This window comes from Manduca sexta, chromosome 24 (genome assembly GCF_014839805.1).
Source record: "Manduca sexta isolate Smith_Timp_Sample1 chromosome 24, JHU_Msex_v1.0, whole genome shotgun sequence".
Taxonomy (NCBI): domain Eukaryota; kingdom Metazoa; phylum Arthropoda; class Insecta; order Lepidoptera; family Sphingidae; genus Manduca; species Manduca sexta.
Genome location: NC_051138.1, coordinates 10,630,402 through 10,774,580, shown reverse-complemented (window position 1 = coordinate 10,774,580; position 144,179 = coordinate 10,630,402). Strand labels below are relative to the sequence as shown.

The 144,179-nt window shown below is 34.3% G+C and overlaps 9 protein-coding genes and 1 long non-coding RNA gene across 15 annotated transcripts; 4 read left to right on the top strand and 6 right to left on the bottom strand.

Annotated features, from left to right (window-relative positions):
* Nucleotides 1-57,303: 57,303 nt before the first annotated feature.
* LOC115447662 lies at nt 57,304-71,941 on the bottom strand. Its single transcript, XR_003939026.2, has 3 exons — nt 70,893-71,941; nt 65,995-66,050; nt 57,304-57,568 (listed from the first exon to the last, which is right to left on the bottom strand). It is a non-coding gene; the product is annotated as an uncharacterized LOC115447662 (long non-coding RNA).
* An 8,603-nt stretch (nt 71,942-80,544) lies between these two features.
* On the top strand, nt 80,545-82,162 carry LOC115447663 (39S ribosomal protein L4, mitochondrial). Its single transcript, XM_030174839.2, has 2 exons — nt 80,545-81,328; nt 81,908-82,162. Exons 1-2 carry the CDS (start codon nt 80,685-80,687, stop codon nt 82,122-82,124), a joined length of 861 nt encoding a protein of 286 aa, XP_030030699.1. The 5' UTR covers nt 80,545-80,684; the 3' UTR covers nt 82,125-82,162.
* A 249-nt stretch (nt 82,163-82,411) lies between these two features.
* On the bottom strand, nt 82,412-87,109 carry LOC115447664. Its single transcript, XM_030174840.2, has 4 exons — nt 84,532-87,109; nt 84,003-84,344; nt 83,531-83,712; nt 82,412-82,598 (listed from the first exon to the last, which is right to left on the bottom strand). Exons 1-4 carry the CDS (start codon nt 84,647-84,649, stop codon nt 82,551-82,553), a joined length of 690 nt encoding a protein of 229 aa, XP_030030700.1. The 5' UTR covers nt 84,650-87,109; the 3' UTR covers nt 82,412-82,550.
* Nucleotides 87,110-93,485: 6,376 nt separating this feature from the next.
* On the bottom strand, nt 93,486-104,542 carry LOC115447653 (aminoacylase-1). Of its 2 annotated transcripts, none has more exons than XM_030174831.2 (9): nt 104,377-104,542; nt 101,551-101,720; nt 100,363-100,441; nt 99,148-99,294; nt 99,001-99,071; nt 96,521-96,637; nt 95,787-95,882; nt 95,402-95,535; nt 93,486-94,733 (listed from the first exon to the last, which is right to left on the bottom strand). In XM_030174831.2, the coding sequence occupies exons 1-9, from the start codon at nt 104,462-104,464 to the stop codon at nt 94,529-94,531; spliced, it is 1,107 nt and encodes a 368-aa protein (XP_030030691.1). In that variant the 5' UTR covers nt 104,465-104,542; the 3' UTR covers nt 93,486-94,528. The 2 variants fall into 2 exon arrangements, with proteins under 2 accessions (XP_030030691.1, XP_030030687.1); XM_030174827.2 differs by lacking the exon at nt 100,363-100,441 and adding an exon at nt 99,878-100,049.
* LOC115447652 (gastrula zinc finger protein XlCGF8.2DB) lies at nt 104,492-110,167 on the top strand. Of its 5 annotated transcripts, none has more exons than XM_037442343.1 (9): nt 104,492-104,613; nt 107,060-107,199; nt 107,508-107,541; nt 107,626-107,657; nt 108,061-108,225; nt 108,512-108,637; nt 108,951-109,017; nt 109,444-109,572; nt 109,673-110,167. In XM_037442343.1, exons 1-9 carry the CDS (start codon nt 104,518-104,520, stop codon nt 110,054-110,056), a joined length of 1,173 nt encoding a protein of 390 aa, XP_037298240.1. In that variant the 5' UTR covers nt 104,492-104,517; the 3' UTR covers nt 110,057-110,167. The 5 variants fall into 5 exon arrangements, with proteins under 5 accessions (XP_037298240.1, XP_037298243.1, XP_037298242.1 ...); XM_037442346.1 differs by lacking the exon at nt 104,492-104,613 and adding an exon at nt 105,252-105,356; XM_037442345.1 differs by lacking the exon at nt 104,492-104,613 and adding an exon at nt 105,295-105,420.
* A 386-nt stretch (nt 110,168-110,553) lies between these two features.
* Nucleotides 110,554-111,876, bottom strand: LOC115447654 (NADH dehydrogenase [ubiquinone] 1 subunit C2). Its single transcript, XM_030174832.2, has 3 exons — nt 111,619-111,876; nt 111,348-111,491; nt 110,554-110,730 (listed from the first exon to the last, which is right to left on the bottom strand). Exons 1-3 carry the CDS (start codon nt 111,776-111,778, stop codon nt 110,681-110,683), a joined length of 354 nt encoding a protein of 117 aa, XP_030030692.1. The 5' UTR covers nt 111,779-111,876; the 3' UTR covers nt 110,554-110,680.
* Nucleotides 111,877-112,214: 338 nt separating this feature from the next.
* On the top strand, nt 112,215-113,106 carry LOC115447670 (rRNA-processing protein FCF1 homolog). The gene is made up of 2 exons (XM_030174850.2): nt 112,215-112,391; nt 112,464-113,106. Exons 1-2 carry the CDS (start codon nt 112,389-112,391, stop codon nt 113,076-113,078), a joined length of 618 nt encoding a protein of 205 aa, XP_030030710.1. The 5' UTR covers nt 112,215-112,388; the 3' UTR covers nt 113,079-113,106.
* A 1,103-nt stretch (nt 113,107-114,209) lies between these two features.
* Nucleotides 114,210-121,834, top strand: LOC115447659 (DNA methyltransferase 1-associated protein 1). The gene is made up of 8 exons (XM_030174837.2): nt 114,210-114,642; nt 115,001-115,164; nt 115,694-115,912; nt 116,107-116,238; nt 116,504-116,767; nt 117,015-117,156; nt 117,693-117,847; nt 121,060-121,834. The coding sequence occupies exons 1-8, from the start codon at nt 114,438-114,440 to the stop codon at nt 121,171-121,173; spliced, it is 1,395 nt and encodes a 464-aa protein (XP_030030697.1). The 5' UTR covers nt 114,210-114,437; the 3' UTR covers nt 121,174-121,834.
* Nucleotides 121,474-127,717, bottom strand: LOC115447657 (retinoid-inducible serine carboxypeptidase). The gene is made up of 9 exons (XM_030174836.2): nt 127,420-127,717; nt 126,115-126,344; nt 125,713-125,809; nt 125,253-125,383; nt 124,597-124,894; nt 124,112-124,288; nt 123,864-123,941; nt 122,821-122,975; nt 121,474-121,799 (listed from the first exon to the last, which is right to left on the bottom strand). Exons 1-9 carry the CDS (start codon nt 127,601-127,603, stop codon nt 121,737-121,739), a joined length of 1,413 nt encoding a protein of 470 aa, XP_030030696.1. The 5' UTR covers nt 127,604-127,717; the 3' UTR covers nt 121,474-121,736.
* Nucleotides 127,718-130,837: 3,120 nt separating this feature from the next.
* On the bottom strand, nt 130,838-137,464 carry LOC115447656 (retinoid-inducible serine carboxypeptidase). The gene is made up of 9 exons (XM_030174834.2): nt 137,349-137,464; nt 136,330-136,553; nt 136,046-136,145; nt 135,738-135,868; nt 134,893-135,208; nt 134,431-134,628; nt 134,009-134,086; nt 131,590-131,744; nt 130,838-130,939 (listed from the first exon to the last, which is right to left on the bottom strand). The coding sequence occupies exons 1-9, from the start codon at nt 137,398-137,400 to the stop codon at nt 130,877-130,879; spliced, it is 1,317 nt and encodes a 438-aa protein (XP_030030694.1). The 5' UTR covers nt 137,401-137,464; the 3' UTR covers nt 130,838-130,876.
* Between the last annotated feature and the right edge of the window lie 6,715 nt (nt 137,465-144,179).

Below are 144,179 nucleotides of genomic sequence, written 5' to 3'. Positions count from 1 at the left end.
CGACACGCATATAAATGAAATGTGTAAAAAAATAGAATACTTTTAAATCTGAGCAATAATATGCGGATTGTTGTTTTCAACGCTTTTTTTAACATAACCTGCACACGTAAACCTGTATTCCCATGAGAGGAGGCGCAACTGACACACCACAATTTGCGAAATTTATTCCCCTCTTTGGCGGGGAGAGAGGGAGGGAGGACCCGAAGAGAAACGAAACGTAACCCTCGGACCGCAGTCCGTACACATATTTTTCGAATCGAAAAACGATCTGAGAGTCGAACCCCGATTCTCAATACGCAACCTAAATACCCATTAGACCAATTAAATGACTGACAAAATTAACTATCAGCAAAGTTCAGGAACAAAACAACCATAATTATGTTAGGCTCTAACTGAGATACGTGCATGGAAATGTTAATTATAGATAAAAAAAGACAATTATTTCTTGCCAATTAAATTACACATTCAACAGGTTTAAATTAAATAAACAAAATTAAGTAAAGTCAATTTATTATGAGAATTTTTACGATTCCATTTTTAACGAGTTAGCAAAAAATTCTTTCAGGTGAAGGCCTCCTCCAGAGACTGACACGCCTTCCTGTTGCTTGCTACCGTTACGTACTGTTATAACCCTGTTTTGTAAGGGTTCTGGCTGTGACAGCACTAATGCTGTCACCGTCAGCATTTACATAGAATATATATACTTGATGGGACCTCGGGCCCATCAGTCTGCATTTGTTATTTCCACGTGACGGTTGCCCTCGGACCTCTCTTTATTCATGTGTTTAAATAAAAGTCTTTTTTAAAAACTGTCTTTTAAAGGTCCCCGTAACAGTACGTAATGTTAATTATGTACATAATAAATTTATAATACATGAAAATTCTGCAACGATTCCAAAGAAGCAACATTTCAGTGAACTACGGTCGCTTCTTGGAATTGAATAATTTAATTTCTTATGTTTACGCGAATGTTAGACATTGAAATATCGCGATTTTTAATTATAATTTTCTCCCGAGATTTCGAAGACTGCAGCCTCCGTAGTCACGAGACGGACTGTGGTGTTGGTTATCCAAAAAGGCAAAGTTACAATACTAACCTACATTTTACAATTATATAATTTTTATAATTTTTTTTGCTGTTGACAGTCCGATTTACGCAGAATGAGCCCACAGACCACAGTGTCTTGAAGTCTAGCAGCCGGTCTTTTGGGTTCCAATTTAATTAAATGTAGAACAGAATCCCAGGCTTGTGCAAGCTTCCAACCATCTTCTCTATTGAAATGCGGATGTTTTTTAATTTCAGAAGCCTCGCGATCGCTTATTGGCCGATAAAAATGAGGCCATAGTTGCAATCTATCTTGTATACGCCCGATTCTTGTAGAGGTATTGCATCGGTCAATAAGTCCCGAGCCTAGGTATGTAAAAAATTTTTTTTTGACATAATTCGACTTTATTCATCAAGATAGTCTCCTTCAAAAGTGATACAATCAATCCAGCGCTTCTCTAAAATTTCTATACCCTACCTATAAAACGATTTGTCTAACCCTTAAAAATACGCTTCAGTTTTAGCGATCATTTCTCCGTTAGGGCCAATTTTTTTCCGGAAAGCATTTTTTTCAGTTTAGCGAACAGGTAATTGAAGCTGGAAGCCAAAACTAGAGAATATGGTGGGTGAGCCATCAACTCGAACTTTAATTCATGCAGTTTTGCCATTATGGCGACCGCTGTGTGACCCGACATTGTCTTGATGAAAAAGCTCTTTTTTCTTGTGCATTTGAGGCCGTTTTTTCGATTTCATGCTTCAGACGCAACATATGTTAGTTATGCCATATAATATTCGCTATTGATCCTTTCTCCCTTCTGAAGATAGTCAATGAATATTATAACCATGCCAGCCATAACCATGCCAGCTGACATTTGTGTTTCTGGTCGCTTTGGACGCCTTTCGTCGGTTACCGTCCATACAACTGACTGCCGTTTTGACTCTGGAGTGTAGTGGTGGATCCAGGTTTCATCCGTTGTCACATATTGCAAGAAAAAATCCGTTTTATTTCGCCTTAAAAGCTCCAAACAGCACCCTGAGGCTTCAACACGTTGATGCTTTTGGTCAACGGTGAGCAAACGCGGTACCCACTTTGAACAGAGCTTTCTCATGGACAAATGTTCGTGCAAAATGACAAATGCTTTGCCTTTTGATATCTTTAGAATGTCGGCTATCTCCTGTAACATCACTTTACGATCTTCCAAAACGATTGTGTAATTTTTTATGTTATTTGGAATCACAACCTCATTTGGACGTCCTGAGCGTTCAACATCATTGGTGTCAGTATGTCCACGTTTAAATTCAGCAAACCAACGTTTAACTGTTGCTTTTGATGGAGCAGAGTTCTCATAGCATTTATCGAGCCAAACTTTTGTTTCAACGGATTTTTTTTCCATTGAAAAACAATGTTTAATCAACACTCGAAATTCTTTTTCGTCCATTGTTTTAGAGATACTCAAAGTAGCATCACTAAAATCCCTGTAACTTTTTTACAAATTGCTAAAAGGTTATGAAATTTTGACACGTGTTACATAGAGGTCAGTAATTTTTGAAAATCGGTAGTATTTATCCGTAAAAGCGCAATTTATATATAAGGCTCGGGACTTATTGACCGATGTTATATGGCACTTGACAGATGGTAGAAACTGACTAATCTTTTTAGGCGACTTAAAATAAGTTTTGATAGAAGCACGCTTCAGGATATAGCCAATCTTTTCGATGACTCCTCTTACATATGGCAATAGAACTGGAACACTTTCAAACTGTGGCTGATTTCACTCGGTCTCTTTGACTGCAGCGTGGAATTTGGAACTTATTGTCTTGCAGTACTTGTTTGGCACATTGCAGCTCCGCCGCCAGGTGTTTCTCGTCACAGATAACTTGTGCTCTCTGAAACAAAGATTTTCCCACGGTGCTAACTGTTTGGGATGGTAATGAAATTCATCGTTCAGATATTTATCAACATGATAAATATCTGAACTGTCTGTTTGTTTCCGACACACAGTATGACTTAAGATCTGATCAGAATTACGGATGACTAAACCATATAAGAAGCCAAGAAAAATAACAGTAAAATCAGAATAGGAGGTAAATTTTAAATAGATATAAATTAAGTGAAATGTATAAAAAAAAAGTAAAGAACAACATTATTTAAATTATAGGGGAGACCTAGGAAGGTTGTGACAATTTTTACTTAAATGAACATATCTCAAGAAAGAAATATACCACGATTATGAACTGTATGCCTCATCATAGCTCAGTCCTTACCGTTTTTAAAACAGTCATTAAAGTAAATAAAAGGTATATGATTTCTGAGAAAATCCATGAAAACTGAAACTACTCCCTTTGTCACAACTCTCCTAATACCGAGGTAAGTTGTGACAGGTACAAAGGTAAGTTGTGACAGCTGTGTTTCTGGATTATATTTGATAGACAAGTAGATTTACATACAGGGTCATTTTGACAACGCTTTACTAAATGAAACCACATACTCATCTACTTGGAAATAACACTTTACAGTAAGTTACTTGAGCCGTAGATGTAAAATAAAAAAAGTATAAGTTTCGAACAAAATAAATATCAATAAAAAGCAATTCCAATTTTACACGTCCTAAAGCTACTACTACTACTCTAAGAGAATTCGTCGCAGCGGCAACATCATACTTCCAGCCAGAAATACACCCCCATACACGCCATATTCGAATTAAAGTACAAAATGATCAAATAATCAGATAACTAAAACCAGGATTACTCGTGAAAATATTAGTTATTAATGTGTGATTTTTGGCACAATGTTAGCAAAGATGAAGACGAGTATGTGGTTTCATTCGCAATGGCAAAATGACCCTGTATGTATTATAAACAAAATAAACATTTTTTTTTCATAAAAATACTTTACTTATTTTTGACAGAATTATAAGAACTACAATAACATGAAACATTGACATAACAAGCATTAAATCTTTTGTAAGTATTTATGACATATTTATGAGATCAGTCGTTTTAAATTCAGTCAAAAATATTAATCTAGTCTGATAAGCAAAAATAAATAAATGACAGACATCGCAGCTCGCCCCCAGTGCAATCTTCGTGAGACCAGCCTCTGCATTTCAGACACTGGACCCACTTTGCATTTGATCTGGCACTGAGCTACACTTCTACTGCCTTCTCATTTTGTGCCAACATAAAGGCAAAATACTTAAATACTTCCCGTTTCTTTTAGCCCATTATTGGATGCTGCACATGTCAATAAATAATCGCATAATATATTTTCTCCGTCTTCTGTAAATAACGTATGACTGATATAACTCATAGACGGAGCCACATCAGTTGCATTATCTTGAAAAGCCTTTTTCTTCTTAATAAACCTATGTAAAGACATGTAGTTGAGATTGTAAGAAGATGCGGCATTTGGAAGACTTTGACCTCTTATTAGCAACTTCTTCAAAGGCCAATTCATAAATATTGACACTAGCGAGGCCCATATCAGTCTTTGCGTGTAAATATACGGCATTCTAAAACAAAAAAATAGATAATTCAGCATTCAACATTAAACCGCATACCCAAACAAGTTCCTAACAAAAAAATCATTTTAAAGACGAATTTTAAGTATCGCATATTTTATAGTCAAAGTAGGGTGTAAGAATTAATTAAAACAAACGAATTTATACATATAAATAGAAAACAAACATTGCAAAAAGCATGTAAAACAAGGTAATCAGAAAATGAACTTAGCCTAGGAGAGTTGTGACACGCTGTCACAACTTTCCTAGGTGCCAGAAATCGTGACCTGGTCAAAATAATATTGCTTAATTTCGAAACAAGATCCAAACACAAAACTACAGTGCCATGCTTAGAAACTTCATAAACCGCAAAATATAAGAAAAAATTGCAAATCCACCAGAACATAATATGTATCGATATAAATACAATCAAAATTTTGATATAAAACTTACTTTTCAGATTTTTTTCCATGCAGACGTCGTACTTACGAAACCGCTGGCCGTGCGCCACTGGCGCTTACAGTATCGAGTAGCGTTTCTCTAAAGAAGCAATCGTGCGCTTTAGCCAGTTCCCTAACGGTCGGAGGTTCTGAGAAATCGTCTTTGTCACAACTCTCCTCTGTCACAACCCTCCTAGGTCTCCCCTATTCATATTTTGGTCCCCAAAATACAGGCATTGCCTAGTTAGGGGACCCCTGTCAATTGTTTTGTTTTAAATAAGTCATAAGCACTAACATTACATACTAATAATAATTTAATTAAGTATTTATATGTTTCTATTTGTTATATTTTGTTTGTGCAAATAAAACATTTATTATTATTATTATATTATTAATATAAGAGATTTATTGTGCTCTAACTGCATAGAAAATTGGGTTTTTAGTCCATTGAAATGTTACATTTTTTAGGCCTTACCTTGCGTTTTTTAGAGGACGCAATTTTATTTTTTTGAAGTGTAGGGGGGGTCAGTCTAAAGCTAAAACCAAGTTTGTGGGGTCGCCACCCTTGTCCCACGGCCGCCATCTTGAAAATAGGGGTTGAAATGGTTTTTACGATGTATCTCTTAAACTATTTATCTGACAAAAAAAATGTATAAACATTTTTTTGTTGCACATTAAATTCTCTACAACTTTGGTTTAGTAACTTTTGTCGTAGAACTATAAATAAAAAAGTTATAAGCGAAAATGTTAAGAAATTCAATGTTAAGAAATGTTCATTGCAACGTCATCAGAACGTGTGTTTATAAGGTTCATAATACTTTTTTTTGTACTCATTAATACCCAAATTCCCAAGGGACCATTAGGGAACAAAAGAACATCTGCCTGCTATTATTATTATTATTTCTAACCTCTCTTATTGTAAGAATAGCTGATAATATTGTGTTGAAGTTATCGCGAGCCTCGCTTTCAGACGAGAACTTCAACATGTTAATGTTCATGAAGGGGAATATGCACCTTATGCCCGACGATTAAATTACATATTTGAATTATAAAAGTATTTTGTTTTATTCCTAACCTGTTAACTTCCAGAACCTAAACCAACAAGTTGTATAAGTTCACTAACGCAACGATATAAAAATGCAATTTTACACATATTAACGGATTAACGATTAACGTTAACTTGCGTTAATTCTTCCGAAATGTAACGCTTTAACGCTTAACGAAGCTAACTTTTTTGTAGCGGATTAACGATTAACGAAGTTAACTATTTGATTAACGGTGCCCAGCTATGACTAAGGCCTAATCCCTCTCAGTAGTAGAGGAGGCCCGTGCCCAGCAGTGGGCAAGTATATAATACAGGGCTGATATGTCGCTTACTTCTATACTAATATTATAATCTATTTTTAAACTTACACAATACACAGAGAGAATTGGAAGATGATTAAATTATCACATAAAGTAGCATTAATAATAACCAGTTTCATGTATAAAACGTTAGTGTCGCTTAAATATTTTATGAGAAAAAAAAATATTTTCGAGACTCCTCGCAACACACCGAAAAACCGTCCGAAATTAGCCGAACGCACTCTAATTAACAGTTACTGGGCGACCGAGCCTTGCTAGGGTCATTTGTAAATTAATATTATCATATTAATAATTACTTTGAAATAGGTTTAATTTGCAAAGGACAGAAACCATAAATATGTATTTTAATACCAAAAAAGCCACTTAATTATTACAAACTAACCGCCGTATTCATAGACGTTAACAAGTCTGTTTTTCAGTGCTGACGGCATGGCAGCCTTCGAAGTGCGTAGACATAGGGTCGTTGTGATTGGCTAATATTGTTGTATCTGAATATTAGCCAATCACAACGGCCCTATGTCTGTTTATCAGTGCCGTTAGGCACCGAGGAACAGACTTGTTATCGCAGCATTACTCCGTCCTTAGATAAAAAACGTCTATGAATAAGAGGGTAATTCTTTGCGATTGGCGCAAAAACCGTGTGTAGGGATCGAACGGCAAAATTAAGTTTATCAGGTCAGAGTTTGAATACTTAAATACGTTACCTACAAGTTTGTACGGAACCCTCCTTCCGGCTTTTGTTTTCTTTGTTGATGCTAGAGCATTGCATTTTCATGACGACCAACCTATATAGGTTGTGTTTGTAAACACATATTTATGTCCGGACAGCAGTGGCGAAGCGTCCATACAATCTAAACGGAACTAAAAAAGATGGCGGAGGAGTGGTATTGGCAATTTCGCGGGACATTCACTCGTACAGAAATTATAGTTGGGAGAGTAACAATGAAGACCTGTGGGTAAATAAGTATACAACTGAATGTAAACAATACCAAAAAAATATAGCGCTGTGTGTCACCTATCTGCCTCCACCTGTAAAATTAGACACGCTATCTTGTTTTTTAGATAATGTTACAAGGGTCCGTAATTATGTCGATGATGTTTTGATTCTAGGAGATTTTAATTTAAGTTTTATTAATTGGACCAAATATTGTAATAATTCGTTCCTAACCCCTACTAACCATAATAACTTATTAGGAAATATGTTTGTAGATTTTCTAGGCACAAATTCTTTGTATCAGTTTAATTATATACTAAATGAAGATAATCGATTGTTAGACCTCATAATATGTAATTTTGACAAACTTAATGCATGCCGTCCAAATGTAATTTTAAGTAAGCTCGATACAAAATATCCACCCATAATTATTTCTTTATCAAATACAGATTTTAAGTCTTTACGGTTCAATAGCATCACCCGTCCTAACTTTTTTAAATGCGACTATGATAAGATCATCTTTGAGTTAAATGCAATTAATTGGCATCAAGAATTATTAATTTACCCAGACATAAACGAATCCATCTCAGTGTTCTATAGTAAACTACGTGTAATTATTGATAAATATGTACCTAAACGAAGTGCTACGAAATCCAACTATCCTTGCTGGTTTTCGCATGCTCTTATTAAGCTGCTACGAGAAAAAGAAAATATTGACTTCGACTCCGTAAATATAATAATCCATGCGATAAACTTAGTTATGAACTTCTTCGCAACCGTTGCCACAGCCTTATGCAAAGGAATCATATAGAATACAAAATCAGTATCGAAGATGATATCGGAAGAAATTGTAAAGCATTTTGGCGATATGTTAGAAATAAGCGAGATAGTACCATTGCAATCCCAGCCAAAATGCATCTAAATTGCTGTGTAGCTGATACTGGTTCTGGAATTGCTAACTTATTTGCATCTCACTTTTCGTCCGTTTTTACCAAGTGTTCCGTAACTAGCATACCCCCGGACACCGTTCAAGCTAATGATGTCCTTAGCACTATACAATTTACCGTTAAGGAGGTCAAGAACAAAATAAATAAAAAAAATATTTCAAAGGGTCTGGCTGGTACTGGCCCTGATTTAATTCCGCCCATATTCATAAAAAAATGTGCAAATGCTCTTTCGTTGCCTTTGACTTTGCTGTTCAATCGATCGCTTGAAAGAGGTGTATTTCCAGACGTCTGGAAAAATCAAGAATTGTACCAGTCCACAAAAAAGGCGACACGAGTGATATTACTAACTATAGGCCAATCTCAATATTGTCATGTTTTTCTAAACTTTTCGAATCTTTACTTTGCCCCATTATTGTTGATTATGTAGACACTAAGTTGTCAGGCTGTCAACATGGTTTCCGTGCTGGACGATCCGTACGAAGTAACTTAGTCAAATACATCTCAGATCTGTCGCAGGCACTCGACAACAGACACGAAGTTGACGCGATTTATACTGATTTCCGTAGTGCCTTCGATAAGGTCAGCCATCCAATACTTTTAGGGAAGCTCCAACACTTTGGTATACACGGTTTCCTTCTCAAGTGGTTCTCTTCTTACCTCGCACAGCGTCCACAATCTGTCTCTGTCAGTGATTTTACTTCTCAAACATACTATGCAAGCTCAGGAGTACCACAAGGATCCCATCTCGGGCCAGTATTGTTCCTGGTTTTTATAAATGATATCACATCTCAGATAAAACATGGTGAATTTCTGCTCTTTGCAGATGATTTAAAATGATATAGGAAAGTAACCGAGCCACTGAACTGTATCCCAATTCAAAGCGATTTGAACAGACTTGAAAATTGGTGTACATCCAATGAAATAAGCCTAAATGTTAATAAGTATCACCATATCCGATTTTCAAGAAAAAAAAAGGATAGTCGTACTGCGAGCGAAACACATTAGTTGTGTTTTTGCGTTGGGTTTAGTTGCCTCTACTTCTTACTTACATACATATATATAGCATCACACCTTTTCCCCTTTTCAGGGGTAGGCAGAGGTGTAACACCACAGCGCGATAGTTGTACTGTGAGCCAAATATATCAGTTTTGTTTTTGCGTTAGGTTTGCTTGAATCTACTTCTTACATACATATATATAGCATCACACCTTTTCTCCTTTTCAGTGGTACTCAGAGGTGTAACTCCTCAGCGCGATAGTCGTATCGTGAGCGAAACACAACTATGCCATTGAGACGGTCTATTTTTTACTAACACAAAAAATCAAAAAATAAAAATAATTTTAACAAAAAATTAAACCGCCTTCAAAAACCACTCAAAACCAAAAAATAATTTCACATAACAGTTATATATTAGATACCAATTTTGGAGTCGGTGCCTAATTAAAATTGCTAGTTAAGCTAGGTAAATACATTAACAAATATACGAAAACAATGTGCTGCCAGCGTACAAAGTCAGCAAGTCAGATCATCACCGGAGATGAACGCACCGCCGCAGCACAGCAAATGGAAGCTATTAAGGAAATATTTAAATTTGTGAACTGTAAACTACCCAAATTCTTCCCCTGTTACATATAGCTGGTCAAATGTGGGTATATTACATTCCCTTCCCCGAAAAAAGAGGAAAGAAAAAGATGAAACACCATACATGTGCTTGGTATTACACCTTTCAGTGTATATGTTTGTTAGTAGAAACGCGAACCTACTCCTTTTAATTCATTTGAAAGAAATGTAGCTCATAGATGGACTATGCAACAAATATAGCTATATTTAGTTAGCTAACTAGCAATTTTAATTAGGCACCGACTCCAAAATTGGTATCTAATATATAACTGTTATGTGAAATTATTTTTTGGTTTTGAGGGGTTTTTGAAGGCGGTTTAATTTTATGTTAAAATTATTTTTATTTTTACTCGGGTTACCTTTTGAAAAATAATATCGCACTCCGCCACTGCCGGACAGTATACACTCACAATATGTAACTTTGTTGTACGCACCGCCTTTCAATAATTATATTATATACTAGCTTCCGCCTGCAGCTTCGCCCGCGTGGATTTCGGACTTCAAAATTGGAGGAGGTACTCAATTTGTCGGGATGTTTTTTTAATGTATGGTGGTATGCAGGTGGTCCGATTGTCCGGTCAGGGTCTGATGATGGGATCCTAGTGAAATCGAAGGAAGCATATAGCATGATTCAGTATTCACGCGTGATGGCTTATTATTAGCATATTTCATGTATAACTTTGGTGTTTCTATACCAATTTCTATGATTCTTTTTTATAGAATATTTAATAATGTTAACTTTTTTAATTAGGGATGACTGAGAGTGTTATAAATTTAAGAGTAGACAAATATAATGAGAAAGCTTCGAACTGCTAAACTATCGGAAGTTACACGTGTTATTGTGAGTCAACCATAAAAGATAGACATATGCTGTCGTGGGATATTTTTTATATAATTTTAAGGAGAACATTTCTGTCATACATGATTTCTGTGTAGCTTTAACCATTAAGGTTGAACACGCGACGGAAGCTTAAAAAATGGAGTTACTTTTCCCGTTTTCCCAACATTTTCCTTCACTGCTCTGCTCCTATTAATTGTAGCGTGATGAAAAGTATACTATAACCAGCTCAGGAGTATGAAAAATAATTGTACCAAGTTTCGTTAAAATCCGTCGAGTAGTTTTTGTTTCTATAACGGTTATACAGACAGACAGACAGACAAAAATTTTACTAATTGTATTTTTGGCATCAGTATCGATCCCTAATCACCCCCTGATAGTTATTTTGGAAATATGTTTCATGTACAGAGTTGACCTCTCTACAGATTTATTATAAGTATAGAAGAAGAAGAAGATAGATAGGGTGTTAAAATCATTACCCATACGTCACCGTGTTCAGGTAAAAAAATAATAGCAAAGAAAACCAATTAATTTTGTAGTTCAAAAATGCCTAAAAACACCTTTTTTAAAATAACGAGCTCTTGTCTAATTTATAGACGTCCTTAAATTTAAGAAATATATTTTTTCAAACTCGCAAAAATACTAGCTTAGACAACCTTAAGTTAGGTTGCAAGGCGACTTGACTAGTTCCCCCATCATTTAATTTCTCAACACCGGATAAAGTGTTATAAACTGTGGAAATTTTATTACAAGACTGCTTCCGTCGCACATTTTATTGAGTTTGAAATAGAAATAGAATATACCGTTTCTGTCATTTTTTTTACTATCTAAGGACTCAAAAATGATATTTTTGTCAACGTTTCCATTAGTGACAAAACCAGGACAAATCCCTAAAAACTCGGCAGAATGGTTACCCTAAACATGACAAAATGTCTCGAGTGCGGGTCAGGAGTCCGCCTCGTTAAAAAGGTTAAAACGCTGTCCTTACTAAATTGTAGTCTTAAAATTTCACCTAAAGGAGACGGGCGAAACTTGATAGAACCTTGGGCTTGGTGTTACAGAGATGATTTATGCATTATTTTATAGGAATAATAGAACTATATTTTCTTAATTAGAAAAAAAAAATTATCTCTTCAATGGGAGTAAAGAAATAATCGCTATAGAAAATAGCGTAAAAAAACTCTTTTCTGTGAATATCTTTGTGTTTACCCGATAGCATAAGATGTTCACAGCACCTAATTATTGTCCATTGGATTGCCGTGTTGACTAAAAGACTTAGATAATAACCAGAATTGAAATTATCGTATGGGATCGACGAGGACCGATATAAAGGTACTTATCGCAAGATGAAACTAAGTGTAGGTTGCATATCTTCTTTTATCTACTCCTTCATGGGATCAGGCATGAGTTTATACTGTTTTTATATTATTGAAAGAACTATTTCCTTTTCAATTTGACGAATTCTTTTAGTGTTACAACGCCATGTAGCTATGCCACAATTAACACAATGGTGTTGATGGTTCATCGTTACTTTTCAAAATCCGGTAGAACAAGCAAAAATCAGGCGAGCAAGCAAGAAATCAAAGTCGGTTGTTGAATAAGCGTGGGTAGTTCATTAAAGCAGCAATCGTCAAAATATTCTCGAAAAGCCGTAGTCGTTAAAATAAAAATATCAAACCAAAAACATTCACTTGCGCAGAAGTACAGAAAGAAAATAACAATAATAATAATATACATTAATAATAGACAGCCTGATATTCCCGATACCGGAAGTCAGTTACTTATGCATAATAAAAAATATTTTATTTTCCCATTGTAATACAATCTAATATTTTCTAATGGCTGATATATAAATAGAAGAAGAATATTGATAAATGTTTCATAAGTGTACAGTCAAGCCCAATTTCGCCCGTCTCCTTTGCTCATAAAGCTGATTCTAGCTAAGCGTGAATTCTTGTAACCATTCGGGTTTTTTTATACATATTAATTTGTATAAAAGCGTTTTGTTGTTTGAATATTTTGAGGATTAAACTTGAAATTCGAACCAGTGCTTTCTGATGTTTATTTTTACTTCGCCTTTTTCTGCCTTTCAGTATCGCTCGTGTTTTTCCTGGGCTATTTTACTATCCCATTTCACTTGGTAGGCTATATCATTGTCTAGCGATAAGTAAACCTAACTAATACTGCAGCATTTGACTTCTCGATAATACATGAATTCGTAAAAAATACTCTCTTTTAACGATGAAGGATATAATCGCTATTATCAATGATTAGTAATTCATAGTTCGGGTAGTGTGTGCATTTATGGCGCTTACCAGCAGGACTTTCGACATGGACTATTTTAGTGTGAAATCTCATAATCCCTTTATTGGTTTATGTTTAAAATATTTAGTATCCTCTGACAAAAACACCCAACCATCAAAACATTTGCATATATAAATAGATTTTCAATTATATTTATCTTTAATATAAAAAAGAATCGCTGAATGTGTTGCAAAGCGCAAATCTCGAGAGCAGCTGAACCGATTTCGCTTATTCTTTTTTATAATATTCCTTGAAGTACGAGTTCCGGGAAGGCATAACAATTGAGTGACGTTAAATGGAACGATGGAAAAAATTTTAAGTGTCTTATAATATTAAATTTTTGACATAATCTAATTGTGGACTTATCAACTTTCTTTTTTTATCTTACTAGCTAACCCAGTGTCCCGAATACCAGAATAAGTATTAAAGAAAAATAAAGAATCGATTGTTAGGCGGTACAAAGTTTGCCGGGTCAATTAGTTAGGTATATTTATATGTGCCCATGGTGTATGGAGGATGTAGTGAGTCAGTGACGCCAAAACTGTTCACTGCCCCCGCTGAGTGACATAGACATTAAATTGTTATTTGCAAATTGCTACATCTAGAACTCACAAATCATGTGAGCTCAATTCCCAAGCTGGTAATAAACAGCTACTCCTTTGGCGTAAAGTGCTGCAAACTTTCGTGATTCCAGCAAACGCGTAGAAAAGTTTTAAGAAGTATCATTTATAAAACAAAACTTAGACTTGTGTTGTATCTACGAATGAGTAAGTGTAAAATATACAACTGTATTTGATTGATCTGAATTGTCGAAATAAATTATTGCTTTTTGAAGATTTTAAATATAACACACAACAGCCATCCTATCGACTCTATTAACCATAATATTATGGAAGATAAAATATTTTAGCTTTACCCATGTAAAAACTGAAAAAACAAAAAATACTAATTCTTGAGCAGTCATCCGATACTGATTAAGCGATTCGAATAAATTCCTTGTACTTAAACGGTGTACCATTTATTAGTCTACAAGAGGACTGCCAAGCTGAGTGCTCGCAGGAAGTGATATGGGAAATAGCCAGCTTTATTCTATTGTATGTAGTCGATAGAAATTACTTCTAGTAATACTTACCTTCTGGTAATAAGATTAGTGCTAGCTACCTTAAATTTGTAGTCAGATTTTATAATATTAAAATAAATGTTTTTCTTTTAGACTGCCTCGGTGGCGTAGTTGTATTGCATGTCCGGTACAATAGCGCTCTGAGGTCCTGGGTTCGAATCCCGGGCCGGGCAAAGTGATATTTGGGTTTTTCTGCTCAGTATCAGCCCGGAGTCTGGAATTTGTGCCCGATATGGCGATAGGCTCGCCCCCTATCACATCATGGGACGGAACATACTTGGCGAAAAGTGGGTGCCCTAGTTGCGCCTCTGCATACCCCTTCGGGGATAAATGCGTGATGTTATGTATGTATGTATGTTTTCTTTTATACGGGTATGATGAAGAGATCCCACACTGCACCCTATGATAAGCGACATAGGGTCTCAAGTTTTATCAGTCAATTGACAAGAGATGATTATGTCGCCAGCTTATGTTAGCCTTATTGTAATATAAGCAGGCTGATTCTTGAACGAGAAACACCTACGTCCGCCACTATAGCGGATTTTACACTTTTGTAAGGTGGTCGCCAAAAGGATGGAGATAAATATGATATCACTATGCCATACTTGAAAAGGCGTAATATGCTTACATTAATTTTTTTACTAGTTAAGATAAAGTAATATGGTTAAATACAACTATAATTTCCTTCATGAATGAATCCCTCCTAGCCGAATTTCGGCCACGGCGGCCAAAATCAATGGCGATCAGCCAGGTACGCAGGATATATATATTATAGTGCACAAATGTGTACGCAATACACAGGTGCACTCGCTGTTCCTTCACTCTCATAGTTTTAGTGAGACGGCAATCCGACATGCCCGGAGAGAGATCAGGCGCAGGACCAACGGCTTTACGTGCTGTCTGAGGCACGGGGGTATCACACCGCCAACTTCCTGACTCCGAGCTGCGACTGAGTAATTTTTAAGATGGAAAAACCAAATCACTATTATTTTATCCCGACCCAGGACTCGACCCCAGGACCTCAGCGCGGTAGCCGTACTTATACCGTGTACAGCTACAATTACGCCACCGAGACAGTCGCATAGTTTCCTTCATATATGGCACATTACCCTTCAATAAAACACACATATATATTAAATAAGCAAGCCCGCGTCGCAATCTGAATAAACAATGAAAAGTTGACAATTCATAAATCCTTTCACACCGCAAGTGTCATACTCTAAACCCTCATTTAACTTCAGACCTTGTTGAGTCAGCAAAAGCCAGTTACAAATTACACCTATTGTTTACAACTGGTTAGGATCTTGCGTAATGCTACAGTCAATGTAAATTGGGCAATAAAGATTCGGCACAGAAAATTGATTGCTAAAGTTGTTTTGGCGATTGGTTACGTATTTATTTTTGTAGCATCCTGATATTACGTATATTTTTGTTTATTAATTGGATATTCTGCACGACCCCGATATATTTATGTCATTTGAACATTTCTTGCTGGTGTAGATTTTATCGATCTAGAGTCAAAAATTGTCTGTATTACCACACGACTGACATTTGAAGAAATGTTAGCCATAGTTACTATGATAAATATGCAAGTAACTCTGTCTGTAACATTTTCACGGATAAACTATGTACTTAACCAATTATACCTAAATTTGGTACGGAATAAGATTGTTGTAAACTTTAATGCAACTTTTTATTTCAGATAAGTAAACAATGGACCATTTCGACAGGTGCAATGAACACTACGCTAAGTCGACTTTTGGCCAAATCCCGTTTTTGATGATAATTTTCTTTTTTTTTATCCTTTACAAGCTCAGAAAATTTAATTTTTTTATTCATAAAAATGAAGAAGTTTTGACTTACACAAATCTCTCACTGCTCATCTCTTCACAATGTGCTAAACATGCACAGCTTACACCAAAGGCGGGCAGCCCCCTGCTGCCTGCCGGCGACCCCCCGATGGCCCCTATTAGTCGCCTCTTACGACAGGCAGGAGATACCGTGGCGGAATTCTCCAAATGCTCCCAGTCCACAGGGCGGGTAGGAGGAAAATCTGCAAGAGTTTGTTTCTTTACACAATATCGACTATCTATGTCGACTCATCACAGTGCTTTTTTATTAGCTATTTGAACATTTTAAATTAAAGTGTATCTCGGTAATGCTCCCAGATAGCCCGCGACACAGAATCACCTAATGCGGCTACCACTGTCACTGTGTCTAACGTTACATACATTAACGTAAGATTGAAAAATAAGTTATTTATATTTGTTATTGCACGGTAATTTATTTTAAACATTTAATAATGAAAATATTGTTGACTGTAATTAGTTTCAAGTGTTGTTTGTGCCTTCTTACAATAAACCCAAACGTCTCGAAGAATAGCTCAATATTTAGTGGAATTAAGTAAAAATAGACACAACCAACTTATAAATGACTAGCTTTTGCCCGCGGCTCCGCACGCGTTATAAAGTTTTTCAGGCTAAAGTTTTACGGTATAAAAGTAGTGGTTTCCCGGGAGCCTATGTTCTTCCCAGGGTCTCAAACTGACTCCATACCAAATTTCATCTTAATACGTTGGGTAGTTTTTGAGTTTAACACGTTCAGGCAGACAGATGCAGCGGGGGACTATGTTTTATAATAATTTTTTACAGGAACAATCCCGTCATACATCATTGTTGCATAACTTTAACCGTTTACGCAGCGCACGCAATGGAAGCTCTTAAAACTAATAAATTGTCCCCGTGTTTGCAACATGTTTCATTACTGCTCCGCTCCTATTGGTCATAGCGTGATGATATATAACTTAGAGCACTCCAGAAACAAAGGGCTATTCAACACAAAAAGAATTTTTCAGTTCGAACCGGTAGTTCTTGAGATTAGCCATTACTGCTCCGCTCCTATTGGTCATAGCGTGATAATATATAACTTAGAGCACTCCAAAAACAAAGGGCTATTCAACACAAAAATAATTTTTCACTTCGAACCGGTAGTTCCTGAGATTAGCCATTACTGCTCCCCTCCTATTGGTCATAGCGTGATGATATATAACTTAGAGCACTCCAAAAACAAAGGGCTATTCAACACAAAAAAGAATTTTTTAGTTCGAACCGGTAGTTCCTAAGATTAGCCATTACTGCTCCGCTCCTATTGAGTATAGCGTGATGATATATAGCCTATAGCACTCCACGAACAAAGGGCTATCCAACGCAAAAAGAATTTTTCGGTTTGGACCGGTAGTTCCTGAGATTAGCGCGTTCAAACAAACAAACAAACAAACTCTTCAGCTTTATATAATAGTATAGAATGAAACTATATAGGTAGTAGGTACATATAAGACGTCACACTATTATAGAAAACGATGTAAGATTGTTATAATAAAATCAATGTAGATTTTCGTAACTCAATGTTTAAAAATAAATTACTGAAATTAATTTCCATTCTCTTATTGAAAAAACGTGAAGGGGGAAAGATGTTTTATTTAGTTCGAGAAATAAAATTAAAGACATTGCTGCTTCTCCTAAGAATTATGGAGTATAAGCTTATGGATATAGTTTAAGTGAGACACAGACTTTGCAAACTCAGTATTTTAAAAACTCTAGTTATACTAGGTATGTCGCTCTGAACAAATTTAAACTCTTATACTAAAAATAAATAAAGCTTTATACAACTATTTAGAAATGAAAAGGTTCTGAATCAAGTGAGTAAAAAGTTTTTTACTTTTTAATAATTTAGTGCTTAAAAATACTTTACTTTATTGTAAAAGTTATCCAATTTTTCTCTTTAATCGTCTCTCCTGTAAAAATGGCATTTTCAAGTTAGCGTAGTGTTAATTGCAGCTGTCGATTTTTGCCAGGAATATTTTTTGACGCGGTCAAACTAAGAGCAACATCAAATTATTTATATACTGGACTGGTATTTTTTATGGTGTACTTTACTTAATACATAATTTTTATAATATTCTAGCCTTAGTACTAACAAGTTATTTAAGGCATGTCCAAAAAAATGTTAACCAAGATAATTTATATTATATATTTTAATAGATCTCTTGAAAACTATCTTATTGAAATTAATCATTTAATTTTAAGATTTTCATACTTTATTTATCAATACAAACAAAATATTTAAAAATTATACTTAAATTTGGCGCCTTTAAAACATAAATGTCAATATCTAATAGTTCCAATTCCAAACTGTTGAAAAAAAAATCCGTCGGTCTGTAAGAATAACCGCAATTTTTATTTTCCTTTTATATCTACGACTGACAATCTCTGATAGCTATTCATTAAAAAAAATCTATATTCCGGATAATTTTCCATTCCACCTCTTTCAACGAATCAATGAAGTTATTTTCTAAATTACAAGACAATTCTTTTTTATATTTTTATAAATTGAAAGGTCTAATAATATTATTTTAATGATTCAAAGCTCCACATTTTTGCCATTTTATTATTCAATAACTTTGATGTTGGTTGGAATTTGTAAGACAAAAAATACCAGCGCCCATACAAAAAGCGGACATGTCATCCTATTAACACTGACTTAGAATATGAGCCGTAACGCTTTTCTTACTGTCTGTACTATCTCTACGAAGGGAAAGACACATCGTCCGCCTGTATTTAAATTGCTATCGATACACTATGTTGCACTAAAAGATGACTACACTAACTCAAATAATGTTATCTTCTTTAGTTATCTTACTCGGTCCGTGTTATGCAGAACCTAGGGGCTAGGTTGGCTAGATGTTCGCATTAAAAAGTTTATGTTTATGAGCCATCTATGAGTCCACCTTAAGGCCCCGATGAAGATGTTCATGTCTTACGTATCAAAGAGCATTTGCTATGCTCTTGAGTACTTTGTTCTAGAATCGCTGTATTATTTGTATATAGCTTTGTTTGTCAGTAGTGTTTTGTTCGATACAGTTGTACTAGTGTGATAAAAATAAATCATTGTGTTTTGGCTTTAATTAAATTTATATTTACTGTGAAAATAAAATCCATTGACAATAATGCTTTTTGTCATTCAATCTTATTACAATAATAGACATTTTTATTATTTTCTCTTTAGTTAATGGAAATTCACATCCACGCATTCAAAATTTTCATAATAAATTTTCTTTCTATAAAAACCGTATTTTTAGATCAAAAATAAATCCGCCATATATTTTACAAATTAAAGAAAGAATTTATATTATGTTTACTCTTACTGTAAAAGCCCATTTTTGAGAAATACCTTATTATAATAATTGCATAGGTTTTGATTATGTATTCACTTTGAATAGATGTTTTTAACATACTTAAATCATAATGTAATCTATACTATTATATAAAGCTGAAGAGTGATTTTGTTTGTTTAAACGCGCTATCTCAAGAACCACAGGTACGAACAGATTTTTTTAATTGCCCACGTATCGAGGAAGGCTATAGGCAAAAACAGAGAAAATTTATTACTTTTAATAGATTCCGTTGCGTGCGCTGCATAAACGGTTAAAGTTATGCAACAATTATGTATAATGAAATTGTTCCTCTTATAAAAAAATAAAACATATACTATAAAGCAAAATCCCCCTCCACATCCGTCTGCCTGTTTGAATGCGCGAACAATACTATAACGTAAATAAAATTATAACTTCATGAACATTAAGGGTGTCTGTCAATGAATAACGTGATTTTTAATAATTTTCTGAAGGTAATACCATAAAATCTCACTTTATTATTTGATGAAACTAAATCGGTATTTTACACACCTTTATTACCGTGTACCTGCCAAAGCCACTGTAGCCCAAACTTCATAATGGCCCATCGTTGTTACCTGTGTTGGGAGCATGCGCTGACAAACTTTTAGCTTTTATAAAATAACGAAGGTCTGGGTTTCACGGGCTCTTAGACTATTGGGTTGTTCCCGAATCCCACTTACCCTCAATTGCTACGTTCTATCAATTATTCCGTAGACCTTTCTCTAGATTCTGGAGTTACTATACGCATTAAATAGATATAGCCTAGTCTGAGAAAATTGTTTTTTAATAATTAAATTAGTTTTGAACCATTATTATACAAATATTTTTCTTATATTAAGACGACATCGTCTAAGTATATATACTATTCGTGAAACGACCAAATAATAATCACACTACCCACCGTGCTACTGAATAAATTTAAATCAAATAAGTTACGTACAATAGTAATTTTTTTTTCATTTAACATTTAAATACTTTTTATTTAAAAATCTGACAATATGATAATTATTATACAAGTCATAAATTTTACAAATTAATTACACAATAGTAATTATACTTTAACTAGCCAATTAAGTTTACAGCTACAATGTTACAGACGTTGTTACAGTAACAAACCCTTATTGTTACACATGGTGATACGTTAAAAAAATATTTATACTCGCTGTCATATATTTTCTTATACAAGCACTTAGAATTGACCCCACTGCACCTGATTGTAAGTGGAATGGTAAATGGAGTGGGATCCAAAAAAAGTCGGCTAGCGAGGGATGAGGACCCTTCGGCGTTTGATACAACTACGCCGGTCTGTTCTGAACCAGGTATACACCAGGCAATCCCTTAACGCGACACACTTACGTGTGCAACTAAGGCGGGTTTTAATATATTGTGGTCGGTAGTCGTTCTCCTGGGGGATATAAAATATATTAAGATACAGGTGGCAAGCCACCAGGACACGTTATCAATGTGCATTGTACTCATCATCATTTAGGTCAGATGGATCATTATACATACAAGTGTACTTATACGAAGGAATACTTAATCCATTACAAACACTTAACATTCGTAAAACAAAGATTTCTTATGATTTCTGTAAGTCTAATTTAATGATAATGATGCACAGTCTTTCAATCTTATTTTACTTTTCGATGTAATTCCCTACGAGTGCCTCTAATCTGAAGCAATGATCGCTATATAAAGCACAAATCTCCAAACCCGAGCGTTTGTCATGTTTTGGAGATAAAAACTCGCGCAAACTTAATTGCCTTCTTAGAGATCCATCCAAGAAACTATAATGTTTAAAACATGAAAACGTTATCACTAACGTTCGATAGTATTGATTGAAATGCTTAAATGTTAAACTAAACAGAAAACCAAGAAACAAATATATATTTTTTTATTGTTTTGGTTAACGATCTTGCCTTTCACCTGGTGGTAAGTAATTTGACCGCTCATAAACAGTAGCAACACCATCCAACATTTTGAATTACAAAGCATTGTTTGGTATTTCACTGCATTTGCCATACTAAAACATGACATGCTAAGTCCTATTATAATCAGTAGTTACACTGCCTACAATGTTCTTCAAACCGGCACACAACAATGACTACACACGACTGTTTGCCGGCAGAAATAGACATTGTGTTGGTGCCTACCCAGGTGGACTCTCACATTTAAGAAATCTACCACCAATTTATTGATTAATTTCAAAATTATAAATGAAATGAACGTACCATTGGAAGATATATTTTTCTCTCGAAATTAAGTACATAATTATTGGCATGTGATTTATCCATTAAGGTCTCGCTTATCAACATCTTGGCCACTGAGACTAAATCCAATATGGCGTCACGACCTGCGACTAAATCATTGAATAATTTTAACCTAGTTTTCCTCTAAAATTTACGCGTCTCCGTTAAATAAAGTGACTACAATATCGAACTTACAATATTCTTTCGATATCTGTAAGTCTGATGTAGTGATAAAATCACGTTTTATATTAATGTTATTTGTAAGAAAAACTTGGTCATCTCAATTAGATCTCTCCATCTATACAAATAAGGTTCCGATAAATATGTTTTAGTTTTTATTGAACATAATCTTTACAATTCACATAAATTAAATAAATTTATGATAAATAAACTCGCCTTGCTAACACATTATTGAACGAAACACGTATGATGAAACAGGTGTGATGTTGTATTATGTAATTCCAATAAAAATTTAACTTTACGCAGTACCAGGCTTATTCGTATCTTCTAAAAAAAATCCAAGTAATTTGTAAACGTTAAGATTCAAAAAATGAACAATAGACTAGACGAGATTAGATCGATCTGCCGAGACGAATATCCGCAGGTTCAAACCAACGCACGCACCTCTGATTATTCTAAGTTATATATTTATCGTTAATTGATGTGAATTAATGTGTAAAGGGTACTATACTGTGTCTGATTACCTTAATGATAAGACGGTTTGGAAAGTTTGTCCTGCACACAATGACCCATGTTAGCACACATTAGTAATTAATTAACTGCCTAAAATGTCTTTGCTACATGTCTCACATACTTTTTATTTATAATAATGACATTTCTATAATTCTAATTTGACATAATCATATATCTATATCTTAATGAAATGTAATTTTTGAAAGACGACCACCCGATCATGTTGTGTTTGCCTGTTTAATATCACTATTTTATTTTTTTTTTCTAGTAGGCGAATGCACGCTGTATGCCGTTATTTAAATATGAATTTATGTTCTCTTTTATTTCCTATCTCTAATTTTATTTTATGCCGCTCCAGGTTTTATCGATTGGATTTCATCTTATCCCATGTTAACAGTGATGTGCGTGCGTTAGCTTATATAACTATTGTGACTATGTACAAGAAAAACTTGGAAAAAAAATATAAAAGATGAACTGAACAATTGATGACAAAAAAGAAAGTTCGGAGTTTCTTTTTGCCTTTCTTCTTCGGGTAGTCATCACTTAGGTAGCTAGTGAAAGGCTGGTAGGTTAGCTAGATTAGGGCTCATGTCCTCGCCGGTGAGGATCGCGACGCGTTATCCCTCTATTTCCCCCTACTTGCCAGCCCGAGCTGGTTACTTCGGTTTGTACCTTGTCTTTATCATAAATTTTATCCCTAATTTAAAATGTCCATAGTTATATAAGTAATTTTAATAGTTGTTTGGAAATAATAATAATCATTCTTATGCTTTGTTTTGACATATCATAAGTGCAACTTTGTTCGCCTACGTGATAAATAAAGTATTTTATTTTTTATTATTTTATTTTTTAATCAGTTATCGTGTCGCTCTAACGATGAAGTAAAACATCACTTAAGGACACCTGTATACCTGATGCGTCTATAGGAATTTCGAGAGTATGTGAAGTCGAAAGAAAAGAATATAATACCTATAGAATTAACTACTATTATAACCTAATTTAATTTAATGAAGATAATTGAGAGCCACGATCCTCAATAATGAGGGACCGACTGGAGAGAGATATTCTATATCTATACGTTCTTGTTACTTTTTATATAAAGCTGAACAGTTTGTTCGAATTAAAAAATATTTTAGTGTTGGATAGCCCCTTTATTGGGGAAAACTTATAGGTTATATAAAATCACGCTATGACCAATAGGAGCAGGGCATCAGTGAAAAATGTTGCATAAATGGGGAAAAATTATTCCTTTTGAAAAGTTCTAAAAAATCTATATATATAAACGAAACTTGTGTTAGTTACACTATTTATAACAAGAATGGCTGAACCGATTTGGCTGAAAATTGGTAGCTTAGATCCAGGAGACGGACATAGGATACTTTTTATCCCGTTCCCACGGGAACAGTATGTGACATAAAAACATGGTATAACAGAACGAAATTTGGTATGGAGATAGTTTAAGACCCTGGGAATTTTATAGGCTACTCTCCCGGGAAAATATATAGTGGGACTTTTATCCGGGAAAACTTCGTGACGCGCGCGAAGCCGTGAGCAAAACTTAGTATATTGTAAAACAAAGTCCCCTGTTGTATCTTTCTATCTTTCGTTACGCGATAAACTCAAAAACTCATCAACGAATTTCGATGAAATTTGGTATGGAGATGGTTTGAGATTCTGAGAACTAATAGGCTACCTTCTGTCCCGGGAAAATACATAGCGGGACTTTTATCCCGGAAAACTCTTTCACACGGGCGAAGCCGTGTACACTGTTGCATATTAATAAGTTTTGGTTATAATATAGTTTATTCAATTCCATATCCGCGTGTTGGCTATTAATTTTTAACAATCCTGCCCCTTGTCGCTAATAAAAGTACAATTACCATTTAGAAAATACAAACAACTAGATGTGCGTATCTGTTATTCAATCAAAACTATAGCACAATACAATTTTCAAAGTTCATATCCAATCTGAGAAGTGTATGAAAACCGTAAAAGCCATAAATTAAAGTAAATTTCTTCCTGGCGATAAAATTCTCCCTATAGCGCAAACCATTTAGTTTTATGCGTTTTCATTTTTGATACCCGTTAGAAAATGGGAACGTTACTTAAATGACTTAATAATATCGCCAACCGGAGTGCATTCTGTAATTCTGTTTAAAAATACTCTGCGAGCACGACTGAATGAAAAAAGGAGCTAAAGGCTTAAAAAGAAAATATTAATTACATTAATGGAAACGTCTAACTTTTTAAAGAAACAAAACTTATATGTAATTACCACCAAATTGTTCTGATATTTGGAAGATACAATATACGAGTAGATGCAATAGCACAATGCAAATAACAATATAGCATGGTATTGGTGTAATCCCTAACTCAAATCTATTGTTGTCGGCCATTACCGGTTTCTATTGGTCACTTAAATCGGCAGGTTTAAGCGTGGCTAGGCCCCAGACAAACTTAAAATAAAATCAATGTGAAACTCTGTGCAGAGCAAAACAGACGGGAGGCCGCGGGCGGAGCAAAAAAAGATGCTGATAAAGGTCCACCAAGACACCGCGCGAGACCCCGAGTGGTTGCCCGAACAGACGGCCCTCTCTCCTCCCTCCGCCTCTAAGATCTTCGCAGGTCAAACTATATGTTTTCTTCCGCGAAAAGACTTTAATTTTATGAAGTAATTAATACATGAATTAATACATTTACTAATTTATAAAATACATATAATACTAATTAATAATACATTTAATTAATACGAATGAATACATTTTATGAACGAATTAAACGAAATCTCAGACCCTTTAAGTGACTTCATAAAAAAAAATTACCAGTCTTCAATAATTTTAATAAAATACTTGCAATTTAGCTCAGTACATGGTTTAATTAATGTTTCAGTTTCGAATCAAAATATTTCCATGTTTTATCAAACCTTAATGTATATCCACTATTCTTGCTTTCAGCGTGGTCTTGACAAATAATGTAAAAAGTACTTTAAAGCGAAAACATTGAAGACACAGGGACACCCTCTGAGCCCGATGGGCGAGCTTATTGAGAAACGAAGACCTCCATTTTTGATCCCCGGAACGAGAAAATTGTTTCTATGATCGTAAAATATTTATCTCGCCTGTTGGTGCTCTGAGACTCAATATTTCTTAATTTATGTAGCTCAGCGTGTGGTCAGGACTATGTGTGAACTGTGATATTGAGCGCATTTCTCGTTTATGGTCTAACTTTTCCTTGCCAGTTGTGTAGCTACGTCGAACTCAAGTTATATTCATATGGAAATATCAAAGTGATATATTTATATTTGTCATGAATATATCGGAACAAGCATTACATGTCAACAAATAAAAATAAATGTCATTCAATATGAGGGACGCAGCTACTGCAGTAACAGCCGTATCAGTGATACGGGCCCCCGAGTTTTAGGAGCCCTCTTGGCCCATACCTACATTTAACTAAGCGAGCGCCCAAATTTCGCACTACCTTAAAGGGCCCCATACAAATGATATAAGGCCCTTATATAGTGTAGCGTAAGTTCATAGTTTATATAGGTATATAGTTTTAATTTATTTAAAGTCCATACTTCAAGCAGTCGTAATGTGCAACAGTAAAAATATTAAAGTTTTGTATACCATAGCCACTCCAATAAACACCTTAGAACAGTGAACACGCACTCATTTGCCGCTTTCTGATAACATACACACCGGTCACCCCACAAACAATATCGGCAAAATAGCAATCTACGGTACTGTTCAATATAAACTTATCCAGATTTTATTTTTCTATTTTCAAATGTATCTTATACTAAAATGTAAGGCACGTAGAAATTGTCCATACATATTGTCCTTCCCACTATTTCCGCATTTCGAATGCTCGTTTGTTTTTTCCTTCTTGGTGTAGTATCAATTGGATCCAAGCTAGTTTTTTGATTGAGACTGTAACATCGAAATGTTTTTAGTGTGGGTATAAAATGTAGCTAACTTTTTTAGATGGTTTGATCGGAGATGACGGATAAACTTGTGAAATACTAGTTGACCAGATAGACGTTGTCCTGTGTTAACTATGTATGCACGTGCGCATTCTGTCGATCGCTGACGGTTATTTCAAACCGCTGACAGTTATATAAAATTAATATTGTCGTTAAGTTTTCTTAAATTTTCTAGTTTTCCCCGTAATTTTTTGATTTTTTCTTTAATAAGAACCTTCTCCTGACAATAAGAAACAACAAAAAAAATAGTGAATTCGGTCCAACCGTTCACGCGTGTTGGCCTGATCAAGGGAAATAGGGATATATATATTTGACATACAAAGAGACTAAAGTCCTAGATTAATATATAAGATATATTATTATAAAAATATAGGCAGCGAAAATACGAAGACAAGATTACATTAGAGTACATTGTCGGAATTATAATCAATAATGTAAACATTTCTTCAATGGTTATACATAGGTTTTTCTCAAAATAAATGTACGTAACGAAATAGGATTTTTAAAAAAAAAAAACGATTTTTTGCGACTCATCTTTATTTTTTGTCTTAAGACACTCATATTATTAAATAATAACAATGTAATAATCTCAGCCCTGTATCATATACTGTCCCAATGCTGAGCGGGGGCTACTAAGAGGAATTAGGCCTTAGTTCACCACGCTATTCTAATACAGATTCATCCAGATTCTATTAATTGGTAGAATGAATATATTACAGGGTCAACTTTTATAAAAATTAATTCATTGAGTTTATCGCGTTATGACAGAGACAGACGTGGCGGAGGATTTTAGTTTATAATACTTGTATATAAGATTTTTCTCATCTACTGGGAATAAAACATGTCTTTCTTCATTGTTTCATCTGTAATATGTTACGCGCCGCTATCCTAGTCGATGACATCGTGCGTTTCGGGAGTATTCGGCTGCGCGGTCAGGCTGGCAGAAGAGAAGATATGTCACGCGGCGACTATTCTATTATTCTCTCTAGTTAGACGTTATCAAAAAAAATGTCAAATTGTATTCTGTAATTATTTTGCTAACATAATGTTTACTGTAAAAAGAGCGTTTAACCAGATATTTTATTTTAATACACATGAATAAATTACAGACTATTTATTATTATAAATAGGGGCACTTTTAACATCATAGAGTGCGAAAGGTGTCTTTGAAAAGCTCTTCCTTTTCCATTAGTGCCTCCGCACTCATGGAAAAAAGGTAAATACCTTTTTATACCTTTTTATATTGATACATTTATGAAAATAACAACATTTATAATTGTCAAGTGGACCTATTGTGGCATATGTGGCATATGTGGCTTTTTGGAAATTCTTGGCGTCCTGTTATTGGACAGCTTTGATAGCCGTATAGGTAACTGCCTCGGTGGCGTAGTTGTATTGCATGTCCGGTACAATAGCGCTCTGAGGTCCTGGGTTCGAATCCCGGGTCGGGCAAAGTGATATTTGAGTTTTTCTGCTCAGTATCAGCCCGAAGTCTGGAATGTATGCCCGATATGGCGATAGGCTCGCCCCCTATCACATCATGGGACGGAACATACTTGGCGAAAAGTGGGTGCCCTAGTTGCGCCTCTGCATACCCCTTCGGGGATAAATGCGTGATGTTATGTATGTACGTATGTATAGGTAAGTGAAAAATACCCTATTTGCCTACACGTCTATCAAAGCTGCCCTACGATTAGTTAGAGCCGTAATTGTGACAAGACGGGACTTGCCCTCATAAATGAAATAGGACCCCTGAATATATTTAGTTATACTAGAATTTGCTCACGGCTCACGGCTCCCTATCCGCGCAAACGATTTCTCCCAGAATAATAAATAATAATATTAATCTCGTTGAGTACTTCTCGGAATTAAAAGCAGCCTATTTACTTTAACTCGGTGCATGATCTATCATGAGAGTGTATCGCAGGCGTAGTTGAATTATGGTAGGACTGCAGTGCTGTAGTTTCAGGTTCGATCCGCAAGTTGAGCAAAGTGATACAGGGTTTTTCTATCAGTATCATCCGGGTTCGCCCACTATCACATCATGGTACGGAATACATACGGCGGAAACTGGATGCATCAGATGCGCCTCTCCTACGCCTACCTCTTCGGGGATAAAAACATGTGGATGTATGATTTATCTGTATGCCAAATTACATCAAAATTAGTTCAGCCGTTTCTTCGTTTCACATTACATCACATTCATAACATTAATCTCACTATCACATTCATAACATTAATCTCACTTTAGATCCATAAACATTTAAATACATAACCTCACTTCTTTTGAATATCACGAAATTCTTTAAAACAGAAAAAAGTCCATTGAACTCACTAATAATACCGCTGAGATTTGAATTATACAGCGACCCAAAGAATACGAACTAGCTTTTATTATCTGTGCTCCTGGATTATGATAATTTCCCCCACACTGCCGTGCATCGATCACCAACTCCCTTCGAGATAGATCTGCCATTGTACCCTCCAGTATCCTTAGTCATTGTTATCAATCATTTCGTACACTGAATGCCAACAAATCTTGTGAAAAGCGGGGTTTCCGAGGTCGACGATCCGTTATAATAACTACTTATGTTGTCTATATTCACTTGCTTTTGCTCGCGGAATTACCCGTATGGTGTTTGGTGACAAATATTAAAAAATCGTATGCTTTTAGCTCTTCAGGCTTGCATGAAATCGGTTTAGAAGTTTATTCTTGAAAATGAAACAGGCAGTTATTTTCGCATTAATAATATTAATACCAAACTCTGGTCCGATAGTGATCAGAAAAGCCCAAAATCACTTTACCCAATCTAGGACTCGAACCCCAGGGCAGCGGTCGTACCGCGCATACAATATGACTACGCCACCAAGGTAGTCAGTTTTTAGTCGAATCAAAAGTATTTCAAGCTAAATAAAATTATGCAGCTTTCATTAATATTTTTACCTTTTTTAGTTCTTATTTTTTAAATACTTTAATTTTAGTAACTACTTTAACAATATAGTAACCATGGAACTTGTTAAAAATTATAACAAGTTACTTTTGCATAAAAAATACTGTAGCTTCGCCCGCCCGCAGCTTCGCCCGCGTGGATTTCGGACTTCAAAAATGGAGGAGGTGCTCAATTTGTCGGGATGTTTTTTTAATGTATGGTGGTATGCAGGTGGTCCGATTGTCCGGTCAGGGTCTGATGATGGGATCCTGGTGAAATCGAAGGAACTCGTCTAATATTATAGGAAAACCTATGACGATTTCGGTATTTTATATAGCATAGCTGTTGTCCGCGACTTCGTCTGCGTTTCCGTCGTTTATCGTAAAAAAAAAGTAGCCTATGTCCTTCCTCACGGTTCAGTGGTTTTGATGTAACAGACAGATTAACTTTCGTATTTTAGTAGGGAAATATAATATATAAATCTACAATACTGTTGAAAATATCACAATATGGAACCGCACAATATTATTGTTAATAGCTGTGCCCGCGACTCCGTCAGCATCTGAGAGTGTTATAAGCTTCAAACTGCTAAGCTATCGGGAGTTACACGTGTTATTGTGAGTCAACCATAAAAGATAGACACATGCTGTCCTAGGATATTTTTTATATAATTTTTAGGAGAACATTTCCGTCATACATGATTTCTGTGTAGCTTTAACCATTAAGGTTGCACACGCGACGGAAGCTTAAAAAATGGAGTAACTTCTCCCGTTTTCCCAACATTTCCCTTCACTGCTCTGCTCCTATTAATTGTAGCGTGATGAAAGGTATACTATAACCAGCTCAGGAGTATGAAAAATAATTGTACCAAGTTTCGTTAAAATCCGTCGAGTAGTTTTTGTTTCTATAACGGTTATACAGACAGACACAAAAATTTTACTAACTGCATTTTTGGCATCAGTATCGATCCCTAATCACCCCCTGATAGTTATTTTGGAAATATATTTAATGTACAGAATTGACCACGATTGACCTTGATTTATTATAAGTATAGATAGATAAACACGTTCATACTTATTTGAATTAACAAGTAATTCTGTTAAAATGATTCAGAGTTACCTAAATATTTTGCTTTTGGGTGGTCGTGGTGTTAATTTCCAGAGGGAAACGAAAAAATTTATACAATTAATTTAAAAGTCAATCAAATATATTATAGTACAGAAAACAGCCATAGCCATTGCGTAGAGGTCTCACAAAGGTGTTACAATTCCGTACTGCCAGCGGGTGCTTAAAAATCCACGCAGGAAAATTGTTTCGACAGCCGCCCTAGTACCTAAGATCTCTATATTATCTGGCTGAAGCTTATTATAGATGTGTTTCCTAACAAGACATACCACTAAACTTAGTACCTAATTGTCTCATACCTAACTTATGCTTGTAACTAAGTTTAAATAAAAAAAATATTAAATCATGCAAATGTTCGTTGAAATTTTCACACTATGTATTAACAATAACAATATCGCAGTATAAAAATAATTAAACCAACTATCAAATTGTAAGCATATACTATGGACATTTAAAATACAATCTGCCCCATCAGAGAGTTTCGGCGACAACATCGATTGGCTATTCAAAATGGGTTATCAATTTGCGCCTTGGGGACAATCAGAGATAATTCCGGCCGGGTGCGCGTGACGTCTTAAAGTACTAAGACCCTTTTCTAAACCCCTGACAGTTATAATACTCCATTGCTACGGTACGCACGTTGCGCCAGAAAAGCAAATCTTAAAGGCAACTTCAAACTATCGTCAATGTTAATGAATATAATATTACATTTGAACTACAACTAAAAGGGGAATCCTTGATCGATTTAATGATAGAGACGGACTTTTTAAAGGCAACAACAAACTATTGTAATGGTATTTACAATATACCTTTGAGATTCAAGAAAAAAGGTCAAGCCATTTCTTTCCGTTTCGTTTCCAAAAACATATAGCGTTTTTATGACACTGCGTCTAATGATATAAATTTGAATTTGGCTTATGCAATTATTTGTGAAAATAAGTTCGTCCAATTAATTTGTTTATATATTAAAACTGTTAAATAGTTACCTTAAAAAGAGCTAGGCATTTTTTTCCCTATATAATTCATTTATCGCCACATTTTATAAAAATAACTAATATGAAAATGTGCCTATATATAAATATTACCCATTTACTTACAAAAGCAAAAACTAACAGTCACTATGTTACTATCAGTCACAAATAACCTTTCTCGCTTCAATTGGTACTTGCCCTAATCATCACGCCAATGTTATGACGTAGCTAAATAATTATAGGTGAAGCAAGAAAGGCCCAAGCCTTCCATATTTATTGCGTAATGTTCAAAGGGACCATTTATTATTACGATAGAAGTTATCCGCACAAAGTTTCGAGAATAACCTCTCTGCGTTGTTATTTCACTCAATTTATATTATCGTGCCGTCAGTTTTATTTTTGCGTGCTCCGTAGGTTTGTACACAGCTGAAAATCTTTCGATATACGAACTAAACATTTTATTTGCTTGTTTATTAAAAGTGACAGTAGAACTCATTATGTTGAGTGTAACTAAACTTCAATTTCTTTGCAGATGGCGAAAGAATTTTTTAATTTTCATAAGCTATAAATAAAATATTAGAGTTTTTTGACGTTTGCGGAACCAAACCTAAATGACTAAGATATCTATACTTTCCTCTTTTGGAATAAAGGCGAAAGTTTTTTTTTCAGTATAATTAAAATCTTGAGGGTTACGAAAACTGGAAAAAGCTTTAATAAAAATATGTAACGAAATATTATTTAATATAATAATATTATTATAATTCGTATCTGCTTCAATGTGTTAAAATTCATCAGGAAATGAAATATTTTAATACTGTGTTTATTTAAACCGTCGTCATTTAAACTGTCATGTCACATTCAGAAACTTGAAACTTGACTCCAACTAAAACAAAAGCAGAATATAATAAAGGAATAAATTAATGCATTCTGGTGCTGTTTATTTACTAGCTCACGACAAAAATGGGACGAGGCAGCTTCTAAAATATTAGATGGCCGTGTATATAACAATTTTGTACATTGTTTGTTGCAACACCGAAACTTTAGAAACTGGTTTGCAATAGATATGAAAAACTGGCATGGAACATAAACATTATGCCACGTTGTTATTTAATCATATAAATGAAGAAAAACTTAATGTACCTTTGGTAATATATGATTAATTTGAAGTTAGGTCTGATTTCAGTTGAGTAGACCAAGATCCTTCCTTTTTATAATTCTCGGCTAGCTTTCCTTTGACGTATATTCACATATATATCAGACGATATATATCGATATATATAGGCTTGCCTACACTTCCTCGTGTAACTAATGTTAGTCAACTGGTCTTATATTTGTATTTCAAAAACTAACAAACATTGATAATTTTTTATTAGGTATTTGTAAAACTAAGAAATACAATATCCGCCAGAGTCTATGATTATATGTTGTAGTTAGGCTTATTTAGTCTCTAAAACATGTCATATCGTAATAATTTCAAACTCTATGGATTCATTATAATATAAGTATGATACAGATAAATAAAACACAAACTTGGTAATCTGATGAAAGTACCCTCCCAAGAAGCTTACAACAACTTACGACCGAATCGAAATAAATAATAGAGATCAGTTAGTATTCTTAGCCCGACTCAGACCCTACCTTGAGGATTCCAAAGTTACAATGTCGAATTCAAATTATATTGTAATATAGACAGACGGATATAACTGATTATTACTTAATTTTATTTGTTATTTAGATTTTATACAAATATACTTTTGCCAATTATATTATAAATATTTAAAGTGCATAAGATTGAGGTAGTCTTTTATAAAACTTAAATGTTTATTAAACTCTTTTTTTTTTCCATAATCTTACAAAGCAAAAATTCATACTATGTATACTGAGAAAAATGCTATGGTTGATAATAACAAGGTGAGTTTATTCAAAAGCGCTCCGTTTCATCACCGCTCGGGCATGGTAAGTAAATATTCAAAATATAAATACACTATATATTATATTTAGTTAGTCACGTGTTATTGCCGCCAGCCATTCTAGTTAGTTGTCGGCGCCCTACATGACTAATAATTGTATTACATAGGTGTGTATGAAATTAAATTCGTACCGGGTTCACAAAATACAATTATAATACAGTCGGAGCAATGTTTTGAAATAGGGTTCCACCCCACGTTACCAAGCATTACAAATACAAAACAAATCGACTTTTAATAATAAGTGTATTCTATGTTCATTCTCTCTCTCTCTTTCTCTCACTTTGGATTAGTTGTGAATTAACAATACTGTGACCTCAGAACAAGAACAAGCATAGAAGGAATCTAATTTACCCTCACATACTTATCCTATTTTTTCAAATAAGCCAAAACCGTTGAAAAGAACGAGACAAATATTATGTTGCTAAGGTCGGCTTGCGTACACTTTAAAATAATCAAATTTTATTATAGGCCATTCGATCCAGTCATTATTATGTATTTTTAATTTTTACCAATTTACGTAGTCGTGTTCAATAGTGTTGTGCTGCATATTCTGTCGATAACATAGATGTTAGTATATTGTAGTTTACTATTTTGCATAAATTGCCTTTTACTTTCAATATACGGTGGTGTAGTGGTAAAAGCCACTTGGAAACCGTGCGCGAAGGCTGGGGTCGAAGAAACTATCTGATTTTCATAGTGTGTTTCATACAATGTGTTTGCATTGCAGATTCCCCACAGATGATGCTATGAGGCAAAAATGCTCGTTTCCATAGCTCGTCCCAATTGGCATTGAAAAAAACAGCACCGTGTTTGCTCTAAGCATTTCGACAAAGTTTTATTAACATTGAAATAAGTTATCAAACATATGTGACATGAATGATACCGCTGTGTTTTAATTTTACTGTCCCATTTTAGTAGCTTCTGTCAAATCACACCTCTTGGGTATCTTTTAATCGTTAAGAAAGTCAGAAAAGAACAGAAAGCGTACTGGCTTTCTCCTAGACGAAATTCTGGCCGATTTCTTGTTTGTTACTTACAGCGGTTTCCATTCCTTCCGAAATTTCTAACATTTGCTAACATTTCTAACATTAATTTAGTAATCTAAATGCTAAACCATTTTTGTGTGAATGACGTTTGGGAAGGCATGGAAACTGCTGTAAATAGCAAATGAAAATTGGATAAAATTTAGCTCGAAGCAAGCCGGTAGTTCTATAGTTTATTGTAATTTAACAGCTTCTTAACGAGTGCTTTATATACTCAGACCTCATTTGGTACTTGAATACCAAATTTGGGTTTTGATATTGTTGAGTAAAAGTCCAATTTAATTTAATCTGTTTTATTATCTATGTGTGTGTCTATGTGATTGTCTATGTTTGCTTGTCAATTGTCAATTCATATTGTCATTCTCGGAATAAACACGTTTCGCAGTTAAACCCAATTGCCGGCCTCTATTATTAGTAAATATCCCACATACACAACAGATATCTTTTTTTAACCTTTATCTAAAATAGCATTTTGCAACGATTTGTAGTTGACTGACCGAAAAGTGTTTATTTTAGCAGGCCTGTGAATTTACAATAGCCGATAGACACAGCATCTATCGATATCGATAAGATGTCAGAAGGGATCGCAACACAATTAAATTTCTTGCTGTCAAGGACAGAGTACACTCAAATGTCATAGTGTTACTTCTATGCATGTCATTGTTCTGAGACTGTGACATAACCTTTATATCGTTTCCCTTTGACATATAGTAAAACAATTGAAATTAAAACAAAAAGTTCGATATCAAATAATATAATGGACGAAGGGAGTAATTACTAGCAATGCGCACATGAGTAATAAACATATTCCGTCTTATTACAAAACGAGGTTCAACTAAAATCTCTGGTTTAAACCTATGCAAATTACGGTTTATATAAAAATGGTATTATAAAAAGTGGTTTAACGATAAACTATGGACTATTTGATGGTCTAATGCTAAACCTCGGAGACCCCTGGTTTGACGATGGTCTAAATCGTAAATGTCAAATCATTTGTCAGATTATCTCTTAAATTGGCGTCGGTTTCATTGTCTTGTGTTATTTTTTATCGAAAATGGATATTAGCGTGGTAGATTCAGTCGATATTGAGGATATTGAAGCCGTTGAGCTACTAGAAACGCCACGCCGACTCAATAGACTCGACTCAGTACTCCAAGTTTTAGATGTTTTTTTTTCGTTGATTCATCACAATATTACAAAGAGTCAATTGTTCTATACAATAAGACACTGATAATAAATTTCAAAGCTATTTGCAATAGTCACTGCAATAGTTTTGTATAATGTTATGGTTTCATATAACGCGCGGGAAGCTTACGTTTCCTAACACGCATTATGATGTATTACCAGCTAATTCAACATTAATCAAAATTTGAAACCTAAACAAAACTGCAATCGAAGTTACAACTATTGTTGATCTTGGAGCAAAATAACCAAGTCTTAATATTTTTAATACTCCTAAACATTATTTAATCATTAACATTGTATGCAAACGTTTTCTTTTTTGGGTATATGGAACGTTGCGATTAAATGATGTCGTATTGAACGAATGTTGTTTGTATTTAGGCCATGGTTCAAATGGCGGTACTACGAAGTCTACGGTTTTTATGATTTTTGTAATACGGACAAATTTAAACCATGGTTTCCCAGATAAGCCTGGTTTTGTTAGTACAGGTTTAAGCTAAGGTTTATTTCGCTTTTTGTAATAAGACGGTATATGAGCAAAATAATTACAGAATACAATTTTAGACATTTTTGACAACGTCCAACCAGAGAGAATAATAGAATAGTCTCTGCGTGACATAATATCTTCTCTTCTGCCAGCCTGCCCGCGCAGCCGAATACTTCCGGAAACGCCCGATTTCATCGGCTAGGATAGCGGCGCGTAACATATATTATATGCGTATAATAAAGCAGCAGAACTCAGCGTGTCTGTACATTAAAGAAACGTTATATGAAAAAAGTGTAGAACTAAAGAAGTAAAATAGAACACGCAGCGGAAATTATTAGAATACTTTTCTGTCTGTTTATTAGCGCACATATTTGAAACTACTAAACGGATTTTTATGTTTTAAAATCGGATGTCGGAAATAGGTATCATCATTTTAAGATATTTGCAATTTATTTCTTGTTAGTTGGAATTTTTTACGTGCAGGGATTCTACGGAAGCTGATATATGGACAGACAGCTAATTATTAATACTTATTATTTTAAAATAATTTAAACTTGTTAGGTACTGTTAATACCGTATTATTTTGATCTCTAGGATTTACGTCACTATTCCTCATAAATTTCAACAAACCAATCATTATTATTAAAAAATGAATAACAAAGACAAATGCTGGCAAATATACTTTTTAAATTAATTTCTAACGCTTCAATCGTGGGCGATGGTCAATTCAATTATTCTGATGGTATTTGGTCAACATAACATGTGGAGGCGGTTGTTTGTCGAGATCGTGTGGCAGATAAGGATTCTGTGTCTTACTGCAGGGTTGGCAGTCTGAATTAAGTTTTAGTCGTGTTACCAATATTTACATTACAAGATTCAGTAGCTGTGGTATATACCGTGCTTATAGTGAAATAATAATTGTTAGAAATAGAGGTTTGTCGGGTTAGAACATGATACTTTAATGATTTGTTTTGTTTTGAAAACGTCAGGAAACTACATAGGTACGTGTATAAATAACTTATAGTAATGTGGTATCTTTCGGTGTTAAATATCATAACTAAGGTTTCAATGATAAAAAACTAAAGGGTAGAAACATTAACTAAAAAAATAAATAATTATAATACTACTACTTATTCCCGTTGACTTTATCAGTTCTCAAGAAATAGTAACATCAAATATGCAAGAAATGTACAAATGAAACAAAAACATGTCTTTGAATGTACAATTATGCAAGTAGTATATGGGCGAATGAATAAAAAAACGTAAATTAATTATGCACTAAATTTATGATATTGAATAAATGAGTGTCGAAACTGCCAGCCCTATTTTAGTGGGAAGGAGACAGTAGTAGGCGCGTCTTTCTTGCATTTAACTCAATCGATGTGTTTGGTGCACCCCTGCCAACGGTGCAGCGGTTTGGCGCACAGTTGATGGGCCAGACTGAGAATAGTCCCGTGCAGTGGCATCAAAATAGGGTGGATTTACGTAAGCAAGGAGTTCGTCCAAATAAAATTAATTATGGTGTATTTGCAAATAAATGGGATTACTCGTATTATATATCTCGACTTTTACTTTGCGGCGATAGTCTTGATGTTACTTAACAGTCATAAAATCCAACCGATGTGATTAAAGCGAAATTAACTGTAAACATTTTTATTGAATTCACAGTTAAATCATATTAGTAAGAATTATGATCGTTGGCTTACATCGGAATTACCGCCCTTGATTTTTCAGTTATTATATACAAATAAGTTTCGGTCTAGTGTTTTAGTTTTTTGGTTTCGGTTACCTACGTTAAAATCAACATTTCAAATGATAACTTAGGTCACAACAAATGTATGCTAAATATCGCTGAGTTATCAGACAAACTCCTAAATGTCAGCTTAGTTTATTAAATAGTTCGATACATTAAATATCAATAAAATCTGAAAATTTCGTTGTGTCAAGATCTTATTGACATGTTTAAATTTATTCAATACATTTAAACACATATTGTTTATTCTTGAAAAGTATTTTTTGAGAGAATAACTGAAACTGTATTGGCATGGAATGCGAGTGCAAAGTTACATTTCTGTATAATATACACTGTGGACCGAATGAGGAGATCTGTGCCAGCGACAAGATCGTACCGCGGCCGACAGAGTGGCGCCAACTACCCCTCATTCGACTACACCATTCAGCAATCGGCCGCTTTAAATCCTACACAAACTCTTTAAAGAGTTTTGATTTGAAAAGAGGCGAAAAAAAATTAGAAAGGGAAATGCAGAGTGCACTTATTAGCTTTTAATTGCCAAAATGGCGTTGAATATTGGTCTAAAAACAAAAACAAAAATAAAAACATGAAATACTTACCAGCTCTGATATAGTCTAAGATCCGGCTGCAGAATTAGTGCACTCATCGAGTATATGCTAAAAAACATTTTTTACGCATATGACTAGAAGACTATATATCTACCAGGTTGCCTATCACAATGTGACTGCTGGTTAATTAAATTATTGTTAATTGATAGAATTGTGACTATATGAGATATGGCTTCGGCCCTATAATTGAGAATATTTCAGACATGGCTTCAGCCTTATAATTGGGAACGTTGCAAACATGACTTTCGTCTTATAATTCAAGAATATTACAGATATGGCTCCGGCCTTTAAATTGTTATAAAGAAGGTGTATAAAAGAAGACAGACTAGGCTGTATGGCTGAGAGCCTTTGCCTTCTCCTTAAGGAGTAAATCAGACCAAAAAAAAAAAATATTGTTAATTGATTTTTCGGAAAAAAAATTATTCACCTGTTTTTTAAATAAAATATCGTCCACTTCTCGGCAATATACAAGATCATCTTAACATTACGTTACTAAATGAAACCACAAATTCGTCTTTACCTTTGCTGAAATTGTGCCAAAAATCATCTATTTATAACGAATATTTTCACCTAAAATCCTGGTTTTAGTTTTCTGATATTTTTTACATTTTGTAGTTTAATGCGAATATGGCATGTGCGTGAGTATATTTCTAACTGAAAGTATGATGCTGTCGCTGCTACGAATTCTCTGAGTATTAGTAGTGGCATAGGGGTGCGTAAAGTTAATAAGACTTTTTATTAATATTTATTTTGTTCGAAACTTAAACTTTTTTATTATACATCTACGGCTCAAATAACTTATTGTAAAGTGTTATTTACAAGTAGATAAATATGTGGTTTCATTTAGTAACGCAATGTCAAAATGACCCTGTATATAAAGACTGAAAAATCACGGTTGCCGTTGCGCACTTGGCCGCACCTCTTCGCAGCCAGGTGTAAGCAGGTGGACAGGATGACTATGATACATTTATACGTTCATAACGTACATTTGTTAATTATAAATAAAATGAAGCTAATTTTTTCTATTTATTATGATGTAAGGTTGTCTAATTAAATCTGGCTGCAAATAAGGATTGCAGGCTGCTAAAGATGGTAAATATTGGATCTAGAGTAAAAGAGAGCTAGCACGTAACGTCACCAGTCAGACGGAGATAGCGATTACCAGCTGTAAGACGATTTGAAGCTTTTGCGCATGCTTCGGATGCTAGTGTTCTCTAGCCTACCGCGATGATGACTATGGCGTTTGAGCCCTGGGTTCGAAAAACGGGTCGGGTCAAAATATTGTGTCTGGGTTTTTCCATATTAAAAAATTGTCCGTTGTAATTTGTTTTATAACAATGATATTTGATTAAAATCGGTTGAGGAGAATCAAAAATGTATCACTTCACGACATTCGATTTCACAAAGGAGTGGAGCGAACTTAGAAGATTCACTAGCAAACAGAATCGCAGCTTAAAGCTAAAAGTAAGTCAATACTCAGTTCTCAAAATTGTTACTGCAAATATCCAATATTCACAGTAATGGTTTTTGCACTCCAGCTCAAATCTATAATAGTGTGCTAGTGTGCATTCCTATTGAATACGAAAACAAATTAAAGCAGCGAAATATTTATTTCTTTTTTTATTGATGAAACCAGTTCCGCGTGTGTATTATTTTCAATTGTTGACTTTGGCTGAATAGGCTGTCGCCCTTGCCCACTGGTCAGACGTTGATATCTCACCTCGGCTGTCCCTGAGCATTTAAAAATAGTAAATGTCTGATCGTGCATAAAATGTGTTTTATTTGTACCTATTCAAAGTAGATGAAATAAATGATGGTACAAAAGTTTTTATCTGACATTACCTACACACTTCGTCAGCAAGACCGTAAAAGTTTTTTTTATAGAAATTAATAGCGACAAGCAAATGGGTTGACTTAGAATTATTTATTTATTTATTTGGGAAACAAATAGAACGAAAATTAATTTATAATATTACAAATTAAAAATTGCAAAAAGAAAATAAACAAACAAACAATGAAACGTGGAAAATAATTCAATAGAGTCAAGTATCTAAATTATCCACAATAGCAATTAATGCCTTCCTGTAGATTTGTAACGATTGACAAAATATATCGATATCGGAGATTAAAGCAAACTTATTATTCTTATAAAGAAGTATACTTATTAGAAAAGTGCCACATACTTATTATAAAGAAGTATGTGGCACTTTTCTTGTTGTCGTCACAAAATACTTCGTAATAACACTGGCTATCACAAGGCTCTAAAATAATGTTTATAGTTTTAGCTTTTTTTATAAATGCACGGCAGTGAGCCCACTGCTTCTGATGGTGAGTGATGTGGGGACCTGTAATATGTCGACTGATGAGAGATGATTACCCCAGGTAGTAGATACTGATTACGCCGGCCTGTTGGAGCTGGATATACACAGACTGATCCTGAAACGCGACATACTTACTTGTACGAGGCATGAGCTATGGCGGGTTTTAATACCTACCACCTGCATAACAATGGTTATAATATTAAACTTATGTAAAATAAAAATCTTGGAATCCCTATCCCAGTTCGTAGGAAAGCATGTAGCTCTAAAGTTGAGAACACTTATACTTGGAACAAATGTTTGCTTCACAATGTATCGCAATTTATGATAAAGTTGGTCTGAGTTTTAAATAGCAGTAATGTTATATGTTTACATTTAACACTTCCAGTTTTACATGGAAACGATTTTCTTTACTTAGCAACATGCTTATTTTTAATTGCCTAGGTGACGTAGTTGTAATTATACATGATATAATTACAACTACGCTATGACTACTGCGGTGAGGTTCTGGGTTCAAATCCCAGGGCGGCCAAAATAATTGCGCTTCTCCATCTAAAAAAAACCTTTACTCAGACACAGTTCGGTGTCAGGAAGTTACCCCCGTGCCTCAGAAAGTACGTAAAGCCGTTGGTCCTGTACCTGACCCCTCTACGGCCAAGTCGGATAGCCGTCTCACCCAACTATGAGAGTAAAGGAACAGAGATTGCACCTGTGTATTGCGCACACACTTGTGCACTATAATATATCCTGCGTACATGGCTGATCTCCGTTGAGATTGGCCAGTGTGGACGAAATTTGGAGGATTCATTCATTAATAATTTGCAAGTTATGATAATTATACTGATGACAAAGGTAGTTTTTTTTTAAAGATCAACACGTATGCATATCGCGCTACATCGAACAGACTCTAAGGTCTTATTCTGATTTCCTTTACTATTTCCACATGTAAAAACTCAGGCATAAGACTGTAATTCAACATCTCTAAAGACGTTTTTCTAAATGTTATTTTGAACTGTTTTATTTGACACCCCCTGAGTTGATAACATCTTGGTAGTACATTATTTTTGGCACAAGCTGTCACTAAAACTATAGTATCCATAATTGTTACGTCTCTAACTACATCAGCTTAAAAAACAATGTTGTAATATTTTTGTATTTTAATTTCTATGCGCTACACAACCGGAACTTGCATGGATTCTTCAATGGAGGTGCAGTGAAAGAGTGTGGTTTAATTAATAAAAAATCCAGTCAACAGCGGGCTGTACTCCCTCTGTGGCAGTCATTCAGGATGTATACATCCTATCAGAGCGCTCTATATATTCGTAAATTAAAATAGTTTTTTATTTTAGTCATAGACTATTAATGTTGTTTTGGTGATCGGTTATCCCTTGTATGCGACGATTGACTATAGTACTCATAGATAGCACCAATGAGAAGTATTGTTTAATGAAATAAATATTGGTAGTTTGCAGTACATACAAGGTGTCCCAGAAAGTAGTGTCAAGTGGAGTTCCAGAGATAAAGCACCCCTTGAGGCATCCGAATCACCCATGTATGTTCCGCGATTTTTTCATAGTTTTCAAGTTATGAATAATTTTCTGAATTTTTGTCAATTTTCGATTTGAACGATTAAATGATTTCTTTTTAAAAAGTTTAAAGTTTAAAGTTTGTAAACGTAGATGTAACCTGCGATTATTATATAAATTATAATTCATCGAACGTAAGTTTTTCACTTTACACCAAAATTTTCATTATTTTCAAGTTACGAAGCTGATTGTTTTTAGCAAAAAAGTGCAACTGATGATTATTGAGTTGCAATGAAAAATCTCGAATAAGTCTTCTACATTTTTTTTTAAAAAGAAAACTTTTAATCGTGCAAATCGAAAATTCTCTATAATTCAGAAAAATATTCGTAACTCGAAAACTATGAAAAATCGCGGAACATACATGGGGGTGATTCGGATACCCCAAGAGGTGTTGTTGTTGTTTGTGTCTGGACTACCGCTTGACACTACTTTCTGGGACACCCGGTATATGGATTTCAGTTCTTCATTATTTGGTTTCGCTGATGAGGTTGCCGTTTTAAAGCTAGTCCTCCATTAATCTTATCTAAACGATATGTCGTTAAAATATAAAACGGGTCAAACTCAATTTCTTAACTGACTTAAAAAAAAGTCAATTCGACTGTATTTTTTTATGTATAGATACAACTAGCTGACCCGGCGAACTTCGTACAGCCTAAGTCTTATGTAAAACATGATCTATTTGTCTTTCAAATATTTTCATCCAGATCCGTATAGCGTTCCTCTCGTTAACTTCTAGCATTCAAACATCTTTATCAGCTATTTCATTAATATTAGTATTAGTAAGATGTAAGATATGGTATTTGGTCGCGGTTGAATAGCTAAAATTCCCATTAATGGAAGATGGATCGTTCATACGAAGGTGTACAAGCTTTTAAAAAAAAAACTTATCGTTCGTATTGAGTTCATTTCCTTTGGTTCTTCGAAAATCCGATATGCTCAGTAAAACACAATTTGCTGTCTACCTAACACTTTTTAAATAAATACTTTTATTTCAGTTCTGAAGACGCTGAAATGAGCAATCATAACTCAAAACTAAATTAATTAACTAGAGTATATCATCATCATAAAGGGTTTCGTTTATACTTTTATAAACGAAACCCTTTATGTTTGTACGAATGTGTACAAACATAATTCGGCTTCAAAAAAGTTGTCCTGTGGTCAATCTGTTACATTTACTAAAATATAAAAATGAATCGCTGAATGTCTTACTAAGCGCAAATCTCGAGAGCAGCTGAACCGTTTTAGTAATTTTTTTTTAAAAATATTCCTTGAAGTACGATAACATCAGTAACTGTTTATACAAGTATCTAAAAATATAAACTTGAAAGCATTAATGGGATTAATAAATCTTGGTTAAATTCCGAACAGTATTATAGAAATGATGTCACCGAATGTCATCGGGTAAAAACAAAGGAATATAATACTTTGCGAATTGAACCCGAGACCTCAGCATGCAGTCGTACCGTAGCTTAGTACAAGAACGCCACCGAGGCAGTCTAATACGACTTATACTCATTTACGCGCTACATTAAAGTCCAAATAATATTTATCAGGTTCATATAAAAATGCTCATATCTGTCCAATTAAGCGGCATCCGAGAATTAATAAAGTCTATTGGCTGAGTCTGCAATATCCACATTCTCCGAGTGACGTCGTGTTTATTTAGGCTGCTACAGTTTTAATATGCCAGCCTGTATTGTCCTTTATTTTTGCCATGTTTCAATTTGTTTTTTTAGTTCAGTCAAAAATATTATTTGGTTCACGAGTTAGTTGCCTTAAAAGATATTTTTATGTATTTCATTGATCTTCCCTTTTGTTTTTATTTGCTTGCAAAATGGGGGTGTTACACACATGCCTTTTTTAAAACGCGTTATCGCTATCATCACTTGGGGCGTGAGTGGAATGGTTATGTTGGTTTCACCGATGTTACGGTTCAATGTCGACACTTGAGAGTATAATATCATCGGAGCGAGCATTAGACCGAGTCCATAACCTCTGTATACCCCACACCGATATACCAACCAAAATCCGCGGTGGCCTTCTTCGGCACACATGGGACAGTCCCGGGGTATCTTGCTGCACTAAGATAGCTACTTAAAACCGTCCCTACGCGATACCGCATTGTGGCACATCTCTAATTGATGGGGCTAAGATGTTTAAATTAAACTATCTTGCGAATTTTATCGCGGTTTTAATATTTTACTTTTCTCCCGACGTTTCGAAGACTTTGCAGTAAATTTTTACCACCTGTCAAGTGCCATATATCTCTGCAAGACCCGGTAGTATACAAGATAGATTGCATCTGTGGTCTCTCTTATATAGGTCAAACAAAACGAAATATAGGGACCCGCGTAAAAGAACATATAGCTAACGTGAAACACCGAAGCTCTACGAAGTCAAGACAAGCCACAAATCCTTGCCAAAGAACACCGATTCCTGCTGCGGTGGTTTAGGGCCTGCCCGCAGATAGATAGAAGAGAGACAATTAAAACCCAGGGTAATTACGTGGAATGAGCTTTATTTTTACACCTTCGCGTTACACTCGGTACTGGTTGCTGGTGTTATGCAACAAGAGTCACTGGCCTGGGGAACTCCGATTCAGGCGAACGGCACGTAGATGCTATACGTGGCTGGCTCCGGCGGCAGCTCGCCAGGCAGTTGGAAGGCCACGTGGATGAGCAGGAAGTGCACGTGGTCGGGTTCAGCTTTCGCGGCGTTGATGGTGTGCACGTGGTCGGCTCCGGCGACAGCTCGCCGGCAGTCGGTCGGGGTCAGCACATCCGAGGATGGTGGTGCGCAGCTGGACGCGGTCGGGAGGCAGCTCTCCCGTCCGTCGTTACGGCACCGTGATCCGCACCGTGCAAGCACCGATGAAATACCGTGGAAGAAAGCACACCGTAGAAGAAACACCGGGGAGAACCCTAGCGGGAACAACGATGTGTGTGACAATATGTATTGCCACGGCCCAAGATAATGGCTATAAAAAGCGGCGAGTCGCGTTGCACGCCTTTTTATGCAGGCGCCATTCGGACGTACGTCAGAGCAATGATGATGCTGATTGGTAGTTCTAATTGCGAGGACGTAAATCATTCACATTATAACCACAGACTAATCTACTACCCACATTGTCGTCCACTTCAGAGTCACTGTAGTCGAGCGAGCAGCCCCACTGCTCGCCCGCAACTCTCTTTAAGCCCCAATTAGTCGCCTCTTACGACAGGCAGGGGATACTGTGGTGGGATTCTCTAGATGCCCCCGAGCCACAGGGTACCTTTACATGCATTATACACATGGCTAACCTTCATTAGGAAAAAAGGCGTGATGTTATAGCTATGTTTTGATGAATTTGCAACGGTATGTGTGAAGTACCGTGCAGCAAAATTAAAATCTATATTTCTAACCTATTTTCTAAAAGGTCATTTAAACTTGTTCTTTTATCTAATGGTGGCGAAGTAGAGGGTACTGAATGACTTGATAAATAAATATTAAACCATTTTTAGGTTTTACTGGTCTTGTGAAATATAGCGAATTTGATGAGATTTGTACTCACGAGTTATGTTAATAATTACAGAATTTAGATGGAATCCTTAGAATTCTCACTAAAACTGCTGAATTTGAGGTTTTTCAAAAGAAACAGTAAAGAGAAATTATACTTATTTATATTTAGTCCATTGAAATGTTACATTTTTTAGGCCTTACCTTGCGTTTTTTAGAGGACGCAATTTTATTTTTTTGAAGTGTAGGGGGGGTCAGTGTAAAGCTAAAACCAAGTTTGTGGGGTCGCCACCCTTGTCCCACGGCCGCCATCTTGAAAATAGGGGTTGAAATGGTTTTTACGATGTATCTCTTAAACTATTTATCTGACAAAAAAATGTATAAACATTTTTGTTGCAAATTAAATTCTCTACAACTTTGGTCCAGTAACTTTTGTCGTAAAACTATAAATAAAAAAGTTATAAGCGAAAATGTTAAGAAATTCAATGTTAAGCAATGTCCATTGCAACGTCATCAGAACGCGTGTTTATAAGGTTCATAATACTTTTTTTGTACTCTCATTACGTACAACACAAACCCGCGGTTGTCGGCTTGTACGCGAATTACTTGGATCCTGAATGGCTTTGGCACAGATGAAGCAATTGTTCATAAAATCAAAGTCTGGCTCGGGAGCTTCTGAAACTGACGATAAACTATCGGTTCGATTGTCCACGTAATAACAATAACACGCAATATGTACAGTAACTTCCGAAACAGTTCGTAAAAATTAAATTAAATTAAATTGAATTAAATTAATCTTTATTGTGAACCATTTTTAAAAACTACAATAACAAAAGTGAACGATGATAGCTGCTGTAGTTAAAACTGTGTTACAGCTATCAACGCCCTTCCTTCGGAGGAACTTAGGTTTACCAAACAGAAACTTAAAATATTTAATCAAATAAAGGTTCTAAATTAAGCTATACAAAAAGAAAAACAGAAAAAAAAAATATATATATAAAAAAAGAAAAATATGGTCTACTATGAGTTATGTGTTTGAGCGTGTGTGTGTGTGTGTGTGTGTGTCTGTGTGAATATGAATGCGTGTGATCAGGTCTTGTTAGGTTATAGGTTTAATAAAATGTTCAGTTTCATCATAGGATAAGGTAAGAAGCCAATTAATTAATTTATGTTTACATTCTAAGGATGTACGTGTATATTTTAAGTACTTTGTTTACTTTGTTGTATAATTTTGGGCTCAGGAAATAGTATTGACGACCGGCAGTAGCAGTTGTGTATTTAAAGGTATCACATACTCTATCTGATCTGCGTTTATTATCAACAATTTTGTGGTCAAATACAACTTCACTATGTTTCTGGAGAATGGTTTTCAAGATGAATAACTTACGGACTGATAAAAGTTTGCACTGGGAGTAAAGGTCACTTGTGGGAAATTTAATAGGTTTGTGCATCATAATTTTAAAAATACATCTTTGGGCTCTTTTTAGTCGCAATAGATTTGTTTTGCATGCACCACCCCAAGAGGTTATGCAGTATCCCAAGATTGATTCCGCTAATGCAAAGTAGACTGTTTTTAATGTTGTAATTTCAGCACTGGCTCTTAACTTTTTGAAGACAAAAATTAACTTTCTAATACGAGAAATAAGATTTTCTATTTGAGCGTTCCAGGAAAGTCTATTATCAATAATAATACCGAGATATTTTATATTATCAACGCGAGTCAGCGTATTACAGCTGCACAAAGTATTTGCACTTATCCCACAAGTATGAGCTTTTATAGCCATCGTGTCCGGGGGTAGTAAGGTTGTATTAAATTGTTCATTAATCGCATATTTTTTTGCTACAGCTCGCTCTATTAAAGTTTTTATACCTTTTGCCTTCACAGTTCTTATTTTATTTTCACCTAAAGGTGTTTTAAAAATAAAACAATCACTCATAATGGAATAATAAAAAAGCACACTTAAAAAGTCAAAATACTAATAAAAAAAGTGTCTAAAATCATTCGAAATCGTCTTCACAATTAAAAACAGAATAAAATACATCCGCACGTACAGAAATATGTAGCACAACTAAAAGATATAAGTTGAACGACAACTTGAACACAATACTATCAGCTATTCTTACAATAAGAGAGGTTAGGAATAATAATAATAATAGCAGGCAGATGTTCTTTTGTTCCCTAATGGTCCCTTGGGTATTTGGGTATTAATGAGAGTACAAAAAAAAGTATTATGAACCTTATAAACACACGTTCTGATGACGTTGCAATGGACATTGCTTAACATTGAATTTCTTAACATTTTCGCTTATAACTTATTTATTTATAGTTCTACGACAAAAAAGTTACTGAACCAAAGTTGTAGAGAATTTAATTTGCAACAAAAAATGTTTATACATTTTTTTTGTCAGATAAATAGTTTAAGAGATACATCGTAAAAACCATTTCAACCCCTATTTTCAAGATGGCGGCCGCGGGACAAGGGTGGCGACCCCACAAACTTGGTTTTAGCTTTACACTGACCCCCCCTACACTTCAAAAAAATAAAATTGCGTCCTCTAAAAAACGCAACCCTAAATGTAACTTTTCAATGGACTAATTATTCTACTTTTAAAATTGACACGACAGCGACCCTTTTAGTTATTCATATTTGACCAACGATTTAGGGCATACATAACCCAAATTATGATACATACAAGAAAACATGAGTTATCTACAATAAAACCCACAGGTAACGGAGAAAATATTTGTTCAGTTACGTATTGGGTAGGATCTACGAATAAACAATGTTTATATTTTGTACAAGGGTTTCGACTTGAAGAGGGTTCTTGTAACGATAGAGTATATTCATGTTGTATCGAATTAGATACGCTGTAGGTAATACTATACGTCAAACTAGGAAGAGAACAGCTAAGAATAGAAATTGAAATCTTGGTATATAATTTTATGTGCAAATAAATATGGTAATAATAATAAATAAATAATGCAATGACTAAATTTCTATCTCAGAATAAAACTCGAAAATAAAATAAAAAAGAAAATAAACGCATAAGAATAAATCCAATTATAGTGGAAAAGGATAAATATAATGGAATTTTAAACACAAAGGAAATTGGTGGTGACACATGGTGTTGTGAGTAGCCGTGTGTAACGGAGGTCGCCCGACAACTGTTTGTTTCCCAAATATTTGTTTCAGGTTTATATGTACCTAAGGTCGAAACTCTTGCAATCCTTTATACTAGAGAAGCGCTTTTTAATGAGAAGCATAAAGTTTAATATTATTTTAATATAGATAATGGATAATGACTGCTTATGTTTACGCGAATGTGAGACATTGAAATAAAACTATTACAGATTTTATTGTGGTTATTTATATTTAAAAAATGGACACAGACCCATATCACGCCTTAATCTCCGAAGGGGTAAGGGGACACCTACTTTTCACCACATGTATGTGTTTTCTACCCCATGATGCGATAAGCGGCGAGCTTATTGCCATATCGGGTACAAACTCAAGATTCCGGGCTGATACCGAAAAAAAAAACCAATATCACTATGCCCCACCCGGGATTTAATCCCAGGACCCCAGAACGAAGGTTGCATCACGCACGTAATACAAGTATAACTACGCCACCGAAGCACATTAAAAGTATTATTTTAGTATATGAACGTTGGCATATGCTTATTATTGTGATTATGTTATAACCCCCTGTTTTTTATTCATCATATTCTCCATGAATCAACGTAATCAACATATCTTATTTACATTAATTTTGTGAAGTAACATGCTTGAAATGTGACAAAGAGCGATGTAATTGTCTACTGTGAACACGTCCGCCAGAGATTAAACTATTGTAGTCAACAATACTGAAACAATCGAAACGCGGACTGATGACGCGGGGCATCCAGTAATAACTTGCGCCTGTGCAATATACTTTAAAATTACAATGATTATAATTTAATTATTATATATACATGGCATCGTTTAATATCTTTAACTGTACGGGAAAGTTAATACGAGTGAGCAGGATGCGCAAGAGTGTACGAAATAGAGGCGTCAGAGGAAGGCGCACCCTGCATTTGGACTGTGTTAATGCTACGCAGAAAAACAAGACATAACTAAGCTTATTTAATAAAATCTCAGTTATTTTTTCTCCAGTTTCGATATGCAGTACTCCTGAACGTATTTATAAGTTTTAAAATCTCTTAATTTCTTTCAATTTTATATAATGTTGGCTTTCCACTGCGAGATTATAACACTTTATACAGAGATAACAACCTCAATAATCGAACATTTACGTAGGTAATAGATTTATCCGATATTTGTATTCAGATAACAATTCCTTACCTGTCAATACTAAAAACCTTGGAAAATATCATGTACACGGGGATTTACCGAGCATTGCAATTTACACTCTCATTTCTGCCTCGAACCTATTATATTATGGATATCGGAGGGCACTCACTTTTGCTTACTGATTGAAGTGTTATGTCAATGTTATACGGGACAGGAAAACTGCTGCCTCTTGACAATGTCTATAGACATACCCACTATTACTAATATTTTATAAGTAATTGTATATTTATATAAAAATCTATCCATTTCTGAGGACTAATAAATATGATAAAGATACATTTAAGGCCTGTTTTACAATTTCTGAGTAAATGCTGCTCGTCAAATAAAATGTATGTATAAGTTGACCAAATACAAAAGTCACGCTTTAATCTATGTTTACAAATAAATGTTTATACATGAATACTCTCTACACAAGCCGCTTGATACGATAACCGTCAAGTAAAATTAACTTATAATTTGTAAAACAGGGCACGTAAATGTAATAATAATTGCAACATACATCTAACGAGGAAACACTCGAACAGTTTCTTATAAGGAAGTGGCCGAATTTCCTTTATGTTAGAATATTAACAATAGAAACGGATATTACAGTCGGAGTTTTCTATTTGTATGTTGGTCACAACGTTATATTTTTTGCTGCCATTAGTTCTAGTCGCGTGAAATTCGGTCCAACATAATAATAGCTCTTTATCCAAAGGATAAAACCTCAGACCGTACTAAATTGGTTTCAGTAAAGCTAAGCACGCACTATGGGTAGTAGTGCGCGGTTATTAAATGCTAGACATCGATGACCAATATAAGCCGACGCAATAGCGATTTTGTGCCGCCATATTTAAAAAAGGTAGAGGAATGTCGATCTCTTTTTTATAGGGGCACGGTTAAATGACTCCTTTGGACCCGATGGTGGGTAGAGCGGCGTCCACGTAGAGTAAAGATTGATGAGCAATTATCCTTCTGCAGACATAATTGTCCTGGCTTATTCGAAATATTTTTTAACATACCGCGTGATTCGGAACATTTTATGTTTCCTTTTTTTTATTGCTTTGAATGACGAGTGAGCTTGTCGTTTGCTTGATCGTAAGAGATCCAAACGCCCATAAACAGTAAAAACACCATCCAACACCTTGAATTACAAAGTATTGTTAGGAATTCCACTGCGCTCACCATCCTAAGACATGAAATGTTAAGTCTCAGCATGTCCAGTAGTTGCACTGGCTACAATGTCCTTCAAACCGTAACACAACAGTGACTACACATTGCTGCTTGGCGGCAGAAATAGACACTGCAGTGGTACTTACCCAGGCGAACTCTCACATATGTGAGCCCTACCATCCGTACTTCTACGGTTACTTCTTATACGTGGTTCTCAACGTGGTTGGTAAAACCCGCAGTGTGTTCTCAGTTATTTGTGCAAAATACGTTTAGTCCTACATAATAAATCATACGAAGGTTTGCCTGTGTCATGACTGGAATAATCTTGAATGCGCAATGTTATGTCATTTAAACAACGGATTCAACGAAAACTAGAGTATATTCAGCAAAAAAATATATAAAATATTAATTAAAAACTTTGGTAACGTGAGTGGTTGAGGATGTATGGAATAAAGCTACTTGGTGTGCGCTAACAGTGATTCCAATAATATATTATAAATAAACACAATAATTTAGGTCACTTACAACAAGTGTGTCTGTGTTGAGGAGCTGCTTAGTTCTTGATTTCTGTTGTTAATGGTTTTTCTTTGTATCCATTATTTTTTGTTTTGTTAGTTTTTTACTTTAATTAATTTATTTTTTTACAAATTATTTGTCAAAAGAGTTTTGCTCATACTCACGTAACTTAATTTGATTCTAAAAGTGAGAACTTGTTATTGGTTTTTTGACACCTAAATAGCTCCTATCTCTAATATAACTCTATAGCTGTAAGTTTTCCATACTGTAAATAAATGAAATACCATATTGCGTGCTATTGCTAGCAGCGAAGTTTTGCCATGAAATTTTATAGATTATAAGTTTTTATTTTAAGTTTTACGAGTACAAAAGAGAATCAAAACCTAAAGGGTACTTCCCTTTGATCTTGAATCATGAAATTTGGCATAAATAAATGTCTTTCAGGACTTGTAAGGGAAAAAAAATTAAACAGAAAATATGTACTTTATAACGAAAAAAATCAAATTTGCTATTACAAATTAAACTTACTCGGTAAAGCGGAAAAGTCTTCGATGGGCGAACTATTGCACTTATATACTTATATATACCTTACCTACACGTGTGTACGGAACCTGTGGTGTGCGCATTCAGTTCGCATTTGACGGTATTTCTTAATAAGAACAGTTCCCACGCTAACTTTCTTCTGCGATATCTTTCTAGATGTTTTCTTTTAATTTGTGTCAATAACGTATTTCACTTGGGTTAATGCAGTCTTGTAAGACAAGTACCTTAGAACTTACAGCATTTTACAATTTATACAGAAATATCTTTGACCAGCTTTTGCTCGCGGCTTCGTCCGCGTGAAGGAGTTTTCCGGGATAAAAGTCTTGCTACATATTTTCCCGATATTGATAGGTTTAAACTAATTTTATCCCCATAGGGGTTGAATTTATCAAAAGTCTATTTAAGCGAACGTCTTCATATCGTAGCTCCAATTTTTAATTTCACTTCTATCAGTCGAAAATCTAAGAAGATTTATACAAACTTTCATCCCCTATTTAATCCCCTTAGGGGTGGAATTAATCAAAATCCTTTCTTAGCGGATGCCTACGTCATAACATCTACCTGCATGCCAAATATCAGCCCGATCCGTCCAGTGGTTTGGGCTGTGCGTTGATAGATCACTATGTCAGTCACCTTAGAGTTGTATGTATATATTTAGATGTTATAACTATGCTTAAAAAATCGCAAAAAAAATGTCATTCACTTGTTTATTAGTAGATGTTAATAGATAATGTTTTATTGTAACGATAGCAATAAAAACTACGTACTGTCATAGGACTAGCGATAGGATAGGATAGCGTGACATTTTTATAGTAACGTAGTGTAGCGGTAATGAAGAGATAAATCTTAGAATATTTGAAATATTTTACGTCAGAATATAAATAATTACTTCAGAATAGTACGACTTTCAAGATACGGACATTATAATAAATAGCTGAATATATTAAAATCTAATTAAATTGTAAAAATTACCGTCTCCTGACAGTAGCTCAGTGGACTCCGAATAAACACACGCACACCTTGCCACGCCCGTCGGCCTATCGGGTAGTTGAGCTGCTTGATGTCGAGGCTACGCTCTGCGTAGAATTACTCATCCGACCTTTTTAGCTTAGTTAGGAGATACTGCCTCTTTGGACGCAATACTGGCAGTTATGCTCCGATTGTTTGAAACGGGCAAAGAGAATTGGAAACGGGCATACAAATGTCATTACTACATGAAAATCCTTTACGTCTAATTTTTCCTCATTCCTATAATCCACATTTTACCGAATTCCCTCTTAATTTTTCACCTCTCCCTCGACGATCCTCGTTCTTTATTCTGCCGTGTCGCCCGTGGACGGCAACCGGAGCATCGCCTGGAATCCCGGACCTCCTCTGCGGTGTGCACCTCGTGACTTTAACTGCAAGATTGGTGAGTGATTTTGCGCATTATTAACTAGTAGCCTTAGCTCTCCTCCCTTTAGGGTACATCGTAGGTAGTGCCTGCTCGGCCTTGCTTTTCTTTGGCCCTTTTCCTTATTTCATTTTTTCTCGTTGGTTGGGCTATTTACACGCCCCACCACCGGGTTTGTCTTTGTGCTATCTCCCCTTCTTTTTTTTCCCTTTGCACTTGAATCGCAAGGTAACAAACCACCTTATGAAATTTGATTTAAAATATGTTTACCTATGGTAACAGTAGGTAGGTAGCATTTAACTCGACGTCAGCTACAAGACTTTCGGTTTTTTTTTTATAAAATACCTACTGTACCGAAATAATTGTACATTGCATAACTATAAACTTCAATTTCTTTTGCGTAACCTAAATGTTAAACGTAATATTATGTCATCTTGGGAGTTTTTTTTTCTTAAATGGTATTGTAAAAAAGGATATCATACCCTAAATATGAGCATAATTATAACTATTACATTAGAAACATATTTTCTTAGAGACAATTCAACCAATATAGAATAGCAGGAAAATATGGTTTTCCCATATTATTTTTATGTTTATGGGAATGTAGCTTAAAGGAGACAAATTATGTAACGAGGAATATTGAACTTTATTTAATACATTTTACTTAAATCATTAAGGTACCCTATCTATTTCTAAAAGTATGATAATTATTGGTCAAAACAACAGGATCAAATAAGTAAGTTGTCATGATTATTAAAGTTTTTGGGCTCAAGAGAGAAATAGGCAAGTTTATATTACGAATCAATCTATGGGTTTTGCACTTTTAATTCCACGAAAAAAAATCGGAGCACACAGAGCGATGAATAAATACAGTTTAGTTTGAAATAACTAACTACGTAATATGTTTTAAAATTCTGAAAAAAATATATTTGGAAACAATAAGTTAAAATTTTACATCCATTGTTGTTTTCATTTATTTTTTCTGATTAGCAAGCTGGTTCAATACGATGTACTGTATTCCACGAACAGCGACTCCACGAAAATAAAATCAGTTTTCCTATAGCAGATTTAATATTGTTGCTGAAATGATAGGGAACGTATGGATTTATTCTTATTTATATTATTTTAATGTATAAATACAATTAATATTACTTGACATTTTTCTAATTTTATATAATTCTAGTGTGTTTGACATGTAGGTAACTATATATTACAACAAACTTATATTTAATTGTAATTAAAGATTAACAAAAAACTACAAAATTTGTACGCCATAAAGGCCAAACATGACAGATCATTTTATATATAAGTATAATACTGAACAACTTGCATGCTTTGTGTGTATACTCATGTTTAACAAATAAAGAATCTTGAAAATCTTGAAACGTAAACCTTAAGTGCGTACAGATTGGTTATCATACACTTTATGCATTAGCTTAATGAAATACAGCGATTAATGTAACGTTGGGTTTGCGATTTATTTAAAAGCCTAATATTTGATTCATTACAATATCTATACATGAAGCAAATACATTAATACATGAAGCAAAATTTTGTACACCTTTTATAAGAACATTACACAGCGCACGTACCGAAAGCTCTCAAAAGAAATAAAAATTCCCCGTTTTTGAAACATTTTTCATTACTACTCTGCTAATTCGAACCGGTAGTTTCTGAGATTAGCGTTTATAATAGTATAGATTACTTACCGGTTATTATGGTTTAAAGTTTTTAGATATAAGAAAGGAACTTTTTCCTGATATACAATTGTACATATAGATCACTAGATATACCATAAAATTTTTACGTTTGTAATTACTGGTACTCAATAAAGTTCATATGAAATGAATAATGAATTAAAACTTTCGTTTGTACTGATTTGTTCTCGTGAATTCGTTTTTGAAGAATTTGTGATATTGCGCTCGTTATTCTAACACGATGGTATAAAAAATCACGAATAAAAATAACAACTTTGTATTTTAAACCGGAATACTTAAGCTTGTATAAATAAGGCAAGAATTTATAACAAAATTCCTCTCTATTTTGCGTTCATATTTGTATGTACGTAATTTCAGGTACATAGCAAGTGTGTACACAAGCTCTTGTTCTGTGCAATGTTGCAATTTTGTTACCAGTTCGTAATATGATATTGCAAGAAAATATCGTTCAAGGTTTCGTTCGATACAATATTATTCACGAGTTTGTGTTCGTTTCGCTACAAGTTAATGCGCGTTTATAGTGCATAAGCACCCTCAGGGAGGTACGCCAAAATATTTGTGTTGGCAGTGAATTACAAAAACTATTTTGAAACAAGTTCTAGGAAAATCTTTACGAAATGCGACTGTTCTATCTAGAATTGCTTCTGAGTAATTCCATAGCCTTCAGCAAATTGTAAGTGGATCTACCAAAGAAGTACAAATAATAATGTTCATGAATACTTGTGTTATATAAAAGTGCGTCAGTCGATCCAGTTTTCATTTGCACGTTTCGCCACATAAAGAGATGTCATCATGGCGGCGCGGCGTCAGTAATCGTAACACGCACATGTTTTTAGATTACTGCGCGCGTAGTAGGGAGCACGCGATGTTGATTGCTTGCGCGTATGCGTTTGAGTGTAGTATGTCAACGGTACGCCGATGGCTATATTGCGCGTATAGTCACGTACGCCCATTTCCGTTGGCATTCATATGATTTCTTAATAAAGTGCGCTCCGACCTCGAGCGAGGCGCCCATATCAATAAGTAAGGCGAGAAATTTAATGAAATTCCTGTGAAGAATTCCTTGCTGGCTCTACGATGGGTACATTCCACCTTCCAGCATCCCATTATTCGCATATTACGTTTAATTTGTACCGGATAATATTTTATTTATCGCTTAAAACATTTCATAAATTGTTATTTCATACCACTGTGGGATTGCCGACAATTTAATTTAAATATTATGTTAATTTGAAATTGGGGCAGGTACGCAAACGTTAGAATGAAGTGAAGTGAGATCGTATTGCCTGTGTTTCGTGCAATGCAAATTAAACAGATCTAAAGCGACTCTAATTTTACTACTTCAATTGTGTGTTTCGTGAATATATTGCGATATGTTATAGACATGACAAGCGAATTAGTCACATTTTCTACAAAATCGATTAGTTTTTACACCAGAAGGTGGGGCATCCATTTTATGCATGTGTTCCGTGCCATGATGTGATAGGGGGCGAGCTTAACGCTGTCTCAGGCACAAATTCCAGACTCCGAGCTGATACTGAGTAAAAAATCCAATATCACTTTACCCTACCCGGAATTCAAACCCGGGAGATCAGAGCGCTGTGGTTCCTACCGCGTGCACAACACAACTTTGCCACCGAGGCAGTCAAATAATATTTATTACCATCTAGGAGATAGTTAACAATATGGTGACCATATTATAGATACATGAATTTACAGAAACACAACTATATTTGCATTATATAAATTATTCATTTAAATTTATAATAATTGAATTGATTACAATGCGGCTGTAAGATAAATTCCATTATTTTGCAAATGTGCCAGCGGTGAACTTACCATTTTGTCGCGGTTGTTATATTAACTTTGACTTTATTATGTCGAACACATTTCGTGATGCCCTGGTGTAGATAATAGCGTTTTGTTATTGAATTATGTCTTATACTAAATCTTCTACGTAAAATGTTTAATATTGTATTGTACCATTGTTGAATAATTTTTACTAGTGGTCGCCCAGTGGTCTAAATTCGACCATAATAAATGCACATTTGAATGTATCTCTCAAAATCACGTTTCTATCGACTCATAGAGAATTATTACTTCTTCTTTCTCTCTCACTCGGACCCGGTGAAAGTTCTTTCATGAAATTACTGAAATCAAGAAAGAAAAAGATAATGATTTCTTATGTTTACGCGAATGTTAGACATTGAAATAAAACTAAAAACTATTTAACGGATTTTATCGCGGTTTTTTATATTATTATTTTCTCCCGACGTTTCGAAGACTTTGCAGCCTTCATGGTCACGGGGGGGACTGAGGTGTTGTTCATCCGTAAAGTCAAAGTTACAATATCTACCTACATTTTTAAAATATACAACTTTTTTAAATTTTAGCTGTTGACGGTCCGATCTACGCAGAATAAGCTCACAGTGTCTTGAGGTCTGGCAGCCGGTCTTTTCGGATCCGATTTAATTAAATGTAGAACAGGATCCCAGGCTTGTGCAAGCTTCCAACCATCTTCCCTATCGAAATTTGGGTGTTTTTTAATTTCAATTTCTAAAATCTTTTACGCGGGTCGGCGACCCGCGTAAATGAACATATAACTGACGTGAAACACCGACGCTCTACGAAGTCTGCAGTCGCTGAACATTCTGAAGGAGGCTCCAATCATTATTTGCGATTAGACAAGCCACAAATCCTTGCCAAAGAACACCGATTCCTGCCTAGGATGATTCGCGAGGCTATTGAAATTGAAAAACACCCAAATTTCAATAGGGAAGATGGTTGGAAGCTTGCACAAGCCTGGGATCCCGTTCTACATTTATTTATTTATTTAAACACTTTATTGTACATCAACACCGTAGGGAAAAATAAATATACAACAGAGATGATGAAACAACAGGAAGTACAAATGGCGGTCTTATCGCTATCGGCGATTTCTTCCAGACAACCTTTGGATGGATTTAAAATAACTAGGAATGAAACGAGCGGGCGGTCATAATTTATGTAATAAAAAGGTTTGGAAAAACGATGTACTAAAGTATTAAAACATATAATATATCACATATATATAATAAACATATTTATATATTTACCTATACAAAAACTACGTATTATAATACATAAACTACATAAATATAAATAAAATAAATACTTAATATACAGTAATAACCTGTAAGAAAAAGGAGACAGAAAATTACAGTGACAAATAGTGTTGCTTAACGAGCCTTTTTAAAAATGGGAAGAGTTTTTGCCCTTCTTACCGACACAGGTAACTCATTCCACAAGCGTGCAGCCTGAACTGTAAATGATTTATCAAGGAAATTAGTTGCATGCTTGGGAATTTCCAATTTGAGGTTATCCGATGATCGTAAACATCGAGCGTGGGTGCTGCTCAGGAAGTGAAATCGGTTTTTAAGATAAGAAGGAGAAGAGGGGAGAAATAAAACACAATATAACAGAGATAAAATCCGGGTATTCAAGCGGAGGCGTATGGGAAGCCACTTGAGTTTAGTCCGAAATTGTGATATATGATCAAATTTACGTAGGCCAAAAATGAAACGGATGCAGAAGTTCTGAAGACGCTCAAGTTTATCAAATTGGGCTTCGGAAAGATCGAGATAGCTGGCATCAGCATAATTAAGGAGTGATAAAAGAAGTGATTGCACAAGAGCTATTTTAGTGGGGATAGGAAGGAAATTACGTAAGCGACGCAAGGACCCGGCAGCAGAAAATATTTTACGACTGATTTCCCGCAGTTGGGGTCCCCAGGACAGGTTTCTGTCTATAAGAATTCCCAAGTTCTTGACCATATCGCTATAGGGAATGGTACAACTATCAAATACGACCTGAGGAAGTCCACTGAAATCCACTTTGGATGACATCCTGCGGCTGCCAACAACAATGGCCTGGGTTTTCAGAGGATTTACCACAAGACCAAAATTTGAAGCCCATTCACCTATTCTGGCAAGGTCTTTATTAATAGTCACAATAGCTTCAGTCAAGTGTACTGCTGGGGCGGAGTAGTAAATTTGTAGGTCATCTGCGTAAAGATGGTAGGAAGAAGTAAGACAGTATATATAAGATAGTATATAGTACATTTAATTAAATCGGATCCCAAAAGACCGGCTGCCAGACCACAAGACACTGAGCTCATTCTGCGTAGATCGGACCGTCAACAGCTAAAATTTAAAAAAGTTGTATATTTGAAAAATGTAGGTAGATATTGTAACTTTGACTTTACGGATGAACAACACCTCAGTCCCCCCCGTGACCATGAAGGCTGCAAAGTCTTCGAAACGTCGGGAGAAAATAATAGTATAAAAAACCGCGATAAAATCCGTTAAATAGTTTTTAGTTTTATTTCAAAGAAAAAGATTTTATTAGCCCCCAAAATAAAAAAGACCTTTGAACCAGTACTAACAGATTTATATATTTTTTACCTCTATGATGGTGTTGTTAATTTAGATTGCTGCTACAGAACTTTCTTTATGTATATAATGATATTTCGTGCATATTTTAACGTGTCTCTTCCTTCCTTGACTAAACTTTGACTACGGGAGAACCGGAACATCAAAACGGTTGTCGTTCCCAATTTATTAAAAATGGAAATGTGGGGCCATTTATAAAAAAATAATTTGAACAAACTGTAGAAGGAGAAAAGTTCGAGTATGTAAGGTTTAAGAAATTTATTTGTAGGTTGTTGGCAAGAGGTGTGGCGGTTCGCGTCTTTCAGTGGAATGTCCTGCCAAATGGCAAGATGCAGCATGGCCGTTATTAGAGTGTAGAGCATAAGGGCGCAGTTGCAGTAAGAACTAATCGCGGGTAAGGATAACAGACAATATAAGTAGTAGATACTAGATACATTAATTTAATCGTGATGGTGAAAGTTTATTTATTGTACTTAGCACCTACACCGATCCAATGTTTTATACAAAATATAATGGACTCATTTTCGTTTTATTTTATTAGTGTGGATCATGTATGTATGTATCAATAGTTTATGTATATAGGGTTTAAACCTTGCAAATCGTACCTCTGAGGAACGCTATTCACCCAGAGTACAAAGTTATGAATAATTAAGAAGTAGCATAACTTATCCTTCTCGGATTAAAAAAAGAAGTAACAGAATTAGAAATGCAATTATAAGAGGGAAAACCCAGTTTACAGACATCCTCCAAAGAATAGATAAACTCAAATGGAAATGGACTGGATATATGATGCGTCCTAAGGATGAAAATTTGAGCAAAGAGGTTACAAATTGGTTTCCCAGAGACTCAAAAAGAAATAGGGGTAGGCAAACTTGTAGATGCAAGGACGAAATTAAAAGAGCAACGGGACCGTACTGGCGAAGAGTGACCAAAAACAGGACTCATTGGAATGAGTTGGAGGAGGCCTTTGCCATGAGGCAAACTGAGCTGCGTGACATTATACGATTCACGAAATTAACTACATGTTGCTTAACTATAATTGAAACTTATTTCTAAAGCTAAATTTGCTTGTTGTAAACATCTTTGTTATTTGCTCGGTTAATAAAGGCCATTTTATTTTATAACTTAGCCAGTACACGCTTGCGATGATAATGGTAGTGATGTACACATAAAAATAAAAAAAAATCTTTATTTTACCATCCTTTGGGCATAAAATAATTTTACTATATTTGATAGTTCTCTGTGTATCAGGCGTCAGCTCCTTAAACGATAGAAACCGAAAGAAATTGTAAAAATTACATTTATTTTCATTTGTTGTAAAATTTTTCTGTAAATTAAGTTTCATTTATTTAGTGTATCTTTGTTTACAGCAAGAGCATGTATTCAAAATCGCAAGAAGCCTCAGAACCTTCGTTAATTAATTAATACTAGGTACACACTACATACTATCAAATCTATCTATACTTATAATAAATCTGTAGAGAGGTCAATTCTGTACATGAAATATATTTCCAAAATAACTATCAGGGGGTGATTAGGGATCCATACTGATGCCAAAAATGCAATTAGTAAAATTTTTGTCTGTCTGTCTGACTGTATAACCGTTATAGAAACAAAAACTACTCGACGGATTTTAACGAAACTTGGTACAATTATTTGTCATACTCCTGTGCTGGTTATAGTATACTTTTCATCACGCTACAATTAATAGGAGCAGAGCAGTGAAGGGAAATGTTGGGAAAACGGGAGAAGTTACACCATTTTTAAGCTTCCGTCGCGTGTGCAACCTTAATGGTTAAAGCTACACAGAAATCATGTATGACGGAAATGTTCTCCTTAAAATTATGTAAAAAAATATCCCACCACAGCATATGTCTATCTTTTATGGTTGACTCACAATAACACGTGTAACTCCCGATAGCTTAGCAGTTCGAAGCTTTCTCATTATATTTGTCTACTCTTACGTTTATAACACTCTCAGTCATCCCTAATTAAAAAAAGTTAACATTATTAAATATTCCATAAAAAAGAATCATAGAAATCGGTATAGAAACACCAAAGTTATCCATGAAATACGCTAATAATAAGCCATCATGCGAGAATACTGAATCATGCTATAAGGATTATTTTTGTATATATATAAGGTCGCGAACGCACAGGCAGGCGGCTTCTTGGCACCTAGAGGTTAGCGAATCACCTAGCGAGTATTTTCGTAAAACGAACATTCTCGAACGTTCGCGACCGGCTCCATTTTTGAAGTCCGAAATCCACGCGGGCGAAGCTGCGAGCGGAAGCTAGTTATAAATATTTTGACTTCATCTTAAGATGTATCATGTACTAATTAGAATACAAAATCTATACTAATATTATAGAGAGGAAAAGCTTGTGAGTTGATTGGAGCTAACCTCTGGAACAACTGAACAGATTTTGAATTTTTTTTCACTAAATATTTCTGTTAAATTACTCGTGAGTGGTATAGGTTAGTTTTATTCCTAGAAAATATATAATCCCACAAAAACTTTTCGATGCAGGCGAATAAAGCTGGTATTATATACGTTAATCTCATATGTCATTGTATCGAAATGCTAAAAGTAAAATGAAATTTGGTTGGGATACATGCATTTCGTTGTCTCCATTTTCATCCTCAGTCACAGAGTCATTATTATTATTATTATTATGAATAAGGAAACGACCAAGTTTCTCACGTGACGGTAAGCGCCACGACTGACTTAATAATAGCAATATTACTAGGATCCAGAATTATAGTGTATTGTGGCTTGTAATGCGCTCGTTGCGTATACAATATGTTAAATACCGTCACGAGACTCAATCCGTCTTATTACAAAAAGCGAAATAAACCTTAGCTTAAACCTGTACTAACAAAACCAGGCTTATCTGGGAAACCATGGTTTAAATTTGTCCGTATTACAAAAATCATAAAAACCGTAGACTTCGTAGTACCGCCATTTGAACCATGGCCTAAATACAAACAACATTCGTTCAATACGACATCATTTAATCGCAACGTTCCATATACCCAAAAAAGAAAACGTTTGCATACAATGTTAATGATTAAATAATGTTTAGGAGTATTAAAAATATTAAGACTTGGTTATTTTGCTCCAAGATCAACAATAGTTGTAACTTCGATTGCAGTTTTGTTTAGGTTTCAAATTTTGATTAATGTTGAATTAGCTGGTAATACATCATAATGCGTGTTAGGAAACGTAAGCTTCCCGCGCGTTATATGAAACCATAACATTATACAAAACTATTGCAGTGACTATTGCAAATAGCTTTGAAATTTATTATCAGTGTCTTATTGTATAGAACAATTGACTCTTTGTAATATTGTGATGAATCAACGAAAAAAACATCTAAAACTTGGAGTACTGAGTCGAGTCTATTGAGTCGGCGTGGCGTTTCTAGTAGCTCAACGGCTTCAATATCCTCAATATCGACTGAATCTACCACGCTAATATCCATTTTCGATAAAAAATAACACAAGACAATGAAACCGACGCCAATTTAAGAGATAATCTGACAAATGATTTGACATTTACGATTTAGACCATCGTCAAACCAGGGGTCTCCGAGGTTTAGCATTAGACCATCAAATAGTCCATAGTTTATCGTTAAACCACTTTTTATAATACCATTTTTATATAAACCGTAATTTGCATAGGTTTAAACCAGAGTTTTTAGTTGAACCTCGTTTTGTAATAAGACGGACAATGTTTACTGTAAAAAGAGCGTTTAACATATAATTTATCATAAAATTCAATTGTACAAAAATTTTCATAAAAGCATTGAACACAACTCAGATAAATGTTCCGGTTGGTTATTATTTTGTCCTTTCATTTTCTTTGGTAATTTTCACGAAATCTGCGCTTTTTGTTACGAATATTAAATATGTACATAGTGGAAAATAGAATTAATCCCTTTAAAGATAATACATATTTGAAATTCACACTAGGGATATACCCAGTTAACAGGAAAACATGAAGTTTGATTTAAGAATTCCGTATAACTTGCAAGTAGATAATCATGTTGTGCATCTATTTAGAAATGTATGTATACAACATTGTGATTAATTATTCAAACTGAGTGCCGTTATGGGTATAATAATGAATATACTATAATATACATTACGGTAGTGTAAGGGCCCGCTTCGTGTTCATAAATATTACCATCATTTAACCATAGCTTAGTATTCACAGTTCATTAGATTTTATATGACTAATGTTCGTATAACATTATTTGAACTGAATACACAGTCTGTTTAGTACAAGGTAAACAGGAATGTACGAAGTCGAGCGTTCTTGATTCATTTATGAGCCGAACGTGTCGGAAACTGAACATAAAACGTGATATGGAATAGCAATACTTCCACTCGAATACGTCTAACAAATAATTATTTTACACCAATCATTGTCAAAACCAATCACGTCGTAAAGCAAACAAGCGTTCCCGGGCCCATAGTAATCCCACAATCAGAAGACAGGATCGTCAAGATTAGTGAAATTTCATGAAGTAGTTCAAAGGAATTTTGAATTTTGGTGAGGTGGTGAGGAAACCTGCATACCTGAAAAATTCTCTATAGGATTTTTAAGGAAGTAATCAGTCCGCACTAGGCTAGCGTGATGGACTAAGGCCTAATCCTTCTCAGTAGTAGAGGAATCCCGCGCCCAACAATGGGACACTATTATAATACAGGGATGATAATATTATTATTGATTATATTATAAGAACACGACTGCATATTATAAATAATGGAAACACCGCCCTAAATTGCACTGCGTTTGTGCTTAGATCCGCATGGTTCTTATCACCGCAATGACTATAAATTTCTGCCAAGCAGCACAGTCCATACAATACTGTGTTCCAGTTTGAGGAACATGGCAATAAATGTATAACAAACGGAACAGGACCCTCCAACCCTCAAGTATACTTAAATTTTAGGCATTATGACACAACATCTTATGACTCAGGATGATCACGCGGTGCTATGTAATTCGTTGTTTTGAGTGTTGTTGTATTGTCGTTAAAAAAAATCTATTGAAATTGTAAGTTTATTAAATAATAGAACTGTGAATTTATTGTAGTAGAATTTAGTTTAACCTTCACACTATATAATCGGTTGGTAACTTGATAGTTGATACTGATTGGCAAGGAAATATTCACTCGAATTTACGAGCAGTATACACGTTTTGTCGAATATTTTCGCAATAAAACTTCTCAATACATTAATAACTGGTTAAAAAACAATAAATTTCGATATCCAATACGATGACTTTTTTTGCTTTCTGGGAATCTATACAAACATTGAGTTATTAATGTAATTAAAATTAAACTATTTTTCGGATTTTATCGCGGTTTTAATATTTTACTTTTTCTCCCGACGTTGCGAAGACTTTGCAGCCTTCATGGTCACGACGGGGAGGGGGGGGGGGGGTATTTTTCATCCGCAAAATGAACATTACAATATCTACCTACATTTTACAAATATACAACTTTTTAATTTTTTTAGCTGTTAGTGAACCGACCTACGCAGAATGAGCACAGTGTTTTGAAGCCTGGCAGCCGGTCTTTTGATTCCGATTTAATTAAATGTAGAACTGTATACCAGGCTTGTGTAAGCTTCCAACCGTGTTCCCTATTGAAATTAGGATGTTTTTTAATCTCAATAGCCTCGCGAATCATCCTAAACAGGAATCGGTGTTATTTGACAAAGATTTGTGGCTTGTCTAGTCGCAGATAATGATGTGCGCCTCCTTCAGAGTGTTCAGCGACTGCGGACTTCGTAGAGCGTCAGTGTTTCACATCAGCTATATGTTTTTTTACGCGGGTCCCTACATTTTTTTATTGTTTGCCCGATATAAGAGAGGCCACAGTTGCAATCTATTTTGTATACTCGCGGTTCTTGCAGAGGTATATGGCACTTGACAGGTGGTAAGAATTGACTAATCTTCTTAGGCGGCTTAATATAAGTTTTAATGGAAGCACGCTTCAGGATGTAGCCAATCTTGTCGGTAACTCCTCTTACATATGATAATACAATCGGACCACGTTCAACTGTGGCTGGTTTCACTCGGTTTCTGTGACGGCGGCGTGTAATTTGGAGCTTGTTGTCTCACATTACTTACTTGACATGCTGCACCTCAGCAACCAGGTGTTTCTCGTCACAGATTCTTTGTGCTCTCTGAAACAAAGATTTGTCCACGGTAGCTAACTATTTTGGATGGTGATAAGATTCATCGTTCAGGTATTTATCAGTATGGGTCTGTTTCCGATACACAGTATGACACAAGGTTTGATTAGAACTATGAATGATTAAAAAATCTAAGAAAGCAAAAGATTTATTGTGTTCTAACTCCATAGTAAATTGGATTTAATCGTTTATAGAGTTAATAATAATAATACTGTTATTATAATACAAGGCTGTCCCTGTATTATATGCTTGCCTTACTGCTGAGCACGGGCCTCCTCTACTACTGAGAGGGATCTACTATAGAGTTAAGGTGATTTAAAAATGCAGTTACTTTGCCAGATGATAAAATTGTGAAAGTATCATCTACATACCGTTTGTAAAACCTTGGAGTGACTTATTAATACAAATTAAAAAGATATTTTTTTTACATGAACTGAAACTTTTGGGTGACTTCAGCAGAAGGAGATTGTCTCAATTTGTCGAGGGATCGTATTTGGTAATTTTCCTCTGTAGAACGATCACAGTGTAGCCACGAAAGTGTTACACTCGTACATAGTCATACATAGTCAGAGGTGTGGCGAACTGGGCAACCACCCAGAACCTGATGCTTGCAAGGGACATAAAAAATTTATTATTACCCTTCTAGCAGCCGCTCTAAAATTCTGGGTTCGAATCCCGGGTCGGGCAGAGTGATAGTTGGATTTTACTACTCCGTATTTGGAGTTTCGATTTTTTGTTTTAAAGTTCAAACCCCACAGAACATCGTAGTAAACCTGCGAACGGAATGCGGGTTCTCCCCGCTTTAACGACTGCAGGGCCCTGGAGGAAGAGAGGAAGAGGAGAAATAGAGGGGGAAGTGAAGGGGAAGGAAGAGGAAAATATTAGGATGGGCGGAGTGACGATGGACAGGAAATGTTCGCCAGTCCCTCATAGGCCTCAATGTGTTATCCAACCAAGAACTATACACACTGCACTGAGTGTCTAGAGCCGCGATAAATTTCCCCCCATGCATGGGCGTGCATTCGGTGTGGAGACCAACCGGACAAGAATTGCCTCGGGGGAGGGAATCTCGAATTTGTACCCGATATCGCGATAGGGTCAAACCGTATAACATGAACGTATGAAACGGAACACACATGGGCTGGGTGGCACCTCTGCCTACGCCCTCGAAGTTAAAGGTGGAATTTGGGTTTTATTTATTATTTTTTTTCTCAAGTCGGATAGAGTGGTCTCGCAAACATATGCCCCAGCTCCTTGGATTTATTAAGGCCATTACTATAAGTGACAGTAGGCCAGCGTGAAAGCCGCCTAATAAAATGAAAAAGTGCCGTTCAAACCTCCGTTTAGACCTTTCTAATCGCTACGGCACAGCAAAGGTAGGCTTCTGAAAGTGTTCTCATCATTTCAAATGGCAATTTGGTTGTGTGAATAATATTATAAAGAAACTAGCTTTTCTTTGCCTCATTGTATATATAAAATAGTTTGCCCGGCTAAAATCCTCTATATAGTAGGACCTTATGTACCTTACAAATTGCGTTTTGTACGGGAGGAATACATTTAATTATTTTTTTCTTTTATATCGGTGGCTCACTGTTGTAAGTTTCTGTATTATATTGGAGATGCAAATTGAATTATACATCACATGATTCTAAGTATTTTTCAGCGAAAATATCCAAAACTCTCGAAAGATAAGTAAAGGGGAAACCATGAATTATTGTTTTTTCTTATATTTTTTATTGTTTTGTATGACAAGACAAGCGTGCCGGTCACCCGACGGTAAGTGATGCGACCGTCCATAAACAGTTATAATACCATCCAACAACTTCAATTCAAAGTATTGTGGTTGTATCTGCGTCTGCGTATTCATTCTAGAATACACGACGAATTATTTAAGTTATTTGTTTATCATGCATAATAGATACACATAAGAATCATTAGTTTTTTATCTAATACATTGCTACCTACATTTTATCTTTATTATTTTAAAAAAATCATACAATCACCTATTTCTTGACTCTAGCGCAAAAAATAACAGTTAAAAGAGGCGCCAATTCTATGCCCAGTGTTCTCAAAAAAGGTTGCCCATTTTTCATGTCAGATGCCAAAACGCAAAGCTGTATTTCCACGATGTCTTTAATTGAAAATTGCATATGAATCTTGTTCAATATTGTCTAATAAATTGTCGAATACGAATTGAAATTTCTTTTCGTAATCTAGCCCAATTTATCTCCCAGAATATTGAATTCTTACAAAAGCAGGCTTCTTATAGCAACTAATCAGAGGCTGTATGAGGTTATTTTTCAATAGGTATCCTATTTTAAAAGTTAAATATTATGCAGACGATTCCTACTTAAGAATTCGGTAAAATTTTATCGTGAATGTTACACGTAGGTATAGAAAAGTAAAGGACAATAGTTAGTTTATTTTCGTAATTTTTTCGATACTAAACCTTGGTTTATGCTGGTGCCACATAGAGACAATTAATATTTGAACAAAAAATTTGCCACACATTTGAACACAGTTTTTCCTGAACCTGCCACACAGGCTTTGCAAATAAATTCGCTCTCAGTATTCAAACAGAACAAACACGATGGACCGCGATTTTGTGGACGTGGTATACTTGTACTATTTGTGAATATAATTATTTATTACATTAATACATGTACTTATTTTTCTGATTCATGCAACACTGACCAAATTTCAATTTTTATGGCTTTTACTTTCAGGTCTTCATATAATTGGTTCTCCTCCAATCGCAACTCCATAAAACTGAACTTTGCGCAGGTGTGGACGGATACGCAAAGTTTTCAACTTTGAATGTTTTTGATGGGTGATCGAAAAATCGATACCAAATGGCAAATACGCAAACATTTAAACAAACTGCACAAATAAGCAAATACATGCCACACATGAGTTCAAATAAATGATCAAATATTTTTGCTACATGTGGCGCCGGCATTATAGCAATACCAAAATTTTATTAGCTTTGTTAATACCAATATAACAGTTCCAAAAAGGAATGTAGTTCTTAATTAGTGTCTTCGTTTGGATACATTTGAATGACACAAAAATCTGCCACTTGACCTGACCGAAAAACCTGAAGTCAATTACAAAGTCCACCAACAGTTTAGCAAGAATAAGGTACTCAGGATATTTAAAGGGCAAAATCAGGCATGCCATTTTTGTTTTTTAACTTTAACTAACACACTGAGAAAGAAAGTGTGTTGCGCCAACCCCACTCGAAGAGTCCGGATAATAAACTAGTATTGACTTAATTCTTTACCCTGTAGATTATAATAATCTTGAAATCTTTGTTTTTATTTAGGTACATTTAAACTAGTGATAAGCAAGAGAAATTTTTTTGTTTGCAAACATTGTAATTCGGTAACAAACACGTAAAGTAAGCCGTTTTTTCCTGAAATAATACTACATTCTTTACAAAAAACAAAAACAACGAACATAAAAATTACATAACTCGGTGTGAACAAGTATTTCATACAGGGATCTTTGTGTTGAGTAAAAGAATAGAACACGAAACAAAAGTTGCTGCTCATAAATTCTAAACAGAATCCCTCGAAGAGAAACTACCTGAATAGCTTTTATATAAGAATTGCCTTGTTCTTTTGGCATTTTTCAGTACTTGTTCATCCACGTGAAACTGTATGTTGGAGTATCTACTATAGAAGTTAAACCTCAAATAATTCGTGTCTTCATTTATTTTAACCATACTGTCAGTGACTGCTTTAGACGGAGGGGGGGAGCGAACCGGAAACCGCTCGAGGTCTCGCGTTTACAGGGGCCTAGCGCGGTTTCTTAGAGAATCTTCTACAACATTTTACCTACGAAACTATTCAAATAGTTGAGCTTTTTTAGCTCCGCACGCGGCCTAGCGGCAGTTATTTGTTTGTTCTACACGAGGCCTCGCGTCGGTTTTCTTTGCTTTTACCCGGGACCTCGCAACGATTTAGACCGCCCAATGCATACTTTAGTCCAAGGCTGCTAAAATTTTAATGTAGCCAGGGAAAGTCGTTGTCACAATCAATGTGATATTTACCATTGTTTGGCTTATAATAATTTTTAGTAAATTAGTATTTAAGTAAAATTTTAGGCGACAAATCCGATCCGAATTGATAGTAAACACCAGTCACAAATATGTTACTCAATTAAGGATGTGCGGTATTTATTTTTATCATAATTAAGGTCTGAAAATACTCTTTTTACAGACATATGTTGATAGAAAACTACAATGCCTTCGCGACAGACAATCTGGCTACATTTTTCAATTTCATACGTATTTCAAAACTTAGTTACTTGCGCGGGCGATTTAAAATTCTTTCGCGGGACACGCGCGGCGCGGCCTCATCTCGCTTGCTCTTGTCTGTATATACAACAACGCACGACGTGTTCCCTACCAACCCAAAGTGTTAAATAAATTATACTTATTGTAATGAAACATCTTTTATTCTATGTGTATTGGTTTTATATTTCCAGCGTAACTTGCGCGACTCGAAAGTGAATTAAAATCGACGCAGCCTGTCTTATTAGTACACATCGGCTATTGCCATCGTATCGATTATCGTTTAATTCAAAATAAACTCAATTAACTATGAACGTGCCTACCTACAGATAGGTAAAGATCAACAAATTACTAAGCTCCATTACGTACTAATACTACGTACTAAGTTCCGTTTTCCATTAGGTACCTATAATGTACGAAACCTTATAAAGTTTAGCATTCGTCGATCAAAATGGAATAACTACATTGCAATAACTTAGTAGAACTTCACACACATATTTTATAGGTACTCACTTATGTAACTGAATATAACTTACCTATTCAAGGTAACAACGGACCTGCCAATTTACGTATGAAAGTAATAAATCTGACTCAGCTTTAATATTAAACAGGTGTGTTAAAAATAGAAATAAATCGAACCTAATACAATGCCGTGCTGAAATTGAAATTGAGATTGGATACGTAATGGCGGTTGTGTAGTGATCCAGACGAGTGGGGGCGCTGTTTCACACCCCATTATATCGTTACGTCATCACGATTCCACAAGAACCGTATCATTGTTGAATACCTTTTTCATAACTTCACGTGTTACAAAGGACCTATTGTAAATCTAAACAATTTTAAAAGTTATATTAATATTGTATCCATATAAATCCGAAGGTTAAAATTTAGTTAAATAGTAGGGGAAGGTGGGGCACAGTAACACAAGGGATACAGTGAAACAATTACAATATTTCCATATATTTGTAACAATTCATTTGATCTCGTAACACTAATTTGTTAAGCGGCCGAACCGCCATTTTGGTGCAGTTATTATCTTATAATTTGTTTAATGTTGGTGCGTTGCTTTTTTTTCGAAATTTCTGTTAAAAAATAATTTGGCGAATTTTTCAAGACTATTTTCATTTTATTCGGAAAACAGTTTGATTTTGGTGAGTCTTCATATTTTTTAAGTATTTCTTGATCGTTTCTCGTAATATTTCTCATAGTCAGTTGTCTACGGCTATAACCTTAAAAATTTTAGATGTACTTATATTTTTTACTTAAGGTAGTGCTGGGGCACAATAAAACTCGGTACAGTAAAACATGTTTCACTGTCCCCCCTTTAATCTTAATTCTTCTTACACTCAATTTTAAATTAACCTAATATTTCCTTATTATTATTTTACATGTTCTTCTACATCTAAAGCCAATACTGAATTATCCTCTCAAGCTATAGACAGCGTTAAGATTGCTTCGAAGACCTTTAAAAGCCCAATAGAATGTAGACACTATCTGACAGCAGGACCTCGTAAACTCAAGTAAGAATAGGAAGAACGGCAAAAGCTTAGTATTGACAGTTACGCCTGTCAAGAACGCAATTGAAGAGCTGGCACGTCTTAGAAAAGAGAAGAAGAGTAAGAAAAGTTGTTCTAAACCAAAGAAATCAAGGACTACGGACATTAGAAAACATCAAAAGTCTTGTTCTCAAGCGATGACGAAAAGTCCGATACATCCATAATTGATCTTAATAAAGATGTTGATAACACGCCACTGACTAATAGTAGAGACTATAAAAAGACCCACGATCAACGACTTTGTTTTAGTTCGATTTTCGGGCAAACAAACAAAATTTTTCATCGGACAACTATTGACAGAAACTAATGAAAATAATAGCTACAATATAAATTACCTACGCAGAAGCAAAAAAACTGAAAACCACTTTTATTTCCTTCTTGAACCTGACCTAGCCTCTGCTTCGATAGAAGACATGGAATTAGTTTTACCCTCGCAAAGTTCTTCTAGGAAGACAAAACACCAAGCCAATATTTATACATTTCCGCTACAATTCTTGAAAATGTACTATATTGGTTGATTTTAGCATAAAAATATACTACAATAATTAATTATTATAGTACGTTTTCGTTCGTTAATGTATAATTTAATGGACTCCACTTTGTTTCATTACGCCCCAGAGTGTGTTTCAATGTACCCCAGAACGGTGCAACAAAAGTAAGGTTTCAGTAAAATTAAAATAAAATAGTCTTAAGACTGATTTTTTATCTCTTCTATGACTGATTATAATTAATTAATGGAGTAAAGTTTATAAAATTTTCAAAATTTTGTAGATATTATGAACACAGATTTAAAAAAAAATGAAAATGACTTTTTCGTTTCACTGTGCCCCACGTTACCCTATTACATTAATTACAATGTTAGTGTAATATTGTTGCGAGTATGTTTGATAACTATAATCATCTTAGGTACTTATTTCCAAATTAGCAACATTAGTAAAATTTCGAATACTGCAATCAAAGCTCAAACTGCAAATGTATTCTCGACTCATTAATCCTAGTACTATAATTATAGCAATATATAAACCTATTATTGTTCAACGGTGTGGTAATTAATAGCAGTCTGAGGGCTTTCAGGTAATAAACGCAAAATTACCAATCTACACTCACTCTGATGCCATTGCGCCCTTTTGACTTGCGATAATATGCTAGCCAAGGTTATTGCTTAATTTACTCAAGTGCTCATTACATTGACCTTTCAAGTAGCCCTCCTTTACTTAAAGGTGCAATAAAATTAAACGTATTTAATAACTGGAATTTAAAAAGGTTTAATTAGTCCTAGATCCCACGATAGAGCAGTCAAGTCTCAATGAAACGCCTTATGATTTAAAATAAAATACTTATTTTTTTTCGCTTTACTATAGCCAAACGTGTAACTTATGTTATATTCTGCTCAAAGCAATTGGACGAACAATACTTTAAAGTAGAATTAAACTTTTTCTCTTTAAGGTTTTAATTATAGTTACCACTAAATAATGTAGAAAAATTAAAAAACAAAAGGAGGATGCCGTTTTTCATTAGTAGTTCTCAATAAAGTAGCCAACAGAGTATTAATACCCTTTTTATTTTTTATATTTTTATTCTGGAACGGCAAAGTGACGTAGTAATGCCGTCCAGATGAAGTATGGATTGGCAATATATGGCTATCTCATACCATTCGACACAATCATGTTGGCCTACTAAAATGCTTCTTCACGCTACAACAGACGAACTCCGAATTACCTATAGAAAGAATGGAATACGTACCCACCCAAACTATTCCAAAGTCTGATTTTGCGGCAAAGAAAAGATTTGGTGAACCTATGCGTTCGGGTCGTGATGGTTCTACCTATCTAGCTGTAACTTTGCATGCCAGTACGCGTATTTCTGCTGGGGAAGTTCTAAAGGAGAGGATTTTCAAATTGAACAATTCGTCAGATCATTCACCATGATACAGTTGGTAGTACACGCTCAGAGAATATCAATAGACATCTCTTCGCAACTGCGGCGACTCCTGGTTGCTCGTCACGTCTGTATCATTCATTATGCAGATGATCTACCGCTGCAATCCATCTAAGGCATCGATCGGGTATTGGACGTAACCGTCCCTAAGGTGTGAGCAGTATTCGATAACCGCGAAATCACGATACAGTTGATCAAGCGTTGAAAGACCGATGCACTTGAATTCAGATCACATCGAATATCCACACCGAGAATACGCAGGTCATTCCACAATTAGAAGGAAATATCCTGAAAATTGGGGAAGAAGAAAACGGGAATCTTTTGCACGTGATCGCACACACCTGCGTTTTCTTGGCATTTAACTCAACTAGGTCCTTGGAACCTCATATAGAAATGGAGCTAACGTATGGACTCCTATGACAAGATAGTCGCGCCTCGTCATAACGAACCAAGGGGCTCATAACAGTATCGCCCATGAACCGTGCTGTCTTCTCCATAGCAATAAATGTTGCCAAGCGATAACGGAACATTGATGTGCAGAAGAAACAAGGTAACTGACAACACCGAACCCTGTGGAACTTGGGCATTTACCATCATGAACGTCGAAGCGCGCCCATCAAAGATAAAATCCCCTTCCCCTAATTGTTTTGAGCAGTATATAAGTAATATACTGAAAAAAAAATGACACTTTTTTAAATCAATGATTGTATTTCTTAATCAAATACAATTACCCTCTGGACTATTCATTATATTGACTCTGTAAAGTAATTCTACATTACGATTAACAACCTACATCGAAGTTAAATATTGAGTACAGACAAATAATCACCATTATAGGAGTGTGTAAAAACGGCTTATTCGAGTGTATTCATTTCTCATAATTCATAGTTGTATTTCTTGGCAAGTTATGCGGCGCATTTTTTATCGACAATCGATATTTATCGGATTTTATTCCGATATTTATCGTTTCTCTTAAATAGCCCGATAACCGATAAATTATCGATTATCGGATTGCATACCCTACCTTCAACCATCATTTTAAAATTTTAGGAACCAGTGCTTCTTTTAAAGAGTCTTCATAAATAAGTTGACATACTTGGCTTGTTCCCTACATTTTGTTGAGTAGTGTATAATTTGCTTGATTTTGCTCAAAGTATTGCCCGCATAAGAATCCCCTCTCGATATAAAAGTCAGTTGTGTTATTTTCAGGGTAAGAAACTAGTCTATGCGATCCATGATTTGTATGTGCCAAATAGTCAAATCAACTAAATGGCTCCTAGTTTTTTTGTGCAATCACTTTAACGTCTCCACAAGTTTAGCTTTTATAATGGGTAAGTATCAATAAGAATTAAGATTAATTATAGTACCTACCTACTCTGTATCCAACTCTACTAAAAGGATACTGGTGGTGTCTCTCATATGTGACAGACCGCCTGGATAGGTATCACCGCAATGTCTATTTCTGCAGCCAAGCAGCAGTGTGTAGTCACTGTTGTGTCCGGTTTGAAGGATATTGTAGCCAGTGTACCTACTGGACATAATGAGACTTAACATTTCATGTCTCAGGATGGCGTGTGCAGTGAAATGCAAAAACAATACTTTGCAATTCAAGGTGTTGGATGGTGTTTCTACTGTTTATGGGCGGTCGTATCGCTTAACATCAGGCGAACGGAAATCGCGTCTCGTCATTCAAAGCAATAAAAAGCAATTATAAGTATATTAAAATAGGTAAGCACCAGTGACGAAGGGTGAAATTTTCTGAAAGAGACCCCGATATAACATAATAATATTAGCCCTGTATTATATACTGTCCCACTATTGGACACCGGCCTCCCCTTCTACTGAGAGGGAGGTCTTAGTCCACTACGCTGGCCTAGTGCGGTTTGGTAGTCTTCACACACCCTCGAAATTCCTATAGAGACCTTCTCAGGTATCCAAGGTTTCCTCACGATATTTTCCTTCACCGTTACAGCAAGCGATAATTCACAAAGAATACACACATCATATTTAGAAAACTCAGAGGTGTGTGCCCTTGGGTTTCGGACCTGCAGACATTCGTCTCGTCACTCCGTTCCACAACCAATTAGGCTATTGCCGCTTCTATATCTTACATTTGACATAACATTAAGTACTCACTTTCATAAATGCAATCTTCAGATTTTTTGTAGATTAGATTGATAGTAAGATTTTATATAGATTATGAAAAGGATCCTTCGCCACTGGTTCGTACTGGAAGACTTTACGTCTAATATCTAGTATACGAAAAGTTCTGTACCATATGGAGCTTTGTAACTATAAGTTCTGAATAGCTTTAGAGATAAAGCAGCCGTCTAGTAAAATATGCAACATTATTTTCTAAGCAATAAGGAATAACAGATACTTATAGCTACACTCTAAAATCTGACAACAACATTAACTCTATGTCATCAGCATCAAGTAAGTACTTATTTCATGAGCAAACATAACACATAAACAAAAGTAAGCAAGTACTAATTATAAATAAGTAATTTAAGTGGTTTATTCATGGATGAAAGAAAACGGCAGAAGGATAAAATCAAGTTTAATTGAAAATTTTCAAGGGTCTAGGTGATCTCATATCACCTGAGCATATCACTACTTTCCTCTCTGTCTACTGCTACTTCAGCCGGCCTAGCATGCGCACGACGACAAAATTTTGTCGACACTTTTTCTCGTGATTTTGTCGTTTATCTCTATATGTCTACCGACACTAACATGCGCGCTCATTTTCTCGACTTGTCACGAGAAAAGTAGAGAAAAATTAATGTTTTATTAATCTGTGGTATTTTTGTCTACAAACCCTAACATGAGCAAATAATTTTATCGTTTTTTGACACATGTAAACGAGATATTTGTCTTCTTTGATATTGTACGAAGAGATAAACCGAGAAAATTATCAATTTAATTTATTCGTTAAAACGCGATGGTGGTATCGTACTATAGTAAAATAATATCGATATACGACAAACGAGAGGCGTGTAAAGTGGAAAGAAGACATATTATACTTAATTGATTTATGATATCCCTTTGCTACAAAACGAATGGCATTGTATATTAAAGAAAAGTTTGCTCCCGATTTGGAGTCTCAAGCCAAAGGCATAGCCGTCCGTTTAAAGGTAATTGAATATATTTATTACATACTTAATTACATAAGTAGCTGAGTTTAATATCAATTGAAGTATTTTGATTTATAGATAATGGAATCATTTTTATTTTTTTTAGGTGAGACTCGTGAATTTTACGTGCAAGGTATGTTAGGGCTCTTAGATTGTACCCATATAAAAATATTACCTCCTAATGAGCCACAAAGTGCACAATATCAAAAATGAGGAAGGATGCCTGCGACACCAAGGTTCAACTGGTAATGTACTATTAATTAATTATTAGAGTTAATAGAAATAAAAAATGAATGTACTTTGAGAAATATCTTCACAATTAATACATAGCGTGATACCTTTCATAAAAATGAAATTAGTGTGCCAACTAATGAGGTAATAAGAACTATTTAATGAGATTAATTGGACCTACTTACGCAAAAGGGAATCAACCCACACAATGATAGTTTTGAGAAAAAGCTGTTTTTGTCCAATTTTTGTATACAAGACAATTGTTTGTTATTTTGGACGAAAAATATTTACAATATTGTAAAAATACTTTATTCTATCTATACAAATATAATATTGATGAAAATCATTTAACATAATTAAGGAATTTAAAAATAACTCAATGGTTCCTTTTAGCAAAACTATTTCTGTGTGGATTGATCTCTTGTTAATTTTTTATCTTGGAATAATTCTATAATAAAAATATAAAATGTCATATTTATTTAATATATTTTACTGAAAAAAATATTTTTATTTATTTCCACATACAACTATTTTACAGGTAATACCCAATACAATAGCGTAGTACAATAGTTATGTAAAATAAAAATTCTTATATTAAAATGTTTTGTGGAATATCAAAAATTACTTAATCTAAATATTATTCTACTTCAAAATCAGACTGACCCGAAAAACCTTCCAGATCGTCTTCTATATTTGCATTTCCGTCAAGCTTGACGTAAAAATCATGTGAGTCTTATGGGATGGTTCTTTGTAAAAAACAAAAACAATTTCGTAGATTTATTATATTTTCCGGTTACCATGGGGCTTGGATCTTGTTAGTTTATTGAACAACTAGTGTTATGTGGGTTGGTAAACTTGTGTTGAAAACGGTTTGTTCAGTAAAAATTGTCATATCATTTTGATCTTTACAGAGAGGATAGAAGGTACATTTTGAAAGCTCTCTACATACTTAACTCGATTTTGGCACATGTGTGTATTGGTTCCTGTTTGCATAAGTAGGTCCAATTGCAGTTTTAATTTTGTTTATTTTAATACTACAAATACAAATGAGTAACTTGTTTTACCATAATGTTTTGCAAAACTAGTACCTATATGTTACCAAAAAAATTTCACATTATGGATTCAAACAGCAAAACTCTTAATGTGAATGCCAGGTATCGGAGAAGATACTATTACTATGCAACTTAACAATATGAACAAACAATATCTTGCTTTATTTCTTTATTAAAAACTTCATTTACACTGATTGTATACTGATGGACTTAACAATAATGGATATATGGTTATACACTGTTTCAAATAGTTGTTTGACTATATTATTTTACCACTGGTACAACTTCACATTATATTACTATTGTTAAGTAACTGTAGGTAATGCAGTATTTTATGTTACAGTGTTCCAATGGAGGAAACTATTATAAATGACCATCATATGTGAGAAGAACCTGTACAATTATCAGTACCTGCAAGTGTCTCACAAGCAGGATGACCTCAATTATAATAAATAGATATTTTCCTATGTAAATAATGTATATTTTATTATATTCACATTTTAAATATCAAGATAGTTTTCATTATTACAACAAAATCTTCTACACAAATTTAGGCAACAATAGAATATTTCATAATAACTTGTTATACAACAAATTTCCTACTATTACTGTAATGAAATACTATGAACACTCACAAGAAACAGAAATTGCACTCTCAAGTAATTGCTGCAGTTTACTTATATTATTAATTTCCTAAACCAACAGAACAAGAACACAACAGAACAGAACCAAATTTCCTAACATACAGATGTTTTATCTAGTGTATAAATAAAGATACCTAACGAAATATATATACATGATATTAAGTATTTAAAAATGTAGTTTTTCTTAAAAAACTGGTTATAAAAATACATATTTTCATTAAACTATTAAGTTCAAACCGAGCAACTAAAAACTTTTTGGGAGTAGTATTTGGTAAGCTCTTCAACATGGTGTTGACTGCTGGGCTGGGGACATTCCAATGAATGTAGAGGCACTTGATTCACGGAACTAAAACAAAAAGAAAATATATACTTACTTAATATTTTAATAAACACTAATACTAAAAAACATCAATTACCATCGAATAAGAACAAACTTGAGCTTTGTGGCTGCAAAGTTCAACTTACAACATTGGTGTTTTGCTAATAAGGTTATTGTTTCACTATACTTACATCAATTGGGTATTTTGTGAGGCCCAAAGCCACAGCCATCTCCTTCCCGATTGGACTACTGATTCCATTAGGCATTATGGTACATCGTTCTCACGGCGGGGCGTAGTCACCCGAGGTAAAGTCCGGCTTGGGCACCATATACTCGTACAAATAATTGTCTTATTAGATTTTATTTGATTTGTGTCTTGTTACTTCGTACTCCAAAATAGGGCGGAGCTGTTATTTTGTTTTAGAATCCTTATTATATTGTACAATATTATTATTAATTTTGAATTTGTTTACTTATTTACGTTTCTTATTTACATTATGCTCTTTGTTATGACATAAACTGTCACATAAAACGTCAAAAAAAACCTAATTGGATCATAGATCTATAAAAATTGAATGAACTAAAACCATTGTAGCTATATTAGAAAATAAAATGTTTAGAATATATATTTCAATGGGCAACATCGGTTTGTCTTCACGAGTAAACTTATGTCTTCAACGAGGAATTTGTCGATCGTGGTGCGCATGTTAGAGAAAACGAGATATTTATCGACATCGACAATTTGTCTACTCTCGTTCTCGAGATATCTCGTGATGCGCATGCTAGGCCGGCAGTCTATATTTTGGGCTATATACGAAATCAGCTCAAGAAAACAGATTACCTATTTATTTAGTTTTAGAAGCCTACTTACTTTTTTAGCTTACGGCTTAACATGTAATCTTTAGAAAAGTCAAAAGATGGCGTTAATTTTTCTCGGCTAGTCGCGAATTAGGCGATTTTTTATAAAGGCTACTATATTTTTAGGTCACTATCACTAGCCACTTGAAAACAATTTATAAAACTGAAATATAAAATTTACAGATGAAATTATTTCGATTTTATTGATACGACCGTCAAGGCGCAGTATAAATCTTTGGTATAAATAAAAAAACAGCTGTCGTTGTTGCAGATGCTCACCTCGAAAATTTAAATTTAGTATGTTTTCTTCAAATCATGAAAACGATAACTAAAATTTAATTTAAAATACTTATAATATGAACTAAATAAATATTTATATAAATGTGTACTAATACTAAGGAACTGCATAATGTAGTTCATTTTTCATTCAAATCTATGTATGCTTATTTGTATCTGTTTCTATGAAATGTCAAATTTATAATCACGTCGAATATAACCTAAAATATTTTTCACAGCTGAAAAACGAACAACTATATTTTCTCCCGTGACTGTAATGTTTACTTTTTAAATAGAATATAATAATTACATAGCCTACCATGGCTTCCGCACTCATAAGCGTTATCAAAAAGTTACATATATCAGTTATACCACAAATAAGAGTATTGTCTTCAAATGTCACGGCAGTAGCAGCAAATCCTATAAACGAAAACTTGAATGTTATTAAAAAAGAATGGAAATTCCCACCACAGTACACCAAACCTCGGGAAGTCTGGATTGAGAACATGGACACTATCGAAGAAAAGAAAATAGGATTATTTGAACTGCATCCATTAGTGTACGCCGCGCCCGCTAGAATAGACATTATACATCGCAATATTATATGGCAGAAAAAGTATAGATGGGTGTCCTGGGCTCATACGAAGACTCGAGCTGAAGTCCGAGGAGGTGGAAGGAAACCGTGGCCACAAAAAGGTATGGGCAAGGCTCGGCATGGCTCTATAAGGTCCCCACTGTGGCGCGGTGGTGGGATAGCCCATGGACCTAGATCTGGCAAGTCCCACTTTTTCATGCTACCTTTCCATGTAAGACTCCATGGTTTAACCACAACTTTATCAGTGAAATTGGCACAGGATGACCTCCATATTGTAAAGGACTTGGAACTGCCTTCAGATGAGCCAGATTATTTGGTTGACCTCATTGAACAAAGGAATTGGGGACCGTCAGTTTTGATTGTTGATGAGTAAGTGTTGTAATACTATAATTTAGATTTTTTTACCATATACATAGGTAATTTTTTTTATTACTTAGGCTAAAAAGTATGGGAACATCTTTGCCCAGCTCTGTAGCAATATTAAAGGCCATTAAATTAGCAAGTAAAACCTTAGCAATAATCTTCCACCTATAGTAGACTAAAAAAAATAATATGATACACAAGTTGTTGCACCAGTCAATAACGTTAACTTCAATTCTGTGGAAATATATGAATTTTACATGTAAAATAGATGGCAATCATATAAATAGGTCCTAAATATAGACCAATTGTGAAACAAAATACAAAACATCATCATTCCACTCATAAATTAATATAAATAAGGAGATGTTTAAAAATAGCAAGTGTTTGTTTACGACTACTTATATTAATGTGTCAGATTGCAATCATTATTTTATATTAAACTATCTTTCGGATTTTATCGCAGTTTTTATATTTTATTTTTCTGACATTTCCTGAATCCAGCATATTGACCCTTATCCTCATGGCATTAACATACTGGTTGTCTTATTATGTGCCCAACTGACATGATTGCTTTTTACATTTCAGCAATGACATAGCTCCAAAGAACATAATTGTAGCCACAGACCGCTTGCAACATGTAAACCTAATGCCAGTTTATGGACTCAATGTGTACTCCATGCTAAAACATGACACATTGGTCCTCACCCAGGCTGCTGCTGAGAAGATTGAAGAAAGAATCTTAGATCATTTCCATTCAATCACAACAGATAAACAACAAGCATTTAAATTAAACCAAGTGTAAAGTCTATTAAATATAAAGTTAGTTAATATTATTGGTAATATTGTTTTTTTTTATTTTGCTATTACATGCTTTTATCATACCTATGAGCATAGGAACAATTGACATACTAAATACATTAATTAGTAATTAAACCCTTCAAGTCTCAAGTCTACCCTGAACAAGAATGAGGGTCAGTACTCTTACCAAAATAGACTCACCACCTATCTCATCATGAGATGAAAAACATACTACAAGTGGGTGCGTTGGTTAAATCTCTACTTGCCCCATCAGGAATAAAAAAACAAATGTTTATATTATTTCCAATTTATTTATTTGGCAACAATATAATGCAGAAAAAAAATACAATAAGAAAACATAATAATTCACCAATGAAATGTCACAATTTATTTAGAATATAACTATTATAAGCTTAAAACTATGATGTAATCAATTCCTCAGAGTCCCATCTTTTTCTGAAGCTTGAGTTCCTGAAACCTATAAATTACCAATTTAAAAATGTATATATAGCTATTTAACAAATATTCTGGTGTTTAACATATTCAGTTCTATTCACTACAGTGTACCGTGTCTGCCAGACAAGTGAACGGGACTTATACTAGAAATAAGGCAGTGGGAACTACATATAATAAAATTGAAACATACTTCTTTCAACTGCGAGAACTAATCACTAACTAGACGTGAATTTAAATTCTTTACTTGTCAATACTTGTTTAGTTACCCAGATTAAAGGTGAAACAAAATGTATTAAAAATGGACCTTAAGCTATAACCTTAAAGTTAAAAGATTATGATATGTACTAGTGAGAGGTGGTAAATGTTTTGGTCAAAAGAAACTATTGTTAACATTAATCTATATCCTATCATAATCTTTGTCTATAAAGTTATACACACAGCAAATGCAGAGTGAGTTTTTACTGCCTGGTTTAGATTCCAAATGTACCAGTCCTAGGAACAAGAGCAAAAAAGACAATTTTAATACAAAAAAGCTGCATGCATCCCCTCCTCTACCTACTATTCTATAGCACAAAATGTGAAATGAAAAAATTCAAATTTTTATAAGCTTTTATTTAAATTAAACTATTTTAACCGCAATAAAATTCATAAAATAGTTTAATTTAAATGTCTAAATTTGCATAACTTAAGAAATTTTATAAGCTTTTATTTTAGAGATTTTTCCACCTCCCTAAATCTGTCCCAGGCATCCCGTCTATGCTACCCCACTAACACACATATTATGTATCTATATGTATACAGACAAGAAATCTTAGTACTTTCTTTCTATACCTATATAACAAAGGGTGTGTTATCAGTTAATACTAACTAGGTCTAGTCTGTGGTATTTTAGGGTTTTTATTTTAATCATACCTTTACTTGTATAGTATTCACATTTTGATAAATAAAACTAACCTTATTTACAGTCTGTCTGGGATAATTACCAGCCATCTTCTGTCTGACACTCCATCTTAACTCTGACCAATCATTCTCGCCAGGTACGTTGGGCTTGTACTTAGCCCACAATGATGTATAGTAGTGGTACAATGACACAGGGTCACATTTCTTCTTCACTGGTTGTTTCTGCACTTTTATCACTGTAATAAAGTGAAATCAGAATTAAGATTAAAATTTAAATGGGCACTAAATCCTACACCTGAGATAGGCACAAGTAAATACAGAAAGTTTGCCTCCAAGACACAGTATTCATTAAATAATTCCGACTGTTTTGCAATGAGACTAATTTATCTGGAGAGAAATAATGTGCATAATGTGTAGGTTGAGGGGAATTGACTATATTTACTTCTGAGATTGATGCATCACTGAACATTAACTCTATGCTAATATGAGTTGTCTGATAATGCTGCAATAGGTTTATTGTACTCACAGTTATTTGTATTTACTGTGATCTTCTCTTTTTCCTTTATGTCTGGTTTAGTTTCATTTCTAACACAGGAACAGGCTCTTCTGACTGGTTTATCATCAGACTTAATAGGTCCTAAATTAGGTGCAGAATAAACATTTCTAATATTCTGTACTCTATGTAATCTTTTTGTTTTCTGACATTCTTTGCTACAGGGAACAATACCTTCTTGGCTTTTTGATTTTGTTCTAGAAGAAAATGTACTGGCGCTATACAATCTCTCTGACCATTGCACTTCGAATTCTTCATGTTCATTTTTGTCTTTATTTCGGTTCTGTAGGTCATATTTTATGAGTTTTTTTAGGTCTGAAAATTTTATATGTACATGTGGTTATAAATTTTTGTATTTCAATCATTGTGCAAGACTAGGTGAAAGTTCAACGCCGAACTCTATGAAAAGTGTAAATATTAGAAGTTTAATAAAAGGATGATATAACAAGCATACGAATATTAACTTATGAAAGCGTGATGCCTATCTATTTCGTTTACATACCTGTTATGAAATATTTAAGTACTTCTCCACTGATGTTATGAATGCCAAGATTGTTTAAATATCTCAAGACTTGTCGCGCATCCAAGTCAGAAGTTATTTGATAATAATCACCATCCATTACGAATATCTATTTGTTGATTTGTGTTCAAACTAACAACAAAACATGATAAATAAATTCAAACAAAATCTTTTTTTTCGACTTTCGTTACATTCAAACTTGAACACCTTGTGTGAAGTTTGATTTTTTTTTTTGATTCGCCCTTAGAGGACAGGCTATAGTCTCCCGATCATACTGCCTACTCTTACGTATGTCTTTTATTTATTTTGAAAATAACGTTGGTTTTGTGAACACGCGTTCGTAAAATTACGGTGTTTGTTATGTTTACAGTTGTCTACTGGGGCCTTATTCTCTATCCCGCACGTTATTTTGACAGTGTGTAACAAGCACGTAACACAACGCATCATGTTTAGGACTATAGAAATTTGGCTTACACAATACCATTCCACGCACATTTCTCGAAGATAACATGACACGGCCGCGTTACGCGTTTACACAATCATACAGAATAAGGGACTTCCTAAATCCAAACGACAAAATTTATTGGATTGACAATTTATAAATAAACGGCTGCTGCTTCGTATAATTTTATATTTTAACATTACGAAAAATCCTAAATTTTGTTTCATCCTAAGAAAGCTCCTTCTCCTTTTTTTTCTCTTCCTACACTCTACCCCCTCCTTTCTTCCTTCCGGGGGCTGTGACCAGATAGCCGTGCATCGCCAGCGTACCATCCGTTGGCAGTTGGCACCCTCGGCGATAACGGTAGGGCCCACCAAATCCTCATAGGGACTGTCGTGGTTGCTAAGCTGATAATGATTTCAACATCCGAGTTTTATAATGCATATTAAATATTTATTGCTGTTAAGTACCTATGTTGTTTGGCTACAAATTGCCCATATTATTTATCTTATTATTTCGTTGTTCTAAATAGTAACAATATTCGCTTCCGTGAAAAAGGCTACAAAATGGCGTGGGTATAACGTCAGAGCCTAAAATATCTCATTAATTCCAGTGGGAACTAATTACTGGGATGAAACGACATTCATTCCACCCGTGTGTCAAAGTTCATCAAAATTCGTTCAGTTTTTACGGAATTTACGTCTAAGCAACAAGCAAACATTTTCACAAACATTCGCATTTGTATAATTAATAAGTAAGATAAGATTTACGAACATCATTACTTTTTAAATTACGAAAAGCTTGAACTGTTAAAGTTTAACCGACTTCAGTAAAAAGGAGGAGGTTCTCAATTCTACTGTATGTTTGTTTTCGTTCATTTTGTTCGCAAGTTTATATTATTTGTAGGCTATAATCATAATAATTTATTTGTAATGGATCGAAGACCAGATATTGTTCGCTACTTTATTTTCTATTGATAAATCATTGAAAATGAATAAAATATTATAATTTATGTTCTGACGGCACGCTAACCATTACATTTTTTCTGAAGCCATAATCGGGAAAATTTATCAGAGGAAACTCAGTGGAAGTTTTTGGCAATTTCTGATCTTAAAAGTACTCAAATCTCTAATTGGGACCATTAGCCTTTTAATCCTTGGGATCGATTGGCATCAAACATTTTGTATAAATTGTTCATTATCCAAATTCCATCCTAATATCAGGGGTTTGTAGCTTTTACTTCTGACAAACATTTACGCGTCTTTCCAAACTTAACCGCTATAATATTATAAAGGAATAAGATAACGCAATAAGAACCCAATTCGATGCAGTTTTTTTTTCTTTCAATGGTCATTAGGCATATTAGCTCCGAAAATGATACGCAATAATGTAAAACCATACCTTTAACCATACTTTCTTCACAATAATGTGTGCTATAAACTTGGTAAAAAGGTTTATTTCCAATGCTTCCACACTCCGCAGACTTTGCGCAAAATACAATGAATCAATTGCTTGCTTGCTTCATCGGCGGAAGAGTTACAAAAGTTAGTGACAATTATGGATGGTGCTTTTGGGAGAAAGGGTATGAAAGTGAATATTAATAAAACGAAAGTTATGGTGTTTGAAAGGGACGATAGCATGACAGAATGCAACATTATAATCCGTGATGAAAGGCTTCAGCAAGTAAGAGAGTTTGTGTATCTGGGTTGTGTTTTCACTAGTGATGGAAGGAATGATAGTGATATAGATAGACGTGTGAGTGCAGGGAATCGGGTGAATGGGGCGCTGCACACTTTTATGGGTAGCTGCAAAGTGTCCAAAAAGGCACGACTGGCTGTCTATAGAGGAGTGTTATTGCCCACTCTGATGTATGGTAGTGAAAGTTGGGTATGGCAGAAAAAGCATGAAAGTAAAATTAAAGCAGTGGAAATGAGAGCGTTAAGAAGTATGTGTGGGGTGACTTTGAATGATAGAGTGCGGAATACTACGGTAATGGATATGTGTGGACTGACAGAGGATGTAGTTACAAAAATTGAGAAGGGTATGCTAAGGTGGTTTGGGCATTTGGAGAGGATGGATGATAAGAGACTGACAAAGAGGGTTTATAAGGCGAATGTGGATGGAAGAGCCGGTAGGGGTTGACCGCACCGAACCTTCGAATGTCAGATATCTGACATTCTCAGTAAAGGCCAGGTCAAAAGTACCCGGAACCGGAGGGAATGCATGAAAGGATTAATGAAGGTTGAGGAAGCGCGTGAAGTATGCCAGGACCGTGCAAAGTGGCAATCTATAGTCTCTGCCTACCCCTATGGGATAAAGGCGTGATACTATGTATGTATGTATGTACAATGAATCATAGGAATAAGGTAAGAGACGTCATGAAACTGTTTTAACCACAAAATATAAGTGCAGCAGAGGTCTGTTGTACTTATATTTTATGTCGATAGGGTATTTTAGTGTATATGAGAAAAAATCCAAAAATACATAAATATGATAGTTTAATGAAAAAGCCATCGGAAAGTAGTAGTTTCAGTTCATAAAATTATAAAACAATTTTTTAAAGTCAGTTCAAAGTTTTGACTTTTTTTATCTGTTTTACAAATACCTATGCGCTCAAAACAATAACAAGCATAGAAGGAATCAAAATTACCTTCATATACTTATCCTATTTTTTCAAATAGGCTAAAATCGTTGAAAAGAACGAGACAAATATTATGTTGCTAAGGTCGGCTTGCGTACACTTTACAATCATCAAATGGTTACCTTTGGTCTGAGGGTATGCGAAACGAGTGCCACCATGACATGACGTCATTAAGACAGTAAATTACTTGATACTTATTTATCAATACGCGTTCACTATTTCTATTGTATTGAAATAGACAAATTTTTCGGACAATAAATTTGGATCTTTTCTCGCAAGTTGTAACCAAGTTTTCCTCATAGTTATATCTGTTGGCACTTGAATCCACATTTTTTTCGACGTTATTACACTAGTATTCTTACATTTAGAAACCATACACCAGTGATAAGGATAGTAGTACTAATTTTAATTGTAAAAATTTACTCTTTCTCAGTGCACAGCGTTGTTACTTGATGTTTACCGTCGATATGACGTCAGCAACGTGGCCTCTAGCATTTTCATTTATTTACACGGGAAAATTTAAAATGTAATATTTAAATGTACTTGTGGCACTTATTGATTGAATATTTTCTTAAAAAAATTCTAGACGTATTTTATTACCTTATGATTAATTTGAGACTGTTTTAAAAAAAGATGGCGGTATACCCTATTAAGTAGAGTCAAAGAAAAATTACTATTTACATTACGTGATATGCGTGTAGAATGTAAACAATAAGCAGGAATCGGTAAGAGAGCCTAAGGCGCTAGTCGTTACACAAGTGCTGCAAATTTATTATAGAGACCCTACGAAATTGACAGCTGCTAAAGTTGCTGAAGCAAGTGTCTGTTTCACAATATAGTCAAAACAACATCTAGGCGGCTTCTAAAGCGACAATATTTGCGCGAAGAGTGAAGGATCGAAAAGAGCAATGGCTTCCTTCGAAAGACATTCAAGAGTCAAGACACTTTCACTATCACTAATTTCTTATGTATTTATATTTTATCTCGGTATAATGTTAATAATGAGTAAGTATATCATATTATCCGATTATAACAGACTGTACGTGTGATCTATTGATCACTGGAATAAATTGTTTCAAAATCCCAAAGGATTTGTGGCCTGAGTTCTTAGATGATTACGTGGAGGTAAAGCGTTTTATGAATCTCATAGACGCTAAAGGTTTAGTAAAAACAAACGACAACCTTTTTGTAGTCCATTGTATTAAAATAAACGAATGTCGCATTTGTACTAATAATAATATCAGCCCTGTATTATATACTTGCCCACTGCTGAGCACGGGCCTCCTCTACTACTGAGAGGGATTAGGCCTTAGTCCACCACGCTGGCCTAGTGCGGATTGGTAGACTTCACACACCCTCGAAATTCCTATAGAGAACTTCTCAGGTATGCAGGTTTCCTCACGATGTTTTCCTTCACCGTTAAAGCAAGCGATAATTCACAAAGAATACACACATAATTTATTAGAAAAATCAGAGGTGTGTGCCCTTGGGATTTGAACCTGCGGACATTCATCTCGGCAGTCCGTTCCACAACCAACTAGGCTATCGCCGCTTCTTATTTGTACTAAACTTATTTGTACTAACTAAATTATATCCTTCAAATTTGTACTAAACTTGAAGGATATAATTTAGTAGCTGGTACAGATAAATATTAATTAGACGGAGCTCTTATATCACCTCGAACGTTTATATACAATTCTTGGCGGCGCGGCATAAAATTGCTTCAAAAATAATATCGGTTCAGGCGAGACTCGGTTCAAGAACTTTGGCACACGCAAGTAACGCGTTCCGTCTAATTGAGGCTTAAAGCGGTCAAGTAAATTGTGGGGACAATAAATTTTATATCTGGCTTTGTGGTTTTATTTTATCTCAAAAGTTAAGTATATTTTAATTGTTTAAATTGATAAATACTTACTTTATCTGTAATCACTTGTGTATTGCATAGACATGTGCACTATAATATCTCCTGCATACCTGGCTAATCTTCGTTAAGATTGGTCGCCGTTGCCGAAATTCGTCTTGGCCCCTCCCCCTTTTATTTACAGGTTAAGTAAAAACAACCCTGAGAGATGAAACTTAAAATTATACAATATGAATGTTAGACAGAGAGGCTTTTCACCCTTTTTTAGTGCCTTCCGCATTGATATATATTAAAACAGAAGGGAGAAATATAAATACAAATTACTTCAGAGATTATGTTTTATTAGTCGGACAGCGTTTCGCCTTATACTAGTGCACACAATTGAATGTCCATTGAAATTAATGCCTTGGGTTTTTATACCAGTCATTTAACAGTTGGATGTCATGTCACGAACAATCAACGGCGAACCATAGGCAATATTGATACTGCTGGCTGGCTCGAGTGGAAGTTGCGGCATTCAACCTCCGTGGCATGGCTTTAGCTTTGGCTGTGGCTGTGGCTGTGGCTGTGGCTGTGGCTGTGGCTGTGGCTGTGGCTGTGGTTTTGGCTTTGGCTTTGGCTTGGCTTGGCTTGGCTTGGCTTGGCTTGGCTTGGCATGGCTTTGGCTTTGGCTTGGCTTAACACGTGGCTGCATGGCTGGCTTTGCTTGGCATGTGCTGCGTTGTAACAATATGTACTACGTACTAGATTTGACTTTCCGAACATTCACTGTGTTCAACTGAATTGAACTGCAATCCACTCAAACTGACTTTAGTATGGTCGATATGGACAGCTTGTGGTTGTGTACGGAGTGGCACTCATGAAAGGCTCGACCGAGATCTCGGTCTCGGCATTCTTGGCCATAAATCCAACCGAGAATTTTGTCTCGGTTCTCGGCTAAAAACCGACGAGATTCTCGGCAATGACCGAGAAACTTTGTACGGAACAGAATGAGATTCAAATCAGCGCGCGGCCATATTCGTCGGTCGGTGTGAGGGTGTGAGTAGGCACTCTGCATTGTGATTGGTTGGAGTCCCAGTTGGTGAACTGCGGCTGCCTTCGCGCCGTTCGTTCACGGTTTTTTTAGCCATTGTTGTAAAATAGAAATTAGTTAAAATATTGTAGTTAATAAAAGTAAGTAACAAACCCACACTAGGCCAGCTTGGTGAATGCCTAAACCCTATCAGTAGTAGAGATGTTCCCAGCAGTGGGATCCAATATTTAATACATCGTATAAATTGTATAAATGTAAGTATTTTTTAACCGACTTCAAAAAAAGGAAGAGGTTATCAATTCGACGGGAATGATTTTTTTTTTCTTTTGTATGTTTGCTACCTCAGAACTCGCTCATTTACGAACCGATTTGGAAAAATATTTTTTTATTTGAAAGAATATCTCTCCAGATTGGTCCCATAATTTTTTTTTCAACATCGCTTCAGTATTGTGGTTTTAAAACTAAAAAAAACTAGAATAATTTTGTCGTCCGAGAAAACGAAATCGCGAATTTAGCTTTCCTGTGACGTTTTTAGTTATGTTTTTGCATTGGGTTTAATTGAGTATACTTCTCACATACTTATACATATAGCATAACACCTTTTCCCCGTGTCAGGGGTAGGCAGAGGCGTAATATTTCAGCGCGATAGTCGTACTGTGAGTGAAACATATCAGTTGTGTTTTTTGGGTTGGGTTTAGTTGACTCTACTACTTACATACATACATGTATATAGCATCACACCTTTTCCCCTTTTCAGGGGTACTCAGAGGTGTAACTCCTGAGCGCGATAGTCGTATCGTGAGTGAAACACGCCATCGAGACGGTCTATTTTTTACTAACACAAAAAAGCAAAAAAATTAAATAATTTTAACAAAAAATTTAACCGCTTTCAAAAACCACTCAAAACCAAAAAATAATTTCACATAACAGGTATATATTGGATGCCATTTTTGGCGTCGGTGCCTAATTAAAATTGCTAGTTAAGCTATATTTGTTGCATAGTCCATCCATGAGCTAAATTTCCTATCAGTATACCTTATATACCTATTATGTGAAAATATTTTTTGGTTTTGAGTGGTTTTTGAAGGCGGTTAAGTTTTTTGTTAAAATTATTTTTATAAGTATTGTTTTGCTGAGTTATTACTTGTACGATAAAAGGAGACACTCTAAAGGGTGAAAATGCCGAAAAAAAAATATTTATACTAAGGTCAGGTGGGGCAAGTGCGCCGACGGGGTAAGTGCACCTGCCCTAAAAAAATCGAAAACTATTGATGTTATACAATTATCGCAATCTGATATCTATGCTTCTAACTGAAATGCAGTTCCACTAAAAAACACAAATGGCTCTGTTCATTTTAATACGATTTATTCGCCATTTTATTTTAAGTGTCATTTAGACCTGTAAACAGAGATGACCCCGTGAAAGATAACATCAAATATGTCAAGATATTTAACATATTTCTGTAAACCGGTAAGGTTAGTACATAGTTTAAACCTTTTATTTTAACTTCCTGCCCGAATTTTATCTGTATATACTAAAATAAAGGTTTTTTTAGCAATGCGAAAAAATGCAGCTCAAAATTGTCGAGTAGGGCAAGTGCGCCACAGTTAATAGTCGTATGGCGCACTTACCCCTAAACCATATATTACCAACCTTTTTTTAGAATAAGTTTTACTAATATGACTTATTATTATTAAAATGTAACAGCATCATTTTTTGTACTCAAGGTATTTTGTTTTGAGCCGACTTAAATAAAAAGGTATATTAGTTAATTCGTCGGATATTTGTTTGTTTTAAATGGTTCGTTTTTACAAAACAAGAAATGAGAAATGTTATAAGGTCAAATTCTAAGTTTTTGAGTTATAATGCATTCAAAAATGCTAATTCCTACATAATTGTATGTTTTTTTTTAGTTTTTAGAAATAAAATGGATTTCGTATTAAAGCTACCGTTTCTTTATGACAACATATCCGCACATAAAACTCTAATATTAATACCTAAATATAGCAAAAAAAAATGGGTAAAATGTTTTGAAGCCCTGGTTTACAAATATATGGCGCACTTGCTCCGAATTTGATTTGACAGCCATAGTTTGTTATAATATTGAGTTATAAAAAATTATCCAAGAGCAATGCGGGTAAAACTTATTTTTCTATGGACTAAAATGAGTGTTTTCTTTATAATGTTTAATATTGACGTTTTTTTTACACAGGCGCACTTACCCCATTTCCGGAGGCAAGTGCGCCTACTACCATCCTTTTTTACTTTGAGCAAAATATTATTAAATTATTGTCTGATTTCCTTGAATGGCCGTTATCACAAAATACCAAATATTCTTAAATTAATAAAATTACATTCTTAAGTCAGCACAAAAAGAAATTATTTTGCATTGAATCCAGCTATGATAATTTTATGGCGCACTTACCCCGACTGACCTTATATTATGTTATTTGACTTTGATTGTTAAGCGTTGTTTTTTTTTTCAAAACAGTGCCTACTGTAGTATACAGTTAACAACATTTTTATAGTTTATTCATGATTTGTCTATTCTCGGTCTCGATTCTCGGTCTCGGCCGAGATTTTATTTCAGTCTCGGTCTCGGTCTCGGCCGAGATTGAAAATCCCGTCTCGGTCGAACCTTGATGTAAAATTCGAGTATAAGAGTCATAGTCATAGACTAATATATAATACTGGAAAGTCTAAGCGTAAACCTGTGTTTTAATAACAAATATAAATATAATCAAATATGTAAAATTATTTGTTGTTCAAGTGAATAAATAGGTTATAATAGTGACGTTTTGGTTGCCATTTTAGTTCAGATTTTCTACAAATAGTTAATATGGACGTTCGTGTCTATAGAATATACGTTAATGATTTTAAGTTCGTATTATTAAGTAAGTGACAAACTGATGCCGCTTTAATTTTTATGGTTATATAATTTGTAAAGAAATAAACACATAATATATTAGTTCTTTATTTTAGGTAACTCACTAGAATAACATTGTACTCAAATACAGTAGGTACATAAAATAGGCATATAAAATAATAGATAGAAATTGTCGTAGATTGATATGATCGAGATTTTGTGCTGTACTTATTCTAGATTAAAATGATTATCATTATTTCCAATAATTGATTAGGTATGTACAATGTACAATATTAGCGGAGATGAAGCAAAACTCTATGTCAAGATAGTTAAATATATCTAGTTTTAGTTGATAATATATTTATTTAAAACAGCATTATGGACCGTTTAATGATTGTTACGTATATTAGCATACCACTACGGCACGAAAGCCTGTTGGAGAGAGATAAAATTGGTTTTAACAAGTAAATACAAGATAAAATCAATATACAAAAGGCACAATGGTAAAAATTCAAAGAATATATACGCGGAAGGTTTGTAGGAAACAATGTATTGCACATTATATCACAATATATTTTTATATATATTATTCTTAATATTATATGCTGAAATAATATTTATATCACCATGTTTGGTTCAAAATCAACATCGCATACATAAGGTATAAATGTTTACATACATATTTAGACCGGGTCATGTCTCTTTTTGTTAGTATAGCTATTTTTCAATATAACTGTAAATGGTGTAAAATAATATACAGGGTTTTATTGTGATAACCGGCAATTCACTTAATTTCGAATAAAAAGAAAGAATATGTTTAGTAAGCAAAAAGGATTTGAATTCCAAATAGAACAACAAATTCGCAATTATTTTGTAAAATGGTTATTTAGGTAATTACAGTCTGTTTTATTGGAAAATACTATAGTTTGATAGACAGTTACAGAGATACTAGAAACGTATCTAATGATATTACATGGTTAGTACCAAGGTACTTTTGAAATCATGCTCTTTAAAAGTACATTTTTCAGCATTTAGGTCACACATAAAATAGCAATATATCTAATCATTTATATCCATGTATAACAATAAAACAATATATTTTAAAATGGAAGAATGTTTAAAACAAGCACAACCATTACACGTTTGCGATAGAGGTGAGTATTTTGACGTAGATGTCGATGCCTTTGAGGAAGATGCCGGCTTCAAGAAACTCGTCGTGATCGTGGAGCAGAACTGGCGTGTGGTTCATCGGAGAGAAGCCGATAGCCGGGATACCGACTTTGCGAATGTATCGGCTGTCCGTACCGCCGGGGAAAATGCGGCAGTCCAGCTTCAGTTTCCTATCGATAGGGCATTTTAATACTTTTACCAGGACTTAATAATAATAGTAATAATATCAGCCCTGTATTATATACTTGCCCACTGCTGAGCACGGGCCTCCTCTACTACTGAGAGGGATTAGGCCTTAGTCCACCACGCTGGCCTAGTGCGGATTGGTAGACTTCACACACCTTCGAAATTCTTATAGAGAACTTCTCAGATGTGCAGGTTTCCTCACGATGTTTTCCTTCACCGTTAAAGCGAACGATAAATTCACAAAGAATACACACAGAATTTTAGAAAAGTCAGAGGTGTGTGCCCTTGGGATTTGAACCTGCGGACATTCGTCTTGGCAGTCCGTTCCACACCCAACTAGGCTATCGCCGATTGCCTACCAGGACATGTGGAGATTTTTTATAAATTTTGACACGGTGGAATTCAATTCACTGCTTTTTCAAATCATACGTATTCAGTCAATGACATACAACCTACAATGTGAAATACTAAAAAAGATTAAATAAATGGTGACAAAAAGGTATTTCACATCATAGAAAAGTGTTACTTTTTAAATTGTTGTATTTTTATTATTTTTTCTCAACGCTCCCGAGTTGTTCTTTATTAAAAAAAAAAACAGCGAATTCAACATCACCCTGTATATAAATCTCTGGTTAATTAATCCAATACTTACATTTCATCGGTAGCTGTCTTAAATGCGACCCAGTATGGGTTGGTGCCGTCGATCTTAGTACATTCCACGTACGTATTTTTCTGCTCATATTCAAGTGTAATACCTTCACCAGCTTCCTTGCACCATTGGTTGATCTGAAAATGTTATTATCATAAATATATATGTAATATACATTATGACAAGTGATCTAGAATATTTCACAGTATCCGAACATTGTGCGACGTCGATTTTAAAAATAATACGTTTACAAAATTCGCAAAAAACGTACGCGGCGCATGCGACGTACATATGTACATACATAAGTCGTAAATTAAAGAAAATGTGACGTTACACCATCCGTTACACTTAATTTACTTGTGTGATAGGATTAAACAACACGATTTACCATCGCCTCGAACTCAGTGTGGTTGACGGTGACTGCCAGGCGAATATCAAAAACTGCTGTCAACTTCTCCGGCACCACATTCGATTGCACACCGCCCTTTAGCATAAGAAAAGGTATTCATAAATATTTTTAAGAAGTCCTATTCAGCTACGGGGATATCCGTCTTTTTACAATTAACAATATAACAAAAAAACAGTTTGGATAATTATGCAGGTTGTAGAGAAATCCCTATTTACACATACAGCCGTAGGTGTGAAAAGGTACAGCTTTAATAGCTTGTGTACCTTACCAAAGCTATTATTCGATCAGAACAGCTGTGATTGCAAAAAGATGAATATGTCCTCGTAAAAGGAACAGGGCCTTCTAACTACGGTTAATTTCATATTATTTTAACTAATTGAAAATAATGAAATCGTTGTTAGAATGGATTGGATGCCGACATTATATTTACTGATGCATTTCATACCATTAACAAAACTGTGTACATGTCTCTAAGCCATATGAACTATAGTGAGTACTGTGCCTACAATAATTTAAGTTCTCTTGCAATATTTATTTAATCATATAAGTGTGTTGTACTATCATTATAGGTTAACATATATTGGATTTTAAATAAATAAACATTACCTATTTTTGGACTATAATATTTTTAAATTTGTTTATTTACGTAGATATTTGTTAGAGTGATATTTGGGTTGCTTACTTGTCGAGTGATAATATTGTGTATAACTTACGAACAACTGAGTCAGGTTGATGGTCGTTACATCTCCGATTGTCAGCTTGGGGTTACTATCCAAGATCTTCTTTTGTTCCTCTCTATAATCCATGAATCGATTTATCACATGTCTTATCTGGAAAATACACAACATAAAAAACTACATAGTAGGTGTTTATATTTCATGGCGCAAACGCGCTGCCTTTTTTAACCGACTTCAAAAAAAGGAGGAGGTTATCAATTCGACGTGATTTTTTTTTTTTTTATGTTTGTTACCTCAGAACTCGGTCATTTATGAACCGATTTGGAAAATTGTTTTTTTATTCGAAAGAATTTCTCTCCAGATTGGTCCCATAAATTTTTTTTCAAGATCGTTTCGGTAGTTTGGTTTTAAAATTAAAAAAACTAGAATATTTATGTCGTCCAAGAAAACGAAATCGCGAATTTAGCTTTCCTGTGACGTATTTAGTTATGTTTTTTGCATTGAGTTTGGTTGACTGTACTTCTCACATACTTATACATATAGCATAACATAGTTGTGTTTTTGTGTTGGGTTTAGTAGACTCTACTTCTTACATATATACATATATGTATATAGCATCACACCTTTTCCCCTTTTCAGGGGTAGGCAGAGGTGTTACACCACAGCGCGATAGTTGTACTGTGAGCCAAGTATATCAGTTGTGTTTTTGCGTTAGGTTTCCTCGAATCTACTTCTTACATAAATATATATAGCATCACACCTTTTCCCCGTGTCAGGGGTAGGCAGAGGCGTATAATTTCATCGCGATAGTCGTACTGCGTGCGAAACACATTAGTTGTGTTTTTGCGTTGGGTTTAGTTGACTCCACTTTGTACATACATACATATATGTAGCATCACACCTTTTACCCTTTTCAGGGGTAGGCAGAGGTGTTACACCACAGCGCGATAGTTGTACTGTGAGCAAAATATATCAGTTGTGTTTTTGCGTTAGGTTTGCTTGAATCTACTTCTCAAATACTTATACATATAGCATAACATCTTTTCCCCGTGTCAGGGGTAGGTAAAGGTGTAACATTTCAGCGCGATAGTCGTACTGCGAGCGAAACACATTAGTTGTTTTTTTGCGTTGGGTTTAGTTGACTTTACTTCTTACATACATACATATATATAGCATCACACCTTTTCCCCTTTTCAGGGGTAGGCAGAGATGTAACACCACAGCGCGATAGTTGTACTGTGAGCCAAATAATATCAGTTGTGTTTTTGCGTTAGGTTTCCTTGAATTTACTTCTTACATACATATATATATAGCATCACACCTTTTCCCCTTTTCAGTGGTACTCAGAGGTGTAACTCCTCAGCGCGATAGTCGTATCGAGAGCGAAACTCTGCCATTGAGACAGTCTATTTTTTACTAACACAAAAAAGCAAAAAATAAAAATAATTTTAACAAAAAATTAAACCCCCTTCAAAAACCACTCAAAACCAAAAAATAATTTCACATAACAAGTATATATTGGATACCAATTTTGGAGTCGGTGCCTAATTAAAATTGCTAGTTAAGCTAGATAAATACATTAACAAATATACGAAAACAATGTGCTGCCAGCGTACAAAGTCAGCAAGTCAGATCTTCACCGGAGATAAACACATCGCCGCAGCACAGCAAATGGAATCTATTAAGGAAATATTTAAATTTGTGAACTGTACACTACCCAAATTCTTCCCCTGTTACATATAGCTGGTCAAATGTGGGTGTATTACACTCCCTGCCTTGAAAAAAGGGGAAATAAAAAGATGAAACACCATACATGTGCTTGGTATTACACCTTTCACTGTGTATGTTGTAGTACACACAAACCTACTCCTTTTAATTGATTTGAAAGAAATTTAGCTCATAGATGGACTATGCAACAAATATAGCTAACTAGCAATTTTAATTAGGCGCCGACTCCAAAATTGTTAATATACTTGTTATGTGAAATTATTTTTTGGTTTTGAGTGGTTTTTGAAGGCGGTTTAATTTTTTGTTAAAATTATTTTTATTACCTACATTCATTTTCCATTCCCTAGGCGCGACAGTTGGCAATGCATATAAAAGTGAAATAATAAACTATATTTTTTTCTTTTTATTCCTTTGAATGGCGAGACGAGTTTGCCGCTCGCCTGATGGTAAGCGATACGAACGCTCATAAACAATAGAAACACCATCCAACACCTTGAATTACAAAGTATTGTTTGGTATTACATTGCATTCGCCATCCTGAGACATGAGATGTTAAGTCTCATTCGTTTAGTAGTTACACTGGCTACAATGTCCTTCACACCGGACACAACAGTGACTACACTACTGCTTGGCGGCAGAAAAAACATTGCTTTAGTAAGTACCTACCCAGGCGGGCTCTCATATGAGAGACCTACCACCAATAAGTGCATAAGTAATAATAATTATTATATCATTCGGTAAATACATAAGTTGATAGCTAGAAATAATAAAATTGGTGCATTTGTTACCTTTTCACCAGCAGTGTTGGGCAATAGCAACGACCCGTGTCCCGGCTGACCAGTGCAGTGGACATGAATCTCTATAAATAACGATAAAAGTTTCAATGGTGTTGTGATCAATCATTCTTGGAAAAGAAAAACATCTAGATTACTTACGCCAAATGCTTCTTTCCCCGTTGTATACAATGAAATCGTCATTAGGCGAGGCCATGCCTTCGTCCAAGGCGAAATCAACATTCAACGCTTTAAACTCTTTGGTTTCTACAAATTTCTCCATTCCATCATGACCTCCAATTTCTTCGTCTGAAAATACCACAGACGTTTTACTACTTGTTTTTTACTGTACATTATAGTAAAAAACAAGTAGTAAAATAGTTCAGTCTCTGTTTTTACAGAGACTGAACTATTTCTAACAATTTAATATCTTTTGTGATAAGAGGAACTCATGTTTATCATTAACCTTTCAGCACTAATATTTTATGCATTTTGTGTATTCGTATGAAATTTAGTATTCTGCTATTGTTTCCAATTAATTTATAAAAATCAGGCTTCTAATGTTATTTTGGAGATGGTGTAGGACGAAAGGCGCAAGCCCTGGTAAACAACGTTATATGCACGTGATATTTTGCGAACAATTGTCTTGATACACTTTACATCAAGATAGATATGTGTACAGATGGATTTATGTTTAATCAGACGAGATAAGCAAAATTGTATGTATTATGTGACAAACAAGCATCTACAGTCATTTTAAGAGTTCATCTATAATATAGGGTATATAAGATATAATTTTAATCATATCATATGTTTGTAGGTATAAAAGACCAGCAATTTAATTCCAAGTAAGTTTTAATCAACAATTGATTACAATAAACTAAACACTTACCAGGAACAAAAGACACATGCAAAGTACGTTTTAGTTGGACACCAGATGCTTTTAACTTGCTTATGGCTTCCAAGTATTGGATACCAACGCATTTCATATCTTGAGAGCCACGAGCAAAGATTTTTCCGTCTTTGTCAATATGTGCGCTAAAGGGCGGATATGTCCAACTATTCTGAAATTTTAATTGTCATTTCAATAACTGTGATATTACGGAAGCCACAAGAACTATATCATATTGTCATCTCACGAAATATTCTAGACGTAATATAACCATCTTACAACACACATATCAACTCGGAAAGGGATCGTCACCGTATAGGCTTTGGCCTCGCCATAAAATAGGCCTTAAATTAAGGTAAGCACGTAACCAAAGCAGATCAGCAGCTCCGATACGAAGATTCGGCTATGGCGCACTGACCGCTGAGTAACATGACAAGCACCAGATCAGTTTCTATCCGAATGTATTTATAGGTAGAGTCACTTACCATATAAATATGGATAAAGATGCGTTGCGAGTGACAGCACGACCGACAACAGTAGTGTGCTCCGGGAAGAACGCGGGAACTGCAAGTTGACCATGTATGTACCTCACCGGGCTGCGGTTCGTAAGCTTGTCGCAAGACGAGGCGATTACATTAGGTACTATTCTGATTAGGGTGCTTTTCAGTTGGGAGTTTCATAAAAATAATACTGCATGACTCGAGTCCATACGATGATGATACCTTTCCGAGTTACTATGTGTGCTATGACCTCAAATTCTTTTCTTCTTTCCTGCCATCCCGAGCTGGCTTCTTTGTTTACTATAAGTATTTTTGATTTATTTTATTTTCAATATAAATTGTCTTTGTTTACATAAGCTAATTTAATTAAGAAATAATTAAATATTCTCATGTACCTTGACTTATCATAAGTGTAACTATGTTCGGCTACATGATGAATAAAGCATGTTATTAAAAAAAAAATGAGATGCTGGGGTGCGAAAATCCGACTGAGTTCCTCTTGCTTACGAATAAGTCGAATGATTTTATGCAGGGTTCGGAAAACATTGTCGAGTCTGACCGGCTTGGCTAACTTTGCAGCCTCCGGGTAAAGACAGTCCGAAATATAGAATAGGTAAATATATCGTAAAATATAAAAAAATATAATTCCGAATCTGGGAATATTTAGAAGCAGTGCAACTTATTTTCACATCTCTCATAATGATTACGTAAAAATATATAGGATAGAGTTATTTAATTTATAACATATTATAACTTTGTTTAGTACATTATCTTTCTGCTCAAAATATTCTCTTGATAAATATATCTTTGCGTGATAAGCAATCTTTAGTAGAACTATTTTTCTGCTTTTATAGCAGTTTTTTTTTATATTGATAGATGAAATAAAACTATTTCAATGTCTGCCACTCGCATAAATATAGGAAATCGTTTATCTTTAATAGATTTTTATACTAGTCAAAAAGATGGGTTATAGTAAGAACGATTTTAAAAATATATATTACATAATTATTAGCTACAAATTATTATTAATTCTCTATAATCATTCATGATTACGGATCGTTTCACACTGGGGAATTGAATTGTCCCTTCTTTTCTTCGTTAAACTCCGTAAATTGCTATCACAGAATTAGTAAGCTACCGCAGTATTTCAAGAAAATAATCGAGAACACTTACTTCAAACACAGGCACTACGTCCATATGCGAATTGAGTAATATGGATGGTAAAGCCGGGTTTTTGCCCGGCCATGTCAATACAACTACTGGCTTAGTAGGAACCACCTCGTAGACATTAAATGCCAGGCCGATTTCTTTAGCTTGTTTTTTAAGAAAATTGACGCAGTCATCTGAAACAAAGTCGTAGGATTAGGACGCTCTATAGATAATAATAATTTAGTATAACTACGCCAGTTGTAATATTTCAGTCCCTGAGTTATTCATATTTGTATTTTTATAAAGTTAAATAAAGTATTTTATTTTATAAGTATATTTATTAGTAAAATCTTTATTCGGATTTATAGCGGTTTTTAAGTATATCATTCTACCAAAGTTTTAAAGTTTTGTAGCAAAAATGGGGTGATTGTTATTTATTAAATATTGAAAAATGTTGTATAATATGACTTATCTGTTCAATTGATAAAGTATTTTGGTGTATTTGTATTTTATAGCCACATAATACAATACTGGTATGACAGTCAAATTCTGAAATAATACTGAAGACAGGAAAACAACACCCCGGTGAAGATATAAGTAGTTGTGATTAATACATCAAACTTAATATGTATTTTTTTAAAAAAACTTGTGACTTATGCAATGTGGCTTCAGAAATGTGAAATTTCAGACTAATTCACGTATCATTGAGATGCTATATATAACAGAAATCATAAGATTATAGCTACTTCAAGATGCTTATGGCAAATATTAAAATAATACCCACTTATTATAACTGTTCACGCTGGTACAGCTCAGTCATTCCCACGAAAGGGTCGATACGGTCAATAAAATATCATTGAGAAGGGTAAATAAATTGCAGGGGCCCCTCGTGCTTCAATGAAAATGTCCTATATAGATTACATGCCGCAACTTGCAACTCGCAAATTGCTTGTTTGATGTTTCCGTCATGAGTGCTACTTCTGCCGTATGTATAGTAAGTATATATTGTCATCATGGATGTATGAATGTATATATGTTTGTTCCTCTTTCATGAAAAAACTAATGAAAGGATTCAGATGAAACTTAACAGTAATATTGGTTATACATCAGAATAACACATCAGCTACAATTTATAATGGTTTTGACTTGGTCATAATATAACGGATACATATCAAATAAATTAAAAAAATGCTATCTTGGCGTACGCTGCTTCAACCGTTATAGTTAGACAAATATGATGTATAGTATCCTACTGTAAAACATTTTGGTTCATCATCAAACAAGTAATCCTTTGTTTGTCTTAAATACTTAGATCAAATAAAAATAAAATGTCTACTTAACAGATTTTAATACTAATTTAAGATCAAAATGTATACGTACCTAGCATAATTTTCCACGTAATTAAAATGAGTGAAAAAAAAATGTAAGATCAGATATTATGGAGAACTGATTATTTTTTAATTTTTGTAGTAAGATTTATACCAAAAAAAAATCCAAATAAAAACACTTTCGAAAAATTCATAAGAAAGCAGAATACGCAATTACATTTACTTTAATGATATACTTATTCTAGTTATTTTTATTTAAAAATTAAATTACTAATCAGATTTTCATAAAAAATCATAGAAAATAAATTTGAAAGTATATCCTCTCAAATAAAAATATACTTTTTCAAATTGGTGGCTAAATGACACGTTTCACAGGTAACAAACATAAAAAAGACAATAATTATATATGAACCCCCTTTTTTTATTCAATAAAAATAACAAAATAGTATAAAGCTTTACAGAAATTTCTGAGATAGCTATGTATGAGTATCCCATAATTAACTTTTTATTAGAATTAAACATGTACTTATGTATACGTCTATTCTACATTTTCAATTCCAAAATATTGTTTTATTTCCAATAAAAAAAAATTGTATATTGCAGATGCCACTTACAATTAAAATTCTACATCACCAGGAATTTGACACAACGATTCATTCATACATTCCAATACGCGCGTGTATACAAGAAGTACTTAAGTTTGGGTAAAACGAAACAAATAGAAGCAACCAACCAACTGAGTATGTGAATTGTAATAAAATTCATTGGGAGAATGTTTTTATAAATTGAGGATGAACAATACGTTATTTAGAACAATAAGCATCTCGTAAATAGTTGATATTATGCCGGCGCCACACACCGACAAATATTCGAACAAAAACTTTGCCACACATTTGAACACAGCTACAGACACTGACCAAATTTAAATATTTATGGCTTTTACTTTTAGGTTCCCATATAATCGGTTCTCCTTCAAGCCATTCGATAACTTTGAACGCTTTGATGTGTGGTCGAAAAACAGATACCGAATGGCTGATACGCAAACATTTAAACAAACTTTGCACAAATACGCAAATACCCGTGCCAAACATGAGTTCAAATGAGTGTTCAAATATTTGTCTTGTGTGGCGCCAGCATTATTCAAAAGAGCGTGCGCGCATCACAAAGGGTGAGCTAGGGAGGACACCCTCCGAAAAGAAATCTAAACTAAGTAACGTATTAATATTTTACCCACTCTTATTTTCCTTTGATTGAAATGTGACAAAATGAGCAGTGGTCATCACTTCAAATTATCAAAATATTAATATATATGTATTCCTAGATTTTACAACATAACTGTCGTTTAATGCTACATCAATGGAGAAAATTAAACTTGTAGAATATTATATTTAAAAAATACAAATTATTAAAAACAAAGATAAGTATATTGCAGAACAATTCAAACTAAATAAAGAAAAACACGATGATTTGGGATTTTCCGCACGGAACCCAAATAAATTTAGCTCAATGGAAAATTACTCACCGTAGTTGATATTTGGTTGGACACTCGGTATTTTAAGATACTCAACAAAATTTGCTATGGACGAGTTGCTCTCGTATTTAGCCGCCATCGTGTACGCTTAGTGGGGACTGCAGTGGTAATGAATCGCTTTAGCATCAGGCGATGAGGCGGTATTGTGTGATAACAACTGTAAGCAAATACTGCGATAGGTTATTCAATCTAAATCTTTCTATAATATCTCCATTTTATTTAACGGTTGTAAGTAATGTATTTTCCAATTTATGTAAGTTACATTTATAATTATACTGCTATAGGTACGGATCATTTAAAAAATAAGATTCGAAATCATATGTATTGAAAGAGTAATATTTTTATACTACTTACAATATTTAGGTTACCCAACATTTATGTTATGAATATACCCATTAAAATACAAATACATGGTGATATAGGGTCTGATATAAGGTGCTTATTTGATAACAATCACCTTAGCAAAAATCTTATTTTTCCCGCCAAAATTTATTATCATTAATTTTCATTTTTGCATAATCACATCACGATCAGCTGTTCGCTTCTAACATTTTAATTCACTATATTATAGATACAACAAAATTTATTTACGGCCGTCCTCGCTTTGTTATTGTATAAAAATAAAATAACTCACACAAATTTATATCTGAAAATTTGAGTAAAAGGTCAAAAGATACAAAAATTTTCCACGCTGCAGTGAAAGTTTTTCCACTGATAACAGTACGTACACATACCACAAAATGTACCAACGTAGCAATAATATTATCATTTACCTTATCAAATGAGTGTTTATTTCTTTTATGAAACATCAAATAAATGCTTTATTTATAAGTACGAATGATATTGTGTTTTCTGATTACTGTATAGATTACATTTTAGTTAGCAGACACGAAGGTTATGTTGTATTTTGGAATAGACACTGATGTTTGTGTTGACCAAGGCTCAGGGCATTATCATGCACGAAACGAAACGTGAGTGACTGATCAATGATAGAAAGCAGCAATTTTTTAAAGAATAGTTTAAAATAAAATAAATGCAAGTAATTTTATTTATTTATTTACAAGAAACTTAAATATTTGTTCTCGTTGACGTAGTGTTTAATCGACTAACTAACTAATTTATAATAGTGGTCCTAAGCATTTCTAGTTTGTCTCTGGCGGCATTGCGGCAATGCCGAGCAATAAGCGTAAACTCGGGGGGTGCACACTTAGACCATTTTGTGTAATGATGTTTGAGTCAGGGATATCTAAAAATGATTATGTATCTTACTTCGGTTGTATAGAGTATAGTTTTGGTTGACAAAACTTTACGTTACATCTAGTACCAACATAATAGTACTAAAAATTTTGAAAGTATGTTGGCTATCATAGCTGACAATTGGTAGCTATTATTGTTGTTGGACTAAATTTGTTATTTTTTGACTTTTATTGGCTAATTCTTTATAATTGCGATTATGTTTAAAATAACCAGAATTTCCTGCCAAATACGTTGAGCCAAGCCAGCTTCTCCGTTTCATATATATTTTTCTTTAAGGAATTTGTATCATCTGTGTTTACGAAATAGTGCTTTTTATTATTCCGAGATATGGACTCCAATTGTGTTTTCATTTGTGTATTTTATTTATTTTGTGTGCCACAATAGAGAAAAAAAAACTAATCAAAAACGGCTCTTTCGAAATCGATAAATTTGACTTGCAATGATTGTAATCATAGTAATTGTTGATCGTATGAAAAAATATGAAACCTGTAAGATATCCTATTGTTCAATTTCTATTTAAAATTTGAAATAAATAACGGAAAATTGGACAGTAATTAATTTTTGTGCAAGAGACCAAAACACTGTATACAATTTAACATAAGACATTCGCGTAACACTATTGTGTATTTTGTTATTAATAAAGGGAATTAATTAAATTTGTGGACGTTTTACTTTTAGTATTCCAAACATAATTTATATTTGTGTAAGATTTATGGTTAGCAATTTTTATCGGTCGAATAAGGAACGTCCCTCGAGAGAAGCAGATTTATAGTAAGGTAGCCTTGCATTATTGTGTATGCGTAACGTTGGTACACAATATTACCTAAACTGATCATGCATGTTTGCATGAGCTTAAAACTAATATATTAAGTACCGCCTTTTCTTACGCAGTATTATATAGAGTCAAAGACTAATGTCTTTGACTCTATGCATGAACAGATATAAGCAAAGAGGCTGTTTGCTTTAGTATTATTCATGTTCGTTTTACAAGCAAACAAAAGGTCCAACTTAAAACTTCTATCATTTTACAAAAAATAGACCCATTTTCCAATTGCGTAAGAATATAATTCACATTTTGTTAAAAATACTATGCTTTTAGAGGACATAATATAGGCGAATATAGGCAAAGACCAATAAAAGCAATTATAAATATTATATCAATCATGAACAAAATATGCAGAATATGTTTAGAAGAAGGTGTGCTTTCTTCAGTTTTTACGAAGAATTTCAGTGTGTCGCTTTGTGATATGATAGAATATTGTTGTAACATAAAGGTACAGTTTATTTGCGTTTTATCTTATAATTAATATGCTTAAATTAAAATGTAAATAATTCGAAACTCCCATTTCCTATGTCGTTAAACATAGTATTTATTGTATAGCTAAATCATCACTTAAAAGTTATTTATATTCTTCAGATAAGTAAAGACGATGGACTTCCAGAACAAATGTGCAGTAGTTGTGTATATAAGCTGGGTGTAGCCTATCATTTTAAGCAAACATGTGAGAGTGCAGACATAAGACTGAGGCAATACCTCGGACTTAGGATTCCCAGCAAGTGAGTACATTAACTTAGATTAAAATAAGTGCTGTTAGAACATTGTCTGGTATTAAAGATGTCAATATTGTGTAGGAGGTTTTTGGTATCATATAGGACGCAAACTGTTATTTAATTAATGAACGTTCCTTATTATTTTAAATTTAACATGTACATTATGATATATTATTTTGATTTGAACAATAATTGTCAAAATATTTGTAGTAACTAGCATGTTACTTTCATTTATTCATAATATTAACTAGATGAAAAATTATTTTGCTATTTTTAGTGATTCTTTTGTAACATTATAATATCATTCATTTCAGAACAAATGATGCTATGGTCATGACAGATCCTATAGTAAGTAAAATTCTTATTTTTGATGTTATGGTGAATATCATTCATGCATTCATAAACTCCAAAGAACGGATACTTCTTTTTCAGGCACCTACATATTCTACAATAATAAAGAAATGGTAATCATTCAAAAAGACTAAGCTTCCACAGGAAGTGATCATAGCAGAAAATGTGAATGGGTTTAAGAACAAACTTACCAAATATTATGCTAGGAACTGAAACCGGGATCGAGAATTGCAGGATATGGGCATATCAGTCAACCAAACTGCCTGCCTGATAACAAATAATAATAAAAACAAATTTCATTCCTATTTAAAATAAATGCATTTCAACACAAATGGTTTTATGCAAAATATGGTTATAGCTTAGCTTCCTATTGCATCACTAATAAAAGTAAGCTAAGCATATTGAGAGATTAGCTACATTTTTATCATATTGGGATACATGAGTTAAAATAGAAATAAGTCTAAACATGTTATGATTATTTATATGTGTAGACTAAACATATATTTGTTATTTCAGTAAATGTAAGCTGTCTGACCAAAAAAGGACAAGTTCAAATTACAAAAAAAAATCTGAGTCAGAAAAGCAAAAACGTGGTCCGAAACCAAAGCCTAAACAAATTCACTCTTGTTATCAATGTAATAAGCAGTTTAGGTGTCAAGCGCAACTAGAAATGCATGTTAGGTAAGTTCCACCTAATTACATGTATTTAAAATAAAACTGCCATTATTTCATTGGCTTATACACATTCTTAGGCATTGCTCTAATTGGCAAATGTTTCTACAAATATTGTATTGTTTGGTCACACTATACAAACTTATTGAATATTATTATTATTATTAATGTTCACATGATCAGTAAATTACAAGAATAATAGAATGATCAAATCACATTGCAATTAAGTGCTAAGAATTACCAATTAGGAAGCTAAGTATGAGCTAAGGATTTCAAATTAAATATTGATTTTCAGGACACACACTGGGGTGAAGCCATTTGTGTGTATGTACTGCCCTCGTCGTTTCACACAAAAGCACAATCTTACCATTCACCTTCGAGTCCACACAGGGGAAAAACCTTTTCAGTGTGAAGTTTGCAGGTGCTCCTTTTATTGTTGTTAATATTCACTCTAAACCATTGCTTATTAATGTTTGGTTTGCTTCTGTTGTTATTTGAATTATATCATCAGAGGTCTTTATACTGGTTACTATAATTCTTTTAGTGTGCAAATTTTAGCAATACTGACATATGATGTGATATCACTAATCACAATTTATTCCTTTTATTCATGTAATAGAAATAAAAAATTTACAAGCCTGTGTGCCACTGTATAGTATTAGATAGAAATAGTTCTAATTTCTTGTCTGGATTCATACATACCATATTAAAATTAATTTTTAATTTTGTTGCAGTAAAAGATTTTCAGCACAAGGAAATCTACAAGCCCACCTCAAAATTCATACTGGGCAAAAAGATCATGTGAGTAATCTTGTTATTAAAGAGTTACAAATAGAGTAACCTAAATTAGTAAGGCCAAACAGGTAAAAGATCTCAGTGAGCTATTTTAAAAATCTTAGGCAGCAATCTAGGTTTTCATACATTGTAGGCAATAAAAAGGTAATTAGAACATTTTTAAAAAGCATCTAGATAATAATTATTAATGAACAAAATTACATTGAGTATCATGACCAATATTATTAAATACCCAAAGCTGAATAAGTGTGTGATTTTTCAAATTCTCAAATAATTAGATAAACCCTAAGTTGTTTGTTTTATTTTTTCTCAAGAGGCCTTCCTCAACCCCTTCCACTCTCATATTTACCTGCCAGACTATCCTCATTGCAAGGCACCTGTATAGCTACAACATACACATTTACATCTGAAATTAATTCATATTTTTTCCAGGAATGTACTTTATGCAACAAATCATTTATAACATCTAGTGAGTTAACTCGACATTTAAGTAAACATAGGGGTATTAAAAATTTTAAATGTGATTTGTGTGGAGCAGCCTATATACATTCTAGAGATCTTGTAAGTCATTGATTCATAAAACAAAAAATATACTTTTCTAGTTATGTATTACATAATATATTATTGTTGGCATGTATCTATTATATGATTATGTTTTTAGAAACTACATAAACTAAAGAAACATCAAATAGACTCAAAAGCTTCCAAGATGCAAACAGAAACTTTTAACAATGGTAGCAATATAGACATCATAGGAATTGATGTTGGAAAGGAAAGTACTATACCAATGAAAGATGTCAACCATCTTTTACCTCATCTTATAGAAAAGCAACAAAATATACCACCAATAACAGATCATAGCCAACCAATATTGTCATATGAACAAAAGAAAGAAATATATATGCATTACCCAAAAGTCCATGAGAATCACAGTTGTGCTATATGTGGTGAAGGATTTCTTTGTGTTAATGCATTGGCACAGCATTATCTCCATCGACACAAAGGATATGATATTTTGCAAAAAAATTACACTTTAACACAATGAATATTGAAAGTGTATCAACATATTGGTGGTAGAAAAACTTCAAATTCCAGCAGAAATTTTTTTGAAGTTAGAATATTTGTACTAGAACAATATAATAAACTGTGTGGTATTGAACAATTATTTTCATTCTAATCTCATCTTTAAAAGCAGTTGTTATATTGGGCATGTTACATTGCTAAATAAATATTTGTTCCTGTTAGCATATCAACACTATTCAAATCACATTGTGGACAATGAATATATACACAATATAACGATACTTGTAATGCCATGAAAAAAAAAGATATAAAAAACAAACTTATTTGGATTTCTATCTCCTAACAAGTATAGGTGGCATAGACACACCATTATTGCTTGATGTATGCAAGATTATGGTTAAACTTTTCAATTGTGTTTTCCATTTCTTTGACACTTATAATTTACATATAATAAGAATATTTTGCCCCTGACAGATAGTACTGGTTATTATTACAAACTATGTAAGAAAACTACAAAAATAACAGACCAAATTATCTACTTTTTAGCTTTATATCACTGTAACATATGAAAATGTATTACAAGTGATAAATAATTTTAACATATTATACAAGATTCATTTACAACCACTATTAATTTCCATTTTATTTAACGGACTGGAATCCAGGGCTCCAGAATATCACCAATCTTCCTCCTCTCTGTAAAGAAAAATCTCTATAAATTACTCAAATTTATTAAAACAATTGATCCTTTTAGTTAAAATTCTATAAGTGTTTATGGCTCAGGATACAGGTTTCTGAGTTAAAAAAAAAAGACAATCAAATTTACATCAGGCAATAAAAATGATTAAAATACATTTTCACAAATGATAAATATTTTATAAACTACCATAAAATGAAATCTATGCAAACATGTCTAAGTCTATGCATCAGACAGTGCTGCCTTACTGCAGGCTGGCAGACTTCCCATACCCTCAACATTCTTTTTAGAGTATGTACTCTTAAGTATGTAGGTCCTCACAATATTTTCTTTCACCATCAAATCAAACAATAAATGATAAAAAATACATGTAGTAAACTCTAAAAGTCAAAGATGTTTGCCTTGGCTTTTGAGCATGCAGACATTAGACACAGGAGACAGTTCCATACACAACTAGACTATAAATTAGGTTTCATATTGTAAAATGTAAATATGCTATTTTTGTTTTGATATACTTAATCACCATATAAAGAATTGCAATAATAACCATACTCAGTAATGAAACTTCTAAACATAATATTGTTTTGAAACATTTGATTATTTATTAATAACTCACCTGGGGTGGGGAAATCCTCTGGATGCAATTCAATATAATGTCTCAAAACAGCATCCTTCTCGGCGAGGTACTCGTCCCGTTTATTTTGTACAAAAGATAGTAGAGCTGTCCAGCCGGCGACACTAAATACATGCTTCTGAATACCTGTAAAGATAACACGATGTAATTTTACAACCATATTTTACGTAAATCAATCACTATCGAGATGACTATTATATTTTATATACTTTTGTTTTTTATAGAGTATTATTGTTTGTTATGTAATTCTTACCACTAAAAGGTGGTCGTCTTGATTGGAAGTTAAGGAATGCTCCGGTGCCAACGCCGAATGCAAGGCCTAAAACATATGGCCAATACACATTCAAGGTTGGCTTTATCCTCCCTTCGTCTCCTAGTTTAAGCAGTTCTATAGCCGACATCTGCGAAGACATGTTTAAAATTTATATGTAGTGGACTCAAATGCAAGGAATCGTCAATCGCGCAACAAAATAGACAACTGACAAATATAAAATGACATTAGAGAGTTAGGTCTCGACATATTTTGACAATAATAGTGCAGCACTATTCAGTATAATCATTGTATTATTATAAAGACTCTTATTATCATTTTTATATACATAATAAATTAGATAATTGATTGTAACCTAAGACAATTTTTAAAATTACTTTCAAAGAGTACCCACACTTATAAAAGCATCATTCATTTATTATTATTATTTATAAATTACCAAAGTAATAAATTATTAAAGGATATACGAAGTATATTAGAAACATAGTCGAGATTTGATGAAATGTGATAACGGCAACTCGCATATTTTTATAAAAATACAAAAATAAAGGACTCTAGTAAATCACTAGATTTGAGTTTTTAATCTGGGTTGACCATTGACAATTGACAACTGACATGTGATATAAGACATTTTAACATCACACATGTTTTAGAATGTTGTTTATTTCTTGAGGTTATTTTCTCATTTTATTACTCTTAAATATAAATAAGTGTAATTATTTGCTTCAACACAATAATCTTTTAAAGCTAATATGGTAAGTTAGTTGTTTTTACAGTATTGTATTGTATTATCGTAAACAGCAATATAGATAATTGTTTATTTTTAGGGGAAAGCAAAGAAGGCACGGAAAATAGCGGAGAGGAAATTTGCTAAAATGAAGAAAATGATAAATCTAAATGATCCAAGGATAAAACCAGTTGATAGGGTACAGCTTAGAAAAAAGAACAAAATCGATCCTCACGAGATGAAGATTCGGGAAGCACCACAAGCCAGCTCTGCTTTATTCTTTCAATATAACATGCAACTGGGGCCGCCATATCATATCTTAGTCGACACAAATTTCATTAACTTTTCAATCAAAAATAAATTAGATATTGTGCAAAATATGATGGACTGTCTGTATGCCAAATGTGTACCGTACATTACTGACTGCGTTTTGGCTGAATTAGAAAAATTAGGGCGAAAATATAGGGTGGCTTTGAGAATCGTTAAGGATCCGAGGTTTGAAAGGATTACATGCCTTCACAAAGGAACTTATGCTGATGATTGTTTAGTACAGAGAGTTACGCAACATAAATGTTATATTGTGGCTACTAATGATAAAGATTTAAAAAGAAGGATACGAAAGATTCCAGGTGTACCAATAATGTATGTTGCTCAACATAAATATACTATTGAGAGAATGCCTGATGCATATGGTGCTCCAAAAGGAGCTATTTAGTTGTAATTAAAATTTATTTTTAAGCCTACATATTGTTTTTTTTTAATTATTCCATGCAAGCTGCTATATTAAATTGCAGTAGGTGACAATCTCTGTATCTTGTTAGTTTGAGTTATATTTGGACAAAACGGTATTTATCAACTTTAAACAGTTGTCCAGATAAAAAATACCTGAGCCCTTGGAAGATTATGTTACTGGCATATATAAATTGGTCTTGAAACATGTTTCATTTGATATAAATATCCTAGTTGCATTAAAATTCCTAGTTTTATTAGCTTTATTATTATAATAGCTTTAGGAGTGTTTATAATATTATGATTTAATGAAACTTTTAAAGGGAAGCTCATATCAACATTTAGCAACAAGGGAGCTCATTTGTTATAATATGCTGTTATATTTAGTTACACAGAAACAGTAAGAAGTAATATTATAATTGACCCGTCTATTTAATTCCTTGTTCTAAATAAATAGAACTTCCAATTACATTATTATATTTGGAACCTCAAGTTGTGTACTACGACTTGCATAATTCATTAAAAAATTTGGGTGAATGCAATAGCACTTTCACCATCATCTTTTAAACCAGATTTTAAATGAAATAAACAAAAAGTGAGCGTAAAACAAATTAGAATAATTAAATATTGTTATTAGTGAGTAGTGGCAAGTGGCAACACTTAAAATATAAAATCCAATTTAGAGATGGACAATCGCGAGTGATAAGTTAAGGAATTGAATCATTCCTGGATTTTATACCAATAATCGATTACAAAGTAAGATCTTATCAATGTTAATAATCGACTATTGTTCCTCATTAACATATAAACGCAGATATTGGTTTTATATATGGAGTGCAATGTTAATAATAAATCTTTTATTAATATTGATACATTATTTTTTTGTATTATAATTAATGTATTGAATGTTTATATTTTTATAGAATACAGGAATTTTTGTCCATTAAAAAACTTTTAAATCTTAACTTTTTGTTAATTTTCAAAGGCCTATATAACACTAAACGTAGAAATAATATGAAGACTTGGCTTAGGCCCGTACTGAATTTCATTGAAAACATTATAATTGACGAGGCTGCACGGGCTAGAAACCTTTGCCTTGGGAATAAAAAGGGAAAATAAAAAAAGCAATCTTCAATGTCCAATCAAATGTCCATGTCAATATTAAAACGTAGTGATTATATTCTCTTTGGTCAATATCTAATTCACAAAAAAACAATTTTACATTTCTCACGGTCTATCGTATTTGTGAAAATATGTTAAACACATATTAGTATTATCATTAACATTAAAAGTGTATTACCGAAATATTAGTTTATTTTTTATGCTGTGAAACTATAACGTAACAATGACAGATATTCTGGATATTTTGGATATAGAACAGCCTGGAGCGGCCGAGATTAGCCGGGATAGTATTATCCATGGCGACAAGAACAAGAAGAAATATGTTACTGCCAAAGCGGTGAAAAGGCCTGAGGGCATGCACCGAGAGGTGTTTGCCCTTCTTTACAACGATAACAAAGATTTGCCGCCTCTATTGCCAACTGATACAGGTACTTCTGTCTTATGATTATTTTCTAGTATTGTATGTTCTATTAGGTGTACTCCACTCGACGTCTTGTAGAATATCTCGGTTTTAAACATATAAACTGCTGGATGAGCAGTGTGTATGGTATGATTTATATGTGCATGAAAGGAATGAACCTGTGAGGTGGATAGGTGGCAACTTTTAAACTATCTTCTTATACACTGCCATAACATGTACAATGCAACTTATCAGAACAATCCACTAATTTGAGATTTTCATCACAATGTAATGAAAGTTCATTTAAATAATATTATGCTATCTAGTTATGTGGAATAAAATAATACAAAAATCATAAATGCTTTAATTGTTTCATTCTACTGCAGGTAAAGCTTACAAACAAACAAAGGCTAAGCTAGGCATGAGAAAAGTAAGAAAATGGGTGTGGGCACCTTTCACTAATCCAGCTCGGAAAGATAATGCTGTGTTTCATCACTGGAAAAGGAGTGCAGATGAAGCTAAAGAATATCCCTTTGCACAATTTAATAAGGTATAGATATTAATCTGATAGTTCTAGTTAATACAATCATGTATTAATGTGTGCAAATTGAAAATTATAGAGATCTATGCACAACATTGTATATATGTTGTTTAATAGTTTTACATGTAAAAAAAATATTGTTTATATAATATTGTGTAGAGGGGAACAAGGCAACTTAGAGTGAAGGCAGTTTTCTACAAAGGTGGAATAAATAAAATAAAAAGATCTGCTTGATATTTTTTTTTACATTTTACATTACTCTATTACTGTTGCCATTCTTGTACTTATATATCGCAACTTTAGAATTATGATGATGCAAGTGAAAAAAAATAATAAAATGTCAATTTATGGTTTTTTACACTTGTGTCATCGTAATTCTAAAGGTTGGATATTATATTACATGTTAAAACCTGTAAAAAATAAATGCATTTTTGTAAACAGTGTCTAATAGTGCCTCTTTCCTTTACTTTCCATGTAATAAAATGTACACACTATTTCCATATAGAAAACAATAATATTTCTTATTTATTTTTTACAGCAAGTAGCAATACCATCATATTCAGAGTCAGAATATAATCAATATTTAAAATCTGAAGACTGGAGTCAGGCAGAAACTGATCATTTGATGGATTTGTGTCAGAGATTTGACTTGCGGTTTATTGTGATACATGACCGATGGGATAGAGCTGCTTTTAGGGACAGGAGCATTGAGGATCTAAAGGAACGCTATTATGGTATTTGTGCGACATTGAGCAAGGTAATTTAGAAAAATACATTTTATGAGTTCTTAAGAACCTTTGTAGTTTTTCATAATGTTTATTCGAGGAGCTTTTTTAATTTTTCTGTCATGGACATCATCAACATTACTTATATTTTTATCTTAACATTTTTAATCAGTAGCATCTGATTAAATCTTTGTTACCATTTCATTATGAATAGTATATATTTTAGGTGAAAACAAATCCCTGGTCGAATACGGTTACATCAGTTAATGGTGAAAAAAGAGTTTACCATTATGATGCTGAACATGAGAGAAAAAGGAAAGAACAATTGCGCAGGTTGTTTGACCGCACTCAGGAACAGGTATTTACAGAACTAATAATAATTATAAAATTTCTTATTCCACTTTTACATTCATAATTTGTGTAACTTGCCTAATGCCTAACCATGAATTCGTTTTTTGGCAAAATCAGTCAAATATTATTTTTAAAATTTAAGGATATTGAACTCCTAATGTTCTTTGGTAACTACAGCAACAAAAGTAGCTGTCTATAATGGTGCGTTTAAAAATCCACCCTGTGTAACAATTTAACAGTGGAATGGTCGAAACAATTCTTTATTATTACAGATTGATGAGGAACAAATGCTGTTAGCGGAACTGAAAAAAATAGAAGCAAGGAAGCGTGAGAGAGAACGAAAGACACAGGATTTACAAAAACTTATATCTAGAGCTGATAGTGGCAATGTTCCTGTTGCCCATCTGCCTACCAACAACACGGAGAGCAATACTCCATCTACAACAGCAGCTAATATGGTCAGGCGGCATGAGAGGAAACTACATAAAAAGAAGATGACAACACAACAGAGACCTATGCGTACAGTCGATAATGTTGTGAGTTGCATATATTTATAAACATTGAAATTAGACATCTATATTTTCTTATTTACAATGAGTCAAATAAATATTGCCATTTTCTGGTACATAATTAATTGGCGTAATGAGCGGCAAAAAACTTGGGCAAACTACCATTTGGTTGGTATTTTTTGAGTATGTTAGTGTGATTATGTGCATGTTAGTGCATTCGAGTTTTTTGGCTCTTAAATAGAGCGTGTTATTTGAATGCATCTTTATTTTTTAGACAGTGGAATGGTCTGGCATAAAGTTTCCCGAAGCTCGCGGTACAGGTGTGTGGCTTCGATCGCAACGTATGAAGCTGCCTCCTGGAGTGGGACAGAGGAAATCTAAAGCCATTGAACAGGAGTTACGGCTTATGAATATTGGTTAGTAGTTGTCTAAGCAGTAGGTAGTGGTATGAAAAATTATGAAGGAGTTTATACTCTTACCCCCTTATTCATAGATGTTATTTATCTAAGGATGGAGCATTGCTTTGATAACAAGTCTGTTTCTAAGCTTTGTTTATCTAATAGCTTGTTTTTTTGTTAAGTTTTTTTTTATCTGGCAGCCAACTAGATTCACGTTGTGTCTCAATATGGGCCGTATGCCGTCAGTACTTTTCAGTGCTGACGTTTCTTGTCTGTTTTTCAACAGACTTGTTATGACAGCAATGCTCCATTCTTAGATAAATAATGTCAATGAATAAGGGTGTTATTATTTTGTCACATTTTACCTTGTATCAAAGCAATCATACCAGACATTATCTTCATGTGTACTAATTGAAAATATGACTCTTTGAAATGTAAATAAGTTGAATATTGAAAGTGTTTAAAATACGAACATTAAAGAATAAATAGAAAATTAAGTTCAGTTTAGGATAGTATAAAACCTATTTTATTTAAAAAAGTATATGTATTTACAGACATAGCGCCAACGCCGACGGAAATGATATGTAAACATTTCAATGATTTGCGTTCCGACTTGGCTCTAGCCTTGGACTTGAAGAATGCGCTCGCGTCGTACGAATTCGAGTTGCAAGCCTTGAGGCATCAGTATGAAGCTCTCAATCCTGGAAAGGTGGGTTTTAAATTCTTATTTATTTTAATATCCAAGTATCTTGAGGTAAAGGATACTAAGTCTTCCTAAATTTTAGTTTACTGGCTATTCAATACTGGTGAACAGAAAATATTAGGTTCTTATTTATAAAATTGGCGTTTTGTCGTACTGGCCACTTTGATGTGAAATATCTACTCTAAGGATAAGAATTCTTAATTAAAATTTATACATGCATTTAATTGGTACATTTGAGCATAGAAAAGTCATTTATTTGTTGCGCAATGGAAAGCATGAAATATCGCTATATTTAACTTAATTCAAGAAAAGGAGGAGGTTCTCAATTCGACTGTATTATTTTTTACGACTATGAGTTCCACTGTGGCACCAGTTTTGCAGAAACAGCTCGAAGGATTAACGATGTATATGGCGCTGGTATAGGAAAAGAAAACATTTTACGTTTTTTGTTTCAACATTTTCGTTGTGGAAATATCGACCTTCAGGCAATCTAAAGGCAATGGTGGAAGCGGATCCATCACAAACCACTTCAGAGGTAGCTGCAGGCTTTGGTGTGAGTGATAAAATGTGTATAATCACTTGAAACAAATCTCCAAAGTAAAAAAAGCTTGAAAGGTGGGCATCTTATGAGTTGAGTGAATCAACTCAGCAAACACGTTGAATGTTGCATTACTTTGCTCAACCGACACAACAATGAAGGGATTTTTAATTTAATCTTCAACCTGTGGTGAAATGTGGATCCAGTACGATAATCGGAATTGTTCTTCGCAATGGCTGAATCCTGGAGAATCAGCCAAAGCTTGACCCACGCTAAAATTTAATTTCCAAAAAAATACTTGTGAGTGGTGGACTAGCGCCGATATCATTCACCACAAATTTCTAAAATTTGCCCCAATTATTATGGCAGATATCTATTGTCAGCAACTGCATGCTGTAGGAACTAGCTGCTAAACAATCGAGGCTGGTCTATCATGTAGGCCACTGCTGCTTCAGGACAACGCGAGACCACACACTGCACGACAGGCGGCCACTGAACTAGCGGAGCTGCAATTGGAATGTCTGCGACATCCACGATAGTGCCCGGCCCTTACTCCAACAAATTACCACTTTTTCTGTAATTTGGATAACTGTTTACAAATAAATATTGGATTTCGATATGGCGGTCGAAACCACTTTCAGAGAGTTTATTGATTCTAGCCCTCATGGTTTTTTTTTAGTAAAGGGATCAATGAACTTCCCTACGAGATAGCATAAGTTCATTGATAACAATGATGCATACTTTAATTAATTGCTTTTTTAAAAAAAAAGACTACTTTATACAAAACGCCAATTTAATAAGTAAGAATCTACTATTACACTTCAATGAACGCTTTCAAAATATAAATGTTGTCACATTAGAACGCACCCTCGAAAGAGTACAGTTGTCAAAAATCAAGTGCACCTAATTTGTGTCCGAGAATATTTTTTTTAATTTACCTTTTTATATATTACGATAACCAACAGCTATTTACGTCATAAAAAAAAAAAACAAAATTCACCTCTTGACAAATCATTGAAGTTATTTCTATGAGTACTCCGCCAAGAAATTTCTTTCTTATTTTTCTTCTAAATGAAGGAGTCTAAAATTATTATTTTAATGATTTCAAGCTCCAAATTTTTGCCACTTTATTATCCAATAAGTTTGAGGTTGGTTGGAATTTGTTCAAAATAAAGAACTAGCGCCTATACAAAAAGCGGACATCTCGCTTAAAGTCTTAACTCGGAAACGGTTGAAATCTTACCACATTGATACCTTTATTTTACACAATAAATTATGACGTCAATACAGATATTTTGTATTAAGATTAGAAAACACATCTCGTGCTTAACATATCTACTAAATAATGTCATATATCATGGGGGAGCTATCAATCATGATAAAACATGTTATCTCAACACTCGCACTTGCATTGCATCATATGTATCTGATAGATGATTTGATATTCTTTAAAAAAGTATTTTATGTGATTACACTTAGTTATTTTATAACTATTGTTCATGAATTTATGCAATATTATAAGAGAGTCATAGGATTTCTGCTGATATTTAAGGAATGAAATAGGGATAAGGGAAGGACGAGGATGTTTCTGTTTTGAAATTCTTCCATACTATACGAAAAGCACCACCAAACAGTTATTTGCGTTGTTTTTTTTTTAATTTGAAACCGAAATATACACACTTACAGTTATTCTATAAATTCCATTTTTTTAAGAGTTTTAATTAGAACTTTATTTTATAACTTGTTTTACATTTATTAAAAACACGCTTTTTGGGCTCTAATTTCAAAGACATTGAGATGCAGGGTCTGTGATATATTCAATGTCGAAATTAATGTGATTTGCACGTGGTACATCGGGACCATCAATTAAGTCTCTGACGATCTACCGACCTGAATTTGAACATAGGTTGGTTTATGGTCTAAAATTATTCTAATAATAAGTTTTAACTTTGACCAACAGTGGGACGTTTTAAGTTGCTAAAATAAAACTATAATTTAAAACTTGGTTTCACGCAGCGGACATCGGCACAATAACTGAAAAGAAGCCATGGGTCTGTCCTAGTTCTGTATTATTTTTAATCCTGGTATGGAAATGTTTTAAATAATATTGTAATAAGTACCTACAGTGTAATTTTAATACGATGCCACGCATCAGCATTCGACAAACATTTTACTTTGATGATCGCCTGAAATTATTTTTTCTGCTTGAGTCTGTGTCATAAGTTGTATATTTTTCGGTGTGTCCTTATTCTTTGACGATATCCACGATAGTTAACTCCGTGGATTCAGTAAAGGCAACTTTAACATAAGCCCATGTAATACAAGTTATCAAAAGTTGCGTAAGCACACATATTTAAACGCATATACAGTCTTACTTATAAAAAAATCGCAAAGCTATGCTTAGTTAAAACAAACTTACTCGATTAGCTCGAGGCACGATAGCGGGTAAGTTAAAGCCCGCTATCGTGCCTCTTAATAAGGTTTAAACTAGTAAACCGATGATGTTTTTGACAGCTATTTAAGCAATTCTTAACCACCTCTTAACGCTTGACACAAGTTTATAAGTAAGACTGATAATGTGTAAGGTTATACCGTGTCTACCGTCTTTTTCACCTCTATGCTATAAACAACCTTACTACACGTTTTATCGATTTATTTTTGAATGTTATTTTCCTTCCAGACTCTAACAATCCCAGCCTCGATATGCAACACGAGTACAGATAGCGAGTCGAAGCCGATCGGTGAAATTATCGACGTGGTCGGATCTCCAGGAGGACTCAACTCCACCATTTAGCATTACTTGTATTATATAGTTCAAGAGTAAAGTTTGAAAGACAATGACGATATTATGTACGGTGTTTATGTTAACATATAATGTCCAATTTATTACTAGGGCCTGTTTCACAGTTTTAGAGTAAATGGTACTCGTTACATAGATGTTTATAAGTCGACCAAATACAATAGTCACTTATCTATGCTCCAGAACAATGGTAATAAAATGAGTACTGTCTAAATTAGCTGTTTAATACTATAATTCAATTAAATTTACATTTAACTTGTGAATCAGTTCTTATGTGTTATAATTAAAAAGCTGTTTATTTATTCGGATGTTTCGTATGGTTGTCTCGATTAGTAACTAGTAGTTATATAAGACTTATCGAATATAAGGTCCTTGTATCACGCCTCTTTCCCTTTACAGGGGTAAGCAGTGGTAAGACATTTTGTCAGGTGTGAATTAACTCGTAGTTAGTTAATAATTTGGATATATGTTGTGTTGTAGTAATGTAGTTACTTTGTCTAAAACTTACATGTTAAAATAATATATTTAACATTCAAAATTACAATAATCAAATTAAATTAGTTGCCGTCTATTATCCTTCGTAATATTCTTCGCATCGCGACAGGATTGTCAAGAGGTACCTGAAACCATAATGAATAAATATGTTAATAATTAATTGAGTATTATTGATAATTCAGTGTGTATTTAGAATCTCTACCTACGCGGATAGGGCAGAAATCGTGTTTAAATATTTAAAATGCGAGTTTTAATCGTCCGACTTCATACTGGTAAAATTATATTTTATTCATACACTAGGTTTTGCTCGCTCCTTCGCCCGCGCGATACAGGCTTCCGAGATAAAAGTCCCTGTATTCTCCTTGGATAGAAAGTAGCATATTGTCCCAGGGTCTTTAACTATCTTCACACCAAATTGCATCAAAATATGTTGGCTAGTGTTTAAGTTTACTTCGTTCAGGGAGATAGATGCGGCGGGGACTCGGTTTTATATTTTTATTGGAGCTTTTTAAGAGGAAACATTCCGTCATACATGATTGATGCGTAGCTTATCTGTTAAATAGATAAATCTCGTAATGTAGCAATTACACTGGTTCTGAGCTTCTTCTAACTGGAACGCAACAGTTCTTGGACAATGTTGCTTGTTGGCATATAGACATTGCGGTACCTATTGAGACTGGCCCGCGCGAAAGGCGGACCACTTGTCAAACTGTTAATAGGTAGTATCTACGTTTAATTTTGTATATTTTATATTTAACAGAAATTAATGAGAAATATTTTTTTTTTAAATCTGTTTTAAAATTGGTTGAAAAATAAAGCAGTCATTCATATTTGTAGTATTGTTAGCAAAGGTGGGGGCGTGGTGGGGTTATTGCGCTATCTCTTTCTCACGCACGCTGCGTTAAAGTCGGTGACTGTGACGTCACAATATGTTATTACTGTTGTTAGACATTTATCCTTTTCACTAAATTTCAAAACGTTATAACTTAATTATTATTGCGTGTATTTTGAAAATTCTTTTCCAAATAGTTTTGAAATGATATATTTTTTAAAAAATGTGTTTAAAGAGAGCAAATCAACTAGATGGGGGCGATATTTGTCAGTTATTTTTTAGTCAAGTCAACTACCGCATTGACCAAAATTTACCGATTGTCCAGCAACATTCATCCAATAGAATGTGAGCCGCGGTGTTTCACGGAAGTATCCTTCTACTAAACCGTTTATTATAAGAGTTTGTCGTAAACTGCTAGTGAAATTTGCTTGTCCGTGCCATCGCAGATTATCAACCCATTCCAGTTGACCTGAAAACAATAGATATGTATAAATATTTTACTTTACGCCCAAATTATTACTTTGCCTTATGGCACAAACTAACTTTTGCTCGCGGCTTCGCCAGCGTGAAGGAGTTTTCTGGGATAAAAGTCCCGCAAAAAATGTATCTGATTTAATTTTATTTATGGCTCACTATTTTGGTCATGGTGGCTTCCACATAAAAGGTTTATTTAGATCTATTTAAAACAAACAATGCTACGGTACATCATATTTGTCTAACTCCGACAGTTTAAGCAGCGTACGCTAAGACAGCATTTTTTCCGACTTACTTGATATGTATCGTTATATTATGACCAAATAACACAAAATCATGAATTGTAGTTAGGGAATGCAATCTCGCGAGATTTTAGACCTAACCGAGATCTCGCGAGACTATGAATCCAGTCTCGCAAGATCTCGTGCTTTACGAGATTGCTTTCCCTAATTGTAGCCTATGTGTTACTCTGATGTACTTATACCAATATTATAAAGTTAGTTTAAAAAGTAAAGTTTCATCTGAATCCGTTCGTTTTTTCGTGAAAGAGGAACAAACATACATACATTTATAATATACTTAAGTAGAAAATAGAATAAAGTCTGATGACGCGAGACGTCGTGTCATTCGTTAATAGCCGAAATTATGCTGTACTTTTTCATCGATTTACACTGGTTTTGATAGTCGGGACTCGTAAATCGAAACACCAGATCTTCCACCATTCGTAAAGCGGATACTTTCAGTCTGATCAAAAATATATCCGGGATCATACCACCAGCGTAGAGTTCGACGTGACTGATTTTAGAGGTGGGTACTATGGTCTAATCATGAGATAATATAATTACTGCCCTGTTAGGATACTAATTACTAAATACGTAAATACCTGGCGTGTTTGAGACTGCATCAAGATTGCCATTGTAGATTGTAACACTAACATTTGTATTTTGCAGGAGATATTCAACTGAAAATGGGAATAAATTGCATTTTTTAATAAAACATATATAAATAAAAGCAATACTCTGTTGGTCCAGAACCACATTGCTTACTTTTGTACATTTATAAATAGATTAATACTGGAATATAAACACAGGGTTCAAAGCAAAACAGTTGCACAGAAATATAAAGATGTACCTTTGTCAACGGCAGGAATCATAAAAGTGCTTCTGACTGCTCGTAGAGCATTTTCATTTTGTCCATCGAATTTGATGGAATTTGGTATACCTAAAGCAGGCCTTATCACTTCGTCCATAATATTGATTGAACGGATACCAAACAATTTTTTCATGAATTGTCGTTGATTGTATGGATCTGAAATAAATTAAAAGTTATTCTTATTCCACCTGGAAATTTAAGTTCTGAATTAGAACTTCCTGATCCTAGAGGTGAATACAACGCTACTAGACCAAGGGGGCGTTATTTGTCAAATATTTTTTATAGGCAAAACAATTTCATAGTGCATTAAAAACTGTAATTTTGCCCCTACAGTTGCTAGATATCATATTGCTATAATTATTATTATACGTGGCGAATATCTTAAGAAAACCATAAATTGAAACACGGCACATATGTAAATATAACAGGAAATTTAATAAAAAATAGTTTTGTAAAAACGTTACCTTGGAGAGACTCTTGAGTTAATTTTTCGACAATATGACCCAAATTAACTGCCACGGCTCCGGCGTTTTCATTCACAAACTTTCCTAACGATAATAATCTATCAAAAGCTTCCCCAAATCTCTCTTCGTTTACAGCTTTGTTTATAATATTTGAGATATTTTCGACTGCACTGCGTCCATTGCCATCTATGTATCCTAGCTCTTCAAGATAAAAGCCTAGTTTCGTGAGAGCCAGAGCAGGCGATATGATCCCGTTACCTATAACCACTCCTGTTGGAAGATGGGCAAGGTGATCAATCTGAAATTATTATGACAAGCATTAGTAGATTTTTTAAATGGGCATGGCAAAGTGTCATGTACTTTTTGTGTGTGGAGTGGGATCCATACAGAGAGTAGACTGACAAGAAATGTTTAGTCTTCGCCAATCGCCGTAATTACGACGACCTGTCTGATACTGTATGTACAGTCTGAATACAAAACATGCACAATTATGAGTGCAGCCTGACTGCCTGTGGTAGTTGTAGCCTTGCTATAGATTTATTGCCATAAACTGGAGTATAGTTCCTCTGTTGTATAGGAAGCATGTCATTTTTTTAAATGTTTGTCTATGGTGAGATTAGCTCTTTAATGTAACAGTCAATGTTTGGTGTACTTACGTCTTTCAGTTTAGCAGCAAGAGACACCGCTTGCTGCGCACCATGCCCTTGACCGAAGATATATAGTGGGGCGTACAAGTATTCTTTGTGTAGACTATAAAATGATTTCAATGTGTAAATAAGATGGTTTGCTGTAAAATAAAAACAAATATCATTTTTTACTTTTTAATTATACTTATAAATTATGCATGAATGTTATATATACTATACATTTATAGATTTTTGTTGTAGGGGGTTCCAATATTACACAGAAAACTATTCTATCATTGCATTGCAGCTTCGAGTTTTGTATGATGAGCGATTGTTGGAGGACTTATAAGTAGAATATAGGTATTCACATATAATGGTGATTAATTAATCTTATTAGTTTGCCTAATAAGATTAATTAATCACCATTATACATAAACCTCTATCACTATACATCACTATACATAAACCTATGTATGTCAAATGTGCTTACTCATTTGGTCAAGGTTAGTCGAGATGTTGCCATCTTCCAGCGTGCTATAGCCAGTTCCAAGTGGTGAATCTATGAAGAGGAGACTATATTGCTCGACCTGAGAGGAAATAACAATTTGTTAAACTTTTGACATAGACTTTACGTGAACTCACATTTTTTTTTTATTTGGTTATTGTTTTTGACTTATATACCTTTATGCGATAATCTTTGAAACTCTACAATTGATTCAAACAATTTTTAAACGGATACTAATTTATGCCGTCTAAGAATAACTTAAGTTACTTTATGTTGAATTTATTCTGCGTGAAAGTTACAAACACATGCAAAATTTATTTAAAACACAACTATTTGTTTGATTTCACAATCAAGATAACCAAAGTATGTTGGACTGGTGATACTTACCCACGACTCATTTCGTACATTCATATTAATGTCATAAGGTCCAAACATTCCGAAGTTAGCTAAAAGACTTGGTGGTACTCCGGTGACTCCATCCAGCCACACTATTAAGGGTGTAGTGGATCTGCGGGGGGAAGTGGTTGGGTAGAACCACCAGAACATGTTGCCAGCTCCTCTGATGTTAGTGTAAGCTGCTGTGTATGGAATGTCGCCGAGGCCATCTCCTGATAGTTCTGGTACAGAAACAACCTTGAATATATATTGGTGCACTACGCTCAGTTTCAACTTAACTTTATATTTAAGTGTTAACTACTGTGTTTAAGTGGTAAGGTGTATTAAGTTTGAGTGACTTCACAACTTATATCGTAAGCTATGATTGTAAAATTGATTATAATCATACTTTGATTCATATGTAGACATATGAATTGATTATTGCTTTCCGTCTCAAATATCGCCCCGGCACCGCCACGGTGGTAGAGTACGTCTTTTAAATTGAATACTTTCGTTGTTTTATACAAAGATCATAACACTTTATTTGTCCAGCGAATTGTTTAATTATTCTCTTATTACCTTTGACGATCCATAGAATAAAATGTAGGGGCTCTTTACAAGTTCATAGTGGCTTAGAATTTGGGACGCGTATAGAGTATAGAAGAAACTCGACGTAAATAGAAATGAAGCATAATTACTTACAACCTTGCAATGATTTCACAATCGAAAACATTATAATGTGGTGCAATACATAAAATTACCTTGGCTGTGAAGTTAGCTTGTATCATTGTTTGTTTGTACGAAGTTAGAGATATAGGTATATTAGATCGCTATTCGGTGGCCTGCATGCTCGCAGTTGATATACACAACTGCATATCAGCTGATGTTAAGTTAATCAGATGAACGAAATTATTAACAATCGGAACGGAGTACAGAATACTCGGAGGTTGATGTTGTGCGCGACATATAGTCTAAGGCATGAATTGTTTTCACCTGGTTAACGCTGAAGTCACTGCAAGCAGATGACTAGATATCTATCTCTTGTATCATGATGAGCTATCGCCAAAGTATTAGACTATTATAATAACTTTTTAATATAACGACACCTGTCCTATTCCTTAGAAAAATGAAAACATTTATAAAATGTGTTTGATGATGTGCATATTTATTTTAATCAATTGTATTACCAATTCGAACATAATGCGTTTAAAATAATTTAACATTACAAAAACTTATTTATATTTACAATTGTTTCAAGAATCTTAAAGTATATTACAACTGCATCAAACGTTGATGGTTATTTATGCTCAGACTCACCAGTAACATCGTATTCATTATCACCTATATCAGCACCATCGCCACTACCGTCAATATCGTCAATACCACCATCATCAGTCATAGCTTTATCAGTAACTAACCACCATATTAAGATGCCCAGTCCAGCTCCAATCACTAGCGCACCAATAACTGAAGCAATTATAATGTTTGTTCGTTTAGCCATAATTAATTTGCATACACTAGCTTGAATTACTTTTTTTATCTTTATTTAGTTCGGAGTTTTTATCCATCAAGAATATAACTTGGTGGTTCGATTTCTTGAGTGATATGGCCTCAATATTGTGCTTGATAATATAATCTAGACATTATCTACTTTTATTAGTTTAGAATCTCACTGTAATTTATGTACATACATTTTTGATAATACTTATTTTGTAGGTAATTTGATATAAGTATATTTACTTTTAGTCCTGTTTTTTATATCACAGGCCGACAAATGAACTTCGGTCATCCACAAACTGAGAATTTGAGCGAAATTTATGAATTATTGAATATCAATGTCGCCTATGGAGTTTTATAATAGTAGGTAATCTATAGGTATATGAATATGGAAAAGAGGAAAAGTTTGTGAGCGTTTCTTTGTAGGTTTGTAGAGGGTAATCTCTGAAATTACTGAATCCATTTTGTATATTCTTTCACTATTAGGAAGCTACATTACTAGTGCCATAGGAAAATATTTATCCTGGTAAAACTTTTCTTCGTGGCCGGAGCCATGGGCAAAGGTTATTAATATGCCTAAAAACTAAACGATTTAGAAGGGACGAAACAATAACATTTAATCATTATACACTAACAATTTACATTTAGAATTAAAATTTTAGTGCATCAATTCAATATAAATATTCAATATATTTATATTGAATTGATGCAATAAAATACGAGTGTCGTCTCTCCATAATTCGGTTTCTGCAACTCGACATTCTTATTCTTCTTCCCATAAAAATTTTTTTGCTATACGTATTCCGTCTCATAATGTAATAGGGAGCGAACCTATAGTCGTAAACGACACGAAAACCAGACTTCGGGCTGATATGGGGTAGGAAAACCTACCCCATATCAGCAATATCACTGCGCAATTCGGGGTCGAACTTGAGGCCTCAGCACTGCACTGCAGTGCACTGCACTACTGTAATATACCGACGTGGTAGAGGCAATTTGTCTTCTTCCATATGTTATTATTTCACTCTAGTTTGGAGTTGGTGTAATATACCAAATCGTATTAAACCCCTTGCCTCCGAAATTCTGACCACTATGGGATTTGAACCTAGGACACTCATAGCTCATAACGCTTGCACTAACGAAGCTAATATTCGCTTCAGTCTGTATAAATTAAATCGTACTCCATAAACACATACAGATTTATTATAAAATGATTTTTTATTTTTAAATATATGGCCACTTGATTTTACATTTGTCGTCGTTTACCATAAAAGTTATAAATGCAATAGATTTTTAAAATTATATTATTTATTATCTATTAACGCCCGAAATAAATAACTAATCCTAATCCAATGTATGCCATCTAAGATTGATAATTCATTCGTTTTTATGGATAAAGCATGCCAATAACCAATCCATAGATTCAGTAAGCTATCTCTAACAATAATCGATCTTTGAGAGGACGGATTACAGATCATAGATTACCCTCTGTTTGAAAATGACAGTTTACGCTTGCCAATACTCTATCTACCCGTTTTGACATTTGATTTGATTGTTGTAAACAATCGCATTTTCCAATCGAACCATTTCCTCAGTTTACTCAATATGTTTTGAATATCGCTTACACTGATTTTAAGGGAAACGAAAAGGCAATGGAAATATCCATATTCTCTAGTGACAGTGACGACAGTGATTTGGAGGGACTAGCGATACTGATAGCGAAACTGAAAGTCGCGCTTCATCACATGCAGACCCTGGATGAGTTTGATTTCACGTTTGAATTAGGCTTTCGAAATCTGCTTGCCAATCATTGTTAGTTAAACTGATCTCGTATATTCGTGTTACTTCTATGTACAAGGTAAATAATTTTTGACATTATTTACACAAAATACCGTACTTACCGAATTATTAGATAGGTACTAACAAGGGGCAATTGCATCGTTTTTTCAGGAACTATGGTGTTTCTCCATTCCATCAACTTTTGCTGAGGAATAGGAAATATTTATATTATCTTTTTCAGGACATTTGGTACATGGAAACGTCGCTTCCCTGTAATTGCATTGACATTGCGTTTATCTTTACCTAAAGTTCAAACAATAATAATTGCAACTGCAGTTTTGCACAATATTTGTCGGAATCACAGGCTAGAGGAAATTCCAACCCAAGTGGAATTATCAACTGCTGATATTATTAATTATGAGAACAATATAGAGAATCAAGATGTTGGAGAAAGAACAGCATTAACAAATAACTTCTTTACTTAGTAAAATAAAATACCTTTACAATCACTGCTATTTATTTTATTGCTTATCTACATTTGTAATTCAAAATAATAATTACAAATTAACATAGTTTTATTAGTTGAAAGTTAAAACATAGAAACAGGCAAAATTTCCATACATTATCTATACTATTATATAAAGCTGAAGAGTATGTTCGTTTGAACGCGCTGGTCTCAGGAACTTCCGGTTCGAATTGAAAAATTCTTGTAGTGTTCGATAGCCCATTTATTGAGGATGGCTATTATAGGGTATATGTATATCATCACACTATGACCAATGGGACCAAAAACGGCTAAAATTGATTACTTTTGAGAGCTTCCGTTGCGTGCGCTGCATAAACGGTTAAAGTTATGCAACAATTCTGTATAACGGAATTGTAATTTGTTCCATAACACTGGATAATGTGTACAGAGTCCAATTATTATTATATGGCACCGAATTTACTGCGTACTTCATACTAAAAACTAAATCCTTTAAAGATTTATGAATATTTTATGAACAATGGTATTAAACTTCAGTGTCAAAATATGTCAGCAACCACATTACTCACGTTCCATTTTGAAACTAATTAAAAAGTTTGTATTTTAAATATGACATGTACTAATTATTAATTATTTCTTTTGAGGGCTAAAATACATAAAATATTTTTTATTACTCCAAGTCTTATTTTTCGCAATTAGGCAAATATTGAAACGAATAGTTTGTATGGAAAATACAAAAAGTATTTTTTTTACGAATGGAATATTCTGCATAAAATGGAATGGTCAGGAGGGAACGCATCTGGAAAGGATTGCCAGCGATCTATCGTTGAAGGCAAGCAAGGATAGGCGAGTTAAGATATTGGCATGCCGATAGGAGACCAATCGAAAGATAGTCGGCAATCTAAGATAGGTTTCAGTCTTGGATAGTAGATACATTATTAATTTCGGGCGTAAGAGGACATTAAAATTATAGTCTTTTTTTTTAATAAATATTTTTATTTTGAATCTTCATATTCAGCCAAACGAAGTCATATCTCGAAGGAAAGCGTTAGAGCCTGCAGGATTATCTCTTGGCACCTGGAACGTAAATAAATAATGAATCTATTTATCTATATATGTTTGTTAGTTGTTACTATTATACAAAGCTGAAGTTTGTTTGTTTGAATGGGTTTATTTCAGGAACTATTGATTTGAATTCAAAATTCTTCAAGAGTTGGATGTTGAGGAAGACTATATTATGCTTATACAACATCACGCTATAATCAATATAAGCGAATGAATGCAAATGCAATGAATTCCTTTTGGGAGGTTAAGTTGCGTGCGCTGCGTAACCGGTTAAAGTCACGCAACAAATATGTATAGCGGAATTATTCCTTTTAAAATAAAAAAAAAAGTATAAATCATTGTCCCCCGCCGCCTCTGTCTGCCTCTGTGAGCGAGATAAATTCAGAAACTACCCAACGGATTTCGATAAAATTTGGTATGGAGATAGTTTGATACCCTAGGAAGGACAAAGGCTATTTTCTATCTCGGGAAAATGTATTGCGGGACTTTTATTCTTCTCCGTGACCATGAATGCTGCGAAGTTTTCGTAACATCGGAAAGAAATTATAATACATAAAACCGCGATAAATCCATTTTTTTTTATTTTATGTGTAAAATTCGAGAAAACATAAGAAATCATTACGAAAGTAATATGATTTGCCGTTTTTGTCTTAAATACTTACACTATGCCCCGCGACGTTGATCCAGAAAAATCTGAAGTTGCCATAAGATTTGTAGTATCCCTCTAGACGATCGTTTTCCCAAATAGGCTGCCGAGGCGCATTCTTAAATCCTTCAGCCCCGGGCCATTTAAGTCTGTCTACCCACAGGATTTGACCTGAAACATGCAAGATAGTATCATAAATATTTTAAAGTATAATTTTGAGATGAGTCCAGTTATATTTATTTTATATTTGTGACAGTGTTGTCATCGTTTTTTTTTGATCCGATTGATTAAACCAACTTATTTTAATTACATTTTCAAAAAAAATTAACAGCCGATAGAGCGATTACTATCATCAACCGCAGGATATCCACTGCTGAACATAGGGCTCCCTCAAAGATTTCCGGATCTATCTATTGAAATATATATATTTGAAATATATATGTTGTAGTATTAGGATTTGGAAAATAAATATGTTATTTAATACAACTTTATGGTTTAGTTCAAATGTGCATCGGTAATGGCCCCGTTAGGTATTTAATTTACTTACTGACAATTCGAAGAAAATTTGAGATATTCCGGATCAAGAATCATCAATCATAATTTGGTGTACCTACTTTGGTCTTTCTGGATTTGATGGAATATAATAATTCGACACAAACTTCTTTACCTGATTACATTTTTTTATGATCCATAATTAGATTCTAATTGAGGGCTTCAGTCACGAAACTAGAGTCTTAAGGTAAGGTTGTGGTATAAAAATATACCTATTTCGCATATTTCCTTAAAATATTACGTGTATTCCTAAGTTCACTAATATATTTCTATATGTTATCTATACAAATATATAAAGCTTTTTGAAGAGTTTGTTTATTGAACGCGTTAATCTCAGGAACTACTAAACCGAATTAGATAGTTATTTTACTAATAGGAAACTATATTACTGCTAAACATTATTAACTATATCTTATCCTGAGAAAATATACAGCGGTAGTTTTACCCTGGAAAAACTTTATTACATGAGCGGAGCTGCGAGAAATGTATTTATAAATTTACAGTACAAAGGATTAACTCCATAATAAAATATTTTCGTGTTTTATTGATTTCGATGGACATTTTAATTCTAGCACGAGGATAAAATTTATTTCTTTAACTATGTAGATTATGGTAATACATTTTTGATTAGATAATAGCTATATAGTAATATAGCTTATCATAAATCACAAAATCGTCTTTAATATTTTGTACTTAGGTATATAATAATAATCATTATATCAGCCCTGTATTATATACTGTCACACTGCTAGGAGCTGCATTGCTGCAAACGAAAATTCATAACGAGTACCCATAACATTAGAAAAGTCAGAGATACGCGCCCTTGGGTTTTGAACCTGCTAGTTGCTACTCTCGTCTTGGCAGTCTGTTTCGCTCCCGACTAGGCTATCGCCGTTATGTACAGATAAGATGGTAAAGTATGATACACACACACGCTTTTTTCTCCGATAGGGTAGCCAGAGGCGCAACTAGTGTACTAATTTTCCGTCATATGTATTCACGCCCATGTGGTGATACGGGGCGCGCCTATCGCCATATCGAACACAGATTCCATAGACCGTGCTGATACCGAGTAAAAAAAAAGAATGTCTCAAGAGGCTCAACATAGATTAAAAATCTATTGAACGAAGAAGTGATGTACCACAGTTGACTAAGAAAATAAAGACGTCACAAATTATTTTTATAATATTATACTATTTATTTTTAATTATCATTTTTAAAAATAAGTTCAAGTTTGTCGACTATTATATAAAACGCAAGGCTCGCAACGCAATTTTTCGACCAAAAGTTCTGAAATCCTAAATATACTATCAAAGTTCCCTACCGTGTCTGTCTGGAAGCGATAAAGTCACAAACTACTGAACGGATTTCGATGAAAATGAATATAGAGATAATATTAAGACCTTGGGAAGGTTTTAGACTACTTTTTATCATGCGAATGTTTATAGCAAGACTTTTATCCCGGAAAAACTGTATCACGGCAGCGAAATTGCAAGTAAAAGTAAATATAATCTATATAATATTTTATATACATATATAAATAGATCTCTATTTCCATTGGGAATCGCATTACGCGTGAACAGATGGAACAGTTTAGATAATTCTTTTTTATTATGTTATTTATTGTCATGAGAAGGTTCTTATTAAAGAAAAAATATAGGAAATCGAGCGGAATATTAGAAAATTTAAGAAAATTGAACGGCAATATTAATTACATAATAATAAACATTATCTTTTCGAATTCAATATTCATAGTTAAGACAGGACAACGTCTGTCTTGTCACCTAGTATAAAGTAAAGGTTAATTTATTTAGTATCTGTGAGATTTTTTTGTATTACCGTTTTGAAAATATCTTATGAAAACTCTATAAAATGTATCTTACCTGGTGTGTCGCAAATCAAATCTAAATTTCCGTTGTATTTCATGACTATAATGTCCGTCTCGTTTAGTAGCTTTTCAACTGGAATTGGATATATCATTAGAATTGCTTAATTTTTTCTTTTAAAGTAAGTGTAACATTCGAAAACGAAGTCATGCTTATTGAGAGTTATATATTAATAAGCATTTTTACTAGAATAATTTGAATCTAATGTAGGAAAGTAAAAATAATTATATATAATTCAAGCTTAATTTAGATAATGTATAATTGTGGACTTGGTCTCTTGACCCATTTTTTGCTACTATAGCTTCGAGTAGATAATGCAGATAAATAGTTTTCTTCAACATATTAGAGATACGATAAAACATCAACATTAAAGTGTTTCACGTCACAAATTACGGTATTTTGTATAAAAATACACTTACTTCCCTCCGTAACGGGCTTCATGAAGTCGTCTCGTAAATAATCAAAAACTGGTCCCGATTGCGAGCCCCAAGTAACATTTTGTGGGATACCCAAAGCTTCTTTGACTATCGTGTTCATCAGATTGTCTAGATTCCATACCTGTGATCTCTCAGAAGACATGTACGGCTGATTACGGATCAACATATCTTTAGATAAATCTAAAAATTCAATTAATAAATAAAATCTGCAGGTGACGTAAAATTGAAAAACAAGAATAATTTAAAAGTGAAAGACTAAAAATTTTTATTGATGAGAAGATGACAATACAATCAAAATTATTTATTTCTTCTAGCTAATTCTAACGAGAGTTAGTAACATGCTTTTTGCCAATTATAATAGCTTAGGACCTTTACAGTCACCTGCTTAAATCCACCTCTTTTTGGAACATTGTATCGGGGGTAAAAAATTACAAAATAACTTACCTAAGGCAGATCTAGTAGTATCAGGAAATGCTGACATCTTAGTAAGGATATTATAAAAGTCGACATTTCTGGTACTAGCGAATACTACTCTCTGAGTAGCCGCCCATTGGGCAGTAGATTGATAATATTGGCCCTCGTTAAATAATCTTTCCGCTTCTCTGGCAGCAACTTGTATATTTTCATACCCTTGTTCGTCTACTAATCCTGCTGCTAAGAGTAAAGGGCCCCAGGTTAATGTAGCGTCTACTGGAGATATCCAGGCATTGCCCATCGCGACCCCTCGTAAATTTGAGCCAATAGTACCCGCTTCTTCTGCCTAAACAGATAAGATTAAAGCAAATTGATTCGAAAGTCTAAAAAGGTAAATATTTTTTAAATAATGAATAATATCCAATGAAAAGGGGATAGGATAATCAGAATGAATATGTGATATGACTGCCTCGGTGGCGTAGTTGTATTGCACGTCCGGTACAATAGCGCTCCGAGGTCCTGGGTTCGAATCCCGGGTCGGGCAAAGTGATATTTGGGTTTTTCTGCTCAGTATCAGCCCGGAGTCTGGAATTTGTGCCCGATATGGCGATAGGCTCGCCCCCTATCACATCATGGGACGGAACATACTTGGCGAAAAGTGGGTGCCCTAGTTGCGCCTCTGCATACCCCTTCGGGGATAAAATGCGTGATGTTATGTATGTTATGTATGTAGAATGAATATGTACTATAATTAAATCAGGATCTAGGAAAACTGGAGATTTTTCTTTTTGATCTACAGGTATAACTTGTAATATTTGATTTTACGTACACTTTTTAGGCATAATAATATTTGTTGGATTTTGATTTTGGATTACCTCATGCATTCTGATGGCCATGTCAATAGCCATTTTTCCCCCGTAAGATTGACCATAAATGTATAATGGAACTCCATTAAATTCTGGATGCCTTGAGTAGAAGCCTCGCATAAGTTGCACAAAATCTAAGGCTAAAAAGAAGATTAGAGAAATTATTATTGTAAACAACGATTGAATGTTTTTGTCGTCTCCCACGGATCTATCCTCGTTAAGTTCTTTTTCTTTGACGAAATAGTGTATATCACTGTTCCTGGTTCGGAAAAAAATGGCCCATGTAAAGACAGCACTTAAAGACATGTATTATTTACCTATTTCATCATTGGTCTTAGTCAAGAATCTTAAGTCATCAACGTAGCTGAATCCAGTGCCAACCGGATTGTCAATAAAGAGCACATTGAAATTGTTTACCTGTAAAGGGAATTAAGAGTTAACATCAGAAGAAAAGATTCAGGATATCATTTAATAGATAACATAGTCCAAAAAAAAATTTGGAGTTTTTATATTTTTTCTTGTATTATAACTTAAGTTGAAAATAAGTAAACAGCTAAGGCATTGCTTGAGTTTTAATTGCACTGTGCATTAAATGATTTACCCAAGTATAATTCCGTTTCTGGAGTGACAGGTCAAGAGGACCCAATATTTCAAAGTTCCCGATTCCTGTAGATGACCCCCCTGGACCTCCTTGTAGCCATACGACTAGAGGTCTTTCCGTGTAGTTCTGTACAGGTGCTATTGTATAGAACAACCAGTAGAACATATGAGCACCTTCTCTGACTGTGACATATCCAGAGTCTTGCGGAAATGATCCGAATTGACCTACAATAAGAATTCAAATAATACATAAAAAGATATGTAACAATGAGGATATAACACAATTTAATAGATCTTGTGAAGACCATTTGAACAAAATTGAAACATCGTGTATATGTATAACAAAAAACAGTTTAAGACTTTTAGCGCCATGTTTTGAATAATTTAGTATTAGAACGGCAAGTTTTAGTATTAGGTCGTTTCCGAAAAGATATCTCGGCGTCACCGATTTGTTAGGTTATAAGTACATTGTAGTTATTAACTAGGTCCAACCTAAGGCTTAAACTTTAGGTTTCAAGGTGCCGAGTGCAATGCTTTATATTTAAAGGTATTGCAATTGCTGCTACAGTTTAGAACAGTGACAAACTTTCGACATTTAGTTATATAAAATCGTAAGCACGATCGTCGAAATGGTAAATAATTTTAGGACATTACGGATATGCCATGTCCTGCTTGCACATAAAGTAACAGGAAAGAAGGATTTGATTTTTACAGTCTAGAATCAATTTGATAAAGACAATACAATTTAGTAGCCAATCAGGCAAACCAGCCAATACCGGCTAGTTCATAAGACGAACGCAGCGGCCGCTTCAGGCGCTAAGGATCAGGGGGCGCGCCCTGGCTTTTAGTAGCGAAGCCTTTTACAACCCCGCGGCGCGCTTAGTGTCTGTAGGTCAAAACGTACCTAAAGGGTCAAAGGCTCTAGAGGGGCGTCACGGACATATACTTGAGACCTAAAAAAGTCGCCAGAAAAAGAGGCTCCAAAATTTTTCGCTCGAGCAAAGCATGATTTTTCCTTACCTGATACATATCCTCCCGATATACTTATTAAGAAAACTATGAATAACAACATTTTGGTTCTGGTGTAAGTTTCGCACTAAGTACAACCTACTGAAAATAATGACCAAGCGATAACGATTATCGCTATAATAAAGATACAAATTTATAAAGATAAGTGACGGTTCGCGTTATCCCATTAGATATTCCGATTAGCATATTTTTATATGTCTTGACGAGGTAGGGAAGCCGCTTATGAGGTAGTCAGATTTAATTATGAACTGTTATAATGTTTAGTAACTGCATTACATAATAATAATAATATCAGCCCTGTATGCCTGTATACTTGCCCACTGCTGAGCACGGGCCTCCTCTACTACTGAGAGGGATTAGGCCTTAGTCCACCACGCTGGCTTAGTGCGGATTGGTAGACTTCAGACACCTTCGAAATTCCTATAGAGAACTTCTCAGATGTGCAGGCTTCCTCGCGATGTTTTCCTTCACCGTTAAAGCGAACAATAAATTCACAAAGAATACATACATGATTTTAGAAAAGTCAGAGGTGTGTGGCCTTGGGATTTGAACCTGCGGACATTCGTCTTGGCAGTCCGTTCCACACCTAATTAGGCTATCGCCACTTCTAGTAACTGCATTAGCTAAGTACAATGTCCTTCAAACTGGAACACAATAAACCTTGTACAATACTGTTTGGCGGCATAAATTTCTAGGTGTATACAATATATTTAGTCTGTGATCTATCCCTGTCACGTACTTAAACCTACTACTATACCTCTATTTCTAAGCTGCATGTACTCATATTGCATAAATTTGACTACTAAAAGTGGGTGGAAATAATTATAATATTCTCAACTTAGATCCTTTTGCATCGTATCTTAGGTCAGTCATTAAATAAATATACGCGCGACCTTAAATTACCTTAATGTCAAGATCGTTGATCAAACTGTTAGCACATAAAGGAAACAACAAGGAGTAGGCCAACATTAGTCTTTTTTATATATTAGATCCATTTAACGACACTAATAAACACCATGACCCACATCGATAATGTGAACGCAAACTGTAGTTTGTAGTTTTCGACTGAATTGTATCAGTCAATAATAAAGGTAAACATCACATGTTCAGTTTTCACAATTTTTGTGCTAATATTTTGTGTAATGTGTTTTCCGTTGGGGACATCTGGTGTGACTAAGGATTGGCGTTGTAGTTTGCCAGGTGTGAATAATAATTTATGTATTAAATGTAATAATATACAATTACGGCATAGTAATAATATATTATTGGAAAATTGTATCTCGTCAATCGATACTTGATTTGAAACTCAAAAAAAAAATGTATTGAAACTTCTTCACTTTTTATCAGGTTACTTCGCCTTGGCCGTGTATAGAAATCGTATTATTCGATATTGTATAACTAATACTTAGCCAAACTGAAGATTCAGAAAGATTTTAGCCAAAATTGTCGCGAGAGCAAGCGAAGTAAATTATGATTTTTCAAGTACATTCAATATATGTTCAAAATGAAACTTAGAATGCCACAAAGTACAGTTTGAAGTATTATGTTTATTCAGTACGTTTTCCTTGCCCGTAGTTGCTCTGTGAACTATTATAGAACTATTTCATACCATTATACTAACTGTGCGATCGACCTTCCATGATAACGCTGCATTTAGTATAGTAATTTTTTACAAGGTCTTGAACTTGATAAATGTTAACACGTATATTATAACATACATAAAAAATAACTAAAAAAGGAAAATGTTTACGGTGATACATTTTTGGTTCCACATTTCCGCAAAAAATACATACCATATTAAGAAAAGCATTTTGGTGGCTGGATATATTTTAAATCCGCCCGGATAGCGACCACCGTAAACACAAGGTGTTAAAACACGATATAGTGGCCCACATGCGTCGCGTTCTGGGATCAGCCTGTTTTTCTTCAGCCGTAAACAGGCCAGCATAATAAGGTATTTTAGTCTATGTGAAAAAAATCCAAAAATACATGAATAAGATAGTTTAATCTTATAGCAATCGGAAAATAGTAGTTTCAGTTCATAAAATTATAAAATATTTTTTTAGATACAATTCAAAGTTTTGACTTTTCTATCTGTTTTATAAAAAAGTATGCGAAACGAGTACCACCATGACATGACGTCATCAAGGCAATGACTCAGAACGGCAGTAAACTACTTGAAGTGTCAATACGCGTTCACTATTTCTAATTCATCGAAATAGACAAATTTTTCAGACAATAAATTTCGATCTTTTCTTACAAGTTGTAACCAACTTTTCTTCATAGTTATATCAGTTTGCACTTGAATCCTCAATTTGTTCGGCGTTATTACACTAGCATTCTTACATTCAGGAACAACACACTAATGATAAGGATAGTAGCTCATTTTAATTGTAATAATTTCCTCTTTCTCTATGCATACCGTTTTTACTTGATGTTTACTGTCGAGATGACGTCAACAACGTGGCCTCAAGCGTTTTCGTTTATTTACGCGTGAATATTTAAAATGTAATATTTCCATGTATTTTTATGGCACTTATTGATTGAATATTTTATTTTATAAAAATTCTAGTGGTTTTTTATCACCTTAAGATTAATTTGAGACACTTTTCAAAAAAGAGTGTCTAATACCCTATTGTCGACTGGCCAACGATAGACATATTTCATGAGTCGACACTCTGGAAACCACTCCACCTACCATCAGGTGCAATTGTGATCTTGCTATGCCTGTATCTACACAGAGCCGGTTTTAGATGGAGGCAAATTGGGCAAACGCACGGGGCCTCGCGGCTAGAGGGCCCCGCTCGGTACCTTGGAGATTTCTACATTGTTACAGACGAAACTGTTTAAACCGGGAATATTTTTTTACCCCGGCGTCGTGTCGATTTTTATTATGCTTTCATGTGAGACCTCGCGTCGTTTAAGGCCGCTACTGTTAATTCATTCACGATAATCTGTTTTCTCTGATCACGAGTTTAGTCTGATGGCCGTGAATGCCGATGCATGTGGTTCGAATTAACCGAAAGATAACTCATTTAATCGAGAAGCTCATGCGCAATTCCGATATCCATAGGTAACAACGTATGTTGTATATTATATACATCTGCAACCAGGACACAAACATAAACCGTAATTTAATTTTTTCTGACCCGAGATTCGAAACCAAGACCTCTTACATTATATTTTTTTTATTTACAATTGTGTAAATAATAAATATGGGTGTCGTAGGAAATTATATTGTCATTCTTATCATTTATACAGTTCTTAGGTAAGTAGTTTTTCTTTCACAAGAAGCACGCAATCTATAAGTACAAATTTATCCTTGTTATGACACAGATATATCTAGAAAAGACTATCTACGAGACGATTCACAGCAATATAATATGATTATATATAGCTCTCAATTGTCCGTTAGCTTAGGGCCTTGATGCAGAAGGTAGTATTGCTGGACACGGCGCGCATTGTGAGGACATTCCTGACTTTGAATCCCTTAGCGCCGGTGGCTTATGTCTTGAGCTCCGCCATCTATATATTATATCAAATATAATTTTATTTCGCCGTACTCGAGCTCATATTGTCACAAATAATTATTTATAACCAAAGAGTTCTAATATTATATAGAACGTACATTGGGAAGATTATCATACAAAAACTTTAATTTAAGCTCACTAACCTTTAAGCGGCGATAGCCTAGTTGGGTGTGGAACGGACTGCCAAGACAAATGTCCGCAGGTTTAAATTCCAAGGGCACACACCTCTGACTATTCTAAAAAATCATGTGTGTATTATTTGTGAATTTATCGTTCGCTTTAACGGTGAAGGAAAACATCGTGAGGAAACCAGCACATCTGAGAAGTTCTCTATAGGAATTTCGAAGGTGTGTGAAGTCTACCAATCCGCACTAGGCAAGCATGGTGGACTTAGGCCTAATCCCTCTCAGTAGTAGAGGAGGCCCGTGCTCAGCAGTGGGCAAGTATATAATACAGGGCTGATATTATTATTATTAACCTTCAAATAATGGTTACTTAATCTAATGTGAAATAGCAAAACACCAATGTGAAATATTCCATATTTTATCCATATCGTGATTTTTATGTTTTTAATGAGCATGTTATCACATTTACTGTAAATATGTAATTTTTGTATTACTACATAAGGACGCTGTTATATTTCGTCACACGGACATCTCAAATAAGACAATGACTTATTATTATTATTATTAGTATTAACTATACTGTGTAATGTCTTTCTTTATAACTATCGATGTTCCTCGTCTAACGCTGGTAACATCGACCACCCTAGTGTTGCCATTTATGTTCTATGAAAATAAATATGCAATTTCAAAAAGGATAAATCACATAAATATACAATATCTATAAATGTAAGTATATTATATTGTTAGAAACTGAAGCGAAATGATTAAACAATAAAAATAACTATAACTGGGTGCAGAATATATTTATATATTTTCGCTAATAATTCACCATCCAACCGATTGCCTCGGTCTGTTTATTTTTTTTTTGAACTAACATATACGTTTGTTAGCCTGGCAGGGCCGGTTTATACAAACACACCGGTCTTGTGGGTGAGTGCTTTAGGTACTACGAGCCCTCAAGTGACCATGCTGAGGGTGACCCTCTACAGGGTCACGGCCTCGGCTCAGGACGGCCACTGAGAGAAGATGTGGAGACATCAACGATTATGGGTAACGTGAGAGGTGCGCAAGCGACCTAACAGTCTACCTGGTTTACATCGGCACGCGGGCCAGAATTATCAGAAGGGTCGGGAGGACCGGGGACGCGGCGGGGTCCTCGGCGGTGAGGACGGAGCTGCGGTGGTGTAGAATGTTTGAGCTTTTTAAGCTGCTCGTGCTTGAGGCGGATTGCCAGAGTTATATCGTTCTCTGGGTCTGTTAGAACGAAACGCAGCTTTCTCCATTTTGCGCGGTCGAAAGGAGTGTTTTTGGAATTGGGCCTAATAAGCGGGTTCGGATGTTTGACCGCCTTGTCGAAGTAGCCTCGGTCTGTCAAAAGTTCAGTAATATTGTAGCAAAAGAGTGCTATAAATACCCTCACCATATTTTTTATTGTAACAAAATAATAACACATAGCAATAAAACTTCTGTAATTTTTCATTTCTAATGGAACCTAAATTGTAACCCAAAAATAAATTTAATAGTATTTACACTACTTTAGAAGATAATAAGTTTTTTTCCATTTCCTAAACTTGTTACATTTTCAGACATGTGTGCTTTTCGAAGAAGCATATTCAAATATTGGCGAGTGTTATCAGTGATATGACCACAAATAATTGTAATACAAAGATAACACTGGTCAACAAAATTTTAACTTTTTTTGTCACACGAAAGCTTATGTAAAATTTCGAATATATTGCCTTCAAGCATTAATACTTATATCAAGAAAAAAAAAATGACAAATCAGGTATCCTTGTGATATAGAAACATATAATACCTATTTATTTATATAAATAGAAAAATTAGCTACACTACGAACGAATTTATTGTATAATGTACAATAGATAATTTTCATTTTCGGGAATATTTAGTTTCTGGTAGGTCTCTATATATAATCTGCTAGCATTTGTGGACTCCATTTCCCTTGGTAGCGCTTCTACATTAAGGAAATGTTCTGATGAAACCTCTCACCTTGTACATCACTCACAGCACCCAAGTTTGTAAGAAAAAAATCAAATGAGAGTGCAGCATGTGTATTTTTAAGGACATGTTACACCCCAAAGCTTTATATGACATTAGAAATTCTTCTATTAAATCTTTGTATTTTCCCGCTTAATAGTTTCCTAAAAATTTTTGGATAATGTTCACAAAACTTTTCCAGGCGCCTTTTGTTAGATCATAAAATTTTTCTTCAAAATCTTTAATCTTTATCAGTGACCGTATTTGCGGCCCTACAAATATACCCTCTATAATTTAAGCCTTGCTAAGTTTGGGGAACTTTTCTTTTAGACATATAAAACACTGCTATCTTTCGGCAATCTTCTTCTGGTCCTAAGTCCCCACCGCGGCGGGGCAGAGGCTACCCTCCTACTAGGCTACTTTGTGTATACACAAAGTTACGCCATTCTTATCTGCCTTTCGCTTAACTTCACTCCAGGTGAGACCGATGCCCTGGGCTTCTGCCACAATGGAGTGCCGCCAGGCCTTGGGGATTCCAATCCAAGGCTTGCCTTGCTATGTTATCCGAATCCTTACGCAAAGTATGACCAATCCAGCTCCATTTGCGACGTCGGATCTGCAAATCGACAGGATCTTCGTGGCACTCCCTCCACAGGTCTATATTGGCGATAGTGTCTGGCCAGAAGATCTTCAGGATTTCTCGCATCTGTTTATAGAGACTTGGAGTTGTTGTGTGATCGCTTTGACTTTCCGCGTCGCACATCCGTACAGTAGCACGATTTTCATATTGGTGTTAAATAGACTTAGTTTCACTCTACGGGAGAGGTGTTTTGACTGCCATACTGGACGGATACAAGCGAACGCACCTTTAGCTTTAGCAATCTTTATTTCGGCATAGCCACATATAATTTTCATTAAGCCGAATTTTATATGCAACGCTGGTAAAAATATGTCATCAGGATTCACTAAAGGAGCATTTTTAACATTATTATGGAGTAAGTGATTCACGCGTGGGCTACACTTTCTTAAAATCGCTTATATGATCTTTTGATTCTATCCAAAACGTTGGTATAGCGAATGGCAAACGTCTAGGTTCCTGTTTAGCCCAAGTCTCATACACGTTACACAACATATATGTGGATCTCAGAAAAATAAATTAGATAGGTATT

Bases quoted from the DNA above. Each gene is read 5' to 3' on its own strand.
- LOC115447663 (XM_030174839.2), top strand. From the start codon at position 80,685: ATGGCTTCCGCACTCATAAGCGTTATCAAAAAGTTACATATATCAGTT. The intron at 81,329-81,907 runs GTAAGTGTTGTA...TTTACATTTCAG, and splicing joins TCAGTTTTGATTGTTGATGA to CAATGACATAGCTCCAAAGA.
- LOC115447664 (XM_030174840.2), bottom strand. From the start codon at position 84,649: ATGGATGGTGATTATTATCAAATAACTTCTGACTTGGATGCGCGACAA. The intron at 84,345-84,531 runs GTATGTAAACGA...TAAAATTTTCAG, and splicing joins ACTTAAATATTTCATAACAG to ACCTAAAAAAACTCATAAAA. The intron at 82,599-83,530 runs GTTAGTTTTATT...GGTAATTTATAG, and splicing joins CCAGACAGACTGTAAATAAG to GTTTCAGGAACTCAAGCTTC.
- LOC115447653 (XM_030174827.2), bottom strand. From the start codon at position 104,464: ATGGCGGCTAAATACGAGAGCAACTCGTCCATAGCAAATTTTGTTGAG. The intron at 101,721-104,376 runs GTGAGTAATTTT...ACTTTGTTTCAG, and splicing joins CCAACCAAATATCAACTACG to ATGACTGCGTCAATTTTCTT. The intron at 95,883-96,520 runs GTAAGTTATACA...CTTATGCTAAAG, and splicing joins TCAACCTGACTCAGTTGTTC to GGCGGTGTGCAATCGAATGT.
- LOC115447652 (XM_030174824.2), top strand. From the start codon at position 106,806: ATGAACAAAATATGCAGAATATGTTTAGAAGAAGGTGTGCTTTCTTCA. The intron at 107,200-107,507 runs GTGAGTACATTA...CATTCATTTCAG, and splicing joins GGACTTAGGATTCCCAGCAA to AACAAATGATGCTATGGTCA. The intron at 108,226-108,511 runs GTAAGTTCCACC...ATTGATTTTCAG, and splicing joins CAACTAGAAATGCATGTTAG to GACACACACTGGGGTGAAGC.
- LOC115447654 (XM_030174832.2), bottom strand. From the start codon at position 111,778: ATGTCTTCGCAGATGTCGGCTATAGAACTGCTTAAACTAGGAGACGAA. The intron at 111,492-111,618 runs GTAAGAATTACA...TTATCTTTACAG, and splicing joins AAGACGACCACCTTTTAGTG to GTATTCAGAAGCATGTATTT. The intron at 110,731-111,347 runs GTGAGTTATTAA...TTTTCTTTACAG, and splicing joins AGAGGATTTCCCCACCCCAG to AGAGGAGGAAGATTGGTGAT.
- LOC115447659 (XM_030174837.2), top strand. From the start codon at position 114,438: ATGACAGATATTCTGGATATTTTGGATATAGAACAGCCTGGAGCGGCC. The intron at 115,913-116,106 runs GTAATTTAGAAA...TATATATTTTAG, and splicing joins TTTGTGCGACATTGAGCAAG to GTGAAAACAAATCCCTGGTC. The intron at 116,768-117,014 runs GTGAGTTGCATA...TTTATTTTTTAG, and splicing joins TGCGTACAGTCGATAATGTT to ACAGTGGAATGGTCTGGCAT.
- LOC115447657 (XM_030174836.2), bottom strand. From the start codon at position 127,603: ATGGCTAAACGAACAAACATTATAATTGCTTCAGTTATTGGTGCGCTA. The intron at 125,384-125,712 runs GTAAGCACATTT...TTTATTTTACAG, and splicing joins GACTAACCTTGACCAAATGA to CAAACCATCTTATTTACACA. The intron at 122,976-123,863 runs GTATTTACGTAT...TATTGTTTTCAG, and splicing joins TGCAGTCTCAAACACGCCAG to GTCAACTGGAATGGGTTGAT.
- LOC115447656 (XM_030174834.2), bottom strand. From the start codon at position 137,400: ATGTTGTTATTCATAGTTTTCTTAATAAGTATATCGGGAGGATATGTA. The intron at 136,554-137,348 runs GTAAGGAAAAAT...TTCTTATTGTAG, and splicing joins ATCGGGAGGATATGTATCAG to GTCAATTCGGATCATTTCCG. The intron at 130,940-131,589 runs GTAAGTATTTAA...TTTACGTTCCAG, and splicing joins TCAACGTCGCGGGGCATAGT to GTGCCAAGAGATAATCCTGC.